This window comes from Mesoplodon bidens, assembly GCF_964165515.1.
Source record: "Mesoplodon bidens genome assembly, chromosome: 19".
In the NCBI taxonomy this organism is placed as follows: domain Eukaryota; kingdom Metazoa; phylum Chordata; class Mammalia; order Artiodactyla; family Ziphiidae; genus Mesoplodon; species Mesoplodon bidens.
This window is the reverse complement of record NC_138179.1, coordinates 10,369,361-10,513,539: the sequence shown is the minus strand read 5'-3', so window position 1 is coordinate 10,513,539 and position 144,179 is coordinate 10,369,361.

Genomic DNA, 144,179 nt, shown 5'->3' with positions numbered 1-144,179 from the left:
GGCCTCCTCTGGCACCACCCGCCCCTCATCTCTACCTCCACTTCCCATGGAGTAACCAAATGTGGAAAGTCAGGGCAGGGCCTTCCCCAAGAAAGGGGTAGCTGATGACTCCATAACCCTTCCTTCTGGGCCTGGCATGGATGTGCTGTGTGGAAGTTCTTTGCCCTCTCTGGGCCTCATTTCTTTCATCTGCAACTTGAGATGTGCCCTTTCTGCCTCCTGGAGAGGAGAAGGACACCCCCTGGACAGCAACGAAGCTGCTTGACTTTGCCAAATCATCACACCTTCCTTGTGGCTATTAGCTCCTGTGGATGGAGGCAACCGGTCAGGGCCCAGAGACGACAGCAGGGTGACCAACCACCCCGGGGTTTGCCAGGACTTTCCCCACTTTAGCACTGAAGGTCCCACATCCGCGGTTGTGGGAAAAAAACAGACTGTTGGCCACTCTAGACAATAAGCCACACGTTCAGGGTCACACAGCATGAGTCCCCACAGCCTCCTTCTCCTCCCTCTTCCAGGAGTTCTTTTACTCTTTAAGGTGAGGAATAGGTAGTGGCACCCAGGTCTTCAAACTACTAATGACAATAAATAACAACAATAATAAGGTAATGTTTCTTCAGTTCTAAGATGCCATTGATTTTAAGTTAAAAGTCAAGTTAACAGCTTTTCAAGGGCAGAAGGAGACCTACATTATAATACCTTATATTACATCACATTATGTGTAGAATGCCTCCTGATGGCAAAACTAAAATGTTGGAAAGAGAACGGGGAGGCTTTCAATTGAGGAAATACGGTCATGGTAATAACCCTAATAGATGCACAGCCCAACACACGTAGCCCTTGTCCATTGACAGAGTACCACGAGGTATGGCAGATGTTACCATTCTCTCTACTGCAGTGATGAGGAAACTGAGGCTTAGGGAGGGCATACACCCTCCCAGGGATCCCCCAGCTAAACCCAGGCAAAAGTCTGCCTGCCTTGTGGAAGCACAGACCACTCACTCCTTGAGGCTCCCAGGAGCAGACACTCAGCCAAGGAGGGTGGAGTCGGGGGAGGCTCCCTGTATCCTTCTGGGGACTAACAGCATTAGCTGCAGCCCCATATAACACACATGGCCTCGTAATTTATATTGTGGTTTTCATTACTTCCCTTCTCCAAAGGCTGGTTCAGTAAATTACCATTTTTATGAATTCCAAAGTGCTCTGTGGAGGGCAGAGCTCCACCTGGCTCTGACTGCCGTGGAGAGGACACAGGGGCTGGAGAAAGGGGTGGGGTGGGTGGTCTCCCAGGTCCTGCATGCCAGGGGCTGGACAGCTTGCCTACTGTGAGGTGGAGGAAACCCAACAGGCTTGGCAGATACCAGCCTGGGATCAAGTCACAGTTTCTCCCCACATCCTGGCATTGGGAGCTTGGGCCTCACTTCTGCATCTGTAAACGTGGGAGGGATCACAGGTCTTTTGTGGATGGTGTGAGAAGTAAACGAGGTGATGGGAGTAACATACCTGGCACCTCGTAGTTATAACAAATGCTGTTTTCCTGCCTTGCTTGTAACCACCTCCCTGCTCCTCTCAGGTTAGGTCAGTGAGTCGCCCCCTCCTCTAGGGAGCCTCTCAGGATTGCCCCACTTCAGGCCTCCTCCTCTTCTGCTCTTAATCCTTCTCAGCAATATAAGATAGATCAATACTTGCCAATATGGAAGATCTCCAGCGTATATCCTGAAGTTTAAAAAGCAAGATGGAAACCAATTTGTAGAGTATGATTCCAATTTAATACAATATATTGTTGTATGTGTGAGTATATAGAGACATATCTGTATATGCATAGAAAAATCAGTAAGTAGGTTTCACAAATGGTTCATAGCTTGTGAAAGCTCTGAGTGAAACCTCTGAGTGATAAGACAATGTTGGGGGCAGCAATGTTATTTTTGTGCAATTTTATGTAGTGGGACAGAGGTAATTTTTACCTTGCAGTAGGTATTTTTAATATATTTTTCAAGTTAAAAACGAAAAGAAAAGATGCAAAATACATCCTCCCCTGAAGAATACAAATCCCCCATCTCCTCTTTGCCCTAGGAAGACACAGCCAGAGGTTAGACGTTGATGCTCCGGTGCCGTGGATTCTGAAGCCAGAAATCTCAAGGGGAAAGCTTTGCTCTCAAGTGAACCGGACTCTGGGCCCTGTTCCCTCCCCCCTACCCTTCTTCTGTCTCTGCCCCCCAGCCCCACCCCCACCAGAAGCCTAACCCTGTCCTCCCCGGAGACATGCCTAGTGAGCGCTGCGTGTCAGAGGACCTGTCTGCACACCCTTGGGTCTCCCTTGGAGGGGGACTGAAAGCCAGTTAGGAACTGGAGCTGTTTCCTTCACCATTTTGAAGATGCACCTGTACCCACTGCAGTCACCACGGCAACACAACTGCACCAGGGGGCACTGCCCAGGAAACAGGCTGCCTGGAAACAGTGCTGAGGATGGGCAGGGTCCGATCAGAAACAGCCCCTTCCCCTCTTTCTGAGGGGGAAGTGAAGAGAGGAGAAGCCAGGCAAGAGAGATGGCCCTCCAGCGGGAGTGGGGAAGCCCAGCAAGCATCTCCTCGCCCGCTATGTAAAGAGACAACAGCAGAGGGTCGTCAGGACCACTTTGGGTCTTGCAGTCACTGCTCTGTCTGGAGAAGGGAAGCCCAGAGCCAGGTTAAGAGCTTGGGCTCTGGAGCAGACAACCTCAGCTGGTCAGTAAGCTCTGTCACAAATGTTGGCATCTCCCTGTGCCTCAGTTTCCTCATCTGTGTAAAAGAGGGATGATAGAAGTACCTGCCTCTCCTGGTTCTTGTGAGGAATAAATACAAGTCTGCTTCAAGAGTATAAACCCAATACACGTCAGCTCTTGTTATGAAAGTGCCTGGCACATAGTAAACATTCAATAAGCATGCTAATGATTAATTCCTCCCCATCCTGGTAGATTCCAGACAGCCTGCACCCTCAATTGACCCTCTACAATTATTTGTTGACACACACTCTGCCAAGCTTTGTTCTTGGCCCGGGGGATACAAGATTTAATAAAAATAATAACTCTTCTTCGTGGACCTCACAGACTAGGGGGTTGTGGAAACCCATAGAGAGACGAGGTGACTCTGTGACCTGTGCTGGATGGAAGCAAGAGCTGACTCGGGGGAAGCTTGTCCTGAGGCAGTAACACCTGAGCTCAAGTTTGATTAAGACACTGGCCAGGGAGAGAAAGGCATTCCAGGCAGGGAACAGCATATGCAAAGGCACAGAGGTAGGCAGGAAACAGCGAGTTGCACTTGCAGAATGGCAAGGAGGGTGGTGCAGTTGGAGTGGGAACCGGGAAAGGGGGAGTAGAGAGCCCAAGGCTGGAAAAGTGGGCACAGGGCAGGTGGTAGATGGCCTTGAGTACCAAGTGAGAGTTTGGATGTCCCCCTGAGGATGGGGAAGAGCCCTGGAGAGTCTCCAGCCGGGGAGGACGGAAGGACACCTGGAGAGGGAGCGGGTGGAGGTAAGGGGGGTATCAGGAGGGTCACCGGATCAGGGCAGAAGCCATGGGAAGAGTGGGAGGGGTGGGAAGGCCTCCTGCCCTCTTCCCACGGCACCACGTGGGGCTCAGAGCCCCACTGGCTCCTCTCTGCAGCCTCATCCCAAGGGGATGCAGGATGCGATCTGAAGAACTGGCCAAGCCTTAGTGCCTGGAGCACTTTGTCAGTTCCTCCTAGGTCTCCTGGTAGCTCTAATGGCCTTGCCCAAAGGGGACCTCCCAGACAGTCTGAGCAAGCACAGTGTCCCCAGAACAAGTGCTGTGCCTCCCGAGAGAATGCCAGCACGGTGGACAGAGCTCAGGTCACATAGGCCGTCTCGTCTTTCTGTTCCAAGAAAATCCAGGCACTCGGAGGCATAGTCACACCTTGGACTTGGGGTCAGAGCTCAGATGTGCAGGAGCCTTGGAGACCCTGCTCTCTGGTTCTTGGACACCCCACAGCCCTTCCATGAGGGAGTCACCCCAGTTTCCCCAGCCCCTTTCTTGGGAGCCAGAAGGACCCTGAGCTCCTTGGCGGAGCTGGAGCTGCTGTGAACAGGAAATGGGGGTGGCAAAGGTTTTAGCCAGTGGGAGCCCAGTACATTCTCCCCTGAGTTTTACAGGTGAGGAAACAGAAGGCCAGTGAGGACTGACTTGCTCGAGGCTTCGAGAGGCGCTGGGTCATTTTGCCTGCCAAGCCCCTCCCCCAGCTTTCCAAAGGACCAGACGGGCAGTGCCTGCCACCCCTGCCGGTGTGGAATCTCAGCTCCAACCTGACTCAGAGGCTGCCTGGACAGCCTGACCCATGCCTGCTCTTTTGTAAAACCTTTTTTCTTTTAACCTGACCTTGAGCTCTGCTCGGTTGAGGAAATAAAGTGAGCTTTCCGAATGGCAGAAGAGAAGGGAATGAAACTCAGTGCGAGGAGCGAGGTTCAGCCGTTTCAGGTTCCTCATAAGCCCAGGATTTTACCCATTTCCAGCGGGGCTCAAAACAGAAGGGGTTTGGAACACAGCCCTAGAAAGAGACATCACTCAACTGAGAAATTAAGAGAAGACAAGGACAGGGGATTAGGGACACAGGGACCACCAGCTGATAAAGCCTGGACCTGGGAACAAACTCTTTTTTAAGCAGCAGCCTCTTTTTTTTTTGCGGTATGCGGGCCTCTCACTGTTGTGGCCTCTCCCGTTGTGGAGCACAGGCTCCGGACGCGCAGGCTCAGTGGCCATGGCCCACGGACCCAGCCGCTCCGCGGCATGTGGGATCCTCCCGGACCGGGGCATGAACCCGCGTCCCCTGCATCGGCAGGCGGACTCTCAACCACTGCGCCACCAGGGAAGCCCCATCCTCTTTTTTAAGCAGCAGCCTCTTTTAACTTGAGCCCTCCTGAGTTTCCACAGGTCTTCCCCAGCCCCACTGGAAGTGAATTAATGAAGCAAGAAGGGAGGGAGGAAGGAAGGAGGAAGGGGAGGGAGGAGAGGCCCCTCGCACTCGACTGTGAGGTCCTGAAGAGGAGGAACTGGATCGTATTCCTTGTCGAGTCCTCAGTATCAAACACAGTAAATTGCCTTTAATTGAAGTTCAATAAATATGTGTCACAATAGACGAAAGAAGCAAGTATTTATTAAAGCACTCACTGTGAATCAGGCTCTCTGCTAGGAGAATTCCCATATCTTGCCTCATGTTAGCAACACTTCAATATGCTCAGAGAGCTGTGGCTGTCCCCACCTTGCAGCTGGGGTTCAGAGAGGTTAACTTCCTCTCCTAAGGCCACACAGCTTGTGAGGGGCAGAGCTGGGATTCACACCGGGGCGGCCTGGCTCTGAAGCCTGGGTTTGCCCCCCCTCACCTGTTACCCGCAGGGTGGAGGAGCTGTGGAGTATGGAGAGGACACCCAGCCCTGGCAGGCAGACCTCCCAGAGCAGCCCCTGGGTCTGGAATCCATGTCCTCGCGCAGTTCAGCATCTACAGGGCCAGCTTCCACCTCAGCCTGGTTCCTGGAACCTGGCTCCCTGTCAATGCCTCGGTTGAGTGTTCCTGAATAAATGTTTACCAGGAAATGGAAATTTCCCCAAATGACTTTTTTCACCAAATCTGACCTTTGGGGCTTGCTTCGAAAGGGCACTGTGACCGCGGTGTGTACTGGTGGCTGGGGCACCGCACTGGAGAGACAGGGCAGGATGGCACGGGGCCTGGGAGCATGTGCAGTGTGAGTCCCAAGCAGCCACCTCATACCCCTGCCACCCTGAGATCTGGCTGTGGGCCCTAAGTGAGACGGGCCAGGGAGAGGGCAGGCAATTAACCCCTATTGAGAAGCAAACAGTGTCAAACCCTTGTGGGGGGCGAGGGGGGTATCCCTTCACACCCCGGGCTGCATTTAATCCTCAAATAGCCCCTGCATTTAATCCTCAAATAGCCCTGCGAGGAAGGCACTTTTGTCTCCACCGTAGAGACTGCAAATTGAGCCCCAGAGAGGAGAAGGGACTCAGCCAAAGCTACACAGCTTGGAAGTAGCAGAATCAGGATTTGAACCCAGATCTCTCTGGCCCCAGACCTGTATTTTTTCTGCGGCATTACACTGCCTGAGTGGAAAACTTGGGCTAAATGTCCCTCGTTGGATGTGCCAGCTGCCACATGGACCATGTCCGATGGGGAGGGGGACATGGCCTCCTGGCAACTACCCAGCAGATTAAACCCATAGAGGTGGCCACCAGCAGCAGTCAACCCCTACCACTTCCTGAATCCCTCCTTCCTGACCCTTGGGGGTCAAGGGTTCCTCTGTTCTGTCCCCTCAGGGATCCCCAGGAAAGGCTCAAAGAGCCCACAAGGTCTACATTTGGATGACCATTAGGGACCCTCTCCGCCGACCCTCCCTGCATTTGGCAGGTGGAGAAGCTGGGGTGCACAGGAGTGCAGGGACATAGCCAAGCCCACCAGTCCGTGGCGGGCTGAGACAAAGGCACTCACCCCCTGCCACCCTCCCCTTGTGGGAGCTCCCCCTCCCACAGGCTCGGGGGCCGTTTGAGAAGCCTGGACCCTGAGCCAGTACCAACTGGTGGGTGCTGGGGAGGCCGGAATGACTGGATTAATGTCACCTTGGTCCAGTGGATAATTATTTCTTATGGTTTGGGTGGGGGTGAGATGACACAGCAGATGGAGAGGATGGAGCTCCAGGGACATAGTACGTTCGTCACCGTGATAAAGAGCTTAGCTTGTGCCAGGCTTTCCACATGCCGTCTCACGCAACCCTCTGTTAAATGAGGGAATCACTGCCATGTTCGCAATGAAGGCCCGGAGGCCCAGGTCACACGGCCAGTGAGTGGCTTGGCCAGGATCCAAGGTTCCCATGTCGGTGACCCCAACACCCCCCCATCTCTTGGAGCTCCCTCCTCCTCCCCCGTCTAGGTCAGAGTTGGTAAGGATGAAGCACAGCCCCTTCACCAAACCAGGTGCCTCCAAGCACCTGGAAACAGGCTGCGCTGGGAGCGGCAGCGGGAGCAGGCTGGGAGACGGGCTGACAGCTGCCATCTGCGTGGGTTTGATGCCTGCTTCAAGTTTCCCATTCAGGGGTGGTGATTGAAGGCACCGGAGGGGAACCGCACGTCTTCCAGGATGATGAGGATTATTTGCTGGATAATGACTCTATGTCTATTCTTAAGCAGGGGGCTGGTGTCATGTGCCCCCTCCTACGACGACCTCGGCTCTTGACTAAGGCCTGCTGTCCATGGGCCGCCCTTCCAAGTCACAGGAAACCTCCGCTGAGACCCACTGGGAACATGTAGCTGGAGATCCAGGCTCGGCCTCCCTGATGTACAACTGGAACTCTCAGGCTGCCCTTGGTGGGTGAGCTACCAGAGAGCTCTCTCTCAGCCAACGCTCAGATCCCTCTGCATGTGTGTCAACTGTCAGAGGCAGGGAGTTTTTTCTCAAGTTCAACCTGTGATGGGAAGGGCTAAGACACTAGCCTGAAAGGAACCCAAGTTCCAGTCCTGAATCTGCCACTAACATGCTGGATGCCCACCCCTGCGTCAAAGATGCTTGACTGGGGATTCTTTTTTTTTTTTTTTTTTTAATTTTTATTGGAGTATAGTTGATTTACAATGTTGTGTTAGTTTCAGGTGTACAGTAGAGTGAATCAGTTATACATATACATCTATCCACTCTGTTTTAGATTCTTTTCCCAGATAGGCCATTACAGAGTGTTGAGTCGAGTTCCCTGTGCTGTACAGTAGGTCCTTATTAGTTATCTATTTTATATGTAGTAGTGTGCATATGTCAATCCCAGTCTCCCAACTTATCCCTCCCCCCACCCTTGACTGGAGCCTCCTGAAGCTCTGCCAGCTTATGCTTCAAACCCGGGACATCCTGCAGGTCATTCTCATCTGTTGCTCAGGCCCCAAAAGAGCCACGTAGCCCCTTCATCGGCTTGCCCTACCCATCTCGGTCACCATAAGACAATGAAGAGGGGGAACAATGTCTACTCCACAGCTCCTGGGGCCAAGGTCCAGCCGTTCCTGTTTGTGACACGATGGTGTAGTCAAGGATGCCCCCTCCTCCCCCATAAAGAGCTGTGCCTTCCCTATCGGAATGGGGCCTCCTCCAGGCCCACAGTGGGTCTCCCACCACACACAAGGGACCCGTTTCCATGGAAATGCTGCTTCCCTCCATCCTCAGATCCCTCAGGACCCCTTTCACTAGGCTCAGACTCCACCTCCCCCCAGACCCCGAAGCACCAAGCTGGGTTGGAGCCTCTTAGAGCTGTACCCGCACTGGTCATGGAGATGTCTGATCAGGGGAGCAGTGCAGAGAGATGCCCCAGACCCCACTGAAGCTCTGAAAGCCATCCAGCCCTCGGAAGAGCCCCCCTGAATCTCAGTGTCCATAGGCCAGGCCAGTAAGCAGGGCAAGAGGTCTGCACCTCCCCCTCCCACCAAGACACCAATGCTCCAATCAGAGCAATGGCAGCAGCTAATGCCCACCTCCTCCCAGCCCACCTCCCTGCGGGTCAGGGCCCAAAGTGGGACATCTCCCTCCAGAGGCTCAAGAGGAGTAGGGAAAGGGATGGGGTGAGATCGGGGGCTGGCTGCAGAGGCAGCGGGCCTGGAAAGAAGGGGTCAAGGTGTTTTCCTGTGTCTCTTGCAAATTTTCTATACGGAGGGCCCCAGGGCACAAATCTCTTCCAAAGGAGCTTCCAACACTCCTCAACATGGGCTGCCTTTGCACAGTGAGCCTGCTATTACTCTGTAGATTATTTCAGATCAATGAAAACAGCCAAGCTTCTAAAGGTGCCTTATTCATACTTCCCATGAGATTGAGAAATCATCATTTGCCTATATTGCGAATAATCCCACCACTTTAAAGGGTGACTTTAGAGGTAGGTGGGGAGATAGGGAGGTTGATGAAATCCTGGGGAAGCAAAAGCCACTCCAGAAGCCTTGGCAGGAGGCAACCCCCCTTGCCTGGCTTCTTAGAAGGATGAGCCTGGTGAGTCCCATTCTGAAATCTACCAGCTTTCTCCCCATCCCCTTCTATCGAAGACAATTTTCTAGAAGTTTTCACATAGTAAGTCCTGAATGAAAAAGTGGGGACCCCAGCCCACAGGGCCCTTAGGAGTCAGGTCTCCAAAGACTGAGGCACCAGAGGGTACACAAGTCTGTTTACTCCTTGGCAGAAACACAAGTCTCCCTGGCTTCAAAGAAAAGAGGCTTAAAAAGGTTTGGGCAGGGCCTCCCTGGTGGCGCAGTGGTTGAGAGTCCGCCTGCCGATGCAGGGGATACGGGTTCGTGCCCCGGTCTGGGAGGATCCCATATGCCGCGGAGCGGCTGGGCCCGTGAGCCATGGCCGCTGGGCCTGCGCGTCCGGAGCCTGTGCTCCGCAACGGGAGAGGCCACAACAGTGAGAGGCCCGCATACCACAAAAAAAAAAAAAAAAAAAAAAAAAAAAAAAAAAAAAAAAAGGTTTGGGCACCAAGATGCAGACATCAAAAGCCTCCTGCCCACGGCCAACCAGATGTGTTAACTGCAAATGCAGCTGAAATGTGCAGATTCAATTTCCCTTGAAATGTACTGTCAGCCCAGAAGGGAAAGATTAGAGAGTTGAGGGCTCTTTTTGGCCTACCGCATCTGCCCTGCTCCCTGGCCCCCAATCCCCCAGCTCCCCCTCAACACAGCTACTGAAATCTCTTCTTCGTTGGGTGGACTGCTCATTCTCAGGGTGTTTCGGGAAGGGAGGAGAAAACTCCTCTGGAGACATGTCTGGGTTGAAGGCAGAGGGATCCTTATAAGGCTCTCAGGCATAGAAAGTGAATTGAGGATGCTTTGCCTATTTCATCGGAGCAAAGGGACACCTATCTAAGGATTGAAAATGACACAATCCCTACCCCATCCCAGGGATGCCCAAGTCTGGTAGGAAAGACCCAGTCCTTGCACCAGAGCCTTCAGTTTAATGGGAAAGACATGGCCCAACTGGAGAAGCAGGGTTCCCCTAGTCTGATGGGGCGGAGACAAGAGACAACTCATGCTTCCCAGGAGCCCCAGGCTGATAGAGGAGACACAGCCTTACCTCAGACGTGCTCCTACACTGATGGAAGGGGACAGCTCTGCCCAAGATCCCCCAGTCTGATGGTTGGTCAGCTTTTCCAATATCTAATAAACAATCAAACAACCAGAGATTCCGTAGCCCTGAAAATTCCCTGGATGAGCCTCTACCAGCTTTGCCATAAGCACAGACAGCTGCTGGGTGTCTGGGCACCAGATGCTCTCCTCATCTGCTTCCTGCCCAGCCCTGGGATCCAGGACCTCTCCCCACTACTCACACTTAGAGCCTGAGCAGGGCCCAGACTGGGCTGCCCTGCCCACTCTCACCCATTGCCCTTCCATCCACATTCCCCACCAAATATTCCGGAAAGCCTGGATTCCTAAGGCAGAAATAGTAGTGTCCACTCAGCCTGGCGACAGTCCCTGAAAGTCAGCAACAAAAGCAGTGAACATTATCGAGTGCTTATCACGTGCCAAGCACGTGCAATGTGCTGGGGAGGAAACAGCCAATAAGACACGGTCCTGCCCCTGGGGGATCCCCTGTCCCAAACACAGAGTTGTCACACAATCTGGTGCCTGCATATTGAGTGTGCCTGTATGAATCCTGAGGAAATGCAGAGGAGGGAGTGATTATTTCTGTCTGGGGCCGGGGTGGGGTGGAGAGGCTTCCGAGAGGAGGGGACATGTGGCTCAAGCCTTGAAAAATAAACAGGAAGTTGCCAAGTGAAGGAGGAAGGAGAGAGAAGCATTCCGGCAGGGAGAGAAGATAAAGGCTCCAGGAAGGGACGCAGCTTGTGGCACTCAGGGATAAAGAAAGGGGCAGCCTGGCTGTACACCTGTGGCTCTCAAACTAGAGCCTGCACCACCCACAGAGTTTCTGCTTCAGTAGGTCTGGGGTGGGGTTCAGGTGAGGCTGATGATACTTACTAGTCCAGGGACTGACTATACCTTCATGAACCACAGTTGTAAAGGACTGTGACAAACTGCATTATTATTCCCAGTTCTTCAGTTCCTCCTTGTAATAGAATCACATATCTGCTCCTTTGGCCATGGAGCTTGCCCTCTCCTATTAGAGGAAGTGGAGTGTATTTCTCTGCCCCACTGGGCTTGGCCACGCGACTTGCTTTGGCCAATGAGGTGTTAGTGGACTTGCCGTGAGCAGAGACTTTAATCTCGCTTATGTGGGTCAGCTTGGCGCCTTGTGCTTGTGCCATCTGGCATGGGAAGAGCATGCTTTGGGTAGCTGCTGGTCCCAGAACAAGAGCCATGTGTCACATTCCTGAACCCAGCCTGCAGCTTGAAACAGAGCTGCCCTAGCCGACCTGAAGACTCAGGAATGAGAAAAAGAAGTGCTTGGGTTTGCGAGCCATTGAAGTCTGGGGGACTGTTCGTTATACAGCATCATCACAGCAGAAGCCTGATGAATACAAAGGCTTTGAATGACACACCAAGTAATTTGGGATCAGTAGAGGAAGGAGAATAAAAGCTGAGTGTGGAGTAGGTCTAACTGGGCAAAAGTGGAGGCAGGGAGGCCAGGTAGGAGGCTGTTGCCATGTTTCAGATGAGATGCAGGATGAATGTCCCAATGAGCAGAGGGGAGAGGGTAGGGTATGGACTGGAGAGGCACAGAGATGCTAGAACCAAACCCACAGGACCTGATGAGTAACTGGCTAAAGAGAGGAGGAAGGCAGGAGAAGCTCACAATAACAGCCACCCTCCTGGCAGCAGGGAGGAGATGGAGCAGTTCACCCAGAACACAGACGCCTTCTGTTCCACGATGCCCCAGGGAGGCCCATCACACCTTGAAAGCCAGTACACACAGAGCTTCCCCCAGGAACCCCACTACCCACCTAAGCAGTGTCCTAGCCAGGGTGCTCACCTGGGTGAGCTGCAAATCCCCCAACCCCACCAGAGCAGCATCTAAGAGCTGCGGGGGGACTTGCTTGGCTGAGGAACTGGAGCCTCTGCAAATTATATTGTTTTTCTTCGATTCATTTGGTTCTAAGTCAGCTGTAGAAGAGCTTCGCCCACAAGCGCTGGGCTTTTAGTTTAATTGTGTGGTGCTGGGGTGTTTTTCCCACTGGCAAATACATCAAAATTGTCACATTGTAAATAAACAGACTTCTTCCCCCACTCAGCACCCACCATCCACCATCATGCCCCCTCACCATGCACAGCTGCAACAATGGGAAGGGAAGGAGGCCCGCCGGGGGCGTGGATCCCCGAGGAAAGCAGGGATGCTCCCCTAGAAGGAAGTAAGACCTGCCTTCTGAGCTGAAGGACCTCAGGATAGATTCTCCTAAAACCCTCAGCCGACTATAGACCACATGGAGCCCTGGAGAGGCTCGGACGCAAGCTGGGCCATTGGGGAGCATACCTGCTTGTCTGAGCCTCGGTCTTCTTATCTGGAAAATGGGTTTCACTGCAAATCAAAATACATCGTAGCTACAACCAGAACTTGTCAACTGTACACAGTTACAGTGTCGCAGCCACTGGCGCATGCTTGGCATTTATCCCAGCTCCACCATTTGCTGTGTGATCTTTGGCAGGTTATTTAACCTCTCTGTGCCTCAGTTTCCTTGGCTGCAAAATAGAACTAATAAAGGTGCCCGAATCAAAGGACTGGGTGAGAAGTAAATGCGGTATATTTAAAGCATCTAGAACAGAGCCAGTACACAGTAAGGGACTGATGACTGTTAGCTATTAATGTTACATCCAGGAAGAAACTGATTCAAGAGGCACAGCCTCCCTCCGATTACTCAGCCTCTAACTCCCAAGCTGTGTTCCATGAAGAGTGAGACGCAGATACGGTTTGAGGGCCAGGAAACCACACAGCAAGAATTCTTTTTGGCCGAGTTCTCGCTCTTGAAAATCAGACTCACTGTGCGATGCCACCACACACACACACACACACACACACACACACACACACAGAGCAAGGAAAGCAAAGTTGCAGTGGTGGGTACCCCCAATGGGAGGGAATAAGTAAAGAAATGGAGACCCCACCGGCACATTCCCACGGGGCAAGAAAACATGGAAGTCCCTCCTCTTGGGTTGAGGTGCCCACAGAAAGAAAAGAACAGAAATTCACTCATTCCAGAAATGCTAGTAATTCGCCCCCTACTGTTATAAGTGCTGGGAATCAAGCCATGAGGAAAACTGACAATGCCCTTCCTTTCTTGGAGTATCCCTTCCATGGGATGTGATGGGAAAGTCCTGGGCTCTGACCTCAGGGGCCATCGCTGTGGACCCCATCTTGTCACTTTTGAGCTTTGCGACCTTGAGCGAGTCATTCAACGACCCCTCCTCACCCCAGTCTCCTCCTCAGTGAAGAGGAGGTGATCGCGGCTGCCGGGTGCAAATGAGAGCGCGTGTGTCTCTGCTCAATAAGTGCCTGGTTCTAGTGCCTGTTATTTTGGTCCCTTAAATCTGTGCAGGGGAGATGGCGGGTTGTCTCTCCCTCTTGTGATGGACAGCGCTCCAGGTTTTAGCTGGGCGCACAGCCCTCCAGGATCAACTACATTTCCCAGCCCCCCCTTGCAGCTCAATCCACGCTGCTTGTGAGAAGGGGCTTGTGCACCTCGGGCTGTGCTCTTGGGAAAGGTGGCTGGGGGCCTCTAGTTCACCCCCTCCTTTCTAACTGGCTGGAAGGCAGACCCAGTGGACATGCTGGTAAGTCATCTTGCCTGTGTCAAGTAGGGCAGCACCCTGAGGAAGGTGGAGCAGTCAGATAGAAGGGATCCCCAACACCAAGAGACCAGCCTATAAACATGAGAAAGGAAAGAAAGAGAGAGAGGTGGGGGGAGAGGGAGGGAGAGAGGGAGGGAGAGAGAGAGAGAGAAAGAGAGAAAGAGAGAGAGAAAGAAAAAGAAAATTTGATCTTGTTCAAGCCACTGTTGTCTTAGGCTTGTGGTACAGCAACTGAAGCTGTATCTCAGTTGAAATAAGACTATTTTTCCTGAGTCTCCAAAGCTACCACTGCAGCTTGATTGCGAGGAGTGAAAAAAACACTAGGAGAAAGGTTTTTGCATACAGTAAAGTGATGTGCATATGCAAGCTGCTCCAGTAAAACCTGAGGGTGGAGGTAAGAATGGACCAATGGGACATTAAGTATGAAGAGACTGCATTAGGGAGGAGGGTGATGAAGATGGAGAAGTGTGTGATGACTCCAAGACGTCTTGTTTGGAAGATGAGAAGAATGATGACAGAGCTGGTTACAGGGCGTGAAGGGGAGATGAGGCCACCTGGGAGGGGAGGGGAGGTGATGAGCCCAGTCTGGGACCCATGGAGTTGAGGGGTGTGCACGACCTCCAGGATGCAGGGGAGTTTGGGGGGCTGGAGGTGGAGACTTAGGGGCCATCTCTCTAAGGAGCTGAAGCCCAGATCTAGGCACAGGGGTGACCAAAACCTTTGGAGAGGAGATGGACAAACACTCAAACACAATGTGATAAGAACAAAGAAGGAAAAGAGTCAGGTGCTGTCTGAGCCTATAGAGAGGCTGTGTGAGGAGGGGCAGGGCAAACCTCCAGGAGATGATGATGTTTAAATGGAGACCTGGACTCTGTGGAGGGCTTATCGGTCAATGGTAGGTGGGGAATGGGGTAGAAAAAACAGCATAAGCAAAGGCCCTGTGGTTAGGGAGACTTTGGTGTGATTGAAGGCAGGAGCAATGGAAATATGTCATTCCTTTGGGCTGTCCAACGTTAGAACCCCCTTTCTATGTTTGAGGAGTCCCCTGCTTTTCTGACAAGAGCAGCTTCCCACCCTGGGCACTAAAAATGTCAAATAATCACATTGCCAGTCTTCCTTGCAGCTAGGCTGCAGGCACGTGACCTGGGCTGGGTCACCCGAGGCATGCCGTGCCTCACTCTGTCACCCAGGACCCTGCCTGCTGCACAGAGATCACAGGAAGGGCTGCTTTGTCATTTAGGATTGCGATCTGTTAGAAGAACCCTATTCAGCCTTTACACAGAGCCCCTCTTTGCCAAATGGAAATCTGCTTTCTGACCCCCAAACACATAACTGCGCACTTGCCACAGAGACCTCTTCGTGGACCCAGACGCCTGCCCTCACACACAGAATTCCACTTGATGCTACAGAACTCCACGCAGCTTCACAGGACTAGGCTCTCAGCTTTTTAAAAAACAGGTTCCTTAAAAAACTAAAAATAGAACTACCATACAACCCAGCAATCCCACTACTGGGCATATACCCTGAGAAAACCACAATTCAAAAAGAGTCATGGGGCTTCCCTGGTGGCGCAGTGGTTGAGAGTCTGCCTGCCGATGCAGGGGACACGGGTTCGTGCCCTGGTCTGGGAAGATCCCACATGCCGCTGGGCCCGTGAGCCATGGCCGCTGAGCCTGCGCGTCCGGAGCCTGTGTTCCACAACGGGAGAGGCTACGACGGTGAGAGGCCCGCGTACCGTAAAAGAAAAAAAAGAGTCATGTACCACAATGTTCATTGCAGCACTATTTACAATAGCCAGGACATGGAAGCAACCTAAGTGTCCATCGACAGATGAATGGATAAAGAAGATGTGGCACACATATATAATGGAATATTACTCAGCCATAAAAAGGAACAAAATTGAGTTATTTGTAGTGAGGTGGATGGACCTAGAGTGTGTCATACAGAGTGAAGTAAGTCAGAAAGAGAAAAACAAATACCATATGCTAACACATATATATGGAATCTAAAAAAAAAATTGGTTATGAAGAACTTAAGGGTAGGACAGGAATAAAGATGCAGACATTGAGAATGGACTTGAGGACACGGGGAGGGGAAAGGGTAAGCTGGGACGAAGTGAGAGAGTGGCATGGACTTATATATACTACCAAATGTAAAATAGATAGCTAGTGGGAAGCAGCCACCTAGCACAGGGAGATCAGCTCGGTGCTTTGTGACCACCTAGAGGGGTGGGATAGGGAGGGTGGAGGGAGATGCAAGAAAGAGGAGATATGGGGATATATGTATATGTATAGCTGATTCAATTTGTTATAAAGCAGAAACTAACACACCATTGTAAAGCAATTATACTCCAATAAAGATGTTTAAAAAAAAAACAGATTTCAATGCTGATATACAGGGACCACCTTTATTCTAAATCACCACGGTTGGTTATACAGAAACTCACCCGGCTACACAGAATCCTGCCTTTTTCTCCAGAACCATTCTTGGTTGTGCTACACCCTTGGCGATTTTGCAGAAATCTGAATTCACAGAATCCTGCTTTGTTACAGAGAAACCTGCTGTGCTCTGCACAGCCCTGCCCCATTAGAGAGAACTCAGCATCGTTACACCAGCATAGTTGACTCAGACACCTGCTCTGGGGCTCAGGACCCTGCTGTCGGCCTAATCCCTGCTGACCAACCTCACCGTGCCATAGGACCCACTTTGGCTGCACAAAGCCCTCCCGGGAGGTTCAGAATCCTGATTTTTAAAATAGATCCCAGAATTGGTACATAGAAACCTAGTGGGTTACACTGAATTCATCTGTTTCGTAGGACCCCGGCCTGGTACATGTTCCCCCACAAAGCCCAGCATCACCCCTGTGGCTTCCCTAAGGATGCTGCACTGTACCTGCCTTTGTGAGGGGAGTGATGGGAAGAACAGCGGAAGGGTCCTCCCAATATCACCCCTGCTTTAGGGGAGGCTGGGAGGACTCGCACCCCCTCCCCCAGTTCAGGGTCCAGGCCCCCTTCGCTCCTTCCACCCCTGCCAGGGAGGACTTAAGCCCGAGCTCTGCAGAGCAAGGGGCCAGCAGGGACTCTGGTCAAGGCCTCGGGGGAGGGGCCCAAGAACCCACCTCCTTCCCCTCAGTGCTGGCCCCGGCCACCTGGGCACAAATCTACCTGGACAGAAATAATCAGCCGAATTAATTTAGCTTTAAATAGCAACACTGAGAATGTTTCCACAAAATTTTCTCCAAGGAGACCTAAGCAGAATTAATGATGGTACAATTTCAGAGAGAAATGTTATTTATTAAGGCCTAATCATTCTGAGGAGGGGGGAGTCATCAAAACATAATAACGTAGAAGTCAGCCTGCCCCGCCCAGCCTGGCCCTGCTCAGCCCAGGAGCCAAGGAGGAGCCCCGGGAGGCCGGCCGGGATTAGGGAAGCCTCAAAAAGAAGCTTCCTGCAAAATGAACAGCTTCTGCAGGGGTCTCCCTGGTATGGGAGGACTAGGCGAGGCTCCCCGGTCCCAGCCACGTTTCCTGTGGGCTGTGTCCACTCCAGCTCATTTGCTACCTTGCTGAGCGCCCCAAAGGGGAACAGCCTTGACAATCAATCGCCAAGACGCCGTTACGGAATGGAGCTCCCCAAAAGAAGACCCTGTCCTGCCCCATCCCACTTCCTGCTGCCCTCACCTTAAAGCAGCCTTCATCCACTTCTTCTTTCAACTGTTATGTACTGAGCACCTAAAACTGAGAGCCCAGCGCTGTCCTAGATGCTGGGGAATAGAACAGTGGGAAGATGGGTAAACAAGTATTGATAAATAAACAAGATGACATCTGGCAGTAATCGGGTTATGGAGGCAATAAAGTGATGGGGGTGATGGGAGAGGGTGAGTGATTTGGGCGTCATGATCAGGAAGGGGCGCTAAGAGAAGGCAGCACTGGAGCTGAGACGCTAAAAACAAGGAGGAAGGAGTTGGGCCTGTGAAGACCTGGGGGGCGTGAAGGACTCCCAGGCAGAGGGCACAGCATGGGCAAAAGGCCTGGAAGAGGAGAGAAGCTTGGCTTCCTGAAGGAAGTGTGAGATGGCCAGAGTGGCTGGGGCCTGGAGGGTGGAGAGGAGAGTCACAGGGCCTATATTTGTCATTGCGTTACCAACAGTGCAGGGATGGGTCAAAGTCACCAAGGGAAAGATGAGATTCAGAGGAGAAAGAGTGAGGGACCACTGATTCTACAGCCACTGCCCACCCTGAGATCTTCCTCCCATTATACCGTGACCTCCGACGTGTGGGACACTGATGTGAAGCTTGGTCGTTCCCCACCTACATGGGTTACAGGCTACCAGACAAGATATTTGTCCACTCAGGAGGCATTTATCAAGCAGCTGCTGTGTGCCGGCTGCCACATTCCTTAAGGACAATCAACAGAGTAGGAAAGGTCTGGAGGAGGCCGTCTCGCATCTGTTGAGGACATGCTCTCCGGGTAGTTTTCTGGGTCTGTGGTCCAAAATGCAGGTTCTAGGGTCAGCAAGACATTTCATCTCTAAACTTCAGCTCTTCAATTACAAAATGGGATGACTGTACCTACCCTGTGGAATTCTTTAGGCGATTAAGTGGGTGCAAGTAGGCTGCTGTTTGGCTGATCTGGGATGGGCTCAGCAGGGCCAGTCTGTTACAGGCAGTGGTGGCTGGGTGGCTCAGCTTTACGTGGCTCTCATCCTCCTTGGGCCAGCAGTCTAGCTCGTTCTTCTCATAAGAATGGCAAAGGGGCAAGAGAGTAAAGGAGAAAAATATTCAATCTCTTCAAGACTAGACTCAGAACTGACACTTCTGCCCCATTCCATTGGCCAAAGTCAGTCACACAGCCCAGCCTAGAATCTCCTCTGTCCCTTAAGTGGAAGGAACTGTAGAGTCCCATTACCAAGGGAGTGGACACAAAGAGGGGTTAAAATTTGGGGCCAGGAATGCAATCTACCATGGGTGGTATCATTTGAGCCACATTCACCACTTGAGTCCAGCTGATCTTTCTGCCCTGTTCATAACCTGACAGAGTCCACGTTTTGCTTAACATCGGAGGCAATTTTCTTCTAAGAGAGACAGGAGGAGCCTTGTTACATATTGAGTCCCACCATGTGATATGCGCTGTGCTAGAAGCTATACACCCATTCTCACACTTGACCCTTAAATAGTAGCTCTGTGAAGTGGCTGGGGACATGCCCACCTTGCATGTAGGAAACAGGGTCAGCTGGGTTTTGTGACCTGTCCACGGTCTTGTGGTGAGGAAATAGCTGAGTGGTGAAGGTTGAAAGTGCCCAGTGGTCGGCTTGAGAATGAAACGCATGCTTTCCCCACTTTTTAATTGTGACCCTTCACCCTGGAAGTGGGTGGCACAGATCTTATGCCCCATGCTCCCCTCAGCCAGCCAAACTAACAAAGATAACAACTAATTCTCCTGAGCCCTTCCTGTGTGCCAAGTAACTGCTAAGCACTTCAAATACGTTAGCTCAGGTAATCTTTGCAAGGCCCTGGATGTAAGTGTTAGCATTATCTCTGTTTTACCGATGAGGAAACTGAGCCTCAGAAAGGTTAGAGAACCTACCCAGGTACTAAGTGGTGGGGCCAGTATTCCAACCTCTCCTGTCTGGCAGCAGAGCCTGGCCTCAGAGGCTCCGTTTAGGCCAAAGGGAGGGTCCTTAAAACCCCAGGGAGGGGCAGAGGCTTCAAACCTAGATCACCCGGCCTCTTCCCAGGGGACCATCCCCCCAGGCTCCCCCAGTCTCACAAATTCTCAACTCACCCCTCAGTGCCTGGTCACCAGCCTCTGGGCCCATGACCCAACCCTTTCTCTAGCTGCAGACATGATAAATGGCTCCAATTATCCCCCTCCAACTCCGATTTAATGCAATGTTTTATTAATGGCAACTATCAGAGGACAGCATCAGCCCACTGCACGCGGGCTGCCTGCCCTCATTCTGAAGCCTGAGCTCCGTGCAGAAACGAAAGGGTGAGAGGGGAAAGGCACTGCCCTCCTCTCCAGGTCCACAGGCAGGAAAATTACTTCACGCCCCTTCCCACCAAGGCCCCAGGCTGAAGGAAAGCCACATTTTAGCCTGGCACATTCCACACATTGCTAATGCTTTGTTGCTTCCTTGACTGACAAATTAGGGGTTTGAACAAAACGCCGGTGAGGGAGGAGGGAAGATGGCAGCAGGCCACCCTGCAATTAAGAGGGGGCGACAGAAAATGGGGGCTGGGAGAGTTTGCTGTCCCGCAAACAGTCCTTCGTCTTGTCCGGCTTTGGCTGAGCATTCTGAGAGTGACCATAGGCAACCCTCTGTGAACCACTGATGAATTTCCCACGCAGAGCCTGCCCTCTGGGTCATCCCACTGATCCAGGCTGAAAGTTCCCACCCAGCTTTCAGACCTGCCGTCCCAGGCCACCTGTGACTCAGGCTGGGCAGGTTTCACTGGTCCCATTGGACAGATGGAAAACTGAGGCCTGGAGAGAGGCAGTGCTTTATTCCAGGTCACGGTGGGAGAGAAGGCTAGAGAAGTTTTGCTTCCCCACCCAGGACCAATGTGGCTCTAAGCAGGGAGGTGAGGAAGTGATGCTTCAGAAAGAGCATTCTGGCTACAGTGTGGAGAAGGGATGGAAGCCGCAGGACTGTGGTGGGAAGGACAGTGAGAGGCTGTTACCATGGGCCAGAGCAGGGAAGGCAGGGATTGTGGCCTGAATTGGGGAAGATGGCAGTGGAGATTCAAAACAGATTAAGGGACTTCTAATTGACTTACAGAGGTCGGGTGAGGAAGGAAGCATCAAAATATCACCCTGTTTTCTCTCTCTCTCTTTTTTTTTTTTTTGGCTGTGTTGGGTCTTCGTTGCTGTGTCCGGGCTTTCTCTAGTTGCAGCGAGCAGGGGCTACTCTTTGTTGCGGTACACAGTCTTCTCACTGCACTGGCTTCTTCTGTTGTGGAGCATGGGCTCTAGGCCAACGGGCTTCAGTCGTTGTGGCTTGTGGGCTCTAGAGAGCAGGCTCAGTAGTTGTGGCGCACGGGCTTAGTTGCTCCACGGCACGTGGGATCTTCCCAGACCAGGGCTTGAACCTGTGTCCCCTGCATTGGCAGGCGGATTCTTAACCACTGCGCCACCAGGGAACCCCATCCTGTTTTCTAACATGGGCAGTTGTGGTTGTAACAGCAGGAGAAGATTCCCTGAGAAGAAGTTGAGATAGAGGAGACAAATATCCAAGATTTTTTTAATGGATATTTTTAATGTGTGAAATCAGATAATGTTGGGTTTCCCAGGGCCCCCAAGGTGGACCAGATGGATGGTGATAATGGGAAGTGGTAATCAGAAAGGAAATTGTTTTCCTTATGACAATAAAACCTAGTACCTCCAAGGCTTGGCTCTGGAATGGGACCTCCTGATGGGGAGGGTGGCTGGACCTGTGATTTCACATCCCTCTGCTACTCTGTTTCTCCCATCCCTAGAGACTCCAGCATGCTGGCCTTCCAGGGTACTGCTACCCTTTTAACTTCTTTTCTCTTTCCTTTTTTAAAAAATTTGTTAACATAGAATAAAATTAGCTTTTGTTTGATTACAGTTCTTTGAATTTTAACTCGTGTATAGATTCATGTTCCCACGGCTACAGAGCAATTCCATCACCCCAGAAAATCCTCATGCTGCCCCTTTGTATTTAAGTATTTTTCCCACTCCTATCCCTTGGCAACCACTAATCTGTTCTCTTTCACTATAATTTTGCCCTTTCCAGAATGTCATATAAATAGAATCACATAATATGTGACCTTGTGAGACTGGTTTTTTTCACTCAGCATAATGCCTTCAAGACTCATGTAAAGTGTTATATGTATCAATAGTTCTTACTGCTGAGGAGTATCTCATTCTATGGATGTACTACATTCATTCACCCATCGAAGGACAATTGGACTGTTTCTAGTTTTGGGTGATTACGAGTACAGCGGCTATAAACTCTCACAGGTTTTTGTGTGAACGTAAGTTTCCATTTCTCTAGGGTAAATACCTAGGAGTGGGAATGCTGGGTTGTATGATGTGTATGTTTTATAACAAACTGCCAAACTGTTTTCTAGAGTGACTGTACCATTTGCATACACCAGCAATGTATGAGAGTTTCAGTTTCTCCCTATCTTCACCAGCGCTTATTTTTCTTCAACGTTTTTTTTTTTTTTTTTCCGGTACGCGGGCCTCTCACTGTTGTGTCCTCTCCCGTTGAGGAGCACAGGCTCCAGACGCGCAGGCTCAGCGGCCATGGCTCACGGGCCCAGCCGCTCCGCAGCATGTGGGATCTTCCCGGACCGGGGCACGAACCCGTGTCCCCTGCATCGGCAGGCGGACTCTCAACCACTGCGCCACCAGGGAAGCCCACCAGCGCTTATTTTTTGTCAGTATTTTTTATTTTAGCCATTCTAATAGGTATGTAATAGTATCTCAATGTGGTTTTAATTTGCAGGTCCATAGTGGCTAGGATGTCAAACATCTTTTCATGTGCTTGCTTGCCATCTATATATTCTCTTTGATGAGATGTCTTTTGCCCATTTTTAAATCGAGTTGTTTGTTTATTATTGAGTTTTGAGACATATATGTATAAACATATATTACAAGTCCTTCACCAGATATGTGATTTGCAAATATTTTCTCCCAGTCTAGTATCTTGTCTTAGTAGTGTCTTTCACTTAGCAAGAATTTTTCATTTTGATGAAGTCTGATTTATCAAATTTTTATTTCATAGATAATGCTTTTGGTGTCATATCAAAGAATTCTTTGCCTAGCCCCAAATCACTAAAGTTTCCTCCTTTGAGTTCTTCTAGAGGTTTTATAGTTTTATGTTTTACATTTAGATCTATGCTCCATTTTTATTGAATTTTTGTATAAGGTATGAAGCTTAGGGTAAGGATCACTTTCGTACATATGGATGCCCAACTATCACAATACCATTTATGGAGGAAGAAAAAAACCAACTATCCTTTCTCCATTGAATTGCCTTTGCATTTTTGTCAAAAAATCAAATGATCTTATTTGTATAGGTCTGTTTCTGGACTTTCTATGCTGCTCCATTAATCTATGTGTTTTTTCCTGCATGTGTATCTTTGTTTTTACCATTACCACACTGCCCTGATGACTGTATAAGCCTAATATCGTCTTAAAATTGGGTACTGTGAGTCCCTCAACTTTATTCTTCTTTTTCTAAATTCTTTTGGCTCTTCTACTTCCTATGTGTTTCCATAAACATGGTAGAATCAGCTCATCTATATCCACGGTTGACTTAAAAAAAACGCACAACGTGAGCATTGTGAGTTCAGTTTTATTCGGGGCAAAATAAGGACAGCAGCCCAGGAGACAGCGTTTCAGATAACTCTGAGAGGAGGCAGGGGGAGGGGCCAGGATATATAGGAGTTTTGCAACAAAAGGGTAGGTAGTCAGAATGTCAAAAGATTATTGTTAATGAAAGAAAACCGGATATCTCAAGTTAAGGAATTTAGTGCTTTTCAACGTATGGGAAGATTCAAGAGTCTGGGCTCACTGAAATCATTCCTTTGACGTGCACCTCAGCTATCTGGGGCCAGTATCCTGTATTTTCACACCCTGAGTTTCCTCAGGGCTCACCGCAGGGAGTGGCTGCAGTCTGATGGCTGCTTGATGGCAGGTATTCTATTCAGCCCTGTTTTTCCAGGGCTCACCGGCTCACGTTAGAGGGTTGCAATCATTGACGAATGTGACATCCTTTGTTTATTGATATGGCAGGAAATATTCCATTTATAAATATTCCATTCCATTTATAAATATTCCACTTATCGCCACAAGAAAAATTCTGCTGGATTTTCATTGGAATTGCCTTAAATCAATATAGACAGATATATTTGGAGAAAATTGACATCTTTATTATTTTGAATCTTCCAATACAGCCACATTATACATCTCTCCATTTATTTAGGCCTTCTTTGATTTCTTTCATCAGCATTTCGTAATTTTCAGCATGCTAAACCTCTGCACATTTTGTTAAGTTTATACATAAGTGTTTCATATTTTTAAGCTATTATTATAAATGACACTGTTTTTAAATTTTGGTGTCCAATTATTTGTTTCTCGTTTTTAGAAATATATTTGATTTTCTGTGTTGATTTTGTATCCTGCAACCTTGCTAAACTGCCACTTAGTTGTAGGAGTTTTTGTTTTTGTAGATTCCTTAGAATTTTCTACAGAGACATACATTTGGTCCTTCAGTAGGGACAGTTATCTTTATTACTTTTCAATCTGCATGCCTTTATTCCTTTCTCTTTCCTGATTTCATTGGCTAGAACTTCCAGTGGTGAGTGAACATCCTTGACTTGTTGCTGATCTTAGGGGGAAAACATTCTATTTTCACCATCAAGTGTGATGTTAGTTGTAGGTTCTTTTTATAGAGATCCTTTATCAGGTTGAGGAAGTTCCCTTATATTCCTAGTTTCCTGAAAGTTTGTATCATAAATCAATATTCTATTTTATTAAATGTGTTTTTGCATTGGTTTATATGATCATGTGATTTTTCTTCTTTAGACTGTTAATATGGTGGCTGACATCTATTAATTTTCAAATATCTAACCAGCTTGACATTCTTGTAATTAACTGCACTTAGTCACAGTGTATTACCCTTTTTATGTATTGTTAGAATCAATGTGCTAATATTTTGTTAGGAAATTTTGTATCTGTATTCATGAAGAAAATCAATCTATAGTTTTCTTTTTTTATGCTCTGTATGTCTGGTTTTAGTATCAGGATAATCCTGGCCTCACAAAATGAGTTGGGTAGTATTTTCCAGAAGAGATTGGGTAGAATTTGTTATTTCTTCTTTAAATGTTTGGAAGAATTTGACAGAGAAATCATCTTGACTGGGAGATGTATTTTTTGAAAGATTTTCTAGGTAAAAATTCAAATTCTTTAATAACTATAGGACTGCTTAGGTTATCTATTTTGTCATGGGTGAGTTTTGATAGCTTGTGATTTTTGAAGAATTGATCCATTTCATCTAAGTTGTCAAATTTATGTGACTGGAGTTGTTCATATTATTCCCTTAATATCCTTTTAATGTCTGTGGTGATATCTCTTCTCTTATTCCTGATATTAGTAATTTTGTCTTCTCTTTCCCTCCTTCTCTCTCTCTTTTCTCCTTTATCAGTCTTGCTAGAGGTTTATCAATTTTATTGATATTTTTAAGAACCAGCTTCTGATTTCATTGATTTTTCTCTATTGTTTTTCTGTTTTCAATGTCATTGAATGGGGTTCAGATTGATTGATTTGTGCTTTATCTTCCTTCTTCTGCTTGCTTTCGATTTATTTGCTCTTCCCTTTCTAGTTTCTTAAGATAGAACCTAACATTATAGATTTAAAACCTTTCTTCTTTCCCAATGTGTTGAATGCTATAAATATTCCTCTTACTATTGCTTTAACTGCATGCCACAAATTTTGATATGTTGTGTTTTCATTTTCATTCCGTTCAAAATATTTTCTAATTTCCCTTGAGGGTTCTGATTTGACTCATGGATTATTTAAATGTATGTTGTTTAACTCAAAGTATCTGGAGATTTTCCTGTTATCTTTTCATTATTGATATCTAGTTTAATTCCATTATGGTCAGAGAACATATTTTGTATAATTTCTACTTAATGTTGATAAGATTTGTTTTACGACCCAGTATTTCCCCTATCTTGGTGAATGTTCCTTGTGCTCTTGAAAAGAATGTACATTCTACTTTAGTTAGGTTGAATGTTATGCAAATAACTATTAGATCCAGTTGATTTATTGTGCTGTTCATTTCTACTGATTTTTTTGTCTGTTAGTTCTTTCAATAACTGAGAAAGGAGTTTTAATGTTTCCAGTTATAATTATGGGTTTGTCTATTTCTCCTTCCAGTTCTGTCAGTTTTTGCTCTGATGTTAAATGAATCCACATTTAGACTTTTTTTTTTTTGTCTTCCTTGTGAATTAATGTTTTTATCATTATGTAAAAACCCATTTTATCCTTGGTAATTTTCTTTGCTCTGAAGTCTACTTCATCTGATATTAACAAAGCAACCCAGCTTTCTTTTGATTAGTATTTGCATGGTATATATTTTTCCATCCTTTTACTTTTAACCTGTTTACATCAATATATTTGATGTGAATGTCTTGAAGATTGCATATACTTGGGCCAGGATTTTTTTAAATCCATTCTGATGATCTCTACATTTAAATGGGTGTGTTCAGATCGTTTACATTTAATATAATTATTGGTATGTTTGGCTTTAGACCTACCATTTTATCAGTTTCCTGTTTAATCCCTCTATTCTTTTGGTATTTGTTTCTCTATTTCCTCCTTTTCTGATGGATTTTGGGTTAGGTAAACATTTTTTGTATTTAACTTAAATTTATCTATTGTACATTTTACAATATCTCTTTTTATAGCTTTTTTTAGTGTTGCTCTAGGAATTAAAGTATATATATTATAACTAACTTCTACAAGGTCACTCAGTTAAGTAAGTGGCAGAGCCAGAATCCACACCCACCCCCGCAACCCAGGGAGCCTGAGACCAAAAACAGGAACATAATTACACCCCCTGGTTCCAATCTGGCCCAGTAGAAAGCCCCATGAGGTGGAATCAGCAAAGATCCCAGCGCCGGTTATGAAATGCCTTGACTCCAAGAGATGAAAAGAGTATCCCAAGTCACGCCATCAGACCAGGACCTTGCAGGGCTTCAGCTACCAAGTTTTTAGCTGCTTTAAAAGAAGAAACAAGGCTTCCCTGGTGGCACAGTGGTTGAGAGTCCGCCTGCCGATGCAGGGGACACGGGTTTGTGCCCCGGTCCGGGAGGATCCCACATGCCGCAGAGCGGCTGGGCCCGTGAGCCATGGCCGCTGAGCCTGCGCATCCGGAGCCTGTTCTCCGCAACGGGAGAGGCCACAACAGTGAGAGGCCCGCGTACCACAAAAAAAAAAAAAAAAAGAAGAAGAAGAAACAGCAAAGGTGGAGTCCTAAGAATGATGCCCCAGGATATAGGGCACCTTCTGTCACTTGCTCCCTCATGGAGCAGGAGCCACTGAGAGCTCATGGCCTTGACCTCCAGGTGAGGATTGTGAACAACATCCTAGGCTTGCTGATGAGCGTGGCTCACCTGGAGCTCAGGCAGTGACCTCAGGACCAGAGGCAGGGATCCCAAACTTCCCACCACCTCAGGCCTGTCAGGCCTCCAAGCTCCTCAGTCTCCAACGCTGCCCTGCTCCCTGCCTCTGAACCTTCTCAGCCTCACCCTCCATCTCTCCAGCCCTGCCCCTGCCCTTCAGTTATCCAACTAGTTCCTCATTACACTTTCCCCTTCATCCCTCCTTCTCAACGCTTCTTCCTCTTTCACTCTCCCTCATCTCTCCGTATTCCTCCCCTCTTGTCCATCCCAGATTCATTCATTCATTCATTCATTCAACAGTCATCAAGTGCCCAGTACTAGGATAAACATGGACAATTCCAAAAAAAAAAATGAGGATACTGCTTTGCCCTGGAGGAGCTCAGAGTTCTAGTAAGAGAGACAGATGAGAATGCAATATGACAAGTTCTTAAAACATCTAGGCTCCTGGGTTGATCTGAAGAAGTTTTCCCTCCCTCCCCATACCCTGAGTCCAAGCAGACTTACTCCCAATGTAAGAAGCTTCTCAGCCTCATCCAAGGGTAAGGACACCTCTTCCTCTGGGAAAACATGTTCAAAAACAGCTCTCACTTGCCCTCTTGGCTAGGAGTCTTTGTGCTGTGTAAAACCTGCCCAACAGTTCATGACAGCCCTGCCCTGGGGTTCACACCTCAGCCAGTGAACAGCTCTGCTTCTCTGGACCTTCCTGGGCCTTTTGGCGGAACCAGAAAGGTTTTGCAAATGGAGCAAGGCTCCCCAGACAGATGAGGGAAAATCACAGTGTCCACCAGGTGCTGCCCAACATCTCTATCATCCAGGTTGGCGGGGGCCTCCCTCTTGCCCCTTTGGCTGAACTCCCCCCTTCTCTTCTTCTCCCTCATCCTCCAAGGCCCAGGAAGACAGTGAATCTCTTGCCTGTCATCTTTCTGCACAGTTGGAATTGACAGGTCCTCGGGTGGAGGGACTGGTCCCTCCTCTGACAGCAAACTAGTTCTAGATAAATGAGTATTGGTTTTGTTCTGTTTGGTTTTCATTTGTAGCTATCCTTTGATTTTTTTTCCCCCTGCAAAATTGGTTAAGCAATGATACTGTGGCCTGGATCTGCAGTTGCACTGATTGAGAGGCTTCTGGAGACTGGATCTTTCAATGAGCTTTCTGCTTTGTTTAGCTTTCCACCCCACCCCCAACTCAACTGCCTCTTCTAGATTTGTGAGAAAAGTAGAAAGGGAGGGAACTAACATATACAGAGCATCTATTAGTGCCAGGCACTGTGCAGGTAATTTATGCCAGTTGTCTCATTCTAGCTTCAAAAGACAAAGCAAAACAAGCCAATGTGGTGGACATTATTCTTCCTCTTCTTCAGATGAAGAAAATGGGGTTCAGAGAGGTTCAGAAACCTGTTCAAGATTGCACAGCCAGAAATCAGCAGAGCCAGCTGGGGAGCCCAATGCTTCCCCTGCCAGACACGTGCATTTTATTCTTGGCCAGCTCACTATGTGGCCCTCAGCAAGTGGTCCTCTCTAGACTTCAGGCTTCCCCTCTGTGAAATGGTGAGAGCCCAGGAGGGAGCATGGCTGGGTGTGGGAGCTGGGAGGAGTAGACAGCAATCAGTGGGGGCAGTGGAGTGAGCTGGCTCACAGGTCTGCTTGCTGGGCGGGCAGGTTCCCAGGAGCAGTCAGTCCTGGTATTCGAAGCAGAGACCTAGAGCTCTGACTCTTTCCCTCCCTCCCCCTCCTCCATGGGGTCATGCAGTTGCCAGGCATTGCAGAACTCGCCTTTAGTGCAGACCTCAAGAACTCAAGGGAGAAGGTTCCTGTGAACTTTGTGATACCTGGGGCTTGGGACTTAGCATGCCTTCAAGTCCTAGGGTATGTATGGTAGGAGGATCCTCTGTGGATTGGCCAAGCCCTCTGTGATGCCGCCAGGCCTTGAGACTGCCTTAGCCACACCCAAATGCCAGGAAAGGAGAGGGAGAGGGAAGGGGCTTCCAGGGGAGCAGCAACGAGGAGAAATGGAAAGGCCACTGGTTGAAGAGTCAGGAGACCTGGGTGTGAGATCCACCCCCATTTGCACACCTCTTAGCCATGTGACCTTGGATGAGTCATTTCACCCTTCGAGGGCCTTAAAAATAACAAAAAGTTGATATTGGAGGGCTTACTGTCTTCCAAGCGCTGATCTAAGCACTTTCCAAATATTAACTCAAATATTAACTCATTTAATCCTCAAGATAGCTCTAAGAAGAGTATCATCCTTACTTTACATTCATCAAAATCAAGGGAAGTTGTGAAGATCAAACGACATAAAGCAGTAAAGCTGTTTTTACAGTGTGTGTGGAGGCGGGGGAGGACTGTGTGTGTGTGTGTGTGTGTGTGTACGTGCGTGTGCGAGTGTAAGGGGAGGACGTCACTGCAGAACTCAGCTCTGCCAGAGCCCATCAGGGAGGAGCAGCCTCCTGAGGCCTGGCCACCTGCAGAGATGCTGACAACCTCCGTGGTCCCCTGGGAGACCTCCTTGCCCTGGCCTTGCCCTGACCACAGTCCATCACTCAATCCACAAATATCTGAGTGTGGGTCATAGGTCAGGTGTGTTCTAGGTGCTGGGACCAGAGACACAGAGAGAGCATTCCTGCCTGTTTAACATATGCATCATCCATAATAAAATCTCACGTGGAGGAGATAAGTGTTTTGGAGAAAAAGAAAGCAGAGTGAGAGATTCTGAAAGGATGGTTGGGGAGGCCCGCTTGAAAAGATGACCTGTGAGCAGATTCCTGAATGAAGGAAAGCAGAGGACCTGCAAGGACCAAGACTCTGTGGTGGGGACAGGCTCGGCGGGTCCAAGCAGCCACAGCCCAGCCTGATGGAGAAGAGCAAGCAAGAAGGGCCAGGTCTCCCTCGGCCCTGCGGCCCACATGAGGACACAGGGTTTGTTGTAAGCATGGTGGTACGCCTTGGAAGATTCTGAGCAAAAGGGGGCGACATCATCTGACAGGGAACAGGAGGTGGCTATGCACCTGGCAGAGTGATCTTTCTAAGACACCTGTCGAAACCTCTCCCAATCCCTATCCTCTTCTACAGCTCTTCAGGGGACCCCACGGTCCTCAGGATACAGGCCAGGCTCCCGGGTGTGGCCCTGCTCCTGTGGCCTCCCAGTCAAGCACCTCCCTTCGCTGACCCCCACTCTTCTCTTACTGTCCCTAAACCTTTATCCTCTAAATGTGCAGACTCTGCCTGGAGTACCTGTCTCTCCACCAGAACTGGACACCCTGACCCTCACCTCCATCTTGGCCCGTCATCTCCCGCAGGAAATCTCTCCCGGCTGCCGTGTCCCACAGCAGGTGAGGGCGCTACGCTCGGCTCTCAGGGCCCGCGCTGACGGCTGTTTCTCTCAGAGATCGTCACTGCCTGCCCTCTCGTCAGTCTCTGCCAGACGCAGCAAGCTCCTTCAGGCTGACACCGGAAATTACCCAGCCCCTAGGGCCAGCCCCTGGTGCCATGCCTGACAGATGTTCGGTAGGTGCTTAGCAAACACTGAATGAATTAATAATAATAATTGAGTTAATAATATCCGAGCAAGACTGCCCCCTCTCCCCACCCCTACTGCACGAGGCTTCCAGGTTCCCAGGGTCGGGGGCCTGAGGGGAGAACCCCCTTTTACTTCTGCAGGGAGAGGCAGCAGAGGCTGGGCCAGGCTGGCTCTGAGGGGGCCGGGAGCCAACTGCAAGGCTGACTTAGCACTCATAAAGAGCCCAGTTACATTTATAGCCATGTTCTTATTAAGCACCAGGAGAGAAGAGATGAATCATACCCCCTCTTCCTGCCCACAGCCTGGGGAGGTGGAGCCCACCAGCCAGCCTGGCCTTAAATCTCAGGAAACGTAAAAGTCACAAGTGCTCAGGGCCAGCCCTACATCACCAGGGACAACTGAGGGTAATGCAGCTTCTCAGGCAGAGCCCTGACCTATGCCCTACAAGGGTTCAGGCTGAAGGCAAAAGGGGGAAAGGGTAGGAGGGAGGAGGTGCTCCTCCCCGAGAAGTCTAGGCACAGGATCCTCAATTCAGAGCCGTACTAAATGCTGTGTGACCTTGGGAAGGTCAGATGACCTCTCTGAGCCTTTGGGTGACACACTTCCCCTTGGTGAACAGAATCTAGGTATTTTAGGAAACACTCCCAAAAGATACATTTTGCTTCCCCTCAATCCTCCCATTTTACAGAACGGGAAAGTAGAATCCAGAGGCTACCTGACTCCCAGTAACCACTGCCCTGAAGTTTAGAAGTACAGTGAGTTCATAGACTGGACATAGCCTTGAAGGTGAGGCCAGAGACAGCATTTACAACTTCATCCTCATGGCATCCTCACCCCAACCCTAATCCAGAAGCCACAAAACCCATTACCCTCCTAGGACAGAATAGGGGCCCTTAGCAAATGTTGTGCTCCTGCTACCCCAGGCTCACTTCCCTGGATGGGTGAGGGGTGAGGATGGTTGTACCCATTTCCCAGGGGGGAGTAGCTGGGGCACAGACCACCTGCCAGGACCGGGAACTTGGATTGGGGTTTCCTCAGACCTGAGGCCTCTTTAGCTTTCTTTTGTATGTGTAATTGATTTCAGCAAGATTTATTAGGGTTTTTAAACCCTTTTTCATTGTAAAACATAACACAAATACCAAAAAGTGAATAATCCATAGCTGTAGAGCTTAATGAGGAATATAAAGTGAACACCCAGGAAACCACCTCCCAGGGCCCAGGAACTAGGACGGTGCCAGAAGTCACCCATCCCCATGCCAGCTCCTCCCTCCCCACTCAGGGAAATCACAACCTGACCTTTATGGGAGTTCTTTTTTCTGCCCTGTACTGAGCCCACTCACCTGGGAATTCAAGAGAATGAAGACACTGAATGGGAAGGCAAGAGGCATGGTTCCAGATCCCCTCCCCTCTGGGGGCCTCAATTTCCTCATTGGAAAGTACAGGATTGAAGCCACCCAGCCAGAACAATCAAGAATCCTAACCTAGCAGGAACAAGTTCCGCTGGGGAAACGTGTGTGTGCAGGGGTGGGGGGTGGAAGGCACCTGGACACACCCTGGCAGGCTGCTGTTTCCTTCGTCCCAGTTCCAGGTAAGCAGTGGTGCTGGGATGCTGCAACTCACGGGGGCGGGGCTCTTTCTGCCTCCCCTGGAGATGGGAGTTTGGGGGTTTTCTGCCTGGAGATCTATGGGGGAACACTGGGGTTCTCCAGGCTTATGCCTCGCCCCTGCCCTCCTGGTGAGCCTTTTGCTCAGTTCTGAGTTTTTCCTGTTAAAAAAAAAAAAAGTAACAACACAGAAGCCAAGCAGAGTTTCTTCCTTCCTGCTGTCATGAGCTCTGATGTGACTTCAGGTCCCCTGCCTGCACAGACCTGGTGTCCCAGGGCTCTGCAGCCTGAGGGTCCAGACATGCATGACAATGGAGGAAAGGGAGAAAGAAGGGGGAAGGTGGGAAGGTGGAGCCAGCATCCCCTGAGCCCCTACTGTGTGCCAAGCGCTGCACTTGGCATTCACTTTCAGGTTGAACCAGCCTCTCACACATTCAGAAGCAATATTAACACCTCCATTGTCCAAAGGGAGACACTGAGGCGTGCAGTTTCAGCAACTTGCCCAAAGCCACACTGTGAGGAAGCGGCAGAAGCAGGCTCAGAACCAACCTGACTCCACGGTCCTTATTCTCACTCTGTGCCCAGTCCTGGCATGGAATCCAGACAAAGTCAATCTCTTCCCAAGGTCTGGCTCCCCTCTGCCCTGGCTGGGAGGGAATGGTGCTGATGAATGAAGGGGTGGATAAGTTATCAAAGAAAGTTAGAGGTGATGGAAGGTGAAATGAATTAAAAGGGAAAGTGAGAGTTGGGTGAGGGCGTGGAGGCAGGCAAGGTTTCAGAGAACAGGCTGCCGTTTCCAGCTGGAGAAACTCAGTGGATAGTAGAGCCAAAATCCAAGATAGGAAAGAGCAGTTTTGACGCGGGAGGAGCTTAACTTTGAAGACTTTAACATCTTATTTTTTACTTTTTTATTCTTTGCAAAGAGCCAGCTGTAGAGGGTGAACCCTATAAATGGCGGACTGGCAGATGGATGGATGGATGGGTGGATGGGTGGATGGTTGGTTGGGAGAAGGGAGGGGTGAGCACATTTACGTCTGATGATCCTCTAGGTCACCACTGCATTCCTGGTGGGGACGGAGAGATACACACACGTTTGGAGTAAATGCACTACAAGCAAGTCACATAGCTCATGTGACACAGGCTCGCATCCACAGCATTCCTGGCTCTCCTCCCGCACCCTTACTCCCTCCCCCTCTTCCTGCTCTCCCACCCTTGACCCTCGCTTCCTCCTCTATCTCCCTTCCCCATTGCCCTCCAGACCCCAGAAGGGAAAATGCTTCTCTGAGCCCAGGAACAACGGCTGTGAGCTCCAAACTCCTTTGCGTGTACCAGCAATTCCAGCCGGCAAAGCTGGGGCCCTGCTCAAAGCCACCTACAAGGCCTGGTGCAGACGCGGGACCAGACTGCCTGGTCACTCGACTCCTGGGACTCACTGCTGACCACACGCTGGAGGAAAGGTGCCCAGGGGGGCGCTGCATTCCCTGTCTTGGGAAAACGCTGAAACCAGCCAGCCTCTCAGCCCGGCTGGGCTCCTGCTTCCCAGCCTAGGTTAGGGCCAGGGCTTCTCAGCAGTAAACCTTGATTACTCAGTTGCCCTTCCTGCTGAATGATTTTAGTTGAATAATTTTGCATGATCTCTGCACAGTGTGAGACAGCCCCAAGCTGAGGATGAGGAGCTTACACAGTGGGGGGAAGGGTCAAACTAGAACGTAAAGAGCTCCCTACAAACCAGCCTCTGCTGGGGACGAGGGTTTCCTACACCAGTGGCTGCTGGTCACCACTAACTGGTTCCTCATCCCCTTTGTGATGTGGGATTTTGGTGTGAGGTGGTTCCTGCTTGGTCCCTCATCCCCTTTGTGATGTGGCCCCTTTTGTGTGAGGTGGTATCCGCTTGGTCCCTCATTCCTTTGTGATGTGGGCTTTTGATGTGAGGTGGTTCCCGCTTGGTTCCTCATCCCCTTTGTGATGTGGGCCCTTTGGTGTGACTAACTACAGCAGCCCCTTCCTCTGTTCTTTGCTCTGAGGAGCCCCCAAAAGGAAAGGGCCCATGGGTGGCTCCCAGCCTTGTGTGGTCATGGGTGGGTCCCATGTGAATCAATGTACCAGGCACGGCACTAGCGTTACCTCGCTGCATCTCCACCACATCTAGCCCCACGCGTGCACGCCCTGGAAACAGGCATCATCATCCCTAGCGTGCAATGAGGAAATAGGTGCAGACTTGCGTGAGACCCCCCACCCAGTTAGGACTAAGGAAGCCAAGGTCAAGCCCAAGATTGACAGACCTCAAAAGGGGGAGTGCTCAGGACTCCAAGAGAAGGCACTGGATCTGGGTTGGAAGTGGAGACTTCAAACCGGAAGACCTCCCTAGGCACAGAGCAGAGTCCAGTAGAGGAAACTGAGGAGTTTCCCTGAAGAAGGAGGAGCTGGGAAAGCAGGGCAGTTAAAAGATCTGCAAGAAACTTAGAATCACGGTCTAGAGCTGCCAGGACCCCTAGAGGGCTTCGAGTCATCCTCTTCATTGTACAGATGAATTTCACAATAATCCCAGAGAAGTCAAGTGGCTTAGCCAAGGTCACACGGTGGGGGAGCTGAGATCAGAGCCAAGTGCTCCCAATCCCCACAACCCCACACTGGGCTGAATCTCCCCCTTTCCCTAAGGCCAGCCCAGCTTTAGTTCCAGCAAGCCCCGGGTCAAGTCAGAGCAAGAGGAAGAGGGGCTGAGGGGAGTGGTCCCAGGCCAGGCCCAGGCAGGGAGGGTACCTCTCCTGCTGTCCCACCCCTACTCATTACCATTCCCAGCATCACCCCCTCACTCTCCTTACTGTGGAAATCCAGTGATGCTGAGAGCTGGAATTTGGATGTTTTCCCAGCATTGGGGCTGTTAATTAAAACGAATAAATCTGCCACTTGGAGTTGGGTTGAAGAGGAGAAAGGGTGAGGTATTAGAGGGAGAGGGGGACTCAGGCATAGACTCCCCATGCACCCCCCTGCGAGGGTCTTTCCCTTTCAATCCTGCCTCCTGAATTATCTTCTCTATTGGCCACTTACTCGTTCCACACTTGAGTCTCCCAGCTGTCAGCTGCAGCCACTTCCTAGGCACGCTCTACTTCGTGCCAAGGAGGGAAGAAAGACTCGTTCCTGAGGCCAGGACTGGCCAGCCCTCCCCTGCCACTCCATGGGATTGAGCAAAAAGCATGAGATCCAGCTGGACAGACCTGGGTTCAAATCCCAGCATTCTAGCCCCATGACCTCTGGGAGTCATTTTTCCTCTCCAAGCTTCCCCTTCCTTTACGTCTAAAATGCAGATTATATTTCCTACTTTGAAAGATTATTGCAAAGATGACATGAGAAAGTATATGCAAAAATAATCTGTCACAAGCTAAGTGGTCTCTCTCTTTCTTGGTCTTTGTGATCCCCTATCCTGATCTCCACTTCCTTCTTTCCCATCTCCCCTGACTCTCAGACAGTCTCACCAACATTGTAAGTCCTATATTAGTAAGAACAGAAATGGCGCCATCTTGTAACTCTAAAGCAGACTTTACAGAAGTTGCTCGTTAGACTAGGGGGTGCTCTGGGCAGTGATAGTGTTTTATTCACCTTAACTTCCTCAGTGCCCACCCCAGAGCTAGACACACAGGAAGTGCTCAATTAACATGTCTTGGATGAATGGATGAAGTGCTTTCATGGCTGGAGGGGACATCCATTCCACTTGTCTGCCCAGTACCCTGTCCCCTTCACCTAGTAACGGCTTCTCCTTTACTTAGGGAACTGTGTTCCCCCACTGCAATCACTGAGTACTCCTTCCCCTTCCTGCTACACAGTTGGTCATGTGACCAGGCTGGTCCAATCAGAGCCTTCCCCAGGATTTTTCTCCCTGGGACTGGGGGAGAACCCCCTTTCCTGTATACTCTTGAGGCAGAAGGTAGGTAGAACTGCCCGTGGGCAGAGGACCAGCCTTTCTCACTGGCAAAGATGAAGTCATATGCACAAAAAGAGAGACGAGAGATGAAAACAGGGTGCCCAGATCCACCGATCCTGGCTTTCCTATGATTGGGTTATGTGAATAAATGAAATTCCCATTTCTTCATTAAACAGTCAAGCTGGGATTCTGCCATTCACAGACACTGACTCACAAAACATCTGTTACCTAATCTTCTCAATAACATCCCAAGCCAAGCCAGGGGGGATTGGTTATTCCCATTTTACAGATGAGAAAGTCAAGTCTTGAGAAAGTGAATTTATTTCCTGAGACCACACAGCTGGTAATGATGTAACTAGATCTGATAACAAAGAGTGGAATTTTATCCAGAGTGGCAGGCAGTGTGATTAGGGACTCATGTGTGTTTAATTCCATACCATCAATAACCCAGTGACATCACAATATCTGCCCTCATATAGATGGGGAAACTGAAGAAGTAAATTACCCAAGGTCACCAAGCTAGTCAGAGGAGTTAGCCTAGGTCTGTCTGCCCAGAGCCGGTACCACTAGCCACTGCGCAGCATCGCCTCCAAGTCCAGGGACCTTTCCAGCCTCTGAGGCCGCCTTTCTGGAAGAGGATCACCTCTGGGCAGTGGAAGACTAAGAGCACTGGTAGATAATGAAGGACCTGTCATATGCATAGCTTTGTGCAAGGGCTGTAGGGATGCAGAGATGGCCAAGCCATGCTGCTTACCTCAAGGAACTTCAAGACATGTCCATAAATTCCATGCTGCAAAGTGTGAGGGTCCTAATGGAAACTCTGGTGAAGTGCTCTGTGGCCCAGAGGAGGGGGAGGCACGGGACTGGGAAAGAGTCATGGGGCAAGCAGGACTTAAACATGTTCTTTAATATAGGTAAGATCTGTACCTGTGGACATGGCATGGTCATCAAGCAGAGGGAGATGCGTAAGTAAACAAACTTCGCGATGGCAAGACCAGTAGTGCAGCTGGATAGGAGGAAATGAACTAATTTCCATAGTATGCATAAATGGGAAAAGACAAAGACAAGACCAAGAAGTGAGTTAGAGGCAACAAGTCTTCCACGCCAGGATGAAAAGTCTGGCTTCATTCAGCCAATAGGGAGCAACTGGGGCCTTTTGAGAAGGACAGCGACACCACTGGACTGGAACATTCATATGGAGGGCAGATGAGGAGGGAGAGACCAGTTAGGAGGAGGCCATCTGGAAAGGCGGTGAGGCCTGAAGTAGGTCAGGGGAGGGCAGGGGGAGGGGGATAGCAGATGACCCCAATGACGTTGCGGAGGCAGAACAGTCGGAGAAGAGCAGGTGTGGAGGAAAGGGCTCAGACTTAGGAAGCAGACCCGGCTTGAGCCCGAACTGCCTGCCTCTAAGAGCGGCAATGCAGGTGCGGGTCACCGGGACCTTGAATGGACAGCAAGTGCACTTGATGGATTGATGCTGTCCCAAGAGCCAGATCTCAGCCTGACGTCTAGTAGGTGTTTGATGAATGCGGAAGTGATGATGGGAGGATGGATGGACAAGCGAGTGAATGATCCAGTGAATGAATGAACAAACGAATGAATGAGTAAAGGAAACAGGGGAGGGAGAAAGGGAGGCAAAATAGCTTCCAGTGCTCCCAGAGGAAATTTCCTGACCCTTTTCCCACCTCCATCAGCTGAGTCCCAAGCCTGGACACAGCCCTGGGCTGAGCCAGGGTTTCCACAGCTGCAGAACCTGAGGTGGCGGAGGAGGAGGGAGGGGAGGGCTGGGAGGGTTGAAACATGATGAACTGCTTGCCATGCACCAGAGGCATCCCTCCTCTTGAAAAAACAGGAGTACTTAGAAGCAAATGTTACTTAAAACCCAGTTAGCGCTGCTGTGATTTAAGGCTCCTCTGTATTTGGTTCCCCACCAGCCCTGCCGGTTTGGGGCAGGGATGGCAGCCACTCCTGGGACTGAGACCTCAGCCTAGCCACGGATCACGGGGGCCCAGCGCTTCCTCAGTGTGGGCCTGGCCCAGGGGCCAATGGTGTCTGAGCCCTTGTGGAGCCTGGGAGCTAGGAGGCCTCCAGGCAGCCTTCCTGTTGGGACCACTCCTTCCCTTTCAGACACATCACTCATCTGCCAGTCAATAATCACGCCGTAAATATTATTAATGGTGACTAATGTTGTATACTCATTTTCATTTGATGTCTACTCTACAGCAGCACTGTGAGGTTTCTCCCCAGATCACAGATGAAGAAACTGAGACTCGGAGAACGTGACTTTCCCCAGTTCACACAGTAAGGGGTAGAAGCTGGTCCAACATGAAGCACAAGAAGGTGCCCAGTCACTTCCCACTGCCCCTCTCACATTTGCGCTAAACGGGGCTGAGAGGGGAGAACCGATGCAAATTAATCCCCCTGCCAGGAATAGAAAATGCCACCCAGGCAGGAGGGCAGGCAAAAAAGTCCTCACGATAATCATATTGATGAACGTTAATATTATTGAGGTTTTTTTTCTCTTTGCCAGGTCCTCCTACACACTAGAAATGAATCAACTCATTTAACCCCATGGTAACAATGGTTACTATCTCCCCTGTACAGGTAAGTCTCCAGGGAGGTGAGTGACTGGCCCAGGGTCACGCGCGGCCAGGACACGGCGGAGCCTGGACTCAAACCCAGGTCGTTCAACTCCAGAGCCGGGGCCCTACACTTCCTCTAGTCCCTAAACTGCTCTGAGGGTTACTGCTGCCCTCCGGTTCTCCGGTTTGACAGTACTTGCCATACGCCGTGGTTATAAAAAGCTAGTTGAGGATATGGCTACAGGGTCACCCCCAAACTGTCAGATGTCATATAGTGGATCTTTTCGTTGTCTCTGGGGCTTGCATGGCCTTGAGAGCCACTTTTTGTTCAAAAGACAGGAGAGGAGTTGGTGTAGGTGGATGGGAGGCCAAGCAGGTGTGTGGACAGGGAGGCGGAGACCGGGGATGGGGGGCAGCTGGGCAGAAGAGGCTGGGACAGTGCCGATGGAGACAGACAGAAGTCACACTGAGCGCAGACTAGGGTTCCTGGGGCCTGCTGGGTGATCTTGGGCAAGTCACTGCCCCTCTCTGGTCCCAGTTTCCTCCTCTGAAAGTAAAGGTAGGGGCGGTGATGAGTGGGGTGAAGATGCTCCCTGAGGTCACTTCCAGTCTCACTGCACTAATTCAATTTTCCCAAGAGCTGGCCTGCAGCACGGTGGAACACAGGAAACAGATTTTTGGGTGTGGGTATGGTACAAGAGCCAGTTCTCCACAAGCTTTGCTACTGGAGACCCAGAACTCCAAGCAAATGTGAATGCCCCCAGCTTCCTGCCCTCCACCCCACCCATCCTGTACTCACCTTACCAACTCCCCAAAGATACGGAGAAAATGGAGCACTGGGGACATAGCAGAGAGTCACTGATCTACTCTGAGCTTCAGTTTCTTCATCTATAAAGTGGGGGCGGGGCACCGTGTCAAGGCGGTAGCTTAGGTCCCTTCCAGCTCTGCCAGCCTAGGGTTTTGGCCTTCAAAGGAAGCTTATTTTTTCACGAGGTTATCTGTTTCTTGTGGGATAGGAGTTGGGAGAGGGTGAGAGCAGTGCTAACTCAGTTCTTCCCGGGGTAGAAACCCGCCAGAGGGAGATGAGATGGGAGATGGGTGCCCTGCAGCTGAGAATAAAGGAGGGGCTTTAACATCTCTGTGCTAAATTCCGGATCAGCTTGGTGAAAGAATGTCACTTCCTCCGGGAAGCTCCTGGGACTTTTCTGGGTGCTGACCACTTGAATACATGGTGGTCGTCCCATCTGACCACCTCCTCCCCATCTCCAGTCCATTCCCGTCTGGGTGCCCCCCCCCACTCTCACACACCGACGCCCCTGCCCTACAAGTGCAGGTGTCCCACTGACTGACCACAAGTCCCCACCACCCTGACCTCTGACCCCTGCCCGAGGCCCACTACAGAAGTCAGGGCTTCTGTCCTATTTTCTAATTTCCTTCTGCTTTGATTTTGCAGGGTTTTTTTTTTTTTTTTGACAGCCTGTGGACTTCCAGGCTTGGCTGAAGGGCAGATCTTTACAAGGAAAAAAATAGTTGGAGAGAAAGCTGGGACATAAATACAGAGCCTGCCTCCTTCTCTGCCCGATGTTCTGACCAGGCTCTGGAAAAGATCCTGTGACCACGGGGCCCCTCAGAGGCCACTTCATTGTTTGAGGTTCCCAGTGTGTTCAAACAATGAGACTTTGCCGATTGTGGCTTACAAAAAGTATGGTATATATTACAATTTAACATTTAACAATTTAAAGCTTTAACACAAAAATTACAATGTAATATAATTGCTCTATTAACAAGATAATTACAGGTTTATTTTTAATTAATTCATAATAGGCTGCAGATGGTGTGGTCTGGTAATAGGACCAAGTTTAAAGTTACGGGATGAACAGTTTCTTTTGAACCTGTCAGGGTAGCTCTGAGACAGGAGAAATAAACTCATTTGAAAAAAAGTGTCAAGAGTTGAATGTGAGAATGGGGGACCCAGCTGCAAGGTTTCTCCTGCCCCTTTCACGCCCCCCACTCCCTTCCCCCATAACAAGCTCTGCTCCCGAACATGTCACTCCCCCGAGACACCCTAAAACCGAGACCAGGGAGGAAACTTCTAGATTAACAGTCCAGACTCCTCCATTGACCAGATGGGAGGACCAAGGCCCCAGGCAGCAGAAAGAGCACTGGATTTGGAGTCAGGAGAGTCTGTTTTCAAACACACCTCTTTCACTTATATGGCCTCGGAAAAGTCAGTTCACCCCTCTGAGCCTCAGTCTCCTCATTTGTGAAATGGGCACAAATAAAGGACGCCTTCTGGTGCTGCAGTGAGGTACCCAGCGATGGACACTGGTGACATGATTCCTGCCTGGGGGAGATGAGGGCGACGTCGACAGGACTAGCAGCAGAACTGAGATTAAAACCCAGGCCAGGGCACCATGCATCCCCTATGCTCACCTGGCCCTCCAAAGCTGAGCAGGAAGTGGGTTGGAGGATAGAGGCTTCCCTAATTCCAGGGTCAGCAGGGAGAAACTGTGTCACCTGGCACAAGTCATACCCCACTATGAGTCAGGCTTTCACCCTCCAGCCATGAAAGTGGGGAGAGCTTGAGGTCAGGGAGGAACTGACCGTCCGAGAGGTATAACCCTGGGGGGGCAATCACCCCATGCCTGTCAGATCCAAGCAAAGCCGTCTGCACCCAGAGGCCTCTGGCTATGCCGGAGAGAAATAGAGTCCGTCAAATTGGCTCCAGCCCTGGAGATTAAGGGACATTGGGAGGGGTTGAATCCTAGACAGAAGGTCCCCATGGCAAGCCTGACTCTGGATTCCAGGGCCCCAGAGACCTGCTCCCAAGCAATCCCCTCACTTCTTTTCCACCTCAAAACCAGAGACGGAGCCCCAGGATTCCAAGAGTGTTGAGGAGGACAGCAACAGCCAAGCCCGGCTCCCAAACCCTTCCTGGGGAGCAGGGGCAGCTGGGAGTGAGACTCCAGGCTGGGAAGGAACCCTAGGAGAAGGCAGGTAGGGAGCCAAGAGGCATATGGAAGCCGCTCAGCAAGGAAAAGGGCTCCTTCCCTGGCCCCCGCCTGCATGGAGCATGGAAAGCCCACTGGGCAGGAGCCAAAAGCTTCACTCGCAGCTCTGGATTCAGTCTTTGCACTGGTACCCTCTCTCCAGGTGGGTGCTGCTCCCCTCCCTCACCCACCTATGCTGCTGAGGTGAACCTTCTAGGACACAGTCTGACCGGGAGCTCCTCATTTCAGCTCTCGTGACTCCTGCCACCTGCAGATCAATGAATGAACCATGCAGCCAATATGGGGTCAGAGGTTCTGGCCCTTCCTCCTACCCATCCTGACCCCTGAGAGCCCAACGCTCTGCCAGCCATTGCCCTCTCCTCGCTAGACTCCAGGCCCTCAGCTCTCCAACGAGCCTCCTCTGCTCGCTCAGGTCACTCGGGGCCCTGCACCTGAACAACCTCCCTTCCCAGCCCTGGAGCCCTTCCTTGCGGGCAGGGATCTGCTTCCTCTCCCACGACTCAGCGCTGGACACGCAGGCCACTGCCCAAGAAGACCAGCTTTCACTGCTGACTGCTTTGGAGGTCAGCCCTTTCTGGTGGGGAAGCCTGAAGCCCTCAAGCAAGGAGGAGACGGACCCCACCCCAGGATCCCATCCCAGGTCCATAGGTAGCCTGTGAGAGAAAGAAAAGGTCGCCTCCCCTCCAAAGGGCTGCAGGGTTATCAGTATTCCTGAAGAAAACCCAGTTTCAGGTAGAGGGAGAAGAGAAAAAGAAATGTGGCTTCCAGCTGCCACTGCTCTCCAAGGACCCCTCCTGCGAGCCGCCCTAAAGCGGCCTAACAGGCTGCCCCCAGGGAGGCCTCTGCCCGTCCCCCAGAAGCCCAAATCCCCTATTACAGGACAGAACAGCTACCTGGGCCTCCAGGACCAGTGCCATGATAGGTTCCATCCCCCTCCCTTCCCCATCTCACACATCATCCCCCTGCTGAGGCAGTCTGTCCCCAGCTGGATCCAGGTCTCCGGCATCCCCCACTTTGGTCCCAGGGCTTATCCCAACATTGTCCTGCACAACCCCTAGTTGGACCCTATCTCCCACCCCTTCCCAGACTCCCAGCCCTCTGGATCCACTGGTCATTAGCAAATACACCCAATCCCCGACTTTCTCTGAAGTTTCCCTTCGCCTTCTTGCTCGAGGACTGGCTCCCCTCTGAGAACACAGGTTTTCCTACAGCCCTTTCAAGTGGCATCTATTTTCTTTCACGCTCCTTGCTCCTAAGTTTCACTTCCCAGCAATTTCCCTGGCTTCTTCCTTTACCATCTTTGGAGGGCACGGCATCAGATACCTACCGCCTGCCTCCCCGCTAGCTGCCACCATTCACAGCCCTCACTCACTGAGGAGCTGAGCGCTCGCCTCACCACCTTCTCCATCAAACACCTGTCACTAGCCAGCATCCATGAAGAGGGTCGAGGCAATGTACTGGCCTCTCAGTTCTTTTGATCTCCTTCCACCTTCCCATCATATGCTCATTCTCTAAACCTTATATTATCATATCTGCGCCTCCCTTGAAATCTCGATTATAAACATCTCTGAAAATACTCTGCCCGTCACCCCTCTCCTTCCGTCTCACCCACTCTGATGCCCCCATCCTAGCAGCACTGACCTCACTGAGACCGCTTCCATTTTCTCAAACCCACCACCCTGGATGCAGACTCCCTTAACCAGCCTGGATGCCAAGGGTCAGCACTCCAGCCATCTCACCACAAGTGCCCCCAACACCCTCGTCCTTCTTTGCTTTTGTCACATTACCTGGCAAGACCCTGACTCTGGTTAAACCCAGCGATCCATCCACTTTGTGCCAGCACCGAACAGCTGAAAGCTACCGAGGACAATCAGGCACTCGTCATGACTGGACTTACTTCATACTGATGGGCTCTCAAAACTGCCCGGGAATCCTACTATAGTTCCCTGCAAAATTCACTTCCCTAATCTCTGAGAACACCATTTCCCACCTTCTCTCCTTGAATCTCTAATGCGTCTCTCATTCTTTTACTCTCGCCTGATGATCTTGTTTCGTATTTCATAGGGAAAAAATAGAATCAGGAATAAAGATCTGCCTTGAATTCCTCCTACCAATTCCTCCTTTCTTACCTGCATCTCAATCCACGTAGTCTGGCCTCCCTCCCATAATTACACAAGGAGAGTCTCCATCTACCTCCAACCTCCCGCTGTGAGTCATCTTTACCCACTCTTGTCAACTCTAGGACTTTGCCCTTATCATGGTCCCCTTTTCTCTCCTGCACCATCATCATTTCTCGCTCTGCTGGAACATTCCATCACCACACAAACATGCCTTAATACAGTGCATCTTAAAAATGCCTCCATGGTCCCCGCATCCCCTCCTGCTGTTGCCCTGTTTCCCTCACTTGTCTTCATAGAAAAACTCCTCCAAAGAGTTGTACATGTCCACTCTCCACCTCCTCATCCCCCCGTTCCTTCATTACCGCCAAGCAGATTTGGTCACCACCTGTCCACTGACCCAGCTGCAGTCAAGGTCACCAATCACCTACACCTAATAGAAATGGATGGTCACGTCTCTGTCCTTGTTTCATCTCTCAGAAGTCTTCGTCGAGGTGGCCACTCCCTCCTCTTGAAATGATTGCTCCTCCTGCTTTCTTGACAACACCTCACTTACCTTTCTTCCTCCTTCAGGACCACTTCTCCTGCATCACCTTTCCAGGCTTCTCCTCCGCCTGGGCCCTAAATCGTGGGGTGCCCCAGCCCCCTCATGCTGTGTATGAACCTTCTCTCTTCAGGGGGTCTGGTCTCCTCACACTGCACACGCCACCTATGTGCTGACCACCTTCCCCTTGTATCTCCAGCTGTGACCCTTCCTTTGATCTGCAGACTCACTTCCCCAACTGCCTATTCAACATCTTCCCTTGAATATCTGAGGCATCTCAAACTCAGCCGGTCCAAGAAGAACCTTAGATCCCCCCACAAATCCACTCCTTTTCCCTATAAGGCTTCCATATCTCAGCAAGTAGCACCACCATCCACCAGGCTCAGACACCCAGAGTTATCCCTGATTCTTCTTTCCATCACACCCGACAGAGTCCTATTGGCTCCGCCTCCTAAATAAACATATCCAGGAACTGACCATTTATCACCATCTCCACTGCTCCAGCCCCACACTAGCCCCTCACCTGCACTATTACATCTGTCCCCCGCTGGCCTTCTCACTGCCACCCCTGCTCTTTCACACACGGGCCAGAGCAAACTTTCTAGAGTGTAATTCAGGTCACACTCTGCCCGCATTTAAATGCCCCAATGGCTTTCTGTTGCAACCAGAATAAATAAACCAGTACCTGACCATGATGTTGCAGATCAGGTTCCCTGGACAGCCTCTGAGGTGGAGAACAGCGTGCAGGAGGTTGGCTGGGGCGTGCTCTCAGGATCAGGACCTGTTGGGGAAAGAAGGGAAACGGTGAGCTGCCATACAGTTGTAACAGAGGCCTCAGCCGATCCCATGGGAGCCCTGGAGTAGGATGGTCCTTCTGAGGCGTCCCAGGAAGGGAGGTCAAGCCTTACACCCAGCATTGACCTGTCATGGCCGTGGGCTGTCTTCCCCTGGGCACGGGACATTACCCTGAGGGGACCAGACAGCTCTCTTCAGCTGACCACAATTCCTAGCAAAGGACTCAGCTGAGAGAGCTCAGCTGCCCACCCTCCCAGCCACAGAGGAGAAGGGGTGCGGTCTCCAGGGCACCCACGGCCTCCGAGACCCTGCATGCTCTGCCCCCAGCCCCCAACGCATTCCCCACCACGCTCCCCTGTGTTTACTCTGCTCTAGCCACGCTGACCATCATTTGGCCCCTAAAACGTGCCGAGCTCGAGAACTTTGCTTGTGCGGCTTCCTCTGTGTCTCAGTTTCCCCATCTGTAAAATGGAGGAAATAATCACACCTACCTTATAGGCTGAGAGGAGTAAATGTGTCAAAACGTGTAAAGAGCAGTGCTTGGCATGTGGAGGTGTCATGTAACCAGAAGTGATGCTGATGATGGTGACAGTGGCAATGACAATGACAATGATGATAACAGAGGAGACTCTCTTCCCCAACCCCTGCTAAACATCCTAAAATGCACAGGGCAGCTTCCCCTCAACAAAGAAGTATCTAGCCCACAACGTCAGTAGAGCCGAAGCTGAGAAATCCCGGTTTCCACGCTGATTTTCTGCACACTGAGAAGGTTTGTCTTATTCTCTCTTATAGCCCCAATATTGACACCTTGTAGATGTTCAGTAAATAGATGTCAACTGGCAGGGCTTATATGCCCTCGATAGGCAGTAGGTGGTCCAAAATGTTTGCTAGGTGAATATGTGATAAGCTCAGTTGACTTCAGAGCTTAGGATCTTGGGGAGTCGTTTAACCTCTCCAAGCTTCAATTTGCAATTTGTTCATTTGTGAAACAGCTTAAATATTCATCCATGCAACCGACATGTACTGAGAGCTCACTGAGTTTCTGCCCGTCCACCCTTCAGAACTGTTTAGGGGAGCTCTGTGAATTCATCCTTTGAGACCTGCTGACGTGTCACCTCCCCTGTGAAGTCTTCCCTGATCCTTGGCCTCCCCAGGGGCCCACTCCCCACTGAAAGACCCTCCTCCTTCTGTTTCCCAAAGCCCCATATTTGCAGTGCTATCAGCTTGAAATGCTCCTTTAGTTTTAGGCCCTATATCCCCTGCTTTTATAACAAATAGCTTGCAATGGCTCCTTTACAATCCGGAAATGAAATTCATAGACAGTATAAGCTTCCTAGACACATCGTTTGAAAATAAATCAACATAGTGTCTTAAATATAATATAAAAGTAAAGTAAAGATCATTTCTAATAAAATATGTATTTCAATATGTAAATGCTCAGGTTCAAGTACACGGGAAGACGTAACGAAGAAGTCAGAACCTTGTACCCACACGCTGGACCAACGCGAGGGCCGCAGCCTCAAATGCAGCCTGACGTTCAGGGGTTATGGGTGGGACTGAAATACCACAAAGAGCATTGCCATCAGAAATGTGATTTTCCAAAAATGATGAATAACTCTGGGTAATGTTTCCAACAGAACAAAATACAATCTTCCTTCAATTTACGCGGTAGTTGTATTCCTGGAAATTCAGGACACAGATGCTTTATGTTTATATACAAAACAGAGTTAGGTTCCAGGCTCAAATAATTATAAACAGGTTTTCACCTATTTAAATGTCAACCAGGATATTTGAAAGTCAGGCGGGATGCGGGGTAATTCTTCGGTATGCAGGACTCTCCCGCGTGGTTTGTAAGACTTTAGGAATCACCGGCCCTTCCCACTCAATGCCAGCAGCATCCTCTATAGTAATTGTGACCATCAAAACACCTCCACTTATTCCCAAAGCTCTCCCTAAGGGACAGCACTGTCCCCGTGGAGAACTTCTGTTCTCCTTTGTTTGTCTCTTTCTCCAGACTATCAGCCACCAGAGGGCAGATGAACTTGACCTGTCTGTCAGTGTGTCCCCAGAACCTAGAAGGAGCTGGGTACATGATGGGTGCTCAGTAAATACTGATTGCTCAAGTAGCTGGGGTCATACCCACATCCCCTCAGCCAACCCCGGAGGTCACCTCCAGATGGACATGCCAGCTGCTTCCTAAGCCACAGCCTGTGGGAGGTCTCTGACCCTAGGGGGTGCCAGCCCTTGTGCAGGGCAGGCTCAAAATGCCAGGGAGTTACCAGCTTGGAGGCCACCCACCACAGATGGGGAGAAACCCCCCACCTTCCTCCCTGCTCTGTGGGACCGATCTGAGGGACACTGGGCACAGTGTCTCAGAGGGTCCCCTTGTGAGGCTGAGCCCCAGCCACCCTGCATGAACACACCCGCCTGGCTTCCCCTCCCCCATCTCACTTCCCCACTCCTCAGAGCTTCCTGCGATCACCTCCCAAATAGAGCACTTGCGCCAGAATATGTTTCAGGTACTATTGCTACATTACAGACTACCCCAAAATGGCTGGAAACAGCAACGATTTCTCATTTCTCCTGATTCTGTGGGTGGCTGAGTGGATCCTGTGCGGTATGGCCAAGTCTCTCAGCTACACCCAGCTGGAAGGTCAAAGCTGGCCTCACCCACGTATCAGACAGGCTGGTGGTGCTGGCCCGTGGCCAGGGAGACTCTGTTCTCCCACTCAGGGCTTCCCATCCTGCAGTAGCTAGACTGGCTTCCATGCATGACACCTCAGGACAGTACCCCATGATGGCAAAGGAGAAAGCTGCTCCTCTTAAGGCCTAGGCCTCAGATCACAAACACCCCTTGCACTGCATCCTGTAGGTCAAGGCAATCGCAGGCCACCCAGGTTTGGAGAAACAGACTCCTCTATGAATGGGAGTTGCAGTGAACGGTGTGCGTGCAAGGATGGCAGGGGTTTTGTGACCATTAAGCAATCTTCCACTTGGGGTCTGCTTTTTTGGGGGGGTCCCACATTGACAGTGGAAGATGGAAGCCAAGTGAGAAGCGCCTTGGAAACCAAGCCAAAGCACTCCCCGGACCGCTGGTGAGGACTTGGGCATGTAGCTCGTGGACACAGGCTGGGAGGCAACCGAGACCTTCTCAGCATCTCTCATTCCACTGCCAGACTTGTATTTTTCCACAAGACTGCATAGTTCACCAAAGATACAATTACTGAAGGCAGAACATAAACAGTGTGTGTCACGCACCCTTGGGGGTCTGTAATTCAGACATGTCTCCAGGGGTAATTAGAACCTCCCCCGGAAACACAAAGTCTTGAAATAGTGCCCCAGCCTTGTGCCCTGCGCCTGCTGAACCCGGGGTGGGGGTGGGGGTGGCCGGGGACTCCTCAGGGGGAAAAGGAGCTGAAGGTGGGGAGGCGGAGGCAGCCAGAAATCCTCGGAGAACTCTCTCCAGGAGGCCTCAGCCAGAGGAAACGACACCCTGCTGCAGCAGCAGGAGGGAGTTCAATGTCAGGGAAAACTTCTCTTACCACCATGGCCATTTTTCGACCCCAGCACAGGGTTGCCTCCTTTGCCTGTAGATGGAGAGGAGAGACGGGGGAAGTCTGGCTGGACAGAGGCAGGATAGGGGTACGATGGGCCTTCCAAGGGAGGCTGGGGATGGAGAGAAGGAGACTTCCTGGATAAGGGAGAGGAAGGGACCATGGAGCCTTGCAGACCTGCTCTGTGGCAGGCACTGTGCTAGACACTTCACACCCATTCTCACTCAATCTGTCCCCATTTTATAGATCTGAAAGCTGAGTCTCAGAGACGTGACTTGCTATGCCCAAGAGCACCACGTTGCTACATGGCAGAGCAGGGACCAAGGGCTTTTGACTCCAAAGCCAACAGTAGCATCTAGAGGAGAGCAACAGGCACGGTGAGGTGTCTAGACAGCAAAGAGAGGATGCTGTCCAGAAGGAAGGAAACACTTCTGCCTTAAAATTCTTGAAGGCCAGTCACAGAAAAGAGATTGCCTTAGTCTGCATGTCTCCAAAGGCCAGAAACAGGCCAGGGAGGAGATGTTATCGAAAGATAGATTCCAGTTTGATACAAGAAAGAACTTCTAATAGACAGAAATGTCCCACTCTGGAACGAATGGGCTGTGTGGATAGGAAGTGAGCTCCCCATCCCTGGAAGCATGTAAGGACAGCCTGGATGCTCACCATCAGAACTTCTGCAGAAAGGTCAGAGCCGGTTCCTGAGAGTCTCCTGAAGCTTCAGGATCTCTGGGAGTGGCTGGGGTGCCCTAGCTGGGGTGCCCCTGGTGTACAGGAACAGAGTCAGGGCAGGGGAGACTTGGTAACTAGTGGACAGGCTCTGGGCCCCACTTTCTCTCTTCCCTGAGCCTCCAGACACCCTCATCTCATTGCTGTTCTCCCGGCAGAGCCACTGCCTGGGGGAGGAGAGGGATCAGGTGACGCCCAGCCCCGCCTGCATGCCGAATGGCAACCAGCTAACCCACTGACCCTTAATCAAAGTCTTGGAGCACAGCGGCCGCTGGATGGATGCAGGCATTTCTCCAGCTCCAGTTACTCTACAGGAGGCTCATGTGGTGGCAAGAGGCAGAAGGAGCGGAAGGCAGAGACAGCAGAGATGGAACGGTCCTAGGGGAGCCCACAGCCATGGCCTCAGCCCGGGTCTGGGGCAGAGAGGAGGAGGGTCTCCTTCTCCATCCCCGACCACTGGCGCCTTCCACTCCAGCCCGAGCTCACAGAGCTCAGCTACCAGGGAGGTCCCCCAGCCGGGCTGGGAGAGGCCTGGTGCTGGGCAAGGGAGAGAGGAGACTGAGGACCATGAGGCAGCCCAGGCCCTGGTGGCACCAGGGAGATGAGCCATCGAGACCATGAAAGCCTCTACCCCCGAAGCACACCCCCCCATACTGGGGGCTGGAGGTGGTACACAGGGGCCAGCTTGAGGTTGTGGGAGGCATCTGTCCATCCTGGGGAGCCCTCCTCCACCCCATTCCACCCAGCAAAGTCACCCTATGTTCCACCTGGGAGCGGTCAGCCCTGAAAGTGGAGAAAGGGTGGCGTGAATAGAACACACTCACTTCCAACCCCCAGGATCCTTCCCATCTAGAATTTCCAGAACAAGGTGGTTTAGGAGCCCTGACAGCCCTCCTTCCTCGGCCCCCTCATCTTCCTCCCGATTCAGAAGAACTCGACAGGTGGGCAGGGGTTCTGGGCCCCAAAGCTACCTGTTGGGGGGCGTGGGAGGCTCCCATCCAAGAAGTGCCATCTGATGGAGGAGACGCAGACCCTACCCTGGAGGATCTCCCAGGCTGATGGGAGAGGCAGAGGTCTGAGGTCAAGAACCCAGTCAGGGAGGAAGACAAACACGCAGAGGTGGACTCACAAAGGCTCACACAATGTATTGATAGCAAACAAGCTTAAGGTAACCAGGAGATAAGCGGGGGAGGGAGGGATAAATTGGAAGATAGGGACTGACATATGCACACTACTATATATATAAAATAGATAACTAATAAGGACCTACTGTATAGCACAGGGAACTCTACTCAATACTCTGTAATGGCCTATATGGGAAAAGAATCTAAAACAGAGTGGATAGATGTATATCTGATTCACTTTGCTGTACACCTGAAACTCACACAACATTGTAAATCAACTATACGCCAATAAAATTTTTTTTAAAAAGGCTCACACGGTGAGAGGGTCCCCTGCCCTCTGTCACACTTGCACACGTCAGTGCTGGGAGAGCAGTGTATATGCAGAAGGAGGGACAGAGGTGAATCCTGGGGGCGCCCCTGAGGAGGAGGTAAGCTCGGAAGTGGCTTTACTTCCTCCAGACGCTGCCTCAGAAGGCGTTTCCCAGGGCACAGGAGCCAGTCTGTACAGCTGTGGAAGCCAAGAAAGAGCAGCTTATTAATTTAATCCTTAAGCAAATTTACAAAATTGCCAGTGGATTTGCAGGAAGCCGAAGGAAGTGGCTTCCGGGGGAGCGGGCAGGGAGGGAGGAGCCTTGCAGCGCCTCCAGGCAGGGCCCCTGCTTCTCTGCATCCCTGCTCTCAATCTCTTCTCTAGAAGCAGAACCTGAAAATGGGTCGGGGAGGACTTCAGCCATGTTGGCCGCTAAAAGGAATAATTCTAAGATACTGACTAAGTGCTTTCAGCACTCTGGACACTGAACATACATTAACTCATTTCATCCTTTCTTTCTTACACTTTCTTCCGCTTTATTGAGGTATAATTGACAAACAAAACTGAAATAAGGCAGGTGCTATTACTAGCCACATTTTACAAGTGGGAAAACTGAGGCACAGAGCCCTTCAGTCACATATGGCCCGAGGTCACGCAGCTCATGAGTGGCAGAGACAGGCTGGGATCCGAGACAGGCTGTCTGGCACCAGAAGTCGGCACCCTTAACCTCGCTGCAAGTCTAAGTCCTCCTGGGTCTCTTGCCTCTCTCTTTCTTTCCCTTTTGGCTTCTGTGAAAAGGGGGAGAGACCATCCTTGGTTCCTACTTCCCATCCCCATGGGGACTGTAGGCCTCTCATGCTGTCCCCAAGGGCAGCGCCAAGGGTCAGCCTGGCCATCCCCCAGCCTCGAAGCACCTCTGCCCCTCAGTGCCAGGGTAAACATCGCCCTCACACCCTCCTCCGTCCCCCTCCACCCGCTCCTTCCATCTTCCATCTCCCCGCCCCCCCCCCCCCGCCATCCTCCATCCCAAGTGATGGAACAGATGACAATCAGTGCTTCCCTTCAACTTGTGTCCTGAGCCTTCCCCTCAGTCCCTGAGGAAGGCACAGCCTCTCAGTGGGGCCTCAGGCCTTCAAGCCCTACAGAGACTTCCCTGTTTGCATAGTAAGCCCTGCACCCATTAGCCTTCTGGTTTGAAGAGGCCTCTGTGAGCCAGCTGACCCAGCGCCGGCTGAGTCTCAGTCCCCACGGAAGCCGAGGCCAGTTAACCTGTTTGGAGAGTTCACTGATTAAGCACCAATGAGAAATGACCAGCCTGCAACCCCACCCCGGCCACTGGGCCTGGTCCCTGGTCCAGCTCTAGCATCTCTGTCCAACAGATCCCTTATTAGCATCTTAATGTAACAAGCATATGCAATGAGGCAACAGAGAAAATCCCCAGCATTTAAATTCATTAACAGTCTCTGGAAGTCTTCAGTGTGGAGGTGGAATTATCGCTAAACTGCTTTTAACTTACCAGCTGTGCACTAAACGGCAGAGGAGCCTGGCTCTGGTGTTTAGGGGGGCTGGATGGGTGTTGCCATCTGGGGGCCCAAACTCAAGCCCAGGGGTGCCGAGGCTTCTGGCTGGAGAGCTGTGTTTTCTAGATTCTGTTCCGCATCCTAATGATGAGTGAAAAATTCAGTCAACCAGCTGGCTTGTCCACTTAGGAACAAACAGTTGCCTCAACTGATACTGTTGTGGCTGCACGTCTCAGGCTAAGTTTTGTCACCCTGCTTCTCTCTGCTCAGCGTCTGATGGATGATGGAGGAAATGTCTCTCCTCTCCCAGGCATGGCCTCCCTCTGCCTGGCCGGACGCCACCCAGGCATCAGTCATCCCCTCCAGGAAGCATTTCCTGATGCTCATCCCCGTCATCTCCATCACCCTGTGCATCCACTGTCCCAGCACACAGCCCAGAGTGCAGCCATGACCTTGCTAAGATCATGTGCCCAAGAGCCCCGGAGAGCAGCATTTAGCCTCTGTGTATCCCAGAGCCCAGCCAGCACCTGGCACAAAAGATACGCTTCACAAACATTCACTGAATCAATTAATTGATCGATTAAATGTTCCTCCTTGCCTGCAGTGTCGATCACAGTGCCTGACTCACTGCAGTTTCGCAATAAATATGTGCTGAATAAATGTTGAATGACAAATAAGCTGGAGCTGCAGGGATAGGGTGGAGGTAAGGAGGTTAGGATTCAGAAATTCAATGCTTTATTCAACAAATATTAATTGAGTAACTAAGCAGAATGATGGTTAATATTTATACTGGGCTTCCTATCTGCAAAGCACCAGTTAACTCATTTAATATTATTTATAACAACCCTATGAAGAGGATTCTAATACCATCCTCATTTTACAGATGTGAAAACTGAGGCACAGAACATCTAAACATCTTGCCCAAGGCTATATATGGCTGGTGAGTAATGGAGCCTGGATTTGAACCTAGGGGTCTAGCTCAGGGCAGTGCTGTCCAGAGGAAGTATAACGTGAGCCGTGTGTGTAGTTTTACATTTTCTAAGAACCCCATTGTAAAGAGTAAAAATAAATACGTGAAATTAATTTTAATAAGATATTTTACTCAACCCAATATATCCAAAATACTATTATTTCAACATATAATCAATATAAAAAATTTAACGAGATATTTAACATTGTTTTCACGCAAAGTTTTTGAAATCCAGTGTGAATTTTTTTTTTTTTTTTTTTTTTTTTCTTTTTGCGGTATGCGGGCCTCTCACTGTTGTGGCCTCTCCCGTTGCGGAGCACAGGCTCCGGATGCGCAGGCCCAGCGGCCATGGCTCACGGGCCCAGCCGCTCCGCGGCATATGGGATCCTCCCGGACCGGGGCACGAACCCGTATCCCCTGCATCGGCAGGCGGACTCTCAACCACTGCGCCACCAGGGAGGCCCAGTGTGAATTTTATGTGGGTTTTTTTTGTTTTGTTTTGGGTTGTTTTGGGTTTTTTTTTTTTTTTTTTTTGGCTGAGCAGCATGTGGGATCTTAGTTCCCCAACCGGGGCTCAAACCAGCTCCCCCTGCATTAGAAGTGCAGAGTCGTAACCACTGGAGTGCCAGGGAAGCCCCCAGTGTGAATTTTAGACTCGCAGCACTTCTCAGTGTAGACGCTCAACACTGTAAGCATTCAGTGGCCACGTGCAGACGTGTATTGGACAGGGCTCAGCCCGAGTCTGGATTCCTAAGTCCCCTGTGCTCTACTGCCTCTGGCTACCCTGTGTCTGGCACAGACACCGAGGGCACAAAGATGAATCAGGCACAGTCTCTTCAAGGAACCCACAATTTGCTGGGAAAGACACACAGCACGTGACAACACCCTGTGGTGAGTGTCAGTGACAGGAGACATGATAAGATCACGGTAAGAGTATGGTGTTGTAGACTCGTACAGAAGGAGCACCTATTCAAGTCTTGAGGGTGGGAGCTTCAGGAAGTCAGGGAAATCTTCCAGAAATCAGAGACCTGAAGTTTGAATTGAGGTTAGCCAAGTAAAGAGGCAGGGAGCAGCACGTGCAAAGGTCCAGAGGTGGGAAAGTGGACTGCAAATTCCTGAGACTGCAGGCAGTTCATTCAGAACAGTGGAGTCAGGAGTCTGAAGTGGGTGAAGACGTTGAAAGCTGAGGCTGGAGAGGTAGGCAGGGGCCAGAACACACCGGCTTGTACATAAGCCACAGTGCAAGGGTTTGGACTTGACCCTGAGAAACATAGGGAGACATTGAAGGATTCTAAATGAGGAAGGGATGGAATCAGATGTACCTTTCAGAATGAGGCTGGAGGAGTTAATACCACAGACAGGAGGCTGTGGCCAAGGTCTGGGTGACAGAGCAGAGGCCACGGCACAGGTGGGAAAAAGATGAGGAAGTGAAGTCAACAGGGACTTGGTGACTGTGGGTGGTGGAGACTGAGCGGACAATTTGACCCCTGGGTTTCTGACGGGGCAACTGGGTGGATGATGGGGTCACTCATTGAGAAGAAGGAACACAGAGTGGGTTTGGAGAAGAGGATGCAGAGTTTGGGTTCTGTCATGCTGAATTTCTGGTAATGGATGGACAGGCCTTAGAACAGCTTAGGAGAGAAGGCAGGGCTGGAGGTACAGATTGGGAACTTCAGTGGACAGGTGGTCATTGTGGATGGGTGGCAGAATCTCTGGACCCTGCCCTTTGTGGAAGCCAAGGCACACACAAGATGTGGCCACAAGTTCTCCTGTGGTTACAGGCAGTTAGGTGAAAGGAAGAAAACATCCTGAGATTTAGGGCCAAAGAGACCACATTAATAAGGGAATAAATCATCTTTGTTCTCTCATTTCATCTGTGTGAATAGCTTTAGGGAGTAGACAACGGAGGCCCAGAGAGGTTAAGTGATTTGTCCTAAGCCACACAGCCAGTTAGTGGTCAAGCTGAAGCCAGAATCCAGGTCTCCTGACTCTTAACTCCAGTGTCCTTTCATCCAGCCAGCCATCCATTCAGCAGCTGCTTATTGAGCACCTACTGCATGCAACGCACTGGGCACTGGGGATGCGCGGTTGAGCTCTGACATGCTATGTCCAGGATTTAAAAATGAAAAAGGGCCTGGCAGAACAAAGCGGGGCAATGGTATAGACAAGACCTGTGGTGGGAACTAGTCATGCAAGGTGGTGAGGAAGGAGCTCGCAAGAGCAGCGAATCCAGTCTGGGGAGAGGTGGGGCACGGCAAGATGAAGGGCTTGAGCTTTTGCACAGCCCTGGCCTCACAGACACAGACACCTCCTCTTTGCACACCACGAATGACTCCATCTGGCCCTAATGCCAGCAGTAGGACCTAGGATGGCATAAAGAAGTCCTGTTAAGACAACCAGGCCCTCTCGTATTCAGTTCCTCACAGCACCTCTCCCCGTGGCTCACTCTGGGGGTAAGGCAGCAGGACCGAGGTCCTGTAGGTACAGCTTGGAAGCCATAGTTCACAGTGTGGCCTCGCCTCCCTGCCCTCCTCGGCACAATGGAGACAGTGGGCTGGATCTGCCTTTCCCTGTCCCAGCTGAGGCCTGGAGTCACCTCACCACTTGTCAACCACTCAGATGCCTGAGCCCAGCTTGGGGAGTCAATCCTTCCAGGAATGGGGATCAAATGGGGCTTGAAAACCTGTGTGACCCCTAAAGACCTCTTCAGCCCAGACCTTCTCAGAGCTCGTGGGATACACAAGGAGCAGAAGAGGAGGCTAGGAGGCTGTCAGACCCAAAGCCTTAGAACTCATGGTCTTGCTCACCCTCCCACCTTGTCATCAGGGTACCCAGTTACAGACGAGAGCACTCAGGAGCACACCCCGCCGCACCCAAGGGCAAAGCACAGCACCCTAGTTTGCCCATTTTCAATGGACCAGGTGGCCTTCCAGGTTTGCCAGGTTTAGGAAATCAAAACGCAGGATGCCCAGTTAAATTGGAATTTCAACCACGAATAATTTTTTAGTAGAAGCATGTGCCCTTCAATATGGGCCCAGGAGTTAGATGAAAGGATCCCCCGGCCTCTAGGCTGCAGAAAGCATCAGGGGCCTTCCTCTGGAATTCTCTCCTGCTGCCTCTGAGGGATGAGAGGCTATTTCAGACTGAAATACATGGAGATCATCTGGGAAGAGGACCAGGGCAGCAGCTCCACGCAGCCTATAGCACCTGACTCAGGTGATCCGGCCGCCGTTGTCTCAATCACCTCAAACCACTGCATCACCCCAGACCACCAGCCCCAGGCCCCACAGCCCACAGAAACAGAGCAGGACTCCCCATGCTTTGGAGAGGCAGGGGCTGGGTGGGGAGATCCGCTGATTAGGACAAGGCCTCCAGGTTATAGTCTGGAAGGTCCTGTAACTGACAGACCCAGGCCCAGGAGCCCCGGGCATAGGAGAAGGAGTCCCTCAGTGACTCTTGCCTGGGCTGGTCCAACCCCAAATGATGGGCCACAAGACAGGGCTCTGACCCGGTCCAGGCCCAGGCCTAAGAAGGAGCTCAAGTTCATCATCCACAGGTAGTTGTATAAATCCCTCATCCCACAGACTGTCCCTAAACATACACACATATACCCCCCCCACCCCCACACACGTACTAATATTCCCAGCACTTCCCAGCCCCACCCCGGTGCCCTGGTCTCCATAAGCAGTGAGGCTGCCAGCCCCACCCTCATCCCCCAAAGCCATCACCTCAGAGCCACCAGTTAATTAGCTGTGGGGTAACGAGGGCCCTGCACTCCCAGAAGGCGGGCACTGCCATTCTGGGACATTAACTTCCTAAGTTAGGAGGCACCTTCCGCTGCAAACACCAGCCCAGCCCTGGAGATGGACTGGCAGGGTAGGAGCCGGCCTGGGGTGGGGGAAGAAACCATATGCCTCTGGAAGCCCTTTATCAACTCTGTAGTTAATTCACTCCATACACTCCAGGGAGCCCAAGAGAGGGGAGAAGGACATGGGGGGAAGACTTGAGACTGAACACAGTGCTGTAGCCTAGGAGCACCTGGATTGTGCAGATGGGGAAACGAAGGCCCCTCGAGGGGGAAGGAGGTACCCGAGGGCCCCATGTGGCAGAGGTGGGGTTCCTCCTGGTTAAGCTCAGCTTAAGCCAGGAGCCTTGATGATCCTTTTTCTGGCTAAAGGGCTGAGCCTGAGCGGAGGTGGGGAGTGGAGGGGTGTGACGGGAACGGGGGCCTGGGCCAGGTGGCCTGGGGAAGGACGGCTGGCAGGGGCAGGCGGGGCGGGAGGCCTCCCCTTAGCTGGAACGGCTGTCACTTCTCAGGCCGCGACCAGGAAGGCTGTGAGGCAGGCTCCCCCTGAAGCTGAGCAAATGCTTCCCTCTTGTTTGAAAGACTGCGGCTGTGAGTGGGAGCGGCTGACAGCCCCGGAAGCAGGCGTGCCACAGGGGCGGGCGTGTGTCTTCAAGGGGCCGAGCACAGAAACGTTCCTGCCATCAGGAGCCCAGGCAACCCGGCTCCCCTTGGAGCACACACTCCAGAAGGTCCACACGTGACAGTCAGGTGTATACACACACACACACACACACACATATATATAACATTTATAAATCTATAAAAACATGATCCCAAATAGTGGAAACATAAGTAACACACAGTTAAGTTCTAGCCTCAGCAAATATACTCAGATGTTTCACTTACATCTGGCAGGACACACAGCATCTTCAGTCCGTTCACTAGATGCCAGGTGCCCTCACAGCAGGGCAGTGGTCCAAAATGCCCCCTAGGGGGCAGTACTGCCCTCACAGAGAACCACACGTGAACCACCACAGCTGCCTCTGAAGTTGTGTCCAGGGTGCAGCTGCCCACCTCTGAGGGCTGAGGTGAAGGACACAGGGGACCAAGGATGGAGACTAGTTTGAAAACAGCAGGGCCTATGTGAGGTGCAGCCACTACCCCAGAGGCAAAGGCTGGCTGGTGGCCACAGCTTGAGGGGGTGCCAAGGAGACTGAGCCCAGCTGGGTGCCTGGCACACATTGTCTGTGAGGCAGGCTTTGGTGTTCTCCTTGCACTGGGGGTGGGGAGCGGAGTGACTGAAGCTCTATGAGTTTAATTAGTTGAGTCCAAATTTATCTGAGTCCAAAGCCCTTACTCTTTCTAAGACCCCTCTTGCCCTCAGGAAAGGCTCCAGGGAGGAGCAAGTATTTGCAGTGATGATCATGCCATTCAAGCTAAAGGAAGGAGAGATTTCCAGCAGGCAGATTTGGTAGGAAGGAGAAGTGACATGGGCAAGTTTGTGTTGCTAGACAGCCAGCCCAGCACATCACACATGCACAGAGGGCTGAAGTTGACCTCTATCCTGTCCAAGCCAACTGCACCCAGAGCCAGAGCTAGCCATCCGAGCTGCATTTCCCACAGAGGCACAACTGGCATAGTGGGGGAAAAGTGGTTCTTCATGGATTGGGATGTCCTGCGTATTAAAAGATATTTATCACCCCAGCCCCTTCCTAGTAAACACCAGGAGTAGCTCCCAATCATTGAGAAAATCCAAAATACCCCATTTCTGGTTGCCCTTCTGGTACTGTCCCCAGTTCCTCTGACCATGTCTTTCCCCCTCAGAAAATCTTTCAAGGGTGTCACAGAACACTTGTAATACTAATGGCTAACATCCGTAGACTACCTTCTCTATGACAGGCACTATTCTAAGTACTTTTTTTTTTTTTAAAGATGTTGGGGGTAGGAGTTTATTAATTAATTTATTTATTTTTGCTGTGTTGGGTCTTCGTTTCTGTGAGAGGGCTCTCTCTAGTTGTGGCAAGCGGACGCCCCTCTTCATCGCGGTGCGCGGGCCTCTCACTATCACGGCCTCTCTTGTTGTGGAGCACAGGCTCCAGACGCGCAGGCTCAGTAGTTGTGGCTCATGGGCCTGTTGCTCTGCGGCATGTGGGATCCTCCCAGACCAGGGCTCGAACCCGTGTCCCCTGCATTAGCAGGAAGATTCTCAACCACTGCGCCACCAGGGGAGCCCCTATTCTAAGTACTTTATATGTATTAATTCATTTGCTACTCAGAGCAATTTTTATTGTAAGGTGGCTACTGATTTTACAGATGAGGGAGATGAGGCTCAGAGAAGTTAAGCAATATGACCAGAGCACAGTCCATAAGTGGCAGAGCCAGGACTCAAACCTACATGAGCCTGACATGAGCCTACACTCTTAACCACCACTCCAGGCTCCAAGCTTGCAACAAGCTCATGCTCCAGAGCACATGCAAACACATACGCCCACCCCAGCTATGGCGGACCACTCACTGCTGTCACGACATGCTCGCGTTTGCTCTGCTGAAGCTCCTCCTGAAATGTGCTTCCCTCACTCACCGCCAGTTAGGTCTTTCCCAGCCTCAGAGTTCCTACTCAGATACTGCTTTCTCCATGAGGCTTGCAAGCTTCTCCCAGGCAGAATAAACTAGTCCATTCCCTCATCCTCCAGCGGCCCTAGAGTCATGTCCCGGTTAATGCAGCCTGCCTTGGAGCCCAGCTGCTTAGTGGGTATTTAGTGGATGGCTGGGCCAGCTCTGAGCACCTGGAGTCTGTTCACAGCATGTGCTGGTAGCCCAGACTTCTTCTCCCAGCCCTCACCAGTTGTCTCGCTGGATCACTCCACCGCTCCAGCTGGCCAGGCGCTATGCACTCTTCCAATTTGCCATTGCTAGAGATAGCTTTGACCACCACCTCCCTCAGTCCCCAACCCTGGCACGCAGGATCCCGGGGCCACCACCGGGGCTGTGTCATTTAGCCTCAAGCCTTCCTACTACCCAAGCTGGTGATGGGCAGCTAGAACCCAGGGGTCATCGTGCAGGGGTCACTCTGCCCCCCCGACAGGCGGCCGGTCCTGTCCCCAGCGTACATTCCCTCAGCACAAGGCTAATGGCCCTTCTCCCTCACACTCCGATCTAGGTCCACTCCCAGACATTAATAAGAGCAGCACCATCAAGCGGTTCGTTACTTAGCAATCTGCAATCATTAATTAATGGAAATTGAAGATTGGGGCCATGAAGGAGGATAGAATGATTAAGCTCATTTGGAAATCAAGTTAATCGAGTGATAGAGAGGGATGGCTGCCTGGGCCAGAGCAAGAGGCCCTCCTGTACCTGCTGAGCCAGCCTCAGCAGGTGGACCCTGGACCAGGGTGCAGCTTCCCCACGGGCAAAACAGGAAGGAGGTGCCTGGAGGTACCCTGGGCTGTGAAATAGGAGCGTCTAGAAAGTCACTGGGATAGACATGAAAGACTAACATGGACACCATGGCCACTCACTCTCTACACTGATACTTGTTCCCAAGTTGCCAACTGCCCCCTTGAACCCCTATGGTTCCCCCTCCTGTCCTCTTAGCCCCAACCAACCTCTTTGAAGGATTTCAAACTCCTTAGGCATCATTCACCTCTGGGAATTGATGTTGCAGAAAGCATTTAAGGGAAAAGGGTTAAACACTCTTCCCTACCCCACCCCGCTCTGGGGAAGGATGCTGAGTAGACATCTCTTCTCCCAAAGCTGAAAGAAAGATGCTGCTGCCTGCGCCCATATTTCTTCCTGAGGAGACACAATTATCTCCCCCACTTCCTTTTCCAGTGAGCAGCAAGACGACACAGCCCCTGATATACGGGCGGCCAGCGAGCGCCCTGTGCTGGATAAGGATGCATCTGAGGGCTGCCGCCCCTAAGTCATCCCTCCAGCCCCTTGTCTCTGAGGAGGAATCTCAATGAGGAAGGCAAGAATCTGAGCCGGCTGGCAGATGCTGGGCAGACTCCTAGTCTCTCCCACCCCTCCCATTCCAGGACCCAGAGCTTGGAGTTCCCTTCCCAGAATGTAGGATAAGGACCCAGAGGGCTGCAGCCTCCGCTGCACCCCACCTCCTCCTAGGTCACTTCCCATTCCAGCACAGGGATCACGTGTTGTCCCTCCTCCACGCCTATGCCCAGGCTGTGTTCACTGCCTGGAATGCCACTTAGTAACTTCATCATCTGGTCATTCAACATGCACTAAGTGTCTACTGTTGGCACTACTAATAAAACCCTGACTAGGATGAGATTAACAAGCCCCTGCCTGGTGTCACAGAGGAAGACTGTCTCACCAAAAAGCAATGAAAACATAGTGTGGTGGGTGTGATGGTAAAGAGAGACCTACAAAGGGCACCTGCAGCATAGGGTTGGGTCCCAGAAGATAAAGAGAAGTTTAGCAGGTGCATAAGTAGGCTGGGGGAAGGTTGTTTTAAGCAAAGGAAATAGTCTGTGCAGTGGCTCAGCCATAACGAACACGCACATGCGGGGAACTCGGAGCAGTGTGTGATTGCTGGATTGTGAGGGGCGGAGTGGTGGTGAGACACGGAACCTCAGTGTCTCACCATGCCGAGGAGTGTGCAGCAGGGCCACTGCTGACTGTGACCAAACACTTGCCCTCGCAGCTGAGCAAAGGATGGCTACAGGGGGTGAGACAAGAGACGGAGTGATGGCAAGTGTTAAGGGGCCACTGGACTAGTCCATGCGAGACGGGCTGAGGCTGGAACCAAGGCGGGGCAGTGAGCACGGTGAGGACTGGCAGACTCAAGAAACATCTTGAGTCAATATAGGACAGTCAGTATATCCACTGAAATCTTACCCAGGCTTCAAAGCCCAGTTCAATACCCCCTCTCCATGCAGCTTCCCTGATTTCTTTCACACCCACAATAATGGTCTCCTTGTTGTGTCCCCAGACCATTGAGCTCTCTATCAAATTGGTAATCACATTCTGCCCTGTGTTAGAGGGGTCTAACTTGCCCCATCTCCCCCGAATACTGCCTGAAAGTAGGGGCAATATCTTGCCTTCTCAGAGCCTAGCCCTGTACCCTGATAGTGGCTGCTGAGTCAAATTGAATTGAAATACAGGGAGGCTGTAATTCGGCCTGTGAGGGACAGAACTCAGCACTGACAATGCTCAGGCAGAGACTGGCCTTCCCTCGTTGGGGGCCTGGCAGACGGGGCTCTTAAACAGAGTGTGAGGTTGGAAGGCACACCCTCTGAGCCCACATATTTTAGAGGGGCCAGTCCCCCTTTCCCCAGAGAAGGAGAATCACTTACCCTGGGCTGCAGAGCAATTCCGCACAGGGTGGAGATGGGTACATGGCCTAAGATTCCCCCGAAAGTGGATTGAGGCTGTGTTCAGGGGCTTGGAGTCCCTTTTCTGGAGGCAGCAGGATGCCTGTCCACTACCCTTCCTCTGCCAGATCCCCAAGTGATGGGGCCTAAGCAGGCACCATCCAGTGTGACGTGGAAGTTTTGCTGGCTTCTAGATTTTAACCCTTCCTCTCTGTGGCTAGCATGAGGGGAAAAGTCTGGAGAGAAAGAGAGACATGGCAGAGGCCAAAAAGTCCAGTGAACAGGGTGAATGCAAAAGAGCTCAGATGCAATGACCCCTTCCTGGATGCTTGTTGACAAGCATTTATTGAGTGCCTACTGAGTATTAGCCCCTGGGATTTGTCCCCATCTCCACTCCCTCACGCGGGCTACAGCACTTCTACACTGACACTAAAAACCAAAATGAGGGTGGGGAAGAAACAAAATGTATTGAGGCCCTCTGATTATCTTAGGTGCTTTGTAAATCAGCACCTCTCAAACTTGATGTGCATAACAAGTCACCTGGGATTTTGTTAAAATCACATCCTGGTTTTTTAGGTCTGAGTTGGGGCCTGAGATTCTGCATTTCTAACAAGCTCCCAGGTGATGCCAATGCTGCTGGTGTGCAGACCATGCTTTGAAGAGCAAGGTTGAATCCCCTCCCCGCAAAAAAAAGACCTACAGAAGAGTGTTGAGTCCATTTTATAGATGAGGAAGCTGAGGCTTAAAGAGGTAAAGAACCAAAGGATGGAGTCCTCACGCCCAGGGGCTCTATACGCAGAGAAATCACAGTCTGATGGAGAAGGAGGCCCAAGTCTGATGAGGGAGATAGAGCTTTATCCTGGGGGTGCCCCCCGCTAGAGTGACAGGTATAAAGCCTTACCCAGTGGGAGTCTCCCAGTCTTGTGGGGAGACAAGCCCTTGCTTGGGAGCCCTAGTCTGTTTGTAAGTGCACAGCCCCTGTCCTTTGGGAGCTTCCAGTCAGCTCAGAGACACAGGGAGAGGAGGAAGAAAGGACCAGCTCCTGACCCATGCTTCCAACACAAAGGTCTGCTTCCCAGATTGGAGAGGAGATGCAGGCGAGAGAGGGTTCATGGGGAGTCCCTTCTAAAGCCACCCTCAAAACCCAGCCTAGATGCACTGAGCTCCTAGCCTGGAGGGTGGCCCCCAAGCCTAGGTGGGCCTGGCTGTTTAACACTGTAAACACCACACTTTACTGCAGCTATTAGGCTCATAACTGCAGCCCATCCATCCCTACCCTAGCCCTGCAACACAAAACGCTGATGGTGCAATTAGGCGGCAGAGAGTGGGCTGTAAATTGTGGGTGCAGCCATGCCTCTGCCAGGCACAACTGAAAGCCCCTGCCTGTACTCCTGCATCCCAGGCTCCAGTAATGAGCGGTGGTCATCCGCAGTCTCAGGACCCCCTGCCCGCACAGAGACTCCCCTCAGAGGCTGGGGCCCTGAACACCAGAAAGCCTTTTGCCTGTTAGGGCCACAGGAAACCGTAAAGCTCTTTGAGTAGCTCCACCCCATTGGTATTTTTGTGCCAGAAAGCTCTGGGGTGCCTCTTCTGTGCTTTTTTTCGTGCCAACCGCTAACAGCTATCACACTGTGTCCTGGAGGGGATGGGCCTGTTCCTCCTGAGACCATGAGCTCGCCCAGGGCTGGGACCATGCCTCCTGACACACCTTTGTACCACTGGGCCTAGCACGTTGTGGACGCTCCAAGTTAGAGGCTGTACGTTCTAGTCCCTGGTAACATGCTTCTCCTGACATCTTGGGCAACTTGCATCCTTTCTCTAGACCTAGTTACCCATCTATCAGATGAGGGGAGAGGTTGCAAACTGGAGGCCCACTGACCCCACAGATGCGTTTTTTATGGCTCACAAGACTGGAGGGGGGGGTAGATTCAATTATTTGGCAATACTTATACAACAGAGAATTTCATCTAAAAATCTACATTTCCAGTGTCTCTTTAAAAATTCGGAGATGAGACAACACTGGCCCCACTTCCCTCCATGGCAACAACCACGTGGTGCTGCCTCACCACTGTTCCTTTGGACAGGAGGTGCACTCTCCAGTTTGCCCCAAACCTCACCTCTCCCTAGTCTATCCCTCAGTTTTCTTCTACCTGACTCACTTCACTCATTTTTGCTACCTTCCTGTGGGCCTTTAGAGTTCTCTCTCATAATCTAATCAGAGCCCCCCTATGTCCTGTGATCCTGGATTCTGCACATGAATAAGTAAATAGATGGAAGGAGATGATTGGTTAATGGGTTGCAAGCCCCTCTCTTTCTTTATGAGAAAAATCACCAAGTTCTTCATTTTTCTGCCTTCATACAGCAGGGAATATCCTTCTTGCCCCTAGTTCTCTCAGATGATGGTGAAGGGAGGTTAAGTTTATAAAATCAGAATAATGACGTGTTGGGACACTGAAGGGTCACATTGCAGAAAGGTTAGGGGAAGAGTAATTTTGGAGGTTGTAGGGAGAGAGGCCCACTGCCCACCTACTCTGAAGCCACCACCATCCAGAAGCTTCCCTCTCACCGTACCCCAGGTCTCGCTGGTCCCCTTGCACCCTTCCCCAGTCAGCACCATGGACAGCTCCAGCCATGCCTAGCCATTCCCAGCGCCACCTACCTCCCCAGCCTCCTCCTCCTCAGTAATGACCCCTCATTCCTTGTGCTCCCAGACACATGGGCCTTGTGTCTATTCCTCAAACTAGACAAGCTTTTTCCCACCTCAGGGTGCTTCTTGTGCCATCCCCTGGAAGCTTTATCCTCCTACTTTTTTTTTTTTTTTTTTGCGGTACACGGGGCGTCTCACTGCTGTGGCCTCTCCCGTTGCGGAGCACAGGCTCCGGACGCGCAGGCTCAGCGGCCATGGCTCACGGGCCCAGCCGCTCCACGGCATGTGGGATCTTCCCGGACCGGGGCACGACCCCGTGTCCCCTGCATCGGCAGGCGGACTCTCAACCCCTGCGCCACCAGGGAAGCCCTATCCTCGTACTTTTTGTAGGGTTCACTCATCCTCACTCTTCAGATCTCAGCTCCAACATCACTTTGTCAGGAAGGACCACCCCGGACTTCTAGTGAAATCTCCATAGAATGCCATCTCGTAACACCTCACCCCTTTCCTTCACAGCACCGATTGTGGTCGTAATGACTTAGACATTTGTGTGATTACTAACTAACGTCTCCTTCCCCACTGGAATAGGGGCCCTAGGAGGCAGGTTCAGATGAGTTTTGCTCACCACTGCATATCCACCCCTAGCATAAGGCCTGGTTACGCAGTTGTTGAATGAATAAATCACTGAGCCCCTTTTGTCTGCAGGAACTGTGCTAGAATACAGTCCCTTTCCTACAGCAGCTCCTGGCTTTATTGGCTAGTTAAACTCCAGTTTAGCTGGAGTTAAAAGTAATCCAATCCTTCGCACCCCCAATAAAAAGAAAAGTTGAATGAAGATTCTAAGGCGTAAAATCGCCCCGTGATTGGGGCAGACCCGGGACTAGAACCCAGCCCCTCTGTTTCCCAGTCCAGCCTCCTCTTTCCTCTGTGGTCTGTCATTTCATCTGCCTGTTAATGGCCATGAACGTACCCACCTCCATTATCTCATCAGCCCTGCTTTAGGCATCTCTGTTGCTCCATTTAACCCCCTAGGGTTTCTGTTTGCTCTGACTTTACCCCGTTGCTGCTTTCCCAAAGACTGCTGTCTGGGCCTCCTTGCAGCTCTGAGTGTGGATGAGCAGGAAGATTTAATGTTGCTGCTTTGGTATTTGTCTCTGCAAAGCAAGCCCTTCCCCTGCTGGGAAAATCATCATCACCAAGCATCAAGCTCAAGCTGAGCTCCACTTAGCTGTTTGCAAATGGTGGTGAGGAGTAGGGGCCTGTGGGTGTGTGAGTGAGAGGCTTGAAGCCCAGGGAGGGGGCCTAGGGGGCTTGTGAGGAGACACACGTATGGGGGCTGTGGGGAGGCAGCTGAGGTGTGTGTAGGCATGTGAGGAAGACTGGCTGACTGTGAGCAACGCCTGCCCGGCCTGCAATCATATCCCCAAATCTACCAGCCTCTAATCACAAGCAGAGACACTGGTCAGCACAGGCTCTGGCACAACTCCTGTCTTATATCCATCCAGGCAGCCCTCAGTCTTCTGTGAGTACACTGATTATCTCACCAGCTGTGAGTCCCAGGGAATTCACCTAATCTCTAATCTCTATGGGCCTCGCTTTACTCATCTTGAAAATGGGAACCTTGTAAAGTCGCTGTTGGGATGCAGTGTGATCACTCATAGACACACCTAGTGAGGGGTGCACACATCATCAGACCCGGGACCAGCATGCTCTCCTCCCTGTAACAAGTATCCAGCCTCGCTTGCTCCCTACTTTGGCTCATGCGACAGTGTGGCTCACCCATCACGACGGGCCCGTGACGACCAGGGAGGCCATCAAGGAGGTCAGGATGGGATGAGGTAGGCCGTGGCCACGTTAGCACGTCATGTCCTCATCCGCCCCTGTACCCCCCCAGCCTCACGTCTCCCGTCCTTGTTCCTGCCGGATGCCGGTATTCGTATTCTCTGAATCGCAGGCAGAGTAATTTATTCCGTGGTCTGAGTGTCTTCTGCTCACCCCCCTGCTGCTGTCTCTGTCTCAGTCCCCTTCCCCTTCACCCCATAAACATAAAGACAAAACACCCACAGATGAAACGACAAGGGTGGAGAAAAGAGAAAGAACAGAAGAAGGGGGACAAAAGAACGCCACCGTCTCAGCCTACCTAATCGAATGACTCTCCTGCCTGCCTCTCCTTGTCAGCTCCCATGTTCCTTCACTCCCCCTGACAGGCCTTAAAACTGCCCCCCACCATGTCATCAAATCCCTCCCCTTTCCTCCCCGCTTATTCTCTAAGCCGCAGATTACTTTTTCATAAAATTCAATTTCTAGCCATTCTCATTCCTTACTCACTTAATGCGGCTGGCTGTGGGGAGGGGGGCAAAGGAGCAGGATGAGATGAGGGGGAGACGGTGTTCTGTGCAGCACTATCCAGCCTAGTTACCGAGGCCCCTCGCTGAGGTGTACTAGAGTCTGATACGAGCAGATAATGGACTTCTGTCTCAGAGGGAGCCGGCACTGGCGTACTTGGGAGATTGCAGCATCGCGTCGGAGGGTGGCAAGACTCACGATTGTCTTCTGTGACTCCTCTCCCGCTGGGAAGAGTCCACTGGGGGAGCCATTTGTTCAACAAATATTTACTAAGAGCCTTTTTATAGACCGGGCACTCTCTTCGGTGTTGGAAGTGTAGCCGTTGTAAGAGGGGTCCCTTACCCAGACCTTGTGGTTGGGGAAGAACGTGGGAGGGAGTGATAGAGGTGAAAATCTGAAGAAGAACTATACAAGCTCAAAAGAGAAAATCAACGTCTTAATTTGGGTTCCTCTCAAAACAGAGCCTGAAACAAGGTCCTGAGGGCAGGTATTTCACTTGGGAGATCATCTCAGGACACCAGAGCAAGAAAGTAGGGGGAGTGAGACAGGGAAGGACAGAAATCCAATAAAGAGCAGATTACTGACCTAGTTACTTCTACAGAAAACTCAGGGCTCTCTGAATAACCAAGCAGAATGAACCTCAGAATTATCCTCTTGAAGGAAGAGGGTGGGGCATTCACCTGACTCCTGTCCCTGTTGTCTGAGGGCGGCCCCCGGAGGTATTGGTTTACCTGCACTTCCCATGCTGCACGTGTGTGAGCTGAGCAGCCTTCTCTGGATTCAGAGAAAGCCCTGAGTCAGAAAAGCAGAGAGATACTACATTTAATGCTTGAGATAAGATGGTGGCAACAGGCTCAGATTTTTCTACCAGAGTCGCACCGAAATCAGGTCACCCGAGGGAATGGGGCACAGGGCACAGAAAGTGTCTGTTACAATCCACCCCTTATACTGCTCAGATCTGCTCCTGACCCAAAATATGTGCACTTCGTCACTGAATTTTCAAGATGTAGCTGGCCTTAATCTCTAAAATAAAAATAAATAAAATCCTTCAGGCAAGAAAGTTAGTGGGTCAAGGTACAATACCAGCTGCTACAACAGGTCCTAAGGCTACAATTGATAGTCCTAAGTTATATCCTTTACCACTTATACTACATTTCCTTCACCTTCAGTCACTACTTCAGCTGGCCTGGGTTGCTTTCTCCTTGAGGTGGGGGTAAGCCCTTGGTTGCCTTGCCTTCATCAGGCTACGGCTGCTACAATTGCCCATTCACTTATCAGGCATGGAAATATCATGTCTGTCCCGGTGAATCCCTGAGCTCCAGACGGAGTCCTCCTTGCCCTCATTAGACAGCAGTAACCCCAGCTCTTTATGAAAATCATGGTCAAATACCGCCCCCCCCCTTTCTTTGCTTGCTATCCCACTGACATGAAGATCCCAAAGTGACCAGGCACACTCACAGTGTCACTCACAGTGGAACCCTGCAGTGTCTCCCGGTAAGATATGTTCCCCACAGGAACCAGAACTTTTACTGCACCAAAGCCTAGAGTTGTAACAACAGAAAGCACACATTTCCCACGAACACTACTAGAAACGGTGATGAGTGGACCCAATCCTATTTCCACCCGTTGTTTCCCAGAGACGTGTATCCTAGCTTTGGGGAACACAGCACCATACATTAGCCATTGATTCAGTACACAGACCATACCCTGGAGGGCACTACCACCACCCCACAAAGTGTCTTTCACAAACTGGCACCTTCCCTAAACCTTCATTTGGCTATTTCAGTACTCAATCAGACTAGCTGCTTCCAGACAGTGTGTTACAGAGTAGGCCAGTGAATTTAATTACATGTCTCGTGACCAGGTTGACCCTTCACCATGAAATGAGTCTTGGCCGGAGGTGATGTTTCCGTGGGATCCCAAGCTGATAAATCAGGCACACTTTACTCCCGCAAATAGCAATACTGACAGAGGTACTGCAAACTGGAACAACAAATCCAATCCAATGAGGAGACCAAATGGGTGAGCTGGACAGGGATGTGAGAGAGACCACCACCCTGCATCTTGTAGCTCTTCGAGGTGGCACTGAGGTCTGCAATTCCATCTGGATAGTTTTTGACTTTCTCTCTTGGTTACAAAGGGGGAAAGTTAAGGAGGTTCCATCTGGCTCTCTTACCATAAAAACTCTTATCCATAGTGAGGGCACCAATGTGAGCGTTCTGCTCATGTCTAAGTGTATCCATCCCAGTAATGCACACAAGGGTTAGAGAAACGACTGCAAGAAGAGTCTATGAACCTATCTGAGATACTGTAAAGTGAGCAGAGGCAGGACTCCATGTATCACCTGGCCTTCACATACCCCCAGTCTAACTGGGGAACTGTGAAGGCATCACAGGTCTCCTAGCATCAATGATAGTTCAGACCCTGTATCCAGTAGCCCTCAAAAGGGATCTCTTTCTTTGGTGAACGGTTATGGGTCCCTTTGGGAAAGCGTTAAGGAAATACTTACTGTACTGCATGTACTCGGGGTAGCTTTACAGGCTCTTCCTCAAGAGGACCCAGTCTTTCCATCAGTTATGGGCTCTGGGTCTAAGAACTAGCTCAGATCTGGAAAGTGGGTGAGGAGTCATGGTCTTCTACTGCAGTGACTGATATCAGTCATCAGTTTTTTTAAGTTCTCTTGATCATACAATTCATGGAGTCCTCTAGTTGGCCACGCATCTATCTAGTCCCTAGGAACAACGCAGTGTGTTGTCCGTCACCACAGTTCCCTGGGTGCCAAGGCCCCCTAGTGGCCACCCTGGTCTTGCTTCTCACTATGATAATGACGTCCGCCTGCAAACCTCAGCTAGTCGGGAACCTTCTCATCCGCCAGCAGTGCAAAGGGAACTCAGTTCCAGGGCTGCACCCCCTACTGTCAGCTCTGGCCTACAGAGGACAGCCACCTGCTCAGTGATGCTAGAGAGCCCCCCTCACTCGTGCATTCCTGATCGACTTAATGCGGAGTGATCCTATTGGCCCTCCCAGGGCACATAGATTTAGGTGGTGGGTTTCCTGGCTTCACGTAGTAAATCCATTGAAATACACCCACTTCTACGAGCCTTCTGACCCCCTCCTCAGTGCTCTGCCGAGGCCATTCTGACATCCTCAAGGGGCCATTCCAGCAGCATAGTAGAACTGGCTCCAGAAGTCCCTGCCAGAACATTAAATCCTGAGTCATGGGAGGGCGTCCCCGTGTCAATAAATCAGTTTCCAGCCTATATTCCACCCCACACCAAGTCTTAGCCCCCAGATTCCACTTCCATACAGATTTCCCAGTTTCTACTATCATATATCAGCCAGGTCCTCCTGCAACTCTTTCAGTGAATAAGTATTTCCTCCTGTAACAGGAAATATGTGTCTTCCCTTGAGCTAGGCTAAGATCTGACTCCAGTTAACGATTTGGGTGGGAGGGGGGGTAGATCATGAGGTGGGACAAGCATCATCTTACAAAGCTATCATCTCGGGAGAGGTTTCTGCATCATCTTCAGGCAAGAAGACACTGATCTACTCTAACAAGAGGGAGGGAACTGCTGCTGTCAGCCAAGAGAGTTCAGGGGAAGCTGGGAGTTCAGTGTCCTCAGGTGCCCCACCGAAGAGCCCCATCTCATTCTCAGGCTCCCGTCCCTTCTCTATCAGACCCGGCTCGAGCCCAGGAGACCTGTGGAGATGGCACGTTCAGTCTCCTTTGCACTTCTGCTCCCTTACCATTCACTCCCGGGCCGGGGTTCTGGCATCATCTGCCCTCTAACTGTACCTCACCCAATCCACTGAGTGAGAGTCTCAGTAGTTGAGATACTTCAGTACATCAGAGGTTATTACACCCCCCACTAGCCACCTGCAACGGTAAGGGATGTTCCAGAATCCCACGCAAAGGATGTATTCTCTAGGGCCAATTGTAGTATCAACTGTCATGTTTAGGGTTCCCCTAAAGGCAGAACCTGAGACAAGGTCTTAGGTACAGGTAGTTTATTTGAGAGATGATCCCAAGAAACCAGAGTAAGGAGGTAGGGACAATGAGACAAAAAGAAAAGTGAAAAAACAACAAAGGTACTTGGTTGAGCTAGTTTCAATGTAGGCAACTGGGGCTCAGTCCTGCTGGGACCCCCCAAAGAACCATGTGCAATATACTTTAGAGCTGTTTCTCTAGGCACGAAGGATGGGGACATCAGTTCACTGACTCCCAGCCCACACTGGTGCCCCCAAGGATAAAAACTACCCTACCCTACCCTTCCAGACTGTGTTTGTGCACAAGCTCAGTGATTTCCATGGCTTTAGAGAGAGGCCAGTGTCAGAAAACAGGAAGGCAATGCAGCCTGTGTTTGAGGTGGGGCAATAAAGGAATGCATGGGCGACTTCCCTGGTAGCGCAGTGGTTAAGAATTCACCTGCCGGGCTTCCCAGGTGGCGCAGTGGTTGAGAGTCCGCCTGCCGATGCAGGGGACATGGGTTCGTGCCCCGGTCTGGGAAGATCCCACATGCCGCGGAGCGGCTAGGCCCGTGAGCCATGGCCGCTGAGCCTGCGTGTCCAGAGCCTGTGCTCCGCAATGGGAGAGGCCACAGCAGTGAGAGGCCCACGTACCGCAAAAAAAAAGAATTCACCTGCCAATGCAGGGGACACGGATTCAATCCCTGGTCCGGGAAAATCCCACATGCGGTGGAGCAACTAAGCCTGTGCACCACTGAGCCTGTGCTCTAGAGCCCACGTGCCACAACTACTGAGCCCACGCGTCACAATTAAAGCCCGCATGCCCAGAGCCTGTGCTCCGCAGCACGAGAAGCCACTGCAGTGAGAAGCCCGTGCACCACAACGAAGAGTAGCCCCTGCTCACCGCAACTAGAGAAAGCCCGCGTGCAGCAACAAAGACCCAACGCAGCCAAAAATAAAAAATATAAATAAATAAATACATTCTTTTAAAGGAATGCATGGAAGAGTCCATGACAGCTACACTGAAATCAGCTGGGCTGAAGGGGTATGGCATGAGACTAAAAAAAAATTTTAAGCAGCTGCAACAAAGTGTTTCTGACAGCAGGAATAGCATGTGCAAAAGCCCAAAGGTGAGAGAGAGGATGGTTAGAGTACCAGGGATTTGAGAGAAAAGGACTTGAGACAAAAGAGGTAATCTCTGGTTCAGGAAGCCTCTGATAGTTTGTGTTAAGATTCTGAATTTTACCCTGAGAGAATCTAAACACCATCGTAGGGTTTTAAGCAGGGGAGTGAAATGATGATGAACTTTGTAGTAAAAGCCACAAATTGTTCCCCAATACCACCACTCACCTCCTTCCTCAGTGCCTCTGATGTGTCAACAGGCACATGACTCCAGCCCAAGTCTCTCTTGCATCTAGGTTATGGCCATGTGACTCAGTTTTGGTCAATGAGATGTGAGTGGAAATGGTGGATGCACTGTCTAGGAATGTCCTTAAATGGAGTGTCCTCTTCCCTGCTGGCTGGACTGCAGATGTAACAGCTGGAGCTGGGGCAGCCATCTTGGTCCACCAGGTGACAAGGTAAACATGGCAGAGTACTGAAATAAAAAGGAGCTTCAGCGCCTGACAATGCCATGGAGCCGAGCCACCGTGCAAGCCACCTGAACTGCTCACCTACAGACTTTTCCATGCAATGTTGGGTCTCTGTTACTCACACTCCAACTTAATTCTAACTGATACAGGGCTATGGAGTGAACGCAAACACATCAGTTAGAAAGTTATTGCAAGAATCCATGCAAAGGGTAATGGTAGCTTGGACTGGGGTGGTGGCAGTAGAAATGGAAAGAAGTGGATGAATTGGAGATATTTTGGAGGTTAAATCTATGGCTTGGTGTTTATGGGGGCATATATGGGGTAAGAGGGAAGGAGCAATCTAGGTGATGCCCAGGTTACAGGCTTGAGCAAAGGGGTGGTGGTGGGACCTAGACTGGGAATGACGACGAGGTGAGCAGATACTCCGTTCCTTTGTTCCTAAGTGGAGACTGAGATACCTGGTACCAGGCCCTCAGGGGCACCTGCTCCCATGAAGGAGACCTTGAACCAGCTTCCAAAACCAGCTCAAGACTCACCCTTTTGGTAAATCTTCTCAGATTATTCCTGCATCCCCACTCGCAACACCATTCAACTTGTTCCTTGTTCTTGACACACCCAACGTCCATTCTCAGTATTTCATATGCAGCTCAGAGAATCTCGTTGAGTCTATGCTCTGTGTACGATGGAGAGATGGCTTGGTTGGAACCAGAGTTAACTCAGGCACTGTGTTAGACACTGGGGATAGAAATAAAACTGAAGTCTCCATTCTCAAGTGGCTCACGGTAAAGATGGTAGATTAGTAAAGCAAATGCTCTCAATTCCAGAGAATCCATCCAATGTCAGTATGTTCTGGGTGCATGATTTCCCCCAAAGAAAGTGGCTGTCCCTGCGTGAAGGGTTAGAGAAATTGTCACAGATTGGGGGGCATGTGGACCAGATTGTGACAACAAGATGAGGACAGACATTCCTGGCAAAGACACTTGATATACAAAGACATCTGAGAGTGAATCGGTGTCATAATTTCAGAGAATTGTTAGCAGTTGAGTATTCCTGGAGTGTAAAGTTTTCATGGTTTTTGGAAGAAGGAGGGATTGGGAACTCAAAATGCAGTCAGGACTCATGTCAGAGGGAACTCTGTGAGCCATGCGATGTGGTCTGGACTGTAGTTATGGGCAACAGAGGGGGTGGAAATAAAGAAATTTAGGCAGGAGAGCACTGAGATATACAGAAAAGCAGTCATCATAATTACAAAAATTGCTAACATGTCATGAGTGCCTCCTATGTGTCAAGGCTGGCGCTAAGCATCTTACCTAGATAACCTCATGTACTCGCCACCCAGTACAATGAGTATCATTATCATCCCCATTTATACAGATGAGGAAACTGAGGTCTGCAGATTATGCAACTAACCCAAAGTTACACAGTTAATAAGTGGTAGAGCCCGGATTCCAACCAGAGAGGTCTGCCTCCAGAGCCCATGGCCTTAACCAAGATGCTAATGCTAACATCCCCTCTCGCTGCTCATGTAATGCGATGTATAATGAGGTACATTTCATTGCAACTGTGCTTTAAGTCATTCCATGTATAGTGGTGGGGAGGAGGGAGAGGCGGGTGTTTGTACAAAAGGAGTTTTCAATAAACCAAGGGAGAAATTGAGACATACACATGGAATTCTAGATGGCTAAAACTCAATGCACTTTAGAGAAAATCCAGTCTAACTCTCTCACATTCCCAGAGATGAAACTGAGGCTCAGAGAAGGGGGTCACACAGACAGTTGGTGGCAGGATGTGACGCTGCTATTTTTCTTACACTATCAGGGGAAATTAGCAGTGCCCCCAGAGTCTATTCCTTACCACTCTGCATAACACTATCTTTCTGGAGGTACTAGCAAATTGTACTCACTCCCTGGAAGTAAAAGAACAGCTTTGTTCTTTTTCTTTTTAAACAGCAGAGGTCCCAGAAACAAAGCCAGAATCAGCCCTGAGAAACTCGATGTGCAGACTGCAAAGTCTGGGCCAGCAGGGAGTCAGTTGAAGGAAAAGCAAAACTTTCCCCAAAGCCATCATTATAGGGAGGACTTTGACCATGAAAGAAGAAAAGATTAACAGGTCAAATAAAGAGCTCCAAATATGACCCAGCAAGCCCACTACTGGGCATATACCCTGAGAAAACAATAATTCAAAAAGACACATGCACCCCCATGTTCACTGCAGCACTATTTACAATAGCCAGGACACAGAAGCAACTTAGGTGTCCATCGACAGATGAATAGATAAAGAAGATGTGGCACATATATACAATGGAATATTACTCAGCCAATAAAAGAAACAAAATTGAGTTATTTGTAGGGAGGTGGATGGACCTAGAGTCTGTCATACAGAGTGAAGTAAGCCAGAAAGAGAAAAACAAATACCGTATGCTAATGCATATATATGGAATAAAAGAAAATGGTACTGATGAACCTAGTTGCAGGGCAGGAATAAAGAGGTAGACGTAGAGAATGGACTTGAGGACATGGGGTCGGGGGAGGGCGAAGCTGGGGCGAAGTGAGAGTGGCATGGACATGTACACACGACCGAATGCAAAACAGTTGGCTGGTGGGAAGCAGCCGCATGGCACAGGGAGATCAGCTCGGTGCTTTGTGACCACCTAGAGGGATGGGATAGGGAGGGTGGGAGGGGGGCTCAAGAGGGAGGGGATATGGGGATATACGTATGTATACGGCTGATTCACTTTGTTGTACAACAGAAACTAACACAGTATTGTGAAGCAATTATACTCCAATAAAGATCTATTAAAAAAGAAAACATGCAATGTAATTTTTTTAAAAAAAGAAAGAGCTCCAGCCAGGTCCCCAAATCCCAGAGTGGAAGCAAGTGAGCCTGCCCTGGGCTCACTACCTTCCCCCATGGCCAAGGTCAAAGCCAAGCAGACAGGTGCCCAGGGTTATGGCAAACTGAGTCAGAACTCTGAGCCCAACCAAGTCATCGGTCCACCACACACACACACACCCACCCCATCCTCATCATCCCCCAGGGTGCCTAGGATCTTTCTAGTGTCTCTAAAAGGAAACTACGATGCAAGACATTTCGAATGATGCAAATGCCAGAAAGGGCACCAAAGTTTGGGGGTTCTTTCTCCTTCCTTGACACACGGTGACTAGGTTCGTTACATTTGTACTCTGTGCTCCGTCCCAAGGGGGAGCTGGTGGTATGGTGTTGAGGAAAGAGCACCGGACTGGGAGACAGAAGGTTCTGGTCCTCTTAGCATCTGCTGTGTGAACCTGGGCTTCCTATTTACACCTTCTGAGCCTCAGTTTGCTGACCTGAAAAAAACTGAAGGCTCTTTCAAGTTCTAGGATCTTATTAAATACAATGGGTCAGTCTCTTTTCTCCCCCCTCCCCACAAACCCCTAATGCCCCCTGCCTTTGCTCTGGCTATTCCTCTTACCAAGAATGCCCTCCGAGATCCCCTCCATCAATTCAAGTCAGAGCCCAACTTTCTCCAAGAATCTTCTTCTAATTAATCCCACAACTCTGTGCTCCTTACTATGGAGCCCCTTAGCAAGTCCGTGCTGTTTCTCAAATAAGTTGCCTTACAATCCTTCATGCATGAGTGGATTAGCTCTCCAGCTGGACAGCGAGCTCCTCCAGGGCAAGGACCCCAAACTCCAATTCTTCCCCCAAGGGTACTTGATAAATGTCAGGATCATGCTACTCTACCCCTCAACCACCTTCAGTTGGCTGAAGTTCAGGCTCCACGTTGACTGCAGGCCAATGTCATTCATTTACTCAGCATGTATTTATTGAACACCTACTCTGTGCTGGGCACTGTGCTAGGTAGTGGAGATGCCAACAGTGGACGAGACACAGCCCCTGACATCCCAGGTCCTTCATAATTGGTCCAGTCTCACCCTCCACCCTCCTCCAGCAAGGACGGTCCATTCCCTTGCTTTCTTCCTCTCTTTGACTTTACTTATGCTAAATCCTCTGCTGGTATTTGCTCCCTCTCCACTCCTCACCATCTTTATAACTCCTAGAGAATGGAGAAGAGAAAAAAAGGGAAGGAAGAGAGAGAAGAGGAAGCATAAGAGGAGAAAGGATTACCAGAAAACATAAATCCAGCCCAACCGTCTAGGGCTTAGAAAAACTCTGCCAAATTCCATCCTGTTGGTTGGGATCTAGAAACCTGCTGCCCGGTGAGCAGGCCAGGGTAGAGTCACCTAGTGAAGGACAAAGTCAGGCCACCTCTCATTCATCCCAGAGATGCCCCCCTGACAGGCACCACTCACCCTCCTTCCAGATTCATCCATTAGCCCCAGAGGCTGCTGGCTCGTGTGATACAGCTGAACCACAATGCGTAGTTAAATGGCTGGAGGAGCCAGCGAATACCAGACACACTAACCTGTCATCTCTGGTATTTTCCCTAATTGGATCAAGAACAAAACTCAATTTCCTTGCTTTTCCTCTTAATGCATGGTACAGATCAGTGCTCCTAGCAATTACACTCCAGCACCTGCTATGCAGGAGCACAGGGATGCCAGTGGGCAGCATCTGGAGGCCTAGAACCCCTCTTGCCTGGCATCCCTACCCTCCACGCCCACAACCCTCCCTGGCCCTGCATCCAGGACATGCACTCATGAGCCGGAAGAATGAAGGCTCAGTCTCCAGGGGACAGAGGGGAAACATCGGGCATCTTTTTTGTGGAACATTTACTTCCTCTGACTTGCTCCTATGTCCTTGGGCTCTTGGAGGAGAAGATATTGTGCTGGGACAAACAGACTCAAGTAGCTCTTGGCTGCTGGGAGGAGCATACCGTCAGCATCCCCTACAAATTAACAACTTTCTCTCCCCAGACTCCCAGCCAAACTTCCCCATAGCACCAGCACACAGTGATGAGGGCATTGGATCTAAGCCCTTCCCCATCAGATTAGGAACTCCATGTGAGGAAGAAGTTAACCACACGACCGTGAGCTCCCAAAGGACAGAGGCCAAGACTCCTCTTGTCTTCAGATTGGGGCTTCTGTGAGTGGAGACCTTTCATCCCTTTCCAGATTGGGGCACCTCCCCGAGACAGGGCTTTCCCTCCCCCATCAGACTGGGGACTGTGTCAAGGAAAGGTCTATTCTCCCTCACAGACTGGGGCCCCCCCAGGACAGGGCCTACTAGATCCAGTTTATGTAACCTCCACTGTGAGCCAGGTGCCTTCCTGAACAAAGACTGAGACCTGGTCCCTGTGTGAGGAGTGGCCAATCCAAAGGAGGAGGCGTGGCTAAGGCCAGCAGCTAAGATTGGGCCCATCTCTTCTGATCAAAACAACCACCTGAAGAAAGTAGGAAGAATTGCATGTACCCAGAACAGGGGGGTCAGTGTCTGCCCCTCTCTGCACAGCCTTTGAAGCAGAGCTGAGTCAGAATCCCAGCTTTGTTGTGTATGAGCTACAGCACTTGGGGCCAGTCCCATGACCTCAGTTTCGTAAACTGTAAAATAGAAATAACAAAGTCTACCTATAGGGACTTGGCGAGGCTCCTGCAGTATGACAGGTAAAGCCAGGCTGGGGGAAGGGGGAGACTTCACTAACATCTTACAGAAAAACCCGAACGAACTCTTTGGCCAACCGAATAACATGTGCCCGTTTCCTTGATTTCAACAATCCCATCATGGACCATTTCCAACTACCAATGTGGCATCACTGAGAACAGAGCTGGGAAGAGATGTGCTGAACTGGCTTTCAGGAGCCAGTTTGAGCTGGTTCTAGTGCATCACCATTTAGAACATACTAGATGCTCATGAAATGGTGACCCCTCATTTGCTATTTGGTCAGGCTACACCCACACCATTTTTTTTCTTTCCTTTTCTTTTTAAATGTCTGAGTGTCACACTTAAGAGGGGCATGGGCAAGCTGGAGTATGTCTGTAGAGGGTGAGCTAAGGATGGTATGGTATGGACCAGCTAGTTCACCAAACCATTTCCCATCTCCTCTTGGACACACAACCAGACTATATTTCCCAGCCTCTCTTGTGGTTAGGGGCAGTCATGTGACTGAGTTCTGGCCAATAGAGTGTGGGCAAGAGTGATGCGCATCACCTCCAGACATGACCCACTCGCTGGCTAAATGGAGAGAACTTGAAGGTCCTACAGGAGGGCAGAGCCCAAGAAGCAAGGAAACAGGGATGTGGAATTACTGCACTGAAGGCCGCCTGCCGAATGCCTGCACTGGACAGTTAGTTACATGAGACAGAAGTCAACTCCTGTCATGTGAGGGAAGCCACTGACATTTGGACATGGTGGATCACAGCAGTTAGCTCATTCTGACTACCACAGGTGGACTCGCAACCCCACCATGGGAGGGACGGCTGAGGAACTGCTGCCCTGGAGAAGAAGAGGTCCAGCGGAGGACATTATACGTTATCCTCAAATACTTTATGACTGTCAGAGGGCAGGGTTGTCCTGTATGACCCCAGAGAGCAGCTGTAGGACCAATGGGAGGAAAGTTACAGGGATCCAGATCCCGGCTCAACATGCAGGAAGATGTGGTCAGAGACAGACCTTAGGAGGTAGTGAGCTCCAAACCCTGGGGGGTGTGCAAACAGGCAAGAATCCTACGGAAGCTACTTGAACTTCAGCTAGCGGCTTGACATCAGCTTCATACTCTGAAGCGGTCTTAAGACCTTGGAGTCTGTGACTGTTGATCCATCATTCCCCACTAAGATGCTGCTTCCTCCATCAGTCCAGGATCTCCCAAAGGCCCAGGCTTGATTCCTGAGCGAGACAGAAAGCCCTCAGGGCAAAAGTTCTAATTCTCCTTCAGACTCCCCCCTGCTCATCCAAGCCCCAGCAACCAACAAGGGCCCCATGACCAAATGTGGGGACGAGATTCCGTGTTTGGGGAACATCTGGTTACCAGGGGAAGCTACATTCCTGAGCGGGAGAGGGTGGAGAATGAACAGACAAGACTGGGCGGGGAGTGCAGGCAGAAGCAGGAGACTGATCTGGAAAGCAATCTGCGCTGGAGGAAAGGAGGGTTGGCTGTTCCCAAGCATCCAGCAAAGGCAGTCATCTTCATCTCTGTCTGCTTCGTCCAAGGAGGAAGGCTCAGAGGGGACCTCAGTAGCGTAACCTCGAGAGAGAAGCTCTGGCTTGGAGGCTTCTTCTTTTTTTTTTTTTTTAAATTAATTTATTATTTTTTGGCTGCGTTGCGTCTTCGTTTCTGTGCGAGGGCTTTCTCTAGTTGTGGCGAGCGGGGGCCACTCTTCATCGCGGTGCACGGGCCTCTCACTATCGCGGCCTCTCTTGTTGCAGAGCACAGGCTCCAGACGCGCAGGCTCAGTAGTTGTGGCTCATGGGTCTAGTTGCTCTGCAGCATGTGGGATCTTCCCAGACCAGGGCTCGAACCCGTGTCCCCTGCATTGGCAGGCAGATTCTCAACCACTGTGCCACCAGGGAAGCCCTCCAGAGGCTTCTTGACATGAGAGTCTGGACTGTGTTCTCCTTCAGCATCCACACGTGTGTGCCCACGTGAACACGCACACACGCACACACACACACACACACCCCTTTCCACCTCTGCTCTGCCCTGCTATCTCCTCAAATATTTCCCAAAGCCAAGCTCCCAAAAGCACCCTGAGATTTCTGGGAAATCCGGAGGCTGGGCCTGGGGGAGTGGCCGGGAAACAGGCAGAGAGAAAAGGCTTCGGGGTATTTTCCTGAAAGAGTCATTAAGATGTATTAAATCCTGAGGTCGCCTCCTCCTGCCCACACCTGGCCCACCTCTGCCAGGGCCTCCCATCACCACGTGCTCTGCATTAGGGCCAAATTGAATTAGAATAATTAACTTTTGGTCACACTTTTAATTTGGTGCCAGAAATAAGAGCGCTAATGGAGATTAAACAAGGCTCTGACTCTGGAGACCAGCGTGGAAGCTGCACAGGGAGGCCCCGGGCTCTGGTGGGGAGGGGAACACACAGCCAGAGGGAAGAGGCTGAGCCAGACGTCTGCGGTGTGTGAACCACAGCCTGTCCGTAGTGTTTATGCACGTGTCCGTGTCCTGTGCCAGTGTGCACTCACTGCCTGTGGGAAGAGGCCTGTGTGTCACACAGGCAAACGTGTACTCATGTGTACACGTACACAGGTATCTGGAGGTTTGCACACACAAATGGCTCTTTGTACGTGTGTGAACGCACATGTGCACACATTGCTTTAAATCTTAGGCAGGCAAAGCTGCCTGACTTTTATGGAATCCTAGCAGCTCTGACCTGAACGGGGCCTTCATAAATGTCTTCAAATCCACCAACTGCTTGAGGCTCTTCTAGCACATTTTCCCCAGAAGAGTACACATCATCAGCCCACACTCCCTGACTGATGGGGCGCGCACCACCACCGAAGGCGCCTGCGGAGCTCTTCCTGTAAGAAAATACTTCCTTCCTCCAACACTCACCTGTAGTCCTGGGTCTGCCTCCAGCGTCACACAGAACAAGGCCTATCCCTCTCCCTCAGCATCACCCGAAGGTGTGACTGTTGCCTTCTAAGGAATCTCTAGGTGAGGCATCTGGTTCTCCCCTAGGGTCTCCCTCCCCAAAATGTGGGGCTTATTTTTCTGATTAAAAAAGAGCCGTGCCATTATTTTTTTAAAAAGAGAGAGAGAGGGACTTCCCTTGCGGTCCAGTAGTTAGGACTCCGCACTTCCACTGCAGGGGGCACAGGTTCGTTCCATCCCTGGTCAAGGAACTAAGATCCCGCGTGCCTCATGGCGCAGACAAAAAAAAAGAGAGAGGGACAGAGAGAAACCTCCCTAGAGCCTCCTACAGGACCTCACAGGGCATAACATTTGCACATGGCACCGAGCGCTCAGTCACATGCCAGGGCACGAGGGAGACGAGCTGGGATGCACTCCAGCCGGAGGGCCCTGGGCTCATCTGCCCCAGCCATGGTCAGACTTCACATGCATCAGAACCACCTGGTGGAATTCATTAAAATGCTGATCCCCAGGCCCTTACCCAGAAGTTCTGATGCTGAAAGCCTACAGAGGGCACTGGTCCTCCTCACTTTTAACAAGGAGCTGGGTGACTCTGATGTAGCTGCCCATGAACCATTATTTGAGAATATCGACGTCATCCAACCCCCTCATTTTACAGATAGACTGAGGCCCAGAGAGAGAGAGATGCTCAGAGTGAGAAGGAAACGAAGCCAATACTGGCACCCCATTTTCCAACCCCTGGTGCTCATTCCTACCACCAACCCAGGATGAATAAACACAGACTGCATCCCTCTCAGCCTGTTTCCCCCAAGGGAGCCCATCCCCCCCACCCCCACCACCACCACTAAGGGATATCCAGGTCTAGGAGAGAAGCATCCGTCTTCAAATCTGACATTTCCATCTGTTCCCACACTTATCCCTGGCCGGGGAGTCAGTAAGAGAGAGGCATGGATCAGCAGCCTCATGTCCGGTAAATGAAGTGTTTCCCAGCTCTGGAGGAGCTGAGATTCGTGGAGGCCACCTGCACTGGAGGGAAATTCCCATCAGGGAGGGGGAACCAGACAGGGACCGAGGCCTCACTGAGGATGCCCGGGGGCGGGGGGAGATGAGCCCAGCGAGGGGAGGCCAGCCTGGAATTCACCAGCGTGAGCAGGCAGCACACACACGGGGCCTGGTTCACCTCCCACGGAATCCAGAGTTACCTTCCAGAGGGCCTGGCTACAGCCTTCTGCCACACTGACCTGCCACGCCCACCCAGGGGCCTGAGGTCCTCTGGTCAAACCTAGCCCTACAAACATCAGGGCCAGAGAGGACAAGTGAGGACATAAGATCACATAGCTTTTCACGGCCAAGTCCAGTCTCCCAGCTCCTAGCCTGTGTCCTTTCTGCCGTGCCACTCTCATGCTTGCTGCAAGAAGCCAGCACCAACTGGAACTATCTCAAGTGGCTAGATAATGAAGAAACATAAATAATAAGGAGAACGTTACACCAGATCTTCTCCCAACAAAGTGAAAGCAAAACCAAAGTGCCTGAGACCAAGCCAGGAAAAACTGTCTTTCACCGACATTGACCTTCCTCATTACCTACAACCATTGTCTCCCTGCCCTGGTCTCCGAGACACCCTCACTTTCTAGAATTAAGTGAGAGCAGGCAGATGCCTCCAAAACTCAGAGTGCCCTGGACACCTGAAAGCAGGAGACTAAAAAAGAAGAAAAGGGAATTTGACTTCTTTCAAGCCTGCTCCCTGATTTCATTTGGCCTGAGGTCTTATTGGTCTTAAGCCATGGCACCAGGGTCACATTCCATTTCCAAGATGGTTTTGAAGGTGAGATTCCCCAGAGGAGGAGGGGGGGCGGGTTCATCCCCAAGTGCTTCGACGTCACTCACGGCCACCATCACCTGCTGTCTCCACCAGCGATGGCCCCACCAGGCCCCAGCAACACTCAGCCTCATCTCTCTGGGTGTGACAGGTCTGCCAGGCCCCCAGGAGAGCTGGGAGCTGTGCACCTCCGATGGCAGAGTGAGAGCAGAGGGAAACGAGGGAAGGGATCAGCCCAATCCCCTTGCCACGGCAGCGGAGAGGCAACAGGGGACAGACCCCATGCTAGGCAAGTCCCTCCTTTTCTCCAGCTGCTGGGAAGGGTGTGATCAAGGAGGGAAAAGAGGGGTCCTTGGTGCCAGGCCCCTGCATGTGAGAAAGGGCTTGATGGGAGAGGGTCCAGCTGGGAGCTGGGTGCTGGTGTTTCTGCCCAAGTCCAGGCCCCACTGTGTGCTTGGGAACATCTTTCTCAGGACCCCATCTCCCTGGCTTTCTCCCCTGCCCTGCTTGTGAATGCAGAGGAGAAAGATAAGAAGGGAACAAAAGGTATCATCAAGGACATCTTACTGTCTTACGTCAGGGGGACAGAGTCCAGGCCCTGCCCACAGCTCACTGCACACGTGTCCCTGGCAGGTCCATCTGTCCTTGGCCCCAGTCTTCCCCATCCTGCAGAAGCAGCCCATCCCTGACCCTTCCCAACCCCGGATGCCTCCCATCTCACTTCTCCTTCTGTGGGCATCTCTCCCTCCTTCTCCCTTTCCCGTCTCTGCCCCAGGATGAGCACTGAAAGAAAAATCATGAATGCTATATAAATAAGGCATGTGATCAGGGATCAGGGGAGGCCCCCCGAGAAAGTAACTTGGTATTTGAGACCTGAAAGCTGAGTTGGGTTTGCCTACGAAAGAGGATTAGAGAGGAGTGTTCTGGGTAGAGGGACAGCCCGTACAAGGCTCCAAAGTAGAAAAAAGCTCGACTCACTCATTCAGGGACTAAAGAGAACCTCCTCTAAAGAGAGGAAGGAGGGCTTCCCTGGTGGCACAGTGGTTGAGAGTCCACCTGCCGATGCAGGGGACACGGGTTCGTGCCCTGGTCCGGGAAGATCCCACATGCCGTGGAGCGGCTGGGCCCGTGAGCCATGGCCGCTGAGCCTGCGCGTCCGGAGCCTGTGCTGTGCAATGGGAGCGGCCACAACAGTGAGAGGCCCGCGTACCGCAAAAAAAAAGAGAGGAATGGAAGGAACCAAGATACTTCAGAGGAATCAAGGGCCCTGGGGCTCCTCAGATGTGGGGAGGAGGGGGAGGCCCTCGCCAGGGCTTCCAGGCAGGCCCACTCTGCCTGGGTACCGAGGCTCCCACCTTTCTGTGTAAGCTCAGTCAAGCTCCTTAAGTACTGTGAGCCTCAGGGGCCTTGTCTAGAAAAAGGGGAGAATACCTCATAAGCTGGTGTGATGATTTAAATTAAACGGCATTGGTATGGACAGCGTCAGCATCTAACATATCCTTAACAAAATTGCTTTTCTGGCCCTCCCTCCTATGTCCAACTCAGAAGCCTGGGTTGCAAGTCCAGCTTTTCTTTCCCCTGGGGCACGCAGCGTGGAGGTGGAGGTCACCTGTCCCCGTGACCCCCACCCCTTCTGCTAAGTACAACGTGCTCTGAGAGCAGGAACTGTGCCTTTTCACCTGGCACCTCGAGGAACGTCACTAACGCCGGAAACTGTCTCCCTGCTTTGGCTCCTGCCCTCTGCATACAAGGCTCGACCCAGCCCTCAGAGCATCCTGTGAAAACTGAAGTCAGGTCCGGGCACTGGTCTGCTCTAAACCCTCCAATGGCTCCATCTCCCTTGGGACAAAAGCCGAAGTCGCAACAATGGTCTGCAAGGCCCTGCGCGCTCTGTTCCTCCCTGTCTCTCTGCCCTCATCGCCTACCATCTCCCCCCGCACCCTTTCTGCTCCAGCCACACTGGCCTGCTTGCTCTTCCTCACCCCTGCCAGGCCTGCTCCTGCCTCAGGGCCTTTGCACATGCACAGATATCCACACACACACACACCCCTTTCAGATCTTTACTCAGATGTCCCCTGCCGGGTAAGGCCCTCCAGCCAACATCCATGAATTATACCACCAGCACCCCCAATCTCCCCTCATGCTTTACGTCTTCCTCCATAGCATGTACCATCATTAATAATGCTATCTTTTAAATTTATTTTGTTTGTTTTTGTCAACCCCTCTAAACTATAAATTCCTTGAGGACAGGGGTTGTTTTACTATTATTACTACTATTGGTTTTGTTCATTGCCATACTCCTTAATGCCTACAATAGTTGCCTGGTGCATACTGAATATTTGAAAAATGAATAAGAAAGAGGTGGGGAGGGAGTGGGGGAGGGAAGTTTCCTCTCCTCAAAGTCCCTGAGGCACTGGACATCTCATCTCAGACAAAAGCGGGTGTCGAATCGTGGCTGGGATTGTAGGCAGACGTGAAGCACACGGTTCATTCTGAGCACTCCACACTCAAAACTACCCACAGTGAGAGTTCAGACTCACAAAAGGGAAGAGGCAAGTTTCCAGCCACGGACACCCCTGCTGTGAAGGGCTGGCATGAGCTGTGAATTCACCATGATTCCAGTGCCCTCCACCTCCACCCCGGGCCAGGATCCAGAAGAGCTTCTGAACGCCCTCCTGGCTCCTAGGGTGAGCCTTCCCCGAACACTGCTGGAATCACCAGGGCAACGAGCAAGCTCTTCAGTGAGGCCCATCTCGGTGACTGGAGGCCTGGGGAATCACTGACCCTCCGCTTTTCTACCTTGAAAATGTGAGTGACAATGGTCCCTGCGTGTCCTGCCTCCCAGGGCTTTTGCACAGCTCAAGTGTGTGTGAAAATGTAAACTTCCACACAATTTTTTCTGGTCCTTAAACTCTCCTCCACCCAAGCCGATTATTTCATGATTCACAGAATAAACACCATATCTTCCCTTTCACTCCCAAACCAGTTTAAAACTCTACATTTTGGGAAGTCCCTGCTGGTCCAGTGGTTAGGACTCGGTGCTTTCACTGCTGAGGGCCTGGGTTCAATCCCTGGTTGGGGAACTAAGATCCCACAAGCCAGGCAGTGCGGCCAAAAAGAAAACTTCTACATTTTGCAGAAGGAAAACTCATCTGTCTGGACCCCCTGGTTTGCCTTATGTCTATCTTTGTGTCTCTTTTTCTTTTTTTCAACTCAATTCAATTTCTTTTTCTAACCCAGTCTCCCTTTGTGTCTCTGTGTGTGGTGTGTGTGTGTCTCTGTCCACCCATGCTCTCCTTCTTCTCCATCTGTCACTTTGAGTATCTCTGTTTCCCTCCTTCTCGGCCTCACCCTGTTCATCTCTCCATGTCCCTCTGTCTCACACTCGCTTTCCATGCTTCCTTCTCTGTCTTCTCTTCAGACTCTGTTGCTTCTCCGTCTGTCTTGCTGTCTGTCTCTGTATCTGGATGTGTTTCTCCCTGTATCCTACCATCTCTCCCTCTCTTTCTCTCACTTTCTCGTTCCATCTCCCTCTGAATCTCTGCTCGTTCCCTCTCTCTCTCTCCTCCCTAATTGCTTCTTGTCTCTGTGAGGATTTATGTGACACACTGACAGCAGTGGCAGCGACCAATCTGAAAGGCTGCTTGCAGGTATAAGAACTTAATGGGGGCCCAGCCTCAGCAAAACAAGCTGCCATCCTCCTGAGGGCTCCTTTGCTCAGGGAAGCCTGGGCCATCTCCCTTCTCCTGAAAAGAGAGAGGCAACTCTTTAGACAGCGCCCCTGTGCCCTCACTGTGTTCAGGGACCTTTGCATCTCCTGCCTCCAAAGGAGTAAGTGTCACAATCAGCCTCCGCTTTTTTTTTTTTTTTTTTTTTTTTTGCTATACGCGGGCCTCTCACTGTTGTGGCCGCTCCCGTTGCGGAGCACAGGCTCCGGACGCGCAGGCTCAGCGGCCATGGCTCACAGGCCCAGCCGCTCCGCGGCATGTGGGATCTTCCCGGACCGGGGCACGAACCCGTGTCCCCTCTCCCCTGCATGGGCAGGCGGACTCTCAACCACTGCGCCACCAGGGAAGCCCCAGCCTCCGCTTTTAACTAACACAGTGGAGACAGCACTGGACCAGAATCAAGACACCTGGGTCTCACCCTACTTTGGTGGAGGCCTTGGGCAGATCATGGCCCCCCTCTGAGTCTGTTTTCCCATCTGGAAAATGGCCACAATAGTCTAAGATTCCTGGAGCATTGTGCTGTAGGGGAATCAAGTGACCCCGCACCATACCACATTCTGATGACAGCAGGGTTGTGGTCAGGGCTTTAACAGGAGGTGTTGGGACTGGCAGAAACCCATAGCAGAGGTGCCAAGAGAGTGACTCAGTGACCTGGGGGTGGAGAGTGGGCTCCGGAGCAGAGGCAACAGGGAAAGCCTTCTCCCATGTTCACCTGCCCTGCAGCTGGGGCCTGGCATCCCGCCCCGGGATACAGTTAAGTTCCCCCACACTCTTGGCCAATGCCCACCCGGCACCCAGCAGATCAGGTTTGGCTGCAGCAGCCAAGGGCCAGAGAGAAAGTAGGAGAGAGGTGGGTGAGAGCAGGAGCACCTGATTCCCAGAGTTGGTGGGAGAGAAGGAAAGTAAAAAGGCAGGGGGAAGAAATAAACACTTACTGCGCATCTGCTCTGTAACTTGCTTGGTGCAAAATGCAGGATCTGAGCCTTGCTCAGAGCGGTTAAGTCACCTGGCTGGGGTTGCCCTGCTCATAAATGACCACACATGAGTAGGAAAAGCACATCCTAAAGCCTGTGCTTTTCCTATACCAACGGGGACTTTTAGAGGAGGGGAGGAGAAACTCAGATAAGGAGAGGAACCTTGAAGACACGTTTTTTCCTACCGTACATTTCCCCAGCGGTCATCCTTATTGGTGGAAAAAACGGTTAGGGGAGGTGGGTTTGCTTGGTCTGCAAAAGAGAATCTGGGAAGTATTTTCAGAGAGGCACTCAATTTCTATTTTCAGGTACTTGAAGGGCTTGCATCAGGAAGGCAAAAAGATGTGATCTATTTCCACAAAATAGAGACCATGGACCCAACCTGCAACAAGAGGGACTTGGAGCAGACTGAAGGAAGGACTTCCTACCCATCAGAGCATTGGTACAGGCTTGAGTTCACTGCTGTAAGTTACAGCGGTAAAGGAGGGGCTCCCTCCCTGAAATGTGTCGGAAGGATGCTAACGTGCACGGACACAGACAACTCCTCCGTGCCAGATATAAGCTGTTAGCGGCTCCTACAACTCTTGGGGTCAGAGGCGTAGGTAAAGACACCACCAGGCCCATTCAGACACACACACACACACACAGTTCTTGGAGGCTTGAACGCGGGCTTTTCCCAGATGAGGCTCTGCAGCCCACCTGCAGCCCTCACCCTCAACTTCCTCTGCATGGTGGCACCGCAAGGACAGGGTTCCTCCAGCGGGCTGATGGGCACTGGTGCCCCTGCAGACAGGCAGGACGCCAGAGCCGACGCTGCTATCTCTCCTCATCGCTCCAGGCGGCCACGTCTGAGCCCTCTCCCTTTCAGGAAGCCAAGCCAGGAAATTAACAGGGAGCCCGGACGCCTCCAGATACCTGCCCGGAAATTCAAACCCGGAGCAGGCGGGGGCTGGCTTAGGAGAGCAGAGTGTGATGGGAGGGGCCCTTTGCAGAGGACAGCGGGTGCACCAGCCCTTTTTAAAGGGGGGCTGCTGTGACAGATCGCCAGCCTGGGCTCCCTGGGGACGGACCAGGAGGGACACAGCCAGCTTGTTCTGGGGAGCATGCTTCACCCAACAGCAGGAGGCCTCAGAGCAGGAGAGCCCTGGCAGCAACTTGGTGATTTATTCTGCAGCTGCCTCCACCTAAAATCCCCTAGGGGATGCAGAGAGAGGGGACAGAAATGATGACGAGGCTTCTCCTTAGAGCCAGGAGCTGAAAAGAGGCCGCACTGATTCTGAAGCAAACACAGGTATCACAGCCAGGCAAACCTGGGCTCAAACCCACACTTTGTCACTTACAGGTTCTGTGACCTTGTGTCTCAGTTGCCTCATCAATGAACTGGGCATAACAATAGCAAGGCAAGCCAACTGTTCTAAAACATAATCCCCCAAATCTCAGGTGGTTTAAAGATATATTTACTTCCGGTCTAATTCCTTGGGGGCAAGGAAAGCCGTGCTCCATATAGCCGTGCTTCCCTCATGGTCCAGTGGTTAAGAATCCGCCTTCCAATGCAGGGGGCGTGGGTTCGATCCCTGGTCGGGGAACTAAGATCCCACATGCCACGGGGCAACTAAGGCCGCATGCCGCAACTCCAGAGCCCGTGCGCCGCTCTGAAGAGTCATCCAGGCTCTTCTTTTCAGATTATCCCAGGGCCTCAGGACTCTCGAGACCAGGGTTTCTCAATCTTAGCACCATTGACCGTTGGGACGGCTAATTCTTTGTTGCAGGGGTTGTGCTGTGCTTCTTTAGCAGCATCCCTGGCCTCTATCCACTAGCATTCCTCCAAGTTGTGACAACGCAAAAATGTCTCTGAATATTGCCAAATGTCCCCAGGGAGAGGAGGGACAAAATTACTCCGCCTGAGAACCACTGCTTTACACGCCACCCCCACTCCCCACCCTCACACCAGCTAACCAGCAGAAGAGGAAAAAGAGAATACATGGAGCCTCACAAAGCGGGTTTGAGGGGCCAGCCTGGAAGAGGCAGCGTGCATTACATCGCTCACACTCCACTGGGCAGATTGAGGTTACCTGGCCCCACTGCAGGGCACGCTGTGTGTCCAGGAGGGAAAGGAAACAGGGTCTTGGGAGCCTGTAGTCTTGCCTCTGCCACACCACCTCTTGGGGCTGTTGGGATGATTTGATGAGCTGAGAATTATATGTAAATAAAATGCATGGCATATGGTAGGCTCTCAACAAATACTAATGACTAATATTCTTGGAGGGTTTGCATGAGCTCCATGCCATGCTCTGCACTTAGAATGCATTAGCTCATTGGATCCCCATTTGCTGATGAGGAAACAGAGGTGCAGGGAGGGCAAGTAACTCCTGCAAGGTCACAGAGTGGGTGGCTCTGAGATGCTGGCTCCAGCACCCACCTCTTGACCCATATGCTGTACTCTACTAAGTATCAGTCTCCTGCCCCAGGTCCCCTCATCCTGCTGTTACATGCAGCACGGTCACTCAACAAATCATAGATTCACAAAACACTTTCTCTGCACAAGGAAGGACACAAGGGCCCCAGGAAGTGAATGCCCAGGGTCACTCAGCTAGAAAGTGGCAGAGCCAGAACTAGAACCCAGGGCCACTGGCTGCAGAGGCAGCACCCTCTCTGGGGAGGAGGCCACTTCTATCCTCGTGCCATGGTTTAGAGATACGGGCAGAAACCTCTGCCCAGGACAGACCCTGCTCTGGGTCTGCCACTAATTTGCTGGGTGGCCCTTAGCAATCTCTTCTGTGATGGTTAATTTTCTGTGTCAGCTTGACTAAGCCATGTGATGCCCAGATATTTAGTTAAACATCATTTTGGGTGTGTCTGTGAGGGTGTTTCTGGAAGAGATTAAGAATTAAATTGATAGACTGCCCTCCTCAATGTTGTAGGGCCTCATGCAATCTGCTGGAGGCCTGAACAGAACAAAAAGGTAAGGGAGAATCTGCTCTCTCTCTCTCTCTCTCTCTGCCTGACTGTTGAGCTGGAACGCTGGTCTGGAACTCACACCATCAACTCTTCTGGGTCTCCAGTTTGCCAGCGGCAGATCTTGGACTTCTCAGCCTCTGTAATTGTGGGAGCCAGTTCCTTATAATAGGAGATAGATAGATAGATAGATAGATAGATAGATAGATAGATAGATAGATAGATTTCTCAGCACTATTCATTCCTCACTTGTTCCCATCTGTGGTCCCGGTGCTGTGAGGGGTCAGCAATCCTGTGGGAAAGGTGAGCGTACAGCCTCTACCTTGCACAGGGCCCCATCCGCACATCCAGGAAGAAGCGGAGCCAGGGCTCAAACCCAGTCATGTCTAGGGCCAGACTCAGGGCTTCTCACGGCTCTCCCATTGCAGTACTCTAGAATTCTGCCATTCTGTGGCCCTAAGCCACTCCCAGCCAAGATCACCAACACTTGGCCCTCAGCCCAGGGACAGGTTCTGGGGAGACAGACAAACTTTGGACACATGAGGGAAAAGATACGGCCCCTGTTCTCAAGTGGGGGTGCCCTCAAATCCTTCTCTCTCCCTCACCCCCACAGCCTATCAGAGCCCAAGCAGTACGGCCCAAGCCAGTTTGGAAGGATTCAGAGGTGAGTTGAAGTCATCCTCCAGTGCGGCAGCAGGACCAGGCCTGGCCATGCACCCCTGGCCATTCTCAGGGTCAAGGTCGATGTTTACAACTCTCACCCACATGCAGCCTGACATTCCTGCCTCAGGTCTGAGCCTCTCCTGGACCACTCCCTCTCCTTCCACATCTAGTTATCCCTAACGGAGCTGATGTTACAGCTTAAGTGGCTCTGCATCCAACTCCCCCACTTCATCCTCACGGAGACACCCCTTAGGTCAGGCCCCCTTCATCTCTTTCTGTAGTGGCCTTCTCATTGGTCCCCAGCCTCCACGTTTATCCCTCCAACCCATCCTCCACAAGGCTGCCAGGATGATCTTTCTGACAAAACTGGCCATGCCACTCCCCTGCTTGAAACCCTCCATGGCTCCCTGATACCCTCAGGACAAAATCTGGACTTCTCAGTTGGGCCCACAAGACGCTGCTTTGGATCCTGTCACCCTGCCACTCTTCCAACGTCACCTCAGTCATGCTCTTCCTTGCCCTCAAGGCTACAAAAGCACCAAATTACGCATGGTTTCCCTGAACACGTCATGGTTTCAAGCCTTCTTTGACTTTGCCTAAGCTGTTTCCTCTACCTGAATTGTGTTCCCTAGGTGGTACATAGCAAACTCCTATTCATCCTTCAAAATCCTGCTCAGACATCACCCTTCACCCTGAAGCCTTTCCTTACCACCTCCTCCCCACAGCAGCACTAATTATAATAATACTTAACATTGATTTGGTGCTTACAGGCATGTCCTAGACCCACTACATGTCTCATTTAATTTAATTATCCAATGCTATGAGTAGAGTGACAGTTTTAAAACTGTCCCCTCACCTTAAACCCAGGTAGGTTGTGACTGCCTCAACTAATAGAATGCAGCAGCAGTGACGTGATGTGCCTTTCCAGGCTAGGTTATAAAAGACCATGCAGCTTCTACCTTGGTCTCTTGCTTTCCAGACATTTCCTCTCTCAAGATGCTCCCTCTCCAAACCCACCAGGCCCTGAGAAGTCCAAGCCTCATGCACAGGCCACTAGTGGCTCTGCTCTTATTGTCCAAGCTGAGTCTTGGAGTCACATGTGAGTGACAGATGATTCCAGCCCCAGCCACTTTCGTCACCCCTAGACATTCAAGTCTTCCAGCCGAGACTCCAGATTGTGGAGCAGAGACAGGCCGTCCCCACTGTGCCCTGTCCAAATTCCTGACCACGGAACCTGTTGACACAGAATACAGTGGTGGTTGTTTCATGCCACTGAGTTTGGGGAGTTTGTTACACAGCAATAACAGTCACAACTCTGTTATGGTCCACCCCATTTTACAGATGGGAAAACTGAGGCAATGAGAGGGTAAGTAAATTACACAAGGTCCTAAAGCTAGGAGGGAGTTGAGTCAAGATGGAAACTCAGGCCATCAAGTTCCAGAATTGGAACTTATCCGCTTTTCTCTCGGCCAATTTCACATGATGGTGTAATTGACCACTTAGATGTCTGCCTCTACCTTCAGACTGAGCTTCTTGAGGTCAGGGAAGCATCTTACTCCTGTCTCTGTTCCCAGCACTAGCTCAGTTCCTGGCATAGAGCCGATGCTGAGGACAGTTTGCTGCACTGGCCTGAGTGCCACAGGGAAGCCCCTGCAGTGGGGTGGGGTGGGGTTTGGGTCACTGGAGCTGAGCCTGTCTGTGCTGTGGTCTCCCCTCTGGCTTCCTCCAATGCTGCCCTGCTGATCCCCAGGCCTTCACCCCACCCAAGGTTTTGACTCATTATCTATTTAAATTGATGGTTTTCTGCCCAGTCTGCTCCCTGTGCCCCCGTGGCCCAGCTGACAGCTTCAGTAAAAACGGTTGTGGTTGGCGCCTCTCAGTCCAGCAGAGCCCACGGGCAGGCGTCATCATGGACCTCACAGCCCCGGCCACCTCCCCGCTTCTGCCACCAACGACACGTGAGACAGCCCAGCTTAGAGTCAAGGGTTTGAATCTCCACTAGTTACGCCCAGGGACCCCTCCCCTCTGGGCCGGGGGACAAGGGGCAACCTCCTAAGTCTGAGGCCCCCAAAGAGATGGGTCCATGGTTGACAGCTTCCCCACAAAGAAGACGAAGACCAGGACCAGAGTCAGTGGAGATAGCTGAGTGCAGACCCTGGCTCCGTGCTGGGGCAACACTGGCTTTGGGGAAGCCACCCTCCTCCTGACCTGCCTTCCAGCTGCAAGAGGAAAACCTCAGAGTGACTCCTCAGGAGTAGGAGAACTTTCCGGCACTGCACAAGCCTCCTGGGGGCTGCTTTTTATAGAAGGGGTCTTTGCCCTCAGCGCCACTGACCCCTGCTCTCCCACTGGGTGATCTCGGCAGGCCACTCAACTTCCCCTTCCTCAAAGGCTCAAACAAGAGGCTGGATACCCTTCATCTGAGTGAGAAAACAGGCACAGGCCAGGGCCAGCTCAGGTGATGAAAAGATGAAATAATAATAATAATAGCTAAATTTTATTAACATTTTTCTATATCTCAGACTCTCTTCTATGTGCTTTCCCTGCATGAATTTATTCATTCATCCCAACAACTCTAGTGGGTAGGCACTGTTGTGACCCCATTATGCAAATGAGGAGACTGAGGCACAGAGGGGACAGGTAACTTGGCCAAGGTCTCACATGCAGCTAGCAGGTAGAGGAGAGAGGAGACAAAGTCAAGCAGACCAGATCCAGAGTCCTGACCACTCATCCCTCTTGCTGTGCTAAGCCAGTGTGAAGTGCTTAGCACAGCGTGGCACACACATTAGGTGACGAAGGACCCTTAGGCCAAGGAGAGGGGCACACACGGGCCCCAGAGGCCACAGGGAGGGACTGCCACCCCCATCCAGAGCAGTGGGGGCAGACTGTCCCCCACTAATTTAGCCGTGAAGATGCGGAAGGCGAGGAGACTGTCTCCAGCTTGCTTGTCCTTTTGTCCTTCTGCTGGCATGAGAAAGGGATCCAAGAGTTATTTACTGCAGAGTTTGCATTGCGATGTTCTCACCCTTACTGTACATCCTTTAAAGGTGAAATAAAAATATCTAAAGGGGGAAAAAAAGCTTTTTTATTCAGCATCGTAAAAGTCATTGGCAGAGCTTCCTCTGGAAGGGGAAAAAACAGCATAAAATTCTGCAGTGACATTGTTCTGGGAGAACCCTCGCAGCCAGCCTGAGTCTGGAGGGTATGCCTAGGGGTTAGGCTGCTAACGGGGACCCCACACATGGCTTTGGGCTCCACCAGGTGGGCCTGCTGCTGCATCCCCAGAGCCTACAACTGGATTAGCGGAGTGGGAGCTTAACAAATGCTTGTTAAATTCAAGAGTGAATACATGAATGAGTACTGGAGTGAACACTTCCCCAGAGCTTGCCCAACTGTCCCCAGTGGGAGGGCCAGCAGTGGAGCGGAGCACCATGGCGCCCAGCACCTTGAGACTGATTCCCAGCAAATCACCAGATAGGTCACACTCTCTCACATCCACCTCACACTCTGTCCTTCTGCCGTAAGGGGGTTTAACGCAGGCTTCCCGCCTCAATTTGTCTGCTCAATATCAATTGCTCACGCCCTCCACTTCCCGCCTTGCACTCTAAGGGGCCTCCTCCTCCTCTTGCTGGGGCCTGTGCCTTGCTCAGTGCCCTTCTAGGCTCTCTGCACAGGGTATCCAGGTGCCTGTGTCTTTGTTTCCCTCAAGAGGAAGTGTATTCCTCAGAACAGTGGACCTGTTGGGAAATGCTCAGTAAGTGTGTCTCAGGTGAATGAGCGAATGAATGAATGAGTGAGTAAATGAATGACTGACATTTGCATGATCCTTGACACTTTACAAAGTATTTCCCCATATAGCGCTCCAAGAACTCTCACAACCCCTTCCTCAAATGTGGTATCCAACTTGGACATCATGAACTTCATTTTACAGATAAGAAAGCAGAGACTCAGAGAAAGCAAGAGAGTTGCCTGAGATGCAATGAGTAAGGGTATCCTTGAATCCAGTTCTACACTCTTTGCTTTTCCACTGTACCAAGTTGCAATTCACAAACTGTCACTCTTGCCCAACACACCCACAAATGCATGCACACACACAGACACAGATGGATACACACTACACATATGCACACAGAGGTGTGCTCACATGCCTGGATGCATGCCTGCACACACACACACACACACACACACACACACACACAGACATTCATGGCAACGAGCAGAAATGATAGGCCTGAAAAGAAAAACAGGAGTTGAGGAGACAGGGGAGAAGTCCCAAAGTCCTCCTTCAGGGCCTCCCACCAGCATCAGGCTTTGCCTTTGATTTTCAACTTTTAATTTTCACATCATCAGTTACTACATCAAAGCAATTTTACTGCAGGTGCGCTGGACCCAAGCTGTTTCTAGCAGCCCTGATTCCAAATTCCTCTTCCCGCTGGGCCCATGTTGGCAATGGCATTTCACTTCTCATTAAACTCCACGTGGGGAGCATGAGGAAGCAGGGGCGATGGCCGTGAGAGCACCTCTCACCCCTGTTTCCAACACTCATTCACTTCTGTTTAAACGCTGCTTAAGGAATTATGTTTGGGGTTCTGGTTAAACGTGACGGAAAAAACCTCCTTCGCTGCCTAGTCCACTGGGCTCTTGTGGAGATCAAATGAGAGGACGGATGTGGACGGGCTGTGTAAACTCTGAAATGCTGTGCATACACGATGAAGTCACCCTTCACCTCCCTTCCTCCCAACACAGCACTGAAATGACTAAGGGCTTTTGTTAAGACTTAAACAAGACAAGAGAAAAGGAGAGAAGGCAACAAAATCTGCAATGCTGAGGAGCCGATGGGTGAGTAGTGACTGACTCCCCAGGCCAGAGAAGGCTGAAACCTGAGTGGGCAGGACCTGGCTGCCCCCTAGTGCAGAGGCCCAGAAAGTCTCCAGTACTGGGGATACCAGCTCTTTCTGAAAGTGGGGCTCAAAGTCAGGCTAAAAATGGAAGCATTGACTGAATGTCTGCATATGAAATAGTCAGAACCTCCAGATATAACCCTCACTCCCCAGCACAAGAGAGAAGAGCAGTGGATCTCGACAGCTACAAATTCCAGAACACAAGGCCTCACCACGGGCAAGATGCTGATGGAAAACAGAGGTATTAAGTAAAGGTCTACACACCTCCTGCTCCCACTCAATTTCCTGAACTTTGGCAGCCCAGCTTCTACCACCCAGGCTGAAGCTCGGAGGATTCCTCTCTGATGGAACAGTACAGCCCAAGAACAGACTGAGAGCTAGATGTCCCCCAGACGCCCTCCACAGTTTTGCCACACACCAGGCCCATGCACATGAAACTTCCAGGCAGCCAGGGCATCCAATACAAAAGATGAGGACCCCAAAACAACAACAAAAAAATCTGGGGGAGGGCTTCCCTGGTGGCGCAGTGGTTGAGAGTCCGCCTGCCGATGCAGGGGACACGGGTTTGTGCCCCAGTCCAGGAAGATCCCACATGCTGCGGAGCGGCTGGGCCCGTGAGCCATGGCCGCTGGGCCTGCGCGTCCGGAGCCTGTGCTCCGCAACGGGAGAGGCCACAACAGTGAGAGGCCCGCGTACCGCAAAAAAAAGAAGAAAAAAAAAATCTGGGGGAAAGGGGCTCAGGTGAAACAGAAGCAATTTAGGAAGGAGCAGGATATCTCAAAACCCTACAATTATCCTTGGAGAAATAAGAGAAAATACTGCATCTGTGAAAAAGAAACAGGCTCCTATTAAATTTTTTTTAAAAAGAACATTCAGGAAATAAATAAAAAGAATTCTTGGAATTAAAAAGAGAGAGAGAAAATTCCACTGAGGGGATGGTGAATAACATCGAGGAAATCTCCTAGAAAGTAGAACAAAAAGAATAAGAATAAAAAACAGGTGAGGAACTTCCCTGGTGGTCCAGCAGTTAAGACTCCGTGCTCCCAATGCAGGGGGCCTGGGTTCGATCCCTGGTCAGGGAACTAGATCCCACATGCCGCAGCTAAAGATCCCACACAAGGCAACAAAGATCCCATGTGCCACAACTAAGACCAGGTGCAGCCAAAAAAATAAATAAAATTTTTAAAAAACAGATGAAAATGATAAAAAATGTCAGACAATCAGTCCAGGAAATCCAACATCTAATTAATAGGTGATCCAGAAAGAGAAAGAAATTAGAAGTAAGACAATTATCACAGAATTAATATAAGCAAATGTTTTAGCACTGAAGGATATGAGTTTCCAGATTAATGGGTCCCCAATACCAAGGTGCTTCATGGGGAAATTTCAGAACACTGAGGATGAAGAAAAGATATTAAAGCCACCAGAGAGGAAAGAAAAAATCTGGTCACATACAAAAGATCGGGAAGCTGCGTGGCATTAAATTTCTCCTAAGCAGTCTCGGAAATTTTATCTCCCATGCACCACCAAAATAAAACCATAAACCAAGAAAAAATGAAGGTGCAGGATCCAGGAAACATGATATGCAGACAGGAGAGAAGCAAAGGAGGTTCTGAAGTGGTGATAAAGAAACCCCAGGATTGCAGCTATGCCAGTGCGTGTGAAAGGGGAAGGATGGAGGGCTCCACAAGGGATGTCTCCAGCGAAAAAGTGAAGCCAAGGGACCACATGACGGATACCCTGAGAGCAGCGTGTGGGAACTCCAGGCTTGGAAGAAGGATGCTCCTTCTAAAGTGCTTTCTTTAGACCCTAAGACGCTAACTTCCTTTACCTACCACCCCTTAACCCAAAGCGGTTTGTGGCTCACCCTAAAGCACAGCTGGTTGCTATGGAGATGGTTGTATGCATAAGCAGAACAAATACTCATTTCTCTCCAAAACTGGGCAGGGGAAGCTATTAAGGCATTGCTTACTTGGATAGATGTGGGAGACATTATATTAGGGTTCAGAGAAGATTTTACTTATTTATTCAGAATCATCAACATCAATGTGAGGTTACCTGGTGGAGAAGGAGAAGACTGCACAAGAAGCTTAGGTGGGAACTTCACCTCCAGTGAAAAAGATGGCCCAGAATGGATATTATAATGTTGGCTGTCTTTTATTTATTTATTTATTTATTCATTCATTCATTCATTCATTCATTTTGGAAGGGAGAAAGAATTTCAACCATGAAAATTCAAAAAGTCCTAGACTTTGAAAACAGATAGAAAACAAGAGATTATGGAGTGTGAGCCTCTCACTGTACAGAGAAGTGCCTCAGGTTGTACACAGCAAGTTAGCTAGAGACCAGGACCAGAACCCAGGTCCCCTAACACTCCTAGCCACATGCTTCCAGGACCGTCTTCAAGTTCACCTATCTCTCATTTAAGCATTCTACAAAAATAGAATCAAGCTTTTTATTCTGGGCCAGGCACTGAGTGTATTTAAACAAAGACACAATCTAGTGACAAAGAAAGCATGTAAACAGTAAACAGGCACAGGTAAAATAATGGGATGTGTGGTATAATGCAGGTTTGTACCAGGTGACATGGAAAAGGAGTGCAAGTCAGCCTCTGGGGGTCAGGGGAGGTTTCCCTCCCAGGGCCTTAAAGGGGTGGGTTTTCTCCAGAGAGGTGTAGCAGGGTAGGGGTAGCATTCCAAATGGAGGACCAGCCTGTGCAAAAGCAGGACTGCTCCGATTTGCTGGAATATAAGGTCAAGGCTGTGAGTTGAGGATGGAAAGACAGGCTGGACTTCAGACTCACAGAGGTGCTTTTGGAGGATGGACTACTAAGGATCAGCAAGTCAGCCTGTAGAACAGGTCTACCAGGACAGCCCAAAGTGGGAAATGGGACGCGATGGGGAGGAAGTTCATCTCAGAGGCCTGGGGATAATCAGGAGTGGGACAGGTAAGTGCTCGTTCACCCATTCTCCCACCCTCAGGTCTTGGCTCCCTCCTTCTTAATTCCTCAACCTCCCACTTCACCCCCAAGCAGTGGGACCCAGCCTGCAAGGTAATTATAAAGAAGTTAAACCGAATTACACAGGTAGGGTTTATTTTGTGTTTTTCTGCTGCTGCTGGCTGCCAATTATGGTGCAATTAGACTGCCTTCATTAGCAAATGAGAATAGAATTAACATTGTTAATTACTCATTCTGTTAAATGGAGAAGAAGGTGTGGTGGGATGGGGGTGGGGGAGTGGAGGGAGAGAGAGTGCACGGCAGGGGGGAGGTTTGCAGTCTCCCTGGGGCTCCAGGGCCCATGGGAGGTGAAGGAGGAAACCAAGATCTACCCAATGTCAAGACACAGGTGGGGTGAGACAGGCCAGAAGAAGGAGGCTTTGCTCCTTCATGACACTCACTTCCACTCACTGTGTACTCAGTCTGTACAGCACCTCACACACAGTATCCACTACATCCTTGCTCCCCTGTGTGAAGTAGGTCTTAGCAACCCCACTTTGAGAGGAGAAAAGTGATGCTCAGAGAGGTTAGGTAACCTTCCCTAAGTCACACAACTCTAGTAGGTGGTAGAGTCAAGCGCTTCTCCACTGCTGAGTGCCAGGACCTTTGGTTCTCCTAGGAAATGGGGCCCACATGTAAATTATACTTTATGTAGTGACAGTTTTTTTGTTGTTTTTTTTTTTGCGGTACGCGGGCCTCCCACTGTTGTGGCCTCTCCCGCTGCGGAGCACAGGCTCCGGACGCGCAGGCTCAGCGGCCATGGCTCACGGGCCCAGCCGCTCCGCGGCATGTGGGATCTTCCCAGACCGGGGTACGAACCCGCGTCCCCTGCATCGGCAGGCGGACTCTCAACCACTGCGCCACGAGGGAAGCCCCTGTAGTGACAGTTTTAAGTCAGCTCATTTGATGCTTAGATTTGCCCCATGTTGAAAGAAGAGTTATTAGCCTCATTTTCTCATGAGGAAGCTGAGACTGTGAGAGTCTAATCCAGGGTTGATTTACTATGGCCTGTGGGCCAAATCCGGCCTGCCACTTGTTTTGGTAAATAAAGTTTTACTGGAACACAGCCATGCTCATTTACTTGTATGTTATCCATGGCTTGCTTTCGAACTAAAACAACAGAGCTGAATAGTTGCGACAGTGACCACGTGGCCCACCAAGCCTGAAATAATTACTCTCTGGCCCTTTGCAAAAAAGTTTGCCATTCCCTGGTTTAAATAATTAACATAAAGTCATAAAGTGCCTGCATAAAAGTGTGGGATTTGAACCCCGGTCTTCTGGCCTCCAAACCCAGACTCTTCAACAACTTTTACCCAGAGGGAAAAGGGGCACTTCTAGGTAAAATAGGCTTCCAGTGAGCTCAGAGAACCTTTAATTGCCCCCAAGGAGAGACTCATAGCAGACAATTAGAATTATTTCATCCTGACTTCCAAAATTTGATAAGCTTGGCTGCTTTCAGCAACAATCAATAGAAAAGTCAATTATGAGTGGTTCTGAAAAAAAAAAATAAGGAATTCATTATTTCTTATAACAGGAAAGCCAGAGGTAAGGCAATTCCAAGTTTGGTTAACTCAGCTGGGTCCTTGAGATACCTTCCAGGACCCACGTTCTTTCTCACTTTCTGTTCTCCTTTCCTCGGCATCTTAACTACTTCCCTTGTGATCTCAACATGGCTGCCAAAGCTCCAGGCATCACATCCTCACCCAACAAAAACCAAAGATGGTGGGTAGGGCTTCCCTGGTGGCGCAGTGGTTGAGAATCTGCCTGCCAATGCAGGGGACACGGATTCGAGCCCTGGTCTGGGAAGATCCCAAATGCCACAGAGCAACTAGGCCCGTAAGCCACAACTACCCAGCTGGCACGTCTGGAGCTTGTGCTCCGCCACAAGAGGGGCCACCACAGTGAGAGGCCCGCGCACCGCGATGAAGAGTGGCCCCCGCTCACCGCAACTAGAGAAAGCCCTCGCACAGAAATGAAGACCCAACACAGCCATAAATAAATAAATAAAGAAGCTTTCATTAAAAAAAAAGAAAAAGATGGTGGGTAGCTGCTTCTTCTGGCAAGTCAGTTTTTCAGATCTCAGAAGGCCTTTCCCAGAAGGCACCCCTGCTCCACCAACAACCTTCCCCTTAGTTGTCACTGTCCAGAATTGCACAACATGCCTGTGCATGAACAATAACCAGCAAAAGAAATGGAACTATCATTTGGCTTAGATTGATCGCTTAGGATTCACTCCTAGGGCAGGGAGGGTCCCAGCCTCCCCTGAAAAAACGTGGGTCCTAGTATCTTAGGTCTGATAGCAAAAAAGAAGTGGGGGAGAGGGGTGGCTGTTGGGAAGGCAATGGACAGAAACTTTAGAATTCTTATTCCACTAGTCACGCGAAAGTCCTTAACCCCTGAGGTCCGGGCAGTAGACACAGCCCCTCTTCCTCATCTCTCTTTCCAAAGCCCCGTTGCCTCTTCTGGTGCCGGGGGGCAGGAAGTGCCAGGGGAAGGGTTCATCTCCCCAGCTTCCTGGCCTCTAATTAACTCATAGTGTCGGCACAGCCCTCCGGAGGAGACTCTTTGGCCTTTGGTCCTCTCTTCCACATCCCAGCCCAGAAAGGCCAGGGTTTCCTGGCAACCCCCTGCGGTGCTGCTTCCTTCATTCTTATTCTCTAGTCTTCCGATTCGATGACCTCACAAGCCATGAGCTATGCAGCAAGGAGTGGAGGCCTGAGTGGTCCCAGGCAGTGGGCTGAACCAACAGGTCACACCTTCTGAGAGGTGCTCAGAACTCTGCCCACCTGGGCTAAATGCCAGCACTGCAGTGCAGTACAGATGGCCAGGGCCAGCCTGGGCAGGGCATGCCCTGCTTCTCCAAGTCTCTCCCTCCCCTCCATCCCTGCCCAGGCTGGCACTTCATTTTCCTGCTTCCAGATTCCCAGCACACATTCTCTGTCTCTCTCTTTGTCTCAATCTCTCCCTCTCTCTCGCTCTCTCTCTCTCTCCTCCTTCCCCTCCAACCCAGACACAACCTCTTCTTTTAGACTCTGGGCAACTGGGTTCATGCACCTTTGCCAGAATTTCCTTCCTGTCATCTGGGCAGGATTGGTGAGGCAGAGAGGTTACCCAGCCATTTAAAGAAAGTTTGGGGAGAAGGATGTCAGGCAAGGTGGGTCCCATCTGGGTGCCACCTGTCACACACAGAGGCTCAGAGGCAAATTCCACAAGGCCACGTGGCCTTCGTTAAGAAAGAAGAGTTACAGGGAGCGGGGGTGGGGGGACTGTACGTGAAGCCAGCGAGGGAAGGCCTGGGTCTATTTCCTCCCATCATCAATGACACTGCACTGGAGCAGGGCCACCTCCTGACGGCCAGTGCAGGTTTGCATTTCAGGCAATGTTGCTGGCAGGCTCAGCCTTGGGGAAATCTTCATTGTGTAAAAGAGGGGAGGCATGTTCCCTCCTGTCTTAGGTCAGTCGGGCAATGTAGATGCCATGGAATTCACCCCAAACCTGGGGGCCTGGCAGGTGGTGACCTCAAAGGGAAAATCTAACTCAGCCCCAAGGGGGAATGGCCAACCCCATGGGTTAGACACATATGTGACAGAGCCCAAAGAACAGAAAAAGAAGATGTTTAAATGACTTCTGTCCTGCCCTAGTCCAGATCTGGAAAGGCCGGTGCCCCTGGAGAAGAAGTGTACGTCCTTGCTTGTCTGGAGCAGACATGGACGATGATGCAAGAACAGGACAGCTAGAAAGTGACCCTGCGCCCCTGGGAACATGGGTGGCTGCACTCAGGTCAGCTTCCCGCGGGCTGTGGCTTCCCCCAGCCCACCTCTGACCTGCAACTATCCACGGGCCCCAAGGCCCCATATGCTAAGCAGCCGTTTCACAGCCAACTCCTTTCAACAGGAGGCGCCCATGTCCAGACTGCCTGGAGCCAAGTAGTCTAGGTTTTCTCCCCTGTAAACAGGTAGATGAGCCTGGGGTCAGGAGTCAATGTCTCCCTAAGGCATGCAAAGCTGCTCCAGTGTCCAGCACGTGGCCGGGCCCAGAAAGCCTAGGATGATGGAAAAAGCAGGGCACCAGGTCTTCCCGTCTCTTGTTTATCCTGGCTTTGTACATTTCCCCTTTCTCAAACAGAGATGCTTCCCAAATGCCATGTGGCATTTGGAATTCCCAAGTCCCAAGCCCTGGTACAGGACAAGTAACCACCCTGAAGATGTCTTACCTGGCCTGGTTGATAAAAAGGGAGAAAAGTGGGAGACAGGAATTTTCTGAGCGCCCAGAGCATGCCAGGTGCTTTATGGAAGGGAGTCTGAGTGGTCAGGGGTCTGAGAGCCTGAGGATGAGTTTCCTCATCTGTAAGATGGAAAGAATAACACAAGTGTTGGAAGGATGAGATGTTGGGGTCTGGGGGTTCCCCAGGTCAAGCGGAATTGGGAAGGCCCAGTTCAGGGAGGCGCCAGCCCTCAATATACACAGAGAGGAATGTGGTACCTGGAAAGGTGAATTAGGGCCAAATCCCCAAAGGCTTTGAATGCCAAGTCAGGGTTTCTGGACTTATCTGATAGGCCATAGGGAGCTATCAGAAGTTTATGAGCAAGGGAGTGACCTATCAGAGCCATGTTCCCAGCAGAAACATTAGGATAAAAATTTGGAAATGTAAAAAAATAAAAACCAACAGAAAATGGAATTTGTTGTCTGTCATCTTGGTGAAGAGGATATTCCAGTCCCAGGCAAATGAACTTAAATGACTAAAGACATTCCAAGGCGTGAGTGGGAGCTGGGTTGCTAAGGCCAGATGGTGTGATACGTCCAGACCACCGACAAATCCATCCCCCATAGGTGGCCCCAAAACAATGTCAGCTCCAGGCCAGACCCCATCCACCTGCCATTCCTGTTAATAACAAAGCCTAATTAGCATGGCTTTTAAGCATCTATTACCTTAGTTTAACGCAAAAAATCTAATGGAGCTTTACTGGAATTTTTTTTCAGCAAAATTAACCCTGCGGGTTTCTTACACGTGTTTTCATTAGGGGCTGTGGGCAGTGAAGATAGAGAATTAGAATTAGCCCTTGTGGTTTTTGCTGTAATCCAGTTCCTCTGTCCTCAAGCCCCCAGGTATGTAGGTCTTTGTTTAGCAAAACTCCTGCCCCTACACCAAATGGTCCCCATAAAGACCATTAGGATGGTAGGAGATTCAAGCCCCAAGGTTTGATCAGGTGCCTCTCTGATTCAAACATATCCCACCCCGCCCCAAAAGCTGCAACTGTGGGACCCTGAAGAATCTCAGGATACCAGGATAGGATCCCTAGATAGGCAGACTTTCACCATCCGATGTTTTAACCTAAACCCATTCCCCACTCCCTTCTCCTGGCTATCTTCCAGCTAGGGGTGGCCATGTAACCTGGTTCTGGCCTAAAACAAATAGGCAGAGGCTCAGGGGAGGGCATCCTTCCCTGAATAAAAAGACAAAACTAACTAGAAGAACGCCGTCTGCCCATTCATCCTTCCCTCTTCTCCCCACTGGGAACATGGATGTAAGGTGTGGAGCAGTACAACCGTCTTCTGCCATGAAAATAAAAGCCCCAGGCTGGGGGCGGTGCTGTAAAGGGCTGTCCGAGGCGGGGAAAGTGGAAAACAGGGAGAGTCCTCAGCAGACTATGCTTGAGCTTCTTGTTGCAAGAAACAAACTCTTTCCTTGCATAAGCCTCTGTTAGTCAACCTTGCTGCTACTTGCAGCCGAAAATAATCCTAACTGATAGAGCTGGATTCTGGTCCCAGATTCTGTATGATTTGGGGCAGGTCCCTGTATCTCTCTGAGGATCAGTTTCCTCACTTGAAAAACAAAAGAATGGAATAAAGCATGCTTTAAAAAATTTTTTTTTAGTCAGTAGACCCTAAAAATCCCACCCTTCTCCACTGAAATTGTGTTCCATGAAAAGCTTATACACCTAATCCAAGGGGAGGTGTTTAAGCAAGCAAGAAAGCTGGAGTCCTGCCTGCACCAGAGAAGCCACAAAGACACCACTGGGAACCCCAGTGCTCCAAAGTGAACGGTTCACAAAACGCCCAGCCTTAAAGATGGCTGAGGGCTCTTCTGGCTCTGGTATCACGTGGTTCCACTTCCAGAAAGCACTCAGTAGCTCTGGAACCTGGAAGCCAATGTGGCAGGCAGAGTTCTAGAGCAGTGCTTCTCTGCCTCTAGTGTGCTCAGTCTCCTGGGGATCCTGATCAAATGCAGATCCTGATTCAGTAGGGCTACAGTGTGGCCTGATTTCTAACAAGCTCCCAGTGATGTTCAAGCTCCTGTCCCATGGACCACACTTTGAGTAGCAGTCTTAATATCATCTTCATCACCAGTATCATCATCTCTAGCCAGGCCATTGCTCTTGCCCTGTCACACATCCCCGATCAGGCAAACAGCCTAGGGCAGTGAGGAGAGCACATCCCAGAGTCAGGCAGATTGGGGTGGAATGCCCACTCTGCCACTTCACTCTGGAGTTTGTGGCATCTTGCTCAGCCTCCAAGCTTAACATGGATGCTACCAGGCTGAGTAATACTGAGTCATACTGTAAAGCAGGCAGGGGCTGCAGCTGAGGCCCAGCACGGTGCTCTCAGCCAACTCAGCCATCCTTCTGGAGCAAGGCAACCCGGCAAGACAGGGCCAGGGCTGACATGGGGTGCATGGTGGGGGGATAGAAAGCAGGTGGTGAGAGGAAGTGGGAGAGGGAGGGAGAAGTCAGGGTTGGTATGTCAGAGAATTTTGACATTAAAGGAAAGTGCAAATTATATGCAAATGGCATCTCTATCTAAGAATACTATGACTGGATAAAGATGCCTCTGCTTGGAGATATCCCCCATCTCTGCAACCTGAGTCCAGAAGTGACCCTGACCTTAACTTCCCAAATACCAATTGTCAAGATGGAAAGAAGTCATCACAAAAACTTAGCAACCATCTGATCCAACTTTCATCCCCATTTTGCAGGTGGAGAAATTGAGACCCAGAGGGGTTAAGCAACTTGCTCAAGATCATCTAGTTGGTGGCTGGTCTCTTGTCTGTGGCTCTGCATAAAATGGTGACAGGGAATAGGGGGACCCCTATTTCACACAGGCCCTGAAAAGGAGGCAGGCTGAAGGAGGCCGGAAGGGCGTGACAAGATGCCGTTATTGAGCCACCCAAAACAAAGCCCTTTTGTCGGGCCAAGCAGCCAAGACAGGAAATAAAGATGTCACGGCTCCTGCTCCCCAGTTAGCGTCAGTGTTTCTCTTTAACCCAGCCACCTGCAGGTGGCAAATCTGGCTGCCTTGGGGGCCCTACTTCTCACCAGCTCCTTGAGGATCTTGGCAAGACCGACAGCTGCAGAGCTTGGGGGTAGGGAGCAGGACCCCGCCTTCTATGTGGTACAGGAAATGCACCTAGACTCTGGCATCGCCCAAGGCCAGCTTCCAAACCCATCTCTCACACTGGCTGTGTGACCTTAGGCAAGTGCCTCCCCTCTCTGGTCTTCAGGCTCCTTGGCTATGAAATGGAGACAGAAATTCCACCACACCAGGAACATTCAACTACACACAAAGGTGCAATGCCTGGCACAAACAGGCCCTTGACACATGTGACTTCCTGCCCTCATCCTGCCATCTGGTGACACAGACGCAGCCCTGCCCTTGGGGAGTTTCTGGTCTGTGGAGAGAGAAATTTAGTCTTTGAATAATTCAGAAGCAATTTACTCTTGGGCACCTGGAATATTTTCCTAGCACTAGCAGATTTTTTTTATCGCTGGGATTAAGGTTTACTCAAGCCAAGATCAAAATGAGTTTGCATTTTTGAGCTCACAGTGGAAGACAAATTTAGGAGAGAATAATGACCAAAAACGAAGACTCAGAAATTACTGAGTCAACTGACCAGAAGTGGATTTGTACTGGCAGTGTGGGAAATAAAAGGACAAGAGGAAGACTCAGTGAGGCCACCCTGCAGGACCTCAGGAAGCATTGGCTAGAGGCCACAGGGCAGGTTGCTGGCCCGGGCTAGGGAGAACTGGGGCTTCCCACTTTGCTGTGAGCACAGGGGACGACAGCAGTGGGGTGGGAGAAGCGGCTAGCAGACCCCTGAGAAGCTCCATGCCTCCTGGTCCCTTGCTGGCTTGGCGCATTTCTGAGTTCTGCAGGGTGAGAGCTCACCTCTCCCCTTCATAGGAGACCCTCAGATTTCAGCCAAACTTTGAGGTCCTCTCAGGCCCTCAGGTACATGGAATCTAGGGTTGTTCTCCACTAGCTTTCTGATCACTTCCTGCTCTGTTCCTCCATGGAACATGAGTCTCTGAAGGTTTGGTCCACTGCGTATTCTTCTCTTGTAAATACCACCTCCACAGTGCCAATGAAGCATGGGTCTGGACTTCCCTGGTGGCGCAGTGGTTAAGAATCCGCCTGCCAGTGCAGGGGACGTGGGTTCGAGCCCTGGTCCGGGAGGATCCCACATGCCACGGAGCAACTAGGCCCGTGTGCCACAACTACTGAGCCCTGGCACCACAACTACTGAAGCCCATGCACCTAGAGCCCGTGCTCCGCAACAGGAGAAGCCACTGCAATGAGAAGCCCGCGCACTGCAACGAACAGTGGCCCCAGCTGGCCACAACTAGAGAAAGCCTGTGCACAGCAACAAAGACCCAAAGCAGCCAAAAATAAATAAGTAAATAAATAAATTTATTTTAAAAATAATAATAATAATAAAATAGAAATTAAAAAAATTTTTTTAAAAAGCATGGGTCCGGCTGGTCCACTCTGATAGCACTCTCACTCCATGCCACCTGGCACCTGCCCTGCCTCTCCCAGAGAGGGGGGTGCCAAAGCCGTAGTGGCCCAGGGTCCACCTGGAATAACCAGTCAGAGTACCTCCTGGGCATGTCCAGCAGTGAGACCAGAAAGAGCCCTGCATGAGAGTTGAGAGACCTGGTTCTTGGCCCAGTGTTGCTGCCCACTTGCTGTGTGATCTTGGGCTCTCGCTGGCCCTCTCTGAGTTTTATCTGTAAAATGTCCCCAACGTCCCTCCTGGCTCTGACATCCTCACCTGCTCCCCACCAAGCCCTCACCCATTGCAAAGGGAAGCTGAGAAGGAGAGGAGAGGAGAGCTGGCCTGTCCTGAGCCCTGAGTGTTGGCCACCCAGAGCTCAGGGTAATGTGAGAGACGTGAGCAGAGCTGACACAGGGCCCTGCCTCTGCTCCAAACAATCCAGGGAGCCATGTGGTCGTGTGGGAAGGAAAGGGAAGCCCACACGGCTTTAACTGCATGGAAGCCAGTCGGAGATTTTGAGCTGAGAGTCGGCTTAAAGAAAAAATGGTGCTTATTTGGGTAGGTATACAAACTGATTGCTGCAAAGCCTACTGGGAAAACTGATTATCTGACTGTGTGAAGAAATGGGATTAGGATGAGAAGAGGGAAGACGCCACGATCTGCAGTTCTCATCTATCCTTCAGAAACTGGATCCTCTGTACTTTCCCAGCCCCGCAAAGTAGAGCAAGCTCTTCCCACATCCCAGAGATGGCAATCAGAGGCCGGGGAAACTGGGAGGCTGCTCAGGGCCACAGAGCAAGCTGGAGGCAGAGCCGGTTGAGACCTGCGCTGTCCTAACAACCGAGGAAGGCGCTCCCCTCCTTCTCTAGGGAGGCCCTGCTTTCTTAGCCCTGCTACAGGACTGCTGCTGGCTCTTCCCTGGAGGGTGGTAGGGTGTGTGGCCTCCAGGATGGACCCCAGTGATCCTCGCCTCCTGAGATCCTCACCTCATGTAGTCCCCTCCCACACTGTGTGACGAAGCAGATATGACAAAATGACCTGGTGTGACTTCGAGGCTAGGTCACTGAAGACATTGCCACTTCCAGCTAGCCACCACGTTGTGAGGATGCTCAAGCAGCCCTGCTTCTCTAAGAAGTCCACGTGGTGAGCAACAGAGGCCTCTCAACCACGCCAGCATGAACTGGCCAGGCATGTGAATGAGCCGTCTTGGAATGGGGCATCTGGGGACAGACTCTCCAGCTCCAGTCAAGCCCTCAGATGGCTGCAGCCCTGGGCCAGCATCTTAACTCTAACAAACTTGGGGCCAGAAGCTCTCAGCCAAGCTGTTCCCAAACATCTAACCCAGAGAAACTGTGAGACATAATAAAAAAATTTTTTTCTTTTTTTTTTGGCCGCGCCCGTGCGGGATCTTAGTTCCCCGACCAGGGATCGAACTCATACCCCTGCAGTGGAAGCATGGAATCTTAACCACTGGACCGCCAGGGAAGTCCCAATGTTTGTTTGCTTTTTAAGCCACTGAGTTTTGGGGTAATTGTTATGCATTGATATGTAACTGATACAATAAGGAACAGGCCAGAACAGCAGGGACCCTTCACCCCATGGCTTGGCTTTCTATTCAGGAGGTCCCAGGACTTGAAGGAGCTCAGGGGCCTGGTTGGGAGGCTGGGTTATTAGGGCTGGTTTCCAGCAAAGAGATAGCAGTAGTTGTGACCATCTGTGTCCTACCAGTACCTCCTCAGCCATGGCCTGAAGGTCCCTAGGGTCCCTAGAGTCCCATGGCCTGAAGATCAAGTCCACGTATCCTAATGAGGCGTGCAGGCCCTCCACAATCTGGGGCCTGGCCCGTGGTCTCATCCCCCTCCCACCAAGCCCTCCAGCTACAACTCCCACCCCTGCCTCACCCCCTGATCCCTACCATCCTCTTACATTGGGCCTCTCTCTATTCCCTGGACAAGAAGAGCCCTCCTGGGACTCCACACCTTTGCATATGCTGTTCCCTCAGGCAGGCATAGGCTCCTCCCTTTAGCCACCTGACAAACTCCTGCCTGAAACCTCACTGTAACGGCTGCCCCTCTGGGAAGCACCCAACTGTCTCAGACAACTACCCCTGGTACTCACAGCACCGAGTGATATATGGTTCACCTCTCCATCTCTCTCTCTCTCTCTCTCTCTCTCTGAAAGCAGGGCTGTGCCTTCCTTATCCACAGGCCTTTATCACATGGCACTGGGCTTGGCATGTTGTCTTTCTCCAATAAACTGTTTTGTTGAATTAATGAATGAATAAATAAACAAACGTGTCCTTGGGCACTTCACTCCCACTCTCTGGGGCTCAGTTATTCACCTCTAAAATAGGAATCATCGGGCTTCCCTGGTGGTGCAGTGGTTGGGAGTCCACCTGCCAATGCAGGGGACATGGGTTCGAGCCCTGATCCGGGAAGATCCCACATGCTGCAGAGCGGCTAAGCCTGTGCGCCACAGCTGCTGAGCCTGCGCTCTAGAGCCTGCGAGCCACAACTACTGAGGCCCGCGTGCCTAGAGCCTGTGCTCCGCAACAAGCCACCACAACGCAATGAAGAGTAGCCCCTGCTCGCCACAACTAGAGAAAGCCCATGCACAGCAACTAAGACCAATGCAGCCAATAAATAAATACATAAATAATAAATTTTTTAAAATAAATAAATAAAATAGGAATCATCATCATCTTCCCTTCCCTGCTTACTTCACAGCCTGTCGTGGTGATCCAGTGGGACAAAGGATGTAAACTGTGAAGTGCAATGCACCCGTAAGGAGGACTTCCCTTAACTCTGCTAAGACATCACCACCACTCTGCCTGGCTGCCCTCTCCCCTAGCTTCCTAGTTCAAGGAACTCCACAGGACCTCCTGAGAGAAAGGCAGAAAATTGTCCTCCTCTGTTCCCTGCCTCCCTCCCTCTCCCTGGAGCAACTGTGCTCTCCGTGCCACCCCCATCTTCCCCCAGCAGCATGTAGACGCCTCTCCAGCCATGATCTTCTCCCCCTCCTTTCTTTTCCCCCCTCTCTCTTTTCAACAAGCAAACTTGAGAAATGGTAACTGTTTTCCCATTATTCAAATGGCATGGAAATTACCTACTTGGCATTCCTCTTTGACATGGAGCCTTTAATTAGCCACTGGCTCCCCCAGTCCCCGGTATTTCTCCTGCTCTGCAGCTCCCTCACTTCCTCAGCCCCCTCTTCCATTAGCATCCTAATCAGAGATGTCCAGGCTTCAAGGGAAGAGAGAGAGAAGGAGCAGTGTTTCCGGAAAGAGCCCATCCATGGCTGGAGCGAGGAGCCTGGGTTGCAGTCTCTGCTCCTGTCACCAGCACTCCAGCGACCTTGGACTTCTGTGAGGTCACACACAAGTTGGGGGCAGAGCTGTACTCCGATCAGTGCTCTAGTCTCAGTGCATATCTCCATCCTCAACTCAACGAAGTGTCATCGCCCCTGTTTCACGTATGCCTTTCCCAGACTTGCCTGGCCTTGGCTCCTATTCGGCCTTCCCTCTTTCAAGAGTTTAGACCTACTGCTCCCTTGCCTATTGCTTTGGGGTGCTCACACCCCGGGGACTCTAGAGATGTGGGAGAGCTGATCTGTGAGGTCAGTTCTCGGCATGGTAGGATACAGGCAAGGCGCCCAGTTCAAATCAGCGCCCAGTTCAAATCAACGCTCAGTTCAAATCAACACGTCTTTATTAGCAGGTGCCTGGTCCCTGCAGGTCATCCACGTGAAGTGGATGAGAGGCAACTGGTGCTGGGTGTCACGAGCCTGCAGGAGTGTGAGCCGTTGTCCTGGCTCTCAAGGAATTGGCAAACTAATCGAAAAGACTAGACTGTCACACAGGATGCCACCAAGAATCAGGGAGGAGGCGTAGATGCTGGGCAAGTCACTCTACCTCTTGGGTGTGTTTGTTAAGATAACACTAACTGGGGACTCCCCTGGAGGCCCAGTGGTTAAGACTCCACGCTTCTACTACAGGGGGCACGGATTCGATCCTTGGTCGGGAAACTAGGATCCCACGTGATGAGTGGCACAGCCAAAAAAAAAAAAGATAACGCTAGTTACCACAACAGATAAAGCCTGAAATCTCAGAGGTGTTCCTCTTGCTCATGTAAAGTCCAAAGCAGCACTGGGAGTGGGGAGAGGGAGGGTGCACCGACCGAGCTCCCCACTGTCACTGACTGGGCCAGGCTGCGAGAAGGCTGTGCCATCTTCAACAGGCAGCTTCCAAGGTCCCCCCGGGCGTGGGTGGGTGGCTGGCAGGTGGGAGAGAAAGGATGGATGCCTTAACCGCCTGGGCCCAGAAGTGGCGCACACCCCTTCGGGTCACATTCTATCTGTGAGAAACATACTGGGAAGTGCAATCCCGTGGGGACAGCTGCTTCCCCACACCGTGGAGGGGGAATACAGCAAGCTGTCTCTGCCACTTAAGCCTTGGTTTTATGATCTGTAAAATGAGGGCAAGGAGGACTGGATTGAATATCAGGACCGGAAAGAACCTCCCACCGTGTTACATCTGCGTCCACTGAAGTCTGGAAAGTTCACATGACTTGCCCACGATCACAAAGGCACACACAAAAATCTAGGTCCCTGGACCCTCAAACGAATGATAAAAATTCCAGCTACCACTCACCGCCTCACACAGGCCCTTTACAAACATTGTCTCTGATCCTCGAACAAGCTGTGAAGGAGGTACCATTGTCCCCATTTTACAGACAAGAACACTGAGGTTCAGAGGAAACAGCCTGCCCAAGGTCACCTGGCTGGCAAGTAGCAAAGCCAAGAGTTGACCCTCCCCAAGCTGCCTCTCCTGTGACTACACCGTCTCCTTCCCAAACAGCTAATGCTGAACTCTCCTTGGTACGAGGACCGAGGCCCCAGGCCTTCCCGCACTCTGTCTCCTTGGAGCTGAAATCTCCTTTGCCTGCTCACCCTTGACCCCCTGCATGGGCGGTCACACCATGGGCAGCTATCACTATCAACAACCAGCAGAGGCCCAGAGAGGCTGAGCCACTGCCCCAGTCACACAGCAAAGGAGGGTCTACAAAAACAGGATTGGGTTTAGCTAAAACTCTCCAGGTGGGAGTCCAGGGGTGCTGTGGTGCTTTCAGTGTCAGGAACTCAAGTTCCATCTAACTTGTTGCTCCACAGCCTCTCTCCTAAGTCCACCTCAGGGCCTAGCGTGGCTGCCCCAGTGCTACATCTGCACTGCAGCCCACAAGAAAGGAAAAACAGGAGAAGAGAGGTCACCCGTCCCTTTAAGGACACATCCTGGAAATTGCACATACCATTTCTGCTTCCATTCCCTTGTCCAGAACTTGCTAACGTGGCTACACCTCACTGCAAGGGAATCTGGGAAATGCAGTCTTTGTTCTGGGTGGCCATGTGTTGGGTTCTTATTGAGAAAGAGGAGAGAATGCCTGTAGGAGGCCCGCAGTCTCTTTTCCAGAAACCAGTCAGGTTCAGCTCCCAGTCCAAGCACTGGGCCTGTGACAACACTGCCAGGGTGATGGAGACAAGGGCTGCAGGCTTGGTGCAGTCCCAGGGTAAGAAATGATGGGTCCCCAGCTGACTCCTTCCTCTCCAGGAGCTTTGGCTCATACTTCTGGCTGTAAGGACTCAGCCCCAGGCAGGAGCCTAATGGGAACTAATGTCCATTGGGGTTTATTTGGCTTCCACCTGTGGGGTTGGTCTATCTGTCTTCCGGGAATGGGTAAGTGTCACCCTCCGAAAGGGCAGAGAGAAGGATTGAGCCCCCTTCTCTCTCACGGACTCACTCCCCCAAAATAAGTTCTCTGCAGAGAGGGAATGAAATGGGGTCCAAGACCTCCTCCCCTAACTTTCCCTGGAGCCACACCGTGATGGTTAATTTTGTGGGTCAACTTGACCGGGCCATGGCGCTCCCAGACCTTTGATCCAACATTACTCTGGGTGTGTCTGTGAGGGTGTTTCTGGATGAGATTACCATTTGAATTGGTAGACTGAGTAAAGCAGATTGCCCTCCCTAATGTGGGTGGGTCTCATCCAATCAGTTGAAGGCTTGAATAGAACAAAAAGACTAAGTAAGAGGGAACTCCTCCTGCCTGACTACTCGAGCTGGGACATTGGTTTTTCCCAGCCTTCAGACTCAAAAACATTGGCTCTCCTTAGGTCTCGAGCCTGGCAGCTCCCAGACTAGAACTTACATCATCAGTTCTCCTGGTTCTCAGGCTTTTGGACTCCGACTTCAGCTGCACCAGTGGCTCTCCTGTCCCCATCCTGCCATCTGCAGACCTCAGCCTCCATAATTATATAAGCCAATTCCTAAAAAAAGATAAACAAACAAACATATTATTTATTTATTTATTCACTTATTATACATAATAAATATATCTCTACCCAACTGGTTCTCTTTCTCTGGAGAACCCTGACTAATACACATACCTGCTTGAGGACCAGGTAAATTGGGGTCACTGGGCCAGCCCTGAGCCCCACTTTTTCTCAGTTGGGGGCTTGCACAGGTCACCTAACTTGCCCAAGCCTTGGCTTCCTCACCTGTAATATGGGGTCATCATAGCTGACTCATAGGATTGGCACAAATACTAGATTAAAGGAGATTACCTAAGTGAGAGGTCTGACATGTGGTAGATGGTTCCCTTCCCTTCCCTCATCCCCACCCAGGATAAAGCCCAATGAACTGGCAAGAGCAGGCAGCGGCTGTATCCTTCTGGAGGTAAAAGTTATCTTGGATTCATATATCTACAGCAGGTAGTCCTACAAAGGGACATAAAAATGTCTCCAAAAGCCACTCCCACACCAAGGCAGGGTTTATACATTTCTGAGATGCCTCCTCTTCATATATTTTTCCTTCGGGGCTTTCCTCCCATCTTAATTCTTGCTCACTGGGAAACGTGGCAGGGGTGGCCTTGCCTAGGGGCCACTGTGGCTGCATCCCCAGTCCCACGTCCCAACCCCCACTCAGGTGTGACAGTGCCATCCATCACCCCCCAAGTGTTGACCAGGAGTCTGTCCCTGCACTTCCAGGGCTATCCCAGATACTACATTCTCTAGATTAAGAGAGAACTGGGGTGAGACGAGGGAGGACCTATCAAGGCATATTGGCAGGAGGGCCTTTGACCCATCACGATAAAGACTGATGGTGCTTTGAAGGCCCTTTACAGTGTTAAAACATTTCTGCCCCCTCTCTGGGGAGAGCACCCAGGAGAGGAGGGTCTGGTCCTGATTCTGTCACTACCTGGAAGTGAGGCCAAGACCTCAATTCCCTCATCTATGACACAGGAGGGATTAGATGACCTTCATGGTCCCCACCAGACTGATTATTTGCTGATGCAAGTGGTGGACACATGTCTCCTTTGTACACCAGCACCCATAGCCCCTTCCCTTTAGCCCAACCTCCCTGTTAGGAAGCCCCCAGCTGTGTGTATTGGGGGCAAGGGTGGAGGGTCCCCTCTGGTGGAGCATCCTGACCCAGCTGGCCTGCAGTGGGCAGCTCTCTGTCCTCTTCCCACTCCATGGGAGCTCCTGGGTTCCTGCTGTCCCCAAGATTAGCCTGTCCACCTCCTTAGGATCCAGGGAGGCCCTATGAAACTTAAATAAAATCCCCTTTTTGTTAGCTGCCCAGAATTGGTTTCCATTGCTGCAGATACCCTGGCTGATACATAAGCCACGCCCATGCCCTGAACATATAAGCCCGTTCTTTAGGATGGCGCACCTGCCCTATTGCACATCCTTGAGTTTTTCCCCATCCCTGCCCCTTTTCATTATCAGTTACTGACGTCTCTTCCCCTTATTTACTTATTTATTTTTAAAATTTTTGGCCTCACCGCACGGCTTGTGGGATCTTAGTTCCCCAATGAGGGATTGAACCCACGCCCTCAGCAATGAAACTGAGGAGTCCTACCCACTGGACCACCAGGGAATTCCCTATTTCCCTTTCTTAAGGGAAAAAAAGAAGAAGGTGGTAAATCCAGGATGAACAAAACTATTAAGAAGTATAACCTTAAAGGTAGCTCCTCTCCAAAAATAGAAGTCATAACAAACAGAACTGCATTGTTTTAACTTAGACTGTGTTCATCCAGCAGCCCTCTGCTGAGTGCCTGCTGGGTCCCAGACACTGTGCTAGGCCTGGGGACATGCATGAATATGGACACACCTTCCCTGGAGCAGCTCACAGCCCAGCCTCCCTCAACAGATTAGAACCGAAGTCCCTTGGCAGCACGGTGTCCCCGTGTTTTATGAGACTTTGCATTATGTGAATTTGACACCGTGATATAAAGAGATTAAGAAAGTCTCACTTAATATGCAAAATCTGAAATATGTGTATCAAACATTTTTCTTAAGCATGAAGAATGTTGAAGCTGGCAGTGAATTGTAAACTACGCTTGCGTGCTCACCACACGGCAATGCCACTTTAGCGGATAAACAGGAACACCTACCAACCTCTGTCAGGATTTGCCTTAAATTATGCAGCTTTCTGAATTACGCAAGGCCTTCTGGACCGTGTGTCTCACAAATGAGGCAACAGGTCTGGTGTTCAGAGCTCTGGCAGTGGAATCAGAGCGCCAGGATTTTACTCCCGTCTCCATCACTGTGTGATCTTGGACGAGGCACTGAGCCTCTCTGTGCCTCAGTTTCCTCACATACACAATCAAGATAACAGTGCTGCCTCTAGGGGATTTAGGAGGATTAAATGCGTTCTTCCACGCAATGTGTTCAGGGGAGAGCCTGCAGCCACTGGAGCAGGGGGTGTTTGCAGTGTCTCCCCAGGCTATGGGTTGGCAGGAAGAGGTCAACACCCACATCATGAGGAACATGAACTGCTGCCCAGAGTAGAAGCAGTTGCCTCAGCACCCTGTATGACCTTGGCCCTTGAGGTCCCTGGGGTTGCACAGCTACTAGAGACCTTCTTTACAGAGGTAGGGCCCTTGGATTCCAGCAACATCACTGCCCACTCATGCCCAGGGGGCTAGGGCACCATCCAGACCCTTGGCCATGACCATCTTTGGACTCATTTCAGGGCATTCACAAACACTCTATAGATTCTTTTTAAAGCTAACCCAGCACTAATAGAGCCACATCTTCACCCAGAGGAGAAAGCTGTGCAGGTGCCCCTAGCTCCCAGAGCCAAGCCTCTAGCCAGCACCCTGTGTGCCAAAAGCCTGCCTCTGCAAAGTGTTCCATCATAGTTAATTTTTTTAAGCCAATCTAATGAGATAAATACTACCCTTACTTACTCTGGGGAAGTACAGGAGGCCACCTAAGCTGGCCTGGAAGACTAGGGAGGCCTCCCTGGATGGGGGCGGAGGTACTGCTCTCCAGTATCTTGAATAAACCCAAGGAGCCAGGTGATGGGGTGGGTAGGGCTGCCACAGATCAGGCAGGGGCAACAAAGGCATGGAAAGCACTGGCACGTTCAAGGAATTCCCAGTAGCTCCATACCCAGTGGCAAGAGCGTCCACCAGGGTCTCATCACTCACTTCAGTGAGATGGTTTCTGGAGCAAGTCAGTGAGGCTCAGAGAGACCCTCTCAGAGGAGCCCGTGGCCTTCTTTGCACTGTGGTTGCCTGCCTCTGGCAGTCTGGTGAAGCCCATGGGATCCCACCTTTAAAAGCATAAAACAAAGTATATAGAATTGCAAAGGGAATCAGTTACAGCAAAATCGTTGTTACTTTCAGAAGATTTTAAAAAATAAATGTGTGCTTCTAGTAATATATGAGGCTCTTTATCAATGCATTAAGTGATAAGACCTAGTGGCAGGAAGTAGTGTTGAGCAAAAATTGTTTTTCAAGATATTAGAACAACGGTGATAGGATATGAAAATGCCTATGATTTCTATTGATGACAAATCCCCAGTACTGCTAAGTCTACTGTAGTTCGTTGCCTACATTCTTTTTTTTTTTTTTTTTTTTTTTTCGGTACGCAGGCCTCTCACTGTTGTGGCCTTTCCCGTTGCGGAGCACAGGCTCCGGACGCGCAGGCGCAGCGGCCATGGCTCACGGGCCCAGCCGCTCCGCGGCACGTGGGATCTGCCCGGACCGGGGCACGAACCCGTGTCCCCTGCATCGGCAGGCGGACTCTCAACCACTGCGCCACCAGGGAAGCCCCCCTACATTCTTAATAAAGGGAAATCAATTGCAGTTAAAGGTTAGGGAAAATAAAGATGTTACTTTTTCACACCCAAGTTCACAGAGCCCCAGAATTCTCTCCACATTCCCCTGGGATCTCCAGGATGCCAGGAGCAAAACCCCCGCCTTACAGGAAGACCCAGCTTGGTTCTCAGAACACAGAGGTTAAGAGAACTGACCACTTGTTCCATTACTGCTGCAGGACCTTGGGCAAGAAACCCTGCCATTCGGTGCCTCCGTTTCTTGAGAATCAAATGAGTTGACATACATAAAGCAGTCAGAATCGTGCCTGGCACACAGTCGCTGGTCAGTAAATGAGGGTTCGCTCTTTTCATTCTTATTCTCAGCACCAAAGACGATGGGGAGAGAAACTCGCCGAGAGGGGCTCATTATTTACTAACTGAAGTCATGTTAATAAGCACACGAAGCACAATTAGCAGAGTTATTTCAATTCTGAGGCCTGCTTGACTATAAAAGCCTCACATTTGTCCTTCCCCGATTTCTCTGCTAATTACAACTGCTGCTGCCGTCCACCGCAGCTGCCACATGACGCCCATGTTGGCTGCATCTAAAGTAGTTGTTAAGGCCGCATAATGGCACACGCTAATTAATTGGCCATCATGCTGAGGATGAATGGAGTCAGACAAGGAGGCTGGCCAGGACTGGGCCCTAGGACCCCGAGCTGCACAGCCCCAGTGAGTTCTCAGGCCTCCACCTGCCCTCCCAAGCTGCCCCTTGGGACCAGGCTATGAGAGGGTGTAGGGATAGGAGTGCTGAACGAGGTGGCCCTGGGGACCCTGACTGGGGCCAGCCCTGCAGCTATTGATAACTTGCTCTGCAACCTTGACTTGGCCCCTGAACGTCTCTGGGCTGTACCTTAATCATCTATAAAACGAGGAAGAGGAGCAGGTAGATCTAGATGCTCTCCAGAGCCCACCCTACTGTACTTTGATTGTTCCATAGTAGTTTCTCTTTAGAGTGGCTGGCAGTGCTGCCCAGTCCCCTGGGGGCACCACAGGCTGCCTGAGGGTGAGGAAGTATGAAAGGAGATTGGCAGAGACAGTGGTGCTCACGGAACATTCCATCTGGAGCCCCATACTTCCCAACTTTCATGCAGTTACAAGGCCAAGTTCTGGCCAAAGGACTGTGGGCAGAAGTAACAAAGGGGCAAAGCAAAGAAGAGCTGGTACGTGGTTGCCCCACAGTCTCTTCTCACTTGTGGCCAAAAGGCTTTGTGGGGAGACGGAGGAATTGAGCTGAGATGTGAGCAGCACAGATTGCCAAACGGCCCCTTGGAGGACACTCCAAGTGTGTGGACTTTGCAGAGGTTAGAAGTAAATCTTAGTTGTGTTACGCCATTAAGATTTGCAGGCTATTGTTACTATAGCATAACCTGGTCTCTCACCTCATACAGTTACTTTCCAAAAAGTATTCAAATGATGGGTTTCTTTTTTTTTTTTTTCTTTTTTTCCCGGTACGCAGGCCTCTCACTGTTGTGGCCTCTCCCGTTGCGGAGCACAGGCTCCAGACGCGCAGGCTCAGCGGCCATGGCTCACGGGCCCAGCCACTCCGTGGCATGTGGGATCTTCCCAGACCGGGGCACGAACCCGTGTCCCCTGCATCGGCAGGCGGACTCTCAACCACTGGGCCACCAGGGAAGCCCCAAATGATGGGCTTTTTAAATAAAGGATTTAGCAGGTAACTGCTTCACAGTACTATTAAGAAAAGAGCAAGAGAGAGTGGACTTTCTAACAATGAGGCTGGCTCTATAGCAAGAGGGAGTGGACTTTCTAACAATGAGGCTGGCTCAGCGATGAGATGAGTGATCCTCCCTAGGCCCCCTCACCGTGCTCCCCATAACCCCTCAAGTGGGGAACTTGAAACCAAGTTTAATGCACCAGAAATCTATAAGCAGTCCCAACCGTGGGGACCAGCATAGAGAGTGAGAGACCAGACATTCTCAATTTTCACTTGGTGAGTTACAAAGAAAATAATGGGTCCCGTGAGGGAAGAATCGTGTGATGAATTTCAAAATTGAGAAGAAAGTGTTTGGGTGTGGGTTTTACTCTGGGGTTCCCTCTCTCAAGAGGATATCAAAGAAGAATTAAGTGCAATTGGGTTTTCCCCTTCCCAGCCACAGATTTGCACCCCAAGAGGTTTCCCTTTCCCTTCTCCTAGAGGGGACTCCAGAATGTGGGAAAGAAATGGATCCTTTCTCATCTCTACAGGGTGAAGGAATCCTACAGAACTTGTGATTCATTTTTTTTTAATCTCAAAGTTCTTGAGTTAGGAAATAATTCTGGATTGTCCCAATCCTAAATCAAAGACCCTAGCATTGATCATGATTCTACAGCAGCATAGAATTTTGCACAGTCAGAAGAATCTTAAGGCAACAGAACAGTCCTGGAAAAAAACAGGACAGCAGGGGTCACCGGCCTGCTCCGCCATCAAGGCCTAGCCCACCAGGGGGGCCATTGGCTTCTTCTTCTTGGGGATGCCCAGGTGAGCCAGCCCCCAGCCTCCCTCTCTCCCTGTGCCCATGCGTCATGCCCCCAGAGCGGAGCAAGCTGCAAGCAAGCTATCCCCGTGCAGCAAATAAAGAAATAAGAAATAAAGAGTGTGACTTTGTGCTTGAAGGACGAATGCCACGTTTCCTCTCCGGGGCCCTCTCCCAAACCTCCGTATATCACCTCCACATGACCAAGCTGTCAGGCCTGCCACCCCAAGCCCTGCTTGGCTGTGATAAACACAACACGACACATTTTCTACACCCTCAGGCCCTGCAATCAGGAAGAGGGGGGTGGAAAAAAATCCATCCAAGCCATTCCAGGATTTATGTTTGAAACTCTTTTCCTTGGTCAGGGGAGAAAACGAGCAGATGTTCCCAAAGGTGTGAACCCTGTAAATCAGTGCAGATGTTTTGGCGCATCTTGCCCTTTTTGGCAACTCGGCTGGGTTCAGTTTTGCACCAACACCTGGCCATGCACACGGACACACACTCATCCCACCACCTCCCTTCGACTTCCCTACCTCTTATCTCTCTTTGAATCAGCCTCGATCCCTTCTCCAGGAAGCCTGCCCAGATTATGCTCTTCTCTTGCCCAGCCCTACAACTTGGGCCCTTTCTCAGCCCCCAATGTGTTTAGGTCATTTCATAATCATTTACTTCTCTTCATCCAATGAACAGCCCAGGAACTCACAGAGAGTGCTAATTGTCTCCCCCATCAATCCAGGAGCTCCTAAGGACAGAAAGCATGCTTCCCCAGCTCTATCCCTTTGGCTGGTCAATCACCCTGTTTTAGAAAGCAGGGGAAGCAACGTGACTATACCTTCTAACTCAAGGGTTCTAAACAAGAGGACATTGTGAAGTCTGAAAGTACCTGCCAAATGTTTGTACATACTTGTAATTTTCTGGAAAGAGGATCCATAGCTGTCAAGTGATCCTCAAATGGATCTGTTCAGAGGCAGAGTGAGAGCTTTGGAAGCACCAAGCACTGAATGGATTGTGATACCGGTGCCCTACCCTCACCCACCATATGTGATTCAAAATTAAAACAGCACTTTACTCTGAAACACAAAGCTTCCGCGATGCACAAGTTCATCAGAGCTAAACGTTCTATTTCTTGCTAAGTCTCCTTAGAGGGTGATCCCTGCACTAGGCCTGCTACATAGCAAAGGTTAAGGCCGGTGGCTCCCAGGATGGAGGTGGTGAAATAGAACATGCCCCTCCCAGCCCCTGACGCAGTCAGGGAGGTGCCGAATCTGGCTAAGTCTCTCCCCTGGGAACCTCTGCTTCCCCAGCCTGGGCAGGGGCAAAGGAGGTGGGGGCCATCTTCATGTTTTCTGAACTGGAATGAGACCCGGAAGATGAAACTCTGCAGTATCAGCCGGGCTTCACAGGACTTAGGAACCACTGAGCACCCTCCTCCCTAAACACCCGCCCCTCCCTACGCCCCTGACAGGCTCCAGGAGATGAGGGATCTAAGAACTCCCAAGAAATCCCCCACCACCTTTGAAAAGCCATCAGCCGTGAATCTGGTGGGCCTCATGCAACCCAAGTCCACTTCCATACACAGCCTCACCAGCCACACCCTAAGCGCAGCCCTGGAAGTCAAGTCCCCCAAAGCAAAGGGTCAAGGTTAAGGCTGAGACTCCACTTCCCAATCCTCCCAGGGTTTTGAGACCAACAGGAGACACACAGAGGATGCTGGATGAAGAAGCAGCAGGGGCTCCAGACTGGGAGTCGGGAAAACTAGTTCCAGGTCACAGCTCAGCCACCACTGCGCTATTCAACCCTGGGCAAGTCACTGCGCCCTCCAGCCTCCACTTCCTCCATCTATAAAGGGAGGGGTTTGGCCACCTGAGTGCTGACCACATTTGTGTGTCTTGGGTGGGGGTCTACACCACAGAGAGGGGCTGGCTAGGAAGACTCATCTCGGAGCCTTTTCTCCACCTCAGGATGCTAGTCTGGTCTTCCCATGGCCCCCGAACGCCAGCCAACACTCCCCAAACTGGGCATTTGCCTTAGGGAGGAATCTTTAATTTTGTAGGAGAATGAACAGGAAGACAGCAGCCCGGCCCCTGGGGGAAGTGCCAGCAGAGAGTAGAAGCAAAGGGGCTTGAACTCTCGGACCATGGTCTGGCTCAGGGGAGAGGGTGGCAAGGCAGGGTGTAGACAGGGCCCTGAGAACCTGGCAGTTATGATTTCCTTTGGGCCCTAAGGGCTCTTACTCTGTTGAGAAGGAAGGGAAGTACCAAAAAGCAAAAAGGATATGGGAGAAAAGCAAGGTTTGCTGAGGTTTTGCTAGGTACACAAATAACTGCATTTAATCCCCACAGACCTATAAAGTCATACTATTGTTACCCCCATTGTACAGATGACAAAACTGGGGTACAGAGAGGTCAAATAACCTACCCAAGATCACACAGCAAGGAAATGACAGGACCAAGACACAAACTCCAAAGCACATGTTCTTTCCATGGGATTACTCCACTGACGGGGACCTCTGGCATCAGGCTCAGAGACCCCAGGATACAGGCTGGCTAGGGCTCTCCCCCAAGGAACTAGATGAGCAGTCACTGCCCAGGGTGCTGCGACAGGTCACTGCCCCTTTCCCACTACACACCACCTGCCCTGCTCCCAGGAGGCTCTCAGAGCCCAGCCACCCCTTGGTCCCCTCAGCTCTGAGCCGGACACCTGGAAGGCCAGCAATGGGACACCTCAAGCCTCCTCCAGGAAGTTCAGTCACCCCTGGGCTAGGCAGCACAGTTTCTCCCTGCCACCCCAGCTCTGCCATGCCATGATGTGCCCACAGCCCGGCTGGGCTCCCGGCCCCCAGCTGCCTGGCTCATGACCACTGTGTGTAGTGAAGTGTGCAGTCTAGTTGTGTCCCCTAATGACAGCCCTCAGCCGCCAGGACACAGGTGCAGAGACGGAGGGGAGGGCCTGGAGCTGGAGCCGGGGGAAGGGGCAAGGGCTCCATCCAATTCCCATACCTGCAGAGGACTCAGGGGAGGGGATCATGGAAATGGGGGGATACTGGGGTGGGAGGGGTGCCTAGCCTCCTGGGACCACAGAGTCAGGCTCTTAGAAGGAGCTCTCCAGGCACCAGACCCTTCAGAAAGAATATTCTTAAATAGCTCCGTACACAGCTAACCGCTGTTAAAAGAAGAAAGGATCTGTCAGTGCGGAGGCCAGCCAGGCAGAGGAGATTCAGTGGGAAGGGCAGTGGCCCAAAAGAAAGGACCCCCGGCTTCCCCACCAACCTGCTGTGTGACCCTGGTAAGCCACGGCCCCTCTACGAGCCTCAGTTTCCATGTCGGAAAATCAGGATTTGGGTTTGAACTCATGTATGCAACAAATGATTCATGCTAAGTAGGTTCCAGGCCCTGAATTAGGTCCTGGGGATGGAAAGCATAGGTGAGACCAAGAGATGACTGAGAAAGACACAGGCTCTCTTCTCAGGGAGCCCGCAGTCTAGGAGAGAAGCTAAGATTTATAATAATACTAACAGCTAACAGTGATGGAGCACCTACTGCTTACCAGGCAAAACCCTATGAGACAGATGCTAGTATTAACCCAGTTTCACAGATGAAGAAACTGAGAGTCAGAGAGGTTCAGTAATTTGCCCAAGGTCACACAGCTAGTAAGTAGCAGAGCCAGGATAAGAGTAAAGACAAAATACTGTGGGTATTCAGGAGAGGGAAGGTTTCCTGGAGGAGGTGGCTTCTGACCTGAGCCTTTGAAAGACAGGGGCAATTTGGACTGGCAAACATTTAGGGAAGGGGGAGTAAGAAATTCTATTAGCTGAACATTCCAATAGCACTTGGCCCCCAGTCTCTGCCAAAACACCAACCACGGTCCCAGGAGAGCAGCAGAACCCAGGCCAGCCTCTGCACAGCAGCACTGATAGAGGATGGATTCAAGAAGGATAGGTGGCAAAGGGGGAGGGAGGAGGTGGGGAGAATAAGAACACTTCCCAAACCAAGTCCTGTCTGAGCTCCTAGAAATGGGGCAAGAGGGAAAGCCAGAGCGCAGCAGGGCAGTTTCCAACAGACCAGGGAGGAGGGCGCACTCCACACATGGAGGAGGGGAGGGCAGTCTCCCCAGCACCCTAAGGATTAAAACCCCAGTGGTGAGCCATGCACACTCGGAACACCGTGCAGACATAAACCACAGTGCTGGGGAGGATACTTATTGCCGTGGGAAAATGTTCATGTATATTTCAAGTGAAAAGGCAGGTTGTGAAATAACATGTATGGTATGATGCCATTCTTGGAAGGAGAAAAATATCTTTATACAAGTCTGGAAGGATATACACCCAACATTTCAACAGTGGTTATCTCTGGGCAGTAGACTGTGGATGACTTTTATCTTCTTTACACTTACCTATATTTTCTAATTCTTCTACGATAACAGGCATTATCTGTGTAATTTTTAAAGTTTCTTTTTTTTTTTTTTAAATGCAGTAAACACATCAAGGATTTTGGCAGGGTGGTGTGGGCAGGAGAAGAGATGGGCCAGCCACCTGGGTCCAGTGGTGGCAGAGGATGGAGGGTGGCAGGGCTCCACCAGGATGGGGGTGGGGTGGGATGAGGAGGAAGACCATGCTTCCTTGACAGGACAAAGGACTTATTAAAAAGACTAGCTCATGGGGCCCAGCCTCCTGCATCTTCTGCCCCCCAGTCTCCTCAGAGCCCAGAGGTCTTTCCAGCCCCCAGAAGTGAAGGGTCTGGTCTGGAAGCCCATGGCTTTCTGATGGAGCACAGAGCGGAGGGGGTGGAGCAGCTGGGGGTCCCAGAAGAGATGTGAATTTGGAGGGCTAAGCTAGGGAGCTTTGAGAGGAAGCCAGGCCTCAGAGAGAGAAGTGGGCCTGGCACGGAGTGGGGACCAGGGTGGCGGGAGAAGCAGCCTGGAGGGTTAATCCAGGTCACCACCAAGTGCAGAGCTCTCTGGGGAGGGGAGCCCCGTGGAGCTCTTGATCTGATGGGAAGTTTACTGAGCTCCAGGCTGAGGAGGGAGTGGAAGGTGAACTGGCCTTCCTGGCCCTTCTCCGAGAAAAAGATAGGAAAGGCTGAGCAGAAGCCACAGTAGTACTGGCCTGTGTCACGTGTTTGTTACTCTCTTTGTTTGTTACTCTCTTTGTCCCCTTCTGTTTCCCCTGTCATTAGCAGTAAAACCCTAAAAACAGCCAGGACTCTCCTTGATTGCATAATAATCAGAGCTTCTAAAACATCCATAGGCTAACTTGGAAGGTAGTGAGCCTCCTGTGCCTGCAGGTATTCAGATAGATACCGGGCCACCTTCCTGGCCTGCTCTCAAGGGTTTTGCATCAGAAAAACAGTCAGACTTCTGAGGTCCCTCTCATTCCTGAGATCCTCTGAGTCAGTGAAAGTGGGGTTTTAGGCAGCAGTGGCCCGGAAGAAGGTGCCAGGAAAAAGAAACTGTGAAGGCACACACCCTGCCCCTCCCTTGTCCTCACAAATCTCAAGGACCTCACAGGGTCTGAGGGACATGTGTCTGCACGCATGGTCCCCCTTCCCTGCTTCAGTCGAGATGGATGTCTGGTCTACCTTGTGCAAGTGCTGTTCAGGTTCAGGGCCAGAAGGAGAAAACATGCCCGGTATAAAGGGAAGCAGGAGTTCACACAAGGTCACAGGGAACTTTGCAAATTGAAACATCAGCCTCATTCTAATTATTAGTCTTTCAGCGAGTGCACTGAGGTGACGGGCCAGACCTCCAAGAGCCTTTGGCAGTGCATAGAATTAGTGGAAGCATCAGCATCATTGTTGGTTATAGATACAGGAGAATCAGCAACGATAAAATGCTGTAAAAATGTGGTAGGTCATGCAAAGCAAACTGATACTAGTGTAGTCACACTGTTTACCATTTACCTCTCACACACAGCCAAGTAACTATTGGCATTCATAGTTAAATGGGGAGGACTGATAGGGAGGCCGACTTGAGTTTGCTGGAAGGAAGAACTCCCCAGTAATTAGGGCAGCCCAACAGCGGGACCTCAGGGAGGCGGTGAGCTCCCTGTCCTGAAAGAAATATTCAAGCAGCGGCTGGCTGCGATGGAGGGCTGGCTGGGTCCCTTCCGCTCCCCGCTCAGATCCACTCTCCATCCTCACCCTGCCCTCGTCCCAGCATGGACCCCATCACCGCCTGACTCCCTCTGCCTCCTGGTTGGGTCTGGCCAATGCGAGCCCTGGCAGGACATAGGAGAGGGGACAAGTACTTGTTTCCCACACTCCCTCCCTGCAAGGCCACCTTGGGCCTGAGGACCTCAAGACAGAAGGTCACAGCTCCCCGTGGAGCAGCCTGCACCACGCCCCCGGCTACCTCTGGCTTCTGATTTCTGCTCCGTTCTCCCTGCTCTCGCAGCCCAAGGGAGGGGTATAGCCAGGGAATAGCTGTTCCTAGCCCCGAGGCACTGCTCTATCCCTTGTGGCTTCCCTACACCCTGCCCACACCTTTGTAAATTGTGCCTTAATTAACACCTTCCTGGAATTATCCTAATGTGAGGGTGCCATCTGTTTCCTGCTGCAATCCTGGTTGATACATGGGGGCTCCCAATCAGAGAAAAAACTAAACTGTATGGGCTCTCGACACCGTACAATTAATTCAGCAGCTCCATGAAATGTGAGTCAGATTCACTTTGTCGTAGGCTTTATTTCATTACAGCACTAAACTTTATGTTATCAGCCATTATCAGATATAGCTTGTGGCTTACAGCTTCCAAAACCATTGCTGCCCATGGCTGCTGTCTATAGATAGAGAAACTGAGGCCTCCCAGAACCCTACCCAAGGTCACAGCCAAACCCAGGAAGCCAGGAACCCCAGGATCCCACCCCAGGGTGGCTTCTCTGAGCAGAGCAATCCGACTGGTCCGCCCAGGCATGCTTCCCTATCCCCCTCCCACCACTGAAGCAGCTGCCCCTTCTCTCCTCAGTCCCCTTTCCTCCCCATTCCCTCGAGGGAGAGGCCGGTGGGGAAAATGATGAGGATTTTATAGCATTCCGTAGTAAGCACTTAATAACTCTCCAGGCTATAGATCTGTGCTTCGCATGGGCTGGGGATAATTCACAGTAAAATATGACTTTTCATTTATCACACTATGTGTGATAAATGCTTCCCAGTGAAGGCTGGGCACAAAAGCGGGTGGGGTGAAAGACAATCAGATGAGGCTCCATGACTGGGTGTTGGGGTTCAGGTCCGTGCAGGTGGACTCGGAACCAGAACCCTGAAACTAGGGATGCTCACGACGTAAAGGGAAATTCCTCAGGGATTATCAGCTAGTGCGGCACCACAGGTCCCCCACCAGCCTCATCACCACTTCTGAAAAATCAGGAACATCCCTCCTGGAGCCAAACTCCCCCCAGAGACCTGTGGGGCCTGAAACCAATGTGAAACCAACAGCTCAGGGAGCTCTCCTCCTCCTCCACTCTCACATCTGGACCTGACGTGTCTCAAGAGCTTCCCACCCACCCTTCCCTTCCACCACCCCCTTTCCAGCCCAACTGACACTGTGCTAATAACTGGACATCTAGATTGTTTTCCAATTTTTCACAGTTAGATAATAATCATAATAGCCCCCATTTATTCTGCATCTTCCGTGGGTCAGGAGCACTCGATCATTGAATTCTCAAAACCCCTCGTGGCATTATCACCACCCCCAGCTCTCAGGGGAGGGCACTGATGCTCAGAGGGCTGAGCATCTTGCCCAAGGTCACATTGTGATCTGTCTGACTACAAGTCCCACTGTCTCCATGGCCGTGTGTCTTAGGTCAGGCTCCGCTGAAGTAGATCTTGGGACAAGGATTTGAGGGCAAGATGTTTATTTAGGAGCATCAGTAGGAGGGTGGGGCTGGGAAACAGGGGAGGAAGGAAGCCAATACAGAATGTGTTATGAGCTGGTTACCACAGAGGACAACTGGTGGGAGGGGAGGGGTGTCTGGAGGCGATGTAGCACACCTGAGGGTAATCCCGCCCAGTGAGTGAGGAGTTCACTCTGAGTGATCAGTAGCGAGTGTTCACTGGCCCTGCTGAGATGGCTGAGCAGTTCCAGGAGCCAGAGGAGGCCCTGGGGCAGAGTCCCAGGTGGCAAGCTGGAGTTGACAGCCACTGGATCCCCGCACGTTGACATGCTGGCTGTGAGGGCCGCGGGCAGAGCACCGGCAGCACCTGCCTCTCTGGACCCCTGTCCCTGCTTTGCCTGGACAAACACAGTAGCCCCCTAACTGCTCTCCCTGTCTTGGTCTTGCCCCATCTGACATATCCCCCAGCCCCAGAGAGTAAGCACATTCCACCTTAGTCCACAGAGCAAAGGATGGGTTGGAAAGTATCCCCTCCACCAGGAAGGATACCTGGCTGATGTCTCGGCGGGAGGGGGCCTGACCACCCAAACGTAGAGACCACAGGGTCTGAATTATCTTTGAATCCTCACTCAGTGCCTAAGGCAGGGCATGGTCTACAGTAGGTACTCAGTAAATTTTGCTGCATTTTAAATAAAGCCCCCCCAGGCAGGCTTTGCAGGGAGGGAGGGCTGGCTTCTCTGAAAACCTCTCTGCCCCACTCCCACTGAAGAACTAATCATGCCTTCCTTGCTCTGTCTGGTTCAGGCTGCTACCCCAGCCCCTAGAGCAAGGCTGCCTCCCTGGGAGACTGAGTCTCTGGCACGTCTTAGTGTATGCATGTACACACACACACACACTGCCCAGAGCTGAGCCTAGAGTCTGACTTAGTCGGCTTACTACATGCTGGTCAAACGTATGCCTAAGTGACTGAATTAATAATCAGTTAGTGAGTGGTGCCATGACCCCAGCTTGAGAAATTCTTTGGACCAGCGGCCTCATGTGGCCAGGAGTCCACTGGCCTGGTGGAAGGAGAGGCAGGGGTACAGTAGAGGTATCCATGATGGTGAGAGGCTGCATGGCGCCCACATACTACCACCACCAGGGGCGCTCTTCCCTCCTCTTAGAGCTCTGACTCCAAGACCAATGACCTGGCCCACGTCCAACCATACAGACAAGGAACCAAGACAAGGATGACTGGCCAAGGACCAACAGCTGACTCTGACTGAGCGGCATCAGTGCAGAGAGCCAGGGCTCTGGGATGCCATTCAAGTTATTTTCCACCTGGAAAGCCGACTTTCCTGACAATGCTCCACAATTTGACAGGAAAGGGAGCTAGGGGACACATGTACCTCAGATCAAATCCTTGCTCTGCTATTTGCCACTATGTGACCTAATGCAAGTGACAATTTTGCTAAGCCTCATTCTTTTCATCTGTAAAATGGGCAAAATAATCCGTGCCACACAAAGTGGCTGAAAGAGAATAGATAACTCAGGCAAAGTCCACAGCCCAGTGACCAACACATAGTAAGCACTTGGTTTTCTCCTCACTTTCTGTCTGGCCTGGAGAGTCAAAAGCAACTGCCTACCATCTTGACCCAAAGACCCCATACAAAGATGATGTAGAATCTCCCCAAGAGCCCATGCAAGAAGAAATCTCAGGAATCATAGGAGGGGTGGCTGAGCATCCTGCTTCTCTGAAAACTTCTGAAACAAGAGCATCTCTGTCCATTCTCCTGCAGCTTTCCTCCCTCCCACCCTGCCAAGCCCCAGGTCAGAAGAGGGACCAGATGAATCCCATCACTAACATTCTTTAACTCCTCGAATTCAGGAATTCTCTCAGGTCCTGAGTGATCTTCACAACCTCACTGTCCTTACAGGGCAGAGTATATGTGAACCCATTTTTCAGATGAGAAAGCTGAAGCTCCAAGACGATAATAGATCTCCAAAAGCTCCTCAGCAGATCTGTGGGGAGAATGGGGACCTGGGCCATGGGACTGCCTCCCCTGCCCTTGACCCATGGGCCACCCTGCCCCTAACACAGCTGGATAAGATAGGAGTGTTCATACCCAAAAGTGAACATGAACTTGCCTCGGGCAGCCGGAGACAACTCCCAACCCCCGCTTCCCACTCCAGAATTGAAGCAAAGAGCAAGAAACAATTTGTGGCATTTCTTGCCTGTCAAAGTAGATTTCTTGCTTACAGAGGATATACAGGTTTCTGAATAATTAAGTACGACACTCAGCTTCCAGGGCCCAAGACTCCAAAGGCACAGTGAAGCTGAGGCAGAAGTCTTCCATCAGCAACTGAGCCAGAGACTTTGAGAAGTTTCCTCCTCCCATCTGAGGACCAGAAAGACCTGGGCTCCACCTGGGGACAAGAAGCCCAGGCTTGAAGGGGCTTCAGGGATGGTCTAGGCCCAGCACCTCATTTCCAGGCAAGAGAACTGAGGGCCGGAGAGGGGAACTCACCCAGGGTCACCAGCAGCCCTGGGAAAATGGTAAAGGCCCTAAATAGGGGCCTACACATCAGGATTAGAATTCAGCTCTACTTTCTAGCTGTGTCACTCTGTGCAACCAACTTTACCTCTCTAAGTCATAGTTTTTCTCTTCTGTAAAGTGAAAATAAAACTTCACACATGTTGATAACCTCCATTCTATAGATGGGGGAAAAAAGGAGGTGATGAAAGTGAAAACTATTGGTGAATTATAAAGAGATATGCAAAGATGGGCTTCAGAAGCCAGGCCTCCTGCCTCTGGGTTCCAGAATCATACTCTCTTCCCTCTCCCCCTCCTCCTCGGCCTCCCACCTCTGCTGCCTCCAAGACAAGACTGAAGGCCCCATTCAAGAAGCAGCAGGAAAACAAGGTTAAATTAGAACCAAAGTGCCACCTTCCAAAGAGCAACAGACAGGCAATTGACAGCTCCTGGAAGAATCAGAGTTCAAGGTCAGCAGACTTAAGGCTAGTGACATCTCAGGACTGTGAATAGACATCATCACTAGCATTTATTGCCTGCCTACTATGTGCCAGCACTGTGCTGAGCCCTTTACATACTCTGTCACATTCAGTACTAACAAGGACTCTGTGAGATAAGGTACTATTGGCCTCATTTTACAGAACTGAGGTTCAGAGAGGTTAAGGAATTTCCCTGAGGTCACACAGCTAGTAAGTGGTGGAGCCAGGATTCAAACACAGTGGTCTGCCTCCAAGCCTATACTCTTAAGCCCTCTGCTTTTCTGCCTCCTTGGAGCATTAAAGGAGGTCTCTCTGAACCCCAGGGACTCTATGCAGTTCAAAGAAAGCAGAGAAGTCTGTGTGAGTATCCACAGCTATAATATTTGTTTTTAATGGATCTTTATTAGAACATAATTGCTTCACAATACTGTGTTAGTTTCTGTTGCACAACAAAGCGAATCAGCCCTATGCATACACATGTCCCCCTATCCCCTCCCTCTTGAGCCTCCCTCCCACCCTCCCTTCCCCACCCCTCTAGGTCATCCCACCGAGCTCATCTCCCTGTGCTATGCGGCTGCTTCCCACCAGCCAGCTGTTTTGCATTCGGTCGTGTGTACATGTCCATGCCACTCTCACTTCGCCCCAGCTTCGCCCTCCCCCGACCCCATGTCCTCAAGTCCATTCTCTACGTCTACCTCTTTATTCCTGCCCTGCAACTAGATTCATCAGTACCATTTTCTTTTTTAGATTCTATATATATGCGTTAGCATACGGCATTTGTTTTTCTTTCTGACTTACTTCACTCTGTATGACAGACTCTAGGTCCATCCACCTCACTACAAATAACTCAATTTCGTTTCTTTTTATGGCTGAGTAATATTCCATTGTATATATGTGCCATGGATATCTTCTTTATCCATTCATCTGTCCATGGACATTTAGGCTGCTTCCATGTCCTGGCTATTGTAAATAGTGCTGCAGTGAACATTGTGGTACACGACTCTTTTTGAATTATGGTTTTCTCAGGGTATATGCCCAGTAGTGGGATTGCTGGGTCATATGGTAGTCCTATTTTTAGTTTTTTAAGGAACCTCCGTACTGTTTCCATAGTTGGTTTTCCACCAACAGTGCAGGAGGGTTCCCTTTTCACCACATGCTTTCCAGCATTTATTGTTTCTAGATTTTTTGATAATGGCCATTCTGACCAGCGTGAGATGATACCTCACTGTAGCTTTGATTTACATTTCTCTAGTGATTAGTGATGTTGAGCATCTTTTCATGTCCACAGCTATAATTTATAGGAGAGGGTAAAAACCTCCTCTCACCCCTGCCCCTGCCTAGAAACGGAAAAGGGCAAGGGAAGAAGAGGAAGAAAGAAGTTGGATAACTTTTCTGTTTTAGCCTCGCAGGACAATAAATGCAGCTGCATAAATCACCCCAGGGCCAGGGAAATGAACTAAGACAGAGGGAGGATGGGCCCCCATTTATCACATCCCCCTGCACATAATAAATGCTCCCTATTGAAGCCCAGTGAGTTAGCACCCTTCTCAACACACACTCACAGTCCCACTGCCCGTGCCCTTTGCTCTGGGAACAAAGCCTCCACTCCGCTGGGCTTCCCCCAACCCAAAGGTCACTGAAAGACCTCCAGGAAATGGTGGTTAGATAGGAATTTCAGGGACGAAGGGAGGACCCCACCAGGGGCTCAAGCACAACTGCCCTCCCCCAGAAACAAGCAGGGAAGCTTCCCACAACCTCTGTCCAAATCTCAAGCCCCTCCAGGTGATGTCACACTCATCCTGGAGCTGGGGCTGCCTAGAAGGGCCTCCTGTAGCCTGAGGATCCAACTTTAACTCAGAAGAGCCAGTGGAATGAACCTTAATGATGTTCTCATCCAACAACCTTGCTGACACAGAGAAATGGAGGCCTGAAGAGTCATAAGCCTCATTAGGCTAAAGCTCAGGTGAGAAGTGGATAGCCTGTCTCCTGGTCCAATGCTCTCTCACCAGCCTCCAGGTTGAGCTATGTAGCTGTCTCCTGCACCCCCGACTGCATATGTGAGCCCTGGAGCGGGACGCTGAGGTGCTACAGGGACTGCAAATTGCCAATAGCTCCTCCACACTGGGGCTAAAGGGCAGAGGTAGGGAAAGGCAGCCTGGTGCAGCAGAATCAACCCAGAATGTTAACAACAAACAGACCTGGCTTCAAATCCTAGCTTGACCATCATGTTAGTTATCTATTGCTGTGCAACAACTACCCTAAAACTTAGCAGCTTAAAACAACGCTTATTCATTGTCTCACGTCTTCTGCAAGTCAGGAGTCTGGGTACAGATTAGCTGGGTCCTCTGCAAACCGTGGTGTCTCACAAGGCTACAATCAAGGTGTCAGTCAAGGGCCTGTAGTCTCATCTGATGGTTTGATTGGGGAAGAATTCGCTTCCAAGCTCACTCACGTGGTGGGACTGAGTTTCTTGCAGGCTATTGCAATGAGGGCCTAAGTTCCTTGCTTCATGGGCCTCTGCCACCTGGCATCTTGCTTCACCAAAGCAAACAAGCCAGAGGGCAATAAATGGAGTCTGCTAGCAAGAAGGAAGTCACAAACTTTGGTAACCTAATCATAAAAGTGACATCCTATTACCTTTGCCACATTCTCTTTATTAGACTCAAGTCACTTGGTCCAGCCCACACTAAAGGGGAGAGGATTACACAAGGGTGTGAATACCAGGAAGTAAAGATCACTGAAGGCCATCTTGTAAGTCTGCCTACCATAGCCATTGCTAGCTGTGTGTCCTTGGCCACATTCCTTAACCTCTCTGAGTGTCAGTTTCCTCCTCTATAGCCATGGGGATGGGGATACTATGCTTGGCATCAAGCACATAGAAGGTGCTCGAGAAATGGTAGTTATTACTCTTCTAATTGCTATTGATAGACTGGGGGGCAAGGAGAGGCATGTCAGGCTCATGAGCAGCCAGGCACACCCAGGAAAATAGGTGGACCTGGACACCAGGCAGGGACAGCAGACAAGGTACATGGGCCTTCCCAGTCTGGGCAGGGGAGGGAAGATTTGCTTGCTAAGTAGAGGAAATCATTTGCTAAATTGGCTTCCAGCAGCAGTGTAACAGGGAGAGTTTGGGGCAACCTGCAGATGTTGAACTAGGAACCTTGAGAGTGAGGCACACAGAGCTCCCCTTCACATCATGGCTTCAGGAGGCAGGCTAGAACCTCAGGGATTTGGAGTCCCAAGGAGCTGGTCTCCTCTAAGAGGATCTGAAGGGAACCAGTACTGAGTACAGCACCGGCCAGCTGGCTGATCATATAGGACCTTCCCAAGTCAGATGTTTGCAAGTCAGGGGAGCTTGCATGTACCACCAGCCAGTGCTTAGTGAAAGGTGGTACCGATGGAGAGCAAGGACTTTCTTGAAGAGCTCTGCTTCACGCTGTTAAAACAACTGTCTGATGAAAACCACAGCCAGTTGCTGTAGGCTGTAAGCCGTAGAGAAGAAAAAGAATAGAATCCTGGAGTACCCACGCTGAAATGACTTTAGAGGATCACAGATGGGCATCAGGGAGCCATGAGTCCTCTGAAACTATTTACAAAATTGTATGTGTGGCTGTGCATTTTGTGGAGGGAGAAAAATCTGTCTACCATCCCAAACAGATTAGGAACACAGACCCAGTCCAACTCTCCCATTTTACAGATAAAGAGACTGCGGCCCAGGTGGTAACAGGAACTCCCCCAGGCCATACAGTTATCCAGCAGGGGACCAAGGTGAGGACCCAGGCCAGCCCGTTTTCTCTTGGCCAGACTCGAAGCCCACCCTTCACCTGCAGAAGCTTAGGCTCTGCGTCCTAATAATGCAGTGACGTCTCTGAATGATGTTTAATTATCCTGCAAAAGAATTGCTTTAATGGGTTGCATGAAACTTAAAGGATTTTTAATAAAATCTCACAAGCTTGGGGGGCTCCAGGGCCCTCCCCATGCTCCCCTTTGTTATTTCTCCCGATCCCGTGAAGATATAACATTTGTCACTGTTTCATGAGGAGCTGCGGTGCCCCGTATTATTTATGAGCTTGCTATTTATTGAAAATTGTATTTTTGAGGGAGAAGAAGGGGGGGATGAAGTTTATCACAGAGAAGCCTTGGCAAGAAAATTAGTGACATTTCAATGTCCTCAAATCCCTGCTCCTATAAAAACTGAATGAGTTCAGTCCCCAGATGTCAAAGCATGACTTCAAGTCCTTTCCCAGGTGGGGTCTGCCACAGGGTTCCTTGGTACCATGATGATCCTTAGAAAAGGAGAAAGGCTTTTATAATCTCCTCTTTGATCTGATCCGTGTCTACCTTCCTCAACACAAAACAAAAAAGAAAAAAAATGCCAAAAAACTGTTTTATTCAAAATAATATATGCACAAGGTTCAATACAGTATCCTGCTAAACTACTTCCTACTCCCAGATCTGTTCCCCCTAGGCAGCCACGTCTAACTTTTTAAAACGTCTCTTCTTACATTTACCTTCACTTTTCTAAATAATATGCTTCTGCTGATATTTCTTCATGCATCAGTTTTAGACACAATCTATTGACTTACTACTGTAATAGACAAGGATTTACCTCTCTTGCACCACCTCCACCCCCTCCTGCCATGTCTCTATTTTTAGTTCTTCCATTGGTTACCTCTGTGATCTTCTACCCTCTAAGGTTGCACTTTGTAAAAAGAGGATATTAATACTCCTATCCTTCCCTTCACCTCACGTCTCCCACTTCTTCCTCCTAACTTCTGTCATCCATACTTATACTTTTATGTTGGTAAAGTTGATAATATTTACATTTATTCTATAACCATGATAAGCCTTTTGCATTAATTCTAAGAAATGAAAATTGCTAAAAAATCACTAGGCACATTATTGTGCGTAGGTAAAGACTACTCACTGCAGAGCCAAGTAGTGTACTATAATTACAGCTCTTTCAGATATAGCTGTGTGTGTGTGTGTGTGTGTGTGTGTGCGCGTGCGCGCGGGCGCTTATAAGTTTCAAGTTGTCTTTCTTTATTCTTTTGTCCTAGAAGTCTTAATAAAGCGTATTCTATCCAGTGCCCCTTTCCATTAGAGACTACCACCATTACCACCACCCCTGACTGCTGGGACCTTTGGTCCTCTTGCTTCAATCTGGAATTGTTGCTCTCCAGGCCTGTGCACAGCTCTTACCCTGGAACTCATCCCTGCTCTTCTGAATTCTATCTACTACAGCTTCTTATCTTCCCAATTTTCCCCATTTTCCTGGATTACTCCCTCATTTATTGTAATACATCCTCAAGTCGCTTCCTTAAAAAGGATTTACAGGAGATAAATTTTATGAGTCCTTGCAGCTTGCGTGACGGGTTGGCTGGATACAGAAATCCTGGATTGAAAATCATTTCTTTCAGAATTATAAAGTATCCGATGTTGCTGATGAGAGTTTGAAGCCAGTCTGATTCTTGCTGCTTTGTAAGTGACCTGATTTCCCTCTTGGCAATCTTTAGAATATTCCTTTCTCCTCTCGTTCTTCTGACTCACAATGATGTGCAAAATTGGTGTGGACTTTTTTCATTTATTGTGTTGGGCACTCAGTGGGCCGTTTCTTATTTGTTTACGTTGGAATTTACATGTAGTTTTGTAACTTACATATTGTAAACTACAGAAATATGTATCAAGATACAAACATTTCCAGTATCTAATGAACTCATTCATGCCTCCTCCTGTTTGACAGCTTTCCAAAAGTAGCCCCTATTCTCTCCTCTATCACCATGGACTAGTTTCACCAGCGTCATATGAATGAACTTTTACAGTGTGTATCCTTCTGTGCCTAGCTTATTTTGCTTAACATTATGTCTTTGACATTCACACATGTTGTTCCATGTAGAGTTTATTGGTTCTTTTTCACTGCTGCATAATGTTCCATTTGCGTATACCACAATTTATTTATACAAACGGCAGTGGACCTTTGGAACCGTCCCCAGTTTTAAGCTACTATGAACAATGTTTCTATAACATTCTTGTGTATGTTTTTTTAGTGGAAATAAGTATTCACATCCCTTCAGTCTACACTTAGAAGTAGAATTGTTGGATCACAGGGTAGGCATATAATTTAGCTTTTGTAGATGCTGCCAAACAGTTTTTCAAGGTGGTTGTACAAATTTAAACTACCAGCAGCAATGTCTGAGAGTTCCAGTTGCTCCACATGCTCATCAGTACTTTCAGACCTCTTATTTTTGCCATTCAAGTAGGGGTATAGTGGTATTTTATTGTGGTTTTAATTAGCATTTCCCGATGACAATAATATTGAGCACCTTTGAGTGTGTTTATTGACCATTTTGTACTTCTTTATTGACATTTTATTTTATTGGCTTATTTTGTAAATCTTTTGCTCATTTTCACAGTTTCTTTATGAGTTTGTGGGATTTCTATATACAGTCTAGATATACCTTCTGTGCTGGGTATATGTATTACAAATACGTCTCCAAGTCTTTGGCTTGTCTTTTCACTCTCTTAATGTCATCTCTACTGAAGAGAAGTTCTTAATTTTAATAGGGCCTAAATTTAGTGATTTTTCTTTTATAATTAGTGGGTTTTGTATTCTATTTAAGAAATCTTTGCCCATCCCAAAGACATGAAGCTATTCTTCTGGGTTTTTTGTTTTTTGTTTTCTAGAAACTATACTGTTTTGCCTTTCACATTTAGGTCTACGATCCATCCTGAATTAATTTTTGTATATGGTATGTGACCAGGATTAATGTTCATTTCTTTTTCATATGGCTATCCAACTGGTCTAGTACTCACAGGTCCTTTCAGTATGTAGATTCAGGTCTTCCAGCTTTAGGATATTATCTTGCATTATTTCTTGATAATTTTCAGCCCTCCGTCTGCTTTGGAGCACCTATCACTTAGATGTTAGACCTCCTGGATTGCTCCTCTTGGTCTCTTCTTTTTTTCTCTTATTTTTCTTGTCCTTTTCTTTTTTTACTTTCTGAGAATTTTCTTCAACTTGACCTTTCAATCCTTATATTGAGTTTTATCCCAACAGTACTATTTTTCATTCCTAACTATCCTATCTCCTTTTCCCATTGTTCTTGTTCCACAGCTCTGCCCCACTTCCAGTTGTTAACGGAGAACTGCCCTTTTATGTCACTTTAATGGGTCATTCTCATCCCCTGCAGAGCCTTCTGCACTGAAATGAGGGCTGAAACATCTAGCCTCAGTTGGAGTTCCAGAGACGGACCCGTATCTTCAGAGGGTCCATCCTCTTTCCTCCATTATCCCTGCTTTTCACATCTTTCTTCTCATTCTCTTTCTCATTGTCTAAGATTGGGTTCTCTGGGGAAATAAAACAGAAATTTACATGCAGGAAATTTATGGGAGTGCCTCCAGGATCAACCCTGAGGAGAGGGTGAAGAAACCGGCAGAGGAGACGAATTGCAATGCAGCTGCAACAAAGGCTTCACCTGATTCCCAAAGACAGCTCTGGAGTTGGAATGGCCCTCCAGTCACCCCACTTTGAGGAGAGGGGGCCGGAATTTTATCCTCCCCAGACCAATGTCAGTTGTTGAATGAAGCCTATGTTGGGAAGGAGGTGTAATCTTGGTCTTAGTAGCTCTCTTGAGCTGAGGGAAACTGTTGGAGGACTCAGCCGAGAGCTATCAGCTGCCAACACTCCCAGCAGCTGGGAGAATGAGTGCCTCCTAGCCCTCTTGCACTGTAAGGGATCCTGTACATATTCACTCACTCCTGCTGGAACACACTGTCTGGGTCCTGCAACAACTAGGGTATAAAGTCCCTTCCCTTTTATAGCAGACCCAGCACTTCCTCCAGCCAACTTATGTGTTGACTTTACCCCAGTAATTTGGCTGACGACCAGAGGAGAGGTGGGGCTGGAGCCTAAGGGCAGTGTATGTTGTCCAAGGCCTCTGCATCATCCTCCAGCAAGGGCAGAGCAGAGGAGGTGAGTGGCCTTTAACAGGGAAGATCAGGCCATCTGCAGGCCCAAAGGACCAGGGGGATCTGAAGATTGATGATATTCAGGTGCACTGACCCAGATGTTCCCATCGCAAGTCCGGGGATCCCACTCCTTCCCAGTCATGGTTATGACTTGGAGAAGCAAACTGGGCTTGATATTCAGTTTTTTCTGCCCTTCAGTTCCAAGATCATTTTAGGTGCTGCCTCTTGGGCCACTCCTGGCACTAACTTTCTCAGGTGGATTTAGGTAGACTTTGAGACGGCGGTTCATGTTCAGAAAGTTTCCTAGGAGTTTCCTGGGGGTCGACACCCATGGAAGAGCATCAATGCCTCCAGCCAAAGACCCCAAGGAACACCTCCACAGGTGAGCAAGTTGGCGTTACTGCTTGCTGCAGTGAGGAACATCATGAGGACTTGTAGGACATCTCAGTAAGGGGATGTTAGAAAGGACTTACAGGATTTGGACTCATTTTAGGTGATTTAGGAGATGGTTCAATTTTGCTCTGAATTGGCTGCTATTAGGAAACAAGGGTTCTTCTATGCTTCATACGCATCTGTGATTATATGTTCAGATGGCTTAATAAATCTAATCTAGAAGGAGAGAGACCAAAGTGACGCTGAAGCCATAGTTGGTAAAGAAGCAACACCACTCACATTAGTCAGTAAAGGAGGATGTTTGTTATTTTTGTGGTTTGCACAGTGGTCATGCTTTTGTCTTTGCTTAGACGAGATTACAGAGTGGTCTTGTTTTGTGCCTCCTTTGATCATGGTCACTGAGTGGCCTCGTCCAGTGTTCTGTAAGAGGGTTTATGTCTAACGGGACTAGGTTGAGTGTAAGGCCAGCTCCTGGATGTCAGAGGCTGCTTGTGTCTATCTCAGGAGTGAGGGAAGCAGGATTGGGTGGAGGGGGAAATTGAACTGTGATATAGTCATAGCAAAGGCCTCAGCAGATCCCACAGGGAGTGATGGAGCTGAGACGGCCCTTCAGATTTGTCCCACTCTGAGGAAGGGGCTGAGCCCTTATACCTCCCTCCCAACAGTGAGCAGTCGTTGGAGGCAAACCACCCCGGGAGGGGTAAGGCTGTGGGTGAGGCAGCTTGTTTGTGGCTGAAGCTACCCCAGAGAACAATCAGCATCCACTAGACAATCTCTCTCCCTCTCCTTCACACATGTCCCATGTGAAACCGGGACCCTGAAACTCCCTGTGTGTACTAGACCTTACAGTGGGGAAATAAAGGAATCCACATGGTGCATTTCCCCCTCAGCCCCATAACTCCCTCTCATCAGACCCACGTGGGGTGTGTGGAACAGAGGGGAGAGAGGCTGGAGGAGAAGGAGGGCGAATGACGGCTCTGTCCTGGACCAGAGGTGGGGGATAGAATTAAAATCACTAAAACTAGCACCTTTGTACCAAAGCCTCCCACACAACCCCCATAATCAGCCCTATCTTCCCCATCCCTCCTGGGAGCAAAATAATGTAAAATATCCTTCCAAGTAGCTAATCCGCATTACAAAGAGAAATTGGGGCGGGGAGACTTAGGCTACAGGGAAGAATTCAAATTGAAAATGTTCAGGGAGTCCCATTAATAAAAACAATAATTCAGCTCCTTACTGAGTAATCCCAGAAAAAGAAAAGAAATTGCTGAGTCCCTACCTGAGTGAGGAACGGGGACAAGAGGAGGTGAAATAGGGACAGGTTGACAGACTGGTCCCTAGCCCACAAATGCCCATTTGAGTTTCTCCAGAGAAACGTAAAGGTCTGTGGTTTTAATAACACTGTAATGGGGCCCAAACCAATCTTTCCCCTGGCTGCTTAACACTGGAGGTCTCCAAATTGGAGGTGTAAAGATCTAAAGGCATGTGCTGACCAGAGACCTGGATTCAGTGGGAGTCTCTCTGCACCTCTCAGATTTGCCTGTACAAAGAACAGGATGGGCACTAACACCACAGCCAGCAACTCTTTGTCAAGAACTGTGCTAGCTACTTTGTCCCCTATCTCCTATATAATTTTTCTTTTCTTGGCTGAGCTGTGTGGCTTGCGGGATCTTAGCTCCCCGAACAGGGATCGAACCCGTGCCCCCTGCGGTGAAAGTGCAGAGCCCTAACCACTGGACCGCCAGGGAATTCCCTCCTATATAATGTTAATAATAAAATAATTAACATATTCTGGGAGCTCATTACATACCAGATGCTGTGCATTATCTCACTGACCCTCACAACAAAACTGAGAGGTAGACCTATTAATAACTCCATTTTTCTTTGGTTAACAGCTTTGTTGAGATACAATTCACATACTTTAAGATTGACCCGTTAAAGTACACAATTCAATGGTTTTTAGTATATTCTCAGAGTTGTGCAACCGTCACCACTACCAATTTTAGAATGTTTTCATTACCTCTCCCCAGAAAACCCAAACCTTTTAGTTTTCACTCCACCCACCCTTCCATTCCCCCGGAGACAACCACTTATCTACTTCCTATCTCTATACATTTGCCTATTCTGGATATTTCATATAAATGGATGCATACAATATGTGATCTTTTGTGACTAGCTTCTTTAACCTAGCATAATGTTTTCAAGGTTCACCATGCTATAGCATGTATCAGTACTTCATTCATTTTGTTGCTGAATAATACTTCACTGCATAAACATACCACATTTTGTTTATCCAGTCATCAGTCGATGGCCATTTGGTTTGTTTCCACCTTTTGGCTATTAAGAATAATGCTGCTATGAACATCTGTGTATAAGCTTTTGTGTGGACACGTTTTCATTTCTCTTGTGTATACATAAGAGTGGAATTGCAGAATCATATGGTAACTCACGTTTAACTTTTTAAGGAACTGCCAAACTGTTTTTCCAAAGTGGCTGCACAATTTTACATTCTCAATATCTGTGTATGAGGGTTCCAATTTCTCCACATCCTCACCAACACTTGTCTTTTCCGATTATGGTCATCCTACCGTTATAACATGATATATCATTGTGGTTTTGCTTGGCATTGCCCTAATAGCTAATGATGTTAAGCATCTTTTCATGTACTTATTGGCCATTTGTACATCTTCTTTGGAGAAATGTCTATTCAGATCCTTTGTGCATTTTTAATTGGGTTATTTGCCTTTTTATTATTGAGCTGTAAGAGTTCTTTATGTATTCTAAATACAAGTCCTTTATCAGATACATGATTTGAAAATATTTTCTCCCATTCTGTAGGCTGTCTTTTCACTTTCTTGATAGTATCCACAAAAGTTTTTAATTTTTATGAAGTCCAATTTATTTATTTTTTATTTTGTTGCTTATAATAATCCCACTTTACATATGAAAAAAACTGAGGCAGGTTTTTAGCAACTTGCCCGAGAACACATAATAGCAACTGACAGAGCCAAGGTTCAATCCCAGGTCTACAGACTTCAAAGTTTCCTTTGAGGGCTTGAGGAAGTCACCCTGAGCAGGGACTGTGTCTCCTGCGGTCCTGCCTGAACTGGGGCAGGTCCCCAAGCCCTGGGAGAATGCTTATTCCTACCCCTGCCCATGGGAGTCAGGAATGGCCCCAGTATCAGGCCCTGGCAATGAAATGTGCCCCAGATGCAGATACCTGAACCACCCCTCTGCAAGTCTCACAAAGCATAGAAGAGAAACTCTCCCACTTGGACAGTTTCCATACAGTGTGGCCTGTGGCATGTGGCAGGTGGATGGACAAAAGAAACCTCTCAATCTAGGACCCACCAACTCACCAGAGACCAGGAGTTCACCCACCAATATTCAGAGATTCTTACAAAATCCTTCATGCTCTACTTTAATGTTTCCCACACGTCACCTCATTTTTCTCTATAAATATTCATTCCTTCAACAAATGTATATCTAGGCACCTATTCAATGAAAAGCACTGAGCCAAGAAACTGGGAGATAAAGTGTTTTTCTCTTTGGATCACCCTGGGAAAATGGAGGAACTACTGACCCTGGTCTAGAGGTGAGAAATGGAAGTATCAGAACTTTTCATAACTTGACCAAGGTGACAAAACCAGACAGTGGTGACCCAATAAAGCCCAGATCCCGGGGCCCTACATCCAGGCTCTGTCTACACCACAATGAACATCATCAGTCAGTGGGGTCAAATTCAAGGTTATCTCTGCCTTCGTTTCCCATCTAAGAATGGGACTCACCCATTAGAAAAATATCACTCAAACCCGAGAACACAAAGCCGGCTGTAAGTGGGTCTCACAGCAACCATTCCTTTTGCCCCTTCTGCAGAAACAACATGGTAGCTCCACTACTTCAGAAACGATCTACTATGGTGCTGGCTTGGCAATCTGGCTTCCCGGATTCCATCTTTTGATTATTATTATTTTACGACTAATTTTCCAGTCAAATCCTTTATTTGTGCAAAAGCCCATCCAGCCTTGAGCACTTTCTTCTTGTCTTTGAATTTTATCTCTCTTTTTAATTAAAGAAAACCCACACACATAAGGCAGCACAAACTAGGTCAGCATCAAAGACTTCCCTTCACAAAGAGTAGTTCTACAGCGATTAACCCTAGCACTGCCACTGATGCAGGGGGAGACTTTGTCCAGGTTACTTCACCT